Raw genomic sequence first — 121,896 nt, forward strand, 5'->3', positions numbered from 1 at the left:
TACAATCTTGGCACACCTTTATTTGGGGAGTTTCTCCCATTCTTCTCTGTAGATCCTCTCAAGTGCTGTCAGGTTGGATGGGGAGTGTCGCTGCACAGCTATTTTCAGGTCTCTCCAGAGATGTTCGATCGGGTTCAAGTCTGGGCTCTGGCTGGGCCGCTCAAGGACATTCAGAGACTTGTCCTGAAGACACTCATGTGTTTTCTTGGCTGTGTGCTTAGGGTTGTTGTCCTGTTGTAAGCTGAACCTTTGCCCCAGTCTGAGTTACTGAGCACTCTGGAGCAGGTTTTCATCAAGCAAGTTTTCATCTTTCCCTGGATCCTGACTAGTCTCCCAGTCCCTGCTGTTGAAAAACATCCCCACAGCATGATGCTGCCACCAACATGTTCCACCGTAGGGATGGTGCCAGGTTTCCTCCAGACGTGACGCTTGGCATTCAGGAAAAATAGTTCAATCTTGGTTTCATCAGCCCAGGTTATTTTGTTTCTCATGGTCTGAGAGTCCTTTAGGTGCCTTTTGGCAAACTCCAAGCGGGCTGTCATATGCCTTTATTTGAGGAGTAGTTTCTGTCTGGCCACTCTATCGTAAAGGCCGGATTGGTGGAGTACTGCAGAGATGATTGTCCTTCTGGAAGGTTACATCAGCTGATGTCACAAAGTGCTATACAGAAACCCAGCCTAAAACTCCAAACAGCAAGCAATGCAGATGTAGAAGCACTGTGGCTAGGAAAAATTCCCTATAAAGGCAGGAACCTAGGAAGAAACATAGATAGGAACCAGGCTCTGAGGGGTGGCCAGTCCTCTTCTGGCTGTGCCGGGTGGAGATTATAACAGTACATAGCCAAGATGTGCATAGATGACCAGCAGGGTCAAATAATAATAATCACAGTGGTTGTAGAGGGTGCAACAGGTCAACACCTCAGGAGTAAATGTTAGTTGGCTTTTCACAGCCGATCATTCAGAGTTAGAGACGGTAGGTAAGACAGGATAAATACTCCAGATATAACAGACTGATCCTAGCCCCCCGACAAACTATTGCAGCATAAATACTGGAAGCTAAGACAGGAGGGGTTGGGAGACACCGTGGCCCCGTCCGACGATACCCCCGGACATGGCCAACCAGGCAGGATATAAACCCACCCACTTCGCCAAAGCAAAGCCCCTACACCACTAGAGGGATATCTTCACCAACCACCAACTTACTACCCTGAGGTGAGGCCGAGTATAGCCCACGAAGATCTTCCCCATGGCACGAACTCGAGGGGGTCCCCAACACAGACAGGAAGATCAAGTCAGTGACTCAACCCACTCAAGTGACGCACCCCTCCTAGGGATGGCATGGAAGAGCACCAGTAAGCCAGTGACTCAGCCCCCATAATAGGGTTAGAGGCAGAGAATCTCAGTGGAGAGAAGGGAATTGGCCAGGCAGAGGCAGCAAGGGCGGTTCGTCGCTCCAGTGCCTTTCCGTTCACCTTTACACCCCTGGCCCAGACTACATACACTCAATCATAGGACCTACTGAAGAGATGAGTCTTCAATAAAGACATAAAGATCAAGACAGAGTCTGTGTCTTTCACATGGATAGGCAGACCATTCCATAAAAAAATAGCTCTATAGGAGAAATCCCTGCCTCCAGCTGTTTGCTTAGAAATTCTAGGGACAATTAGGAGGCCTGCGTCTTGTGACCGTAGCATACGTGTAGGTATGTACAGCAGGACCAAGTCAAAGGTAGGTAGGAGCAAGCCCATGTAGTGTTTTGTAGGTTTGCAGTTAAACCTTGAAATCAGTTTTACCTGAGTTTAAAAGTAAAACATTTGCCGCCATCCACTTCCACATGTCTGAAACACAGGCTTCCATGGGGGGCAATTTTGGGGCTTCCCCATATCATGTCCATTCACTGACAACTGTAAGACCTTTATATAGACAGGTGTGTGCCTTTCCAAATCATGTCCAATCAATTGAATTTACCACAGATGGACTCCACTCAAGTTGTAGAAACATCTCAAGAATGATTAATAGAAACAGGATGCACCTTAACTCAATTTTGAGTCTCATAGCAAAGGGTCTGAATACTTATGTAAATAAGGTATTTCTGTTTTTTATTTGTTTTACATTTGCAAAAATGTCTAAAAACCTGTTTTTGCTTTGTCATTATGAGGTATTGTGTGAGGGGAAAAAATGATTTAATCCATTTAAGAATAAGGCTGTAATGTCACAAAACGTGGAAAAAGGAAGGGGTCTGAATACTTTCCGAATGCACTGTAGAACTGGAGTTATTGTTTTACTGGAAGATTTACTATAGAAATCAGAGATAACAAAGTCATTCACCGTGTAGGTTAACTCTTGAGGTCTTGCCTGTCTCCACAAAGTTTGCTAAATCCGCCTTTAGTTTCAATGCACCACAGTTATGGAATACCTTACAAAACAAATTACACCTGCTCCATTTTCAACTAATCTGACCATAGCACCTGGTTCTAATCCAAGTGTCAATGCCATTTAGCGAACTCCAGTGAGTTCTTTGCCTTTCAAATCAAATTGTATTCGTCACATGCGCTGAATACAGCAGGTGAAGACCTTAGAGTGAAATGCTTATTTACGAGCCCCTAACCAACAATGCAGTTTAAAAAAATACAGATTAGTATAAGAGATAAAAGTAACAAGTAATTAAAGAGCAGCAGTAAAATAACAACAGCGAGACCATATACAGGGGGGTACCAATACAGAGTCAATGTACGGGGGGCACCAGTTAGTTGAAGTAGTATGTACATGTAGGAAGAGTTATAAAAGTGACTAGATGTAGCCATTTGACTAGTGGTTCAGGAGTCTTATGGCTTGGGGGTAGAAGCTGTTTAAAAGCCTCTTGTACCTAGACTTGGCGCTCCGGTACCGCTTGCCATGTGGTAGCAGAGAGAACAGTCTATAACAGTGGTTCATGACCTGGGTTCGATCGAACCCCAGGGGTTCGGTGAGTCAGTCTCGGGGGGTCGGCGGAGGTCAAGACACACATCCGACTCATATGATTCGTGATGACACGCCCTGCTTGGCCATCATTGGCTGCAGGTGATCACGCTACAACGCTTGGCCTATCTGTGCTGCAGGGAATTTGGTGTGCCCAGTAGTCTACTTGTGACTGTCGTGATGGTATGTCTTGTGATTTCTTTCTTAATATTTGAATCCCTTCATACTTACTATGTCGAGCAAAAAATGAAAGTGGTCGGACGAATATGTACAATATGGATTCACATGTATAACGGAACGTGATAGGAGTCAGCGTCCTAACTGCATGATTTGCAATGCCAAGTTGAGTAATTCTAGTCTAGCACCGGCAAAACTAAGAACACTTCCTTAAGCTGCATGGAGATGGAAAATACAAGAACACAACGCTCGCTGAATTCAAGGTGAAGAAAGCCAGATTCGATGTAAAAGCTACTCTGCCTGTTCTCGGCTTTGTACCCATCAACAAACTGATCCTCACAGCATCGTACGAAGTTGCTTACCTGATCACAAAGCAGGGCAAACCACACACCATTGGTGAAACACTCATAAAACCAGCTGTGTTGAAAATGGCGAATATCATGCTGGGAAAAGAGGCTGAAGTTAAGTTATCCCAAATTCCTCTTTCAAATGACACCATCAGCGACAGAATAGAGGACATGAGCAAAGACATCTTGGCTCAAGTAGTTGCAGATCTGATTTCAAGCCCGGCGAAATTCTGCCTTCAACTTGACGAGACCATAGACGTTTCCAATCTAAGCCAACTTGCTCTATTCGTGCACTATGTGAAAGACGACGTGTTAAAGGAATATTTTTTCATTTTGTAAGCCTCTTACAACAACAACTAAGGCAGCCGATGTGAAGAAACTTGTGGATGACTTCTTCAAAGACAACAATCTTTCGTGGGATATGGATTCTGCAGTTTGTTCGGACGGAGCTCCAGTCATGCTGGGAGGAAAGTCTGGTTTTGGTGCGCTAGTGAAAGCCGGTGTACCACACATCATTGTTACGCATTGTATTCAGCACAGGCATGCGTTGGCAACAAAAACCTTGCCTCCAAAACTGGCAGAAGTATTAAATATTGTAGTGGAATGTGTGAACTATGTGCCAACTAGTGCTCTGAGGCACCGCATCTTCAGTGAGCTGTGTAAAGAAATGGGCTCTGAATTCGAGGTACTTCTGTACCATTCTAAAGTTCGGTGGTGTCCCGGGGACAGGTGCTGAATCGTGTTTTGCCGTGTGGAATTAGCCCTGTTTTTGCAAAAGCACCAACATTGTCATGCAGATTGCTACAAAAAATAGTTAATTCTCATTTTAGCGTACATGGCTGATATCTTCGCAGCTCTCAATCATCTCAATCAAAAGATACAGGGCGGTGGAGTCAACATCATCGAAGCGGAGGAAAACTTGAAGGCTTTTAAAAAAAAGCTACCGTTATGGAAACGACGAACAGAGAACGATAACTTTGCAAACTTTCCCCTGCTGGACGACTGTGTAAGTAAGATCGAAGATGTATCTGGAATCGGAGACATTTCTGTACCTGCGGAACTGAAGCAAGCAATTGTCACACACTTAGATGAGCTTCCAAAGTCTCTCGACGGATACTTCCCTACAAGAGAGTCATATCCAGCATGGGTGAGACAGCCGATCACGTTTAGTGTTGAGACAACAGATGTCAATGATGAATACCTCGATGAAATCATTGAAATTCAGCAGAGCCAGGTTCAACAGCAATTCTTTAGAACAACAACGCTTTCAACATTTTGGTGTCAACAAATGGTAACGTACCCTGTTATTGCTAAGAAAGCTCTTGAGATTTTCATACCGTTTGTTACAACATATCTTTGCGAGCAATCCTTTGAGGATGCTGGACATAAAAACGAAGAAAAGGAACAGACTTTGTTGCGAAAATGACATGAGAGTGGCACTTGCCAAGGTGAAGCCGCGCATTTCTGAACTGTCTCTGAAAGGCAACAGCAGAAGTCACACTGATTTGCAGTAAATATTCATTATTATGTTTTTGTTTTTGTGTGAAAATCATGTTTTGATGATTTTGTTCTTTGAACACAGTGATGTTGACGCACGGTTCATTTTGTGCACCAGTAAAATATATACATATGTTTTGAATTTGAAAAAATCATAATTTATTTTTCCACTTAAGGGTTCGGTGAATGCGCATATGAAACTGGTGGGGTTCAGTACCTCCAACAAGGTTAAGAACCACTGGTCTATAACTAGGGTGGCTGGAGTCTTTGACAATTTTTTGGGCCTTCCTCTGCCACCACCTGGTACAGAGGTCATGGATGGGAGGAAGCTTGGCCCTAGTGATGTACTGGGGCATTCAAACTACTCGCTGTAGTGCTTTGCGGTCGGAGACCGAACAGTTGCCATACCAGGCAGTGATGCAACCAGTCTGGATGCTCTCGATGGTGCAGCTGTAGAACCTTTTGAGGATCTGAGGACCCATGCCAAATCTTTTCAGTCTCCTGAGGGGAACTAGGTTTGGTTATGCCCTCTTCACGACTGTCTTGGTGTGCTTGGACCATGTTAGTTTGTTGGTGATGTGGACTCCAAGGGACTTGAAGCACTCAACCTGCTACACTGCAGCACCGTCAATGAGAATGGGGGCGTGCTCGGTCCTCTTTTTCCTGTAGTCCACAATTATCTCCTTTGTCTTGATCATGTTGAGAGAGAGGTTGTTCGCCTGGCACCACATGACCAGGTCTCTAACCTCCTCCCTATAGGCTGTCTCGCCGTTGTTGGTGATCAGGCCTACCACTGTTGTGTCATCGGCAAATTTAATAATGGTGTTGAAGTCGTGCCTGACAGTGCAGTCATGAGTGAACAGGGAATACAGGAGGGGACTGAGCATGCACCCCTGAGGAACCCCTGTGTTGAGGATCAGCGTGGTGGATGTGTTGTTACCTACCCTTACCACCTGGGGGCGGCCCATCAGGAAGTCCAGGATCCAGTTGCAGAGGGAGGTGTTTTGTCCCAGGGTCCTTAGCTTAGTGATGAGCTTTGAGGGCATTATGGTGTTGAACGCTGAGCTGTAGTCAATGAATAGCATTCTCATATAGGTGTTCCTTTTGTCCAGGTGGGTAAGGGCAGTGTGGAGCGCAATAGAGCATGCATCATTTGTGGATCTGTTGGGACGATATACAAATTGGAGTGGGTCTAGGGTTTCTGAGGTGATGGTGTTGATGTGAGCCATGACCAGCCATTTAAAGCACTTCAGGGCTACAGATGTGAGTGTTAGAGAGTCGGTAGTCATTTAGGCAGGTTACATTAGTGTTATTGGGAACAGGGCTATGGTGGTCTGCCTAAAACATGTTGGTATTACTGACTCGGACAGGGAGCGGTTGAAAATGTCAGTGAAGACACTTTCCAGTTGGTCAGTGCATGCTTGCTGTACACGTCCTGATAATCCTTCTGGCCCTGCGGCCCTTGTGAATGTCGACCTGTTTAAAGGTCTTACATCGGCTGCGGAGAGCATGATCACACAGTCATCCGGAACAGCTGGTGCTCTCATGCATGTTTCAGTGTTATTTGCCTCGAAGCGAGCGTAGAAATAGTTTAGCTCTCGGCTGTGCTTCCCTTTGTAGTCTAATGGTTTGCAAGCCCTGCCACATCTCACGAGCATCAGAGCCGGTGTAGTACGACTCGATCTTAGTCCTGTATTGATGCTTTGCATGTTTGATGGTTCGTCGGAGGGCATAGAGGGATTTCTTATAAGCCTCCGGGTTAGAGTCCCGCTCCTTGAAAGCGGCAGCTCTAGCCTTTAGCTCAGTGCGGATGTTGACTGTAATCCATGGCTTCTGTTTGGGGTATGTACGTACGGTCACTGTGGGGACGACGTCATCGATGCACTTATTGATAAAGCCAATGACTGATGTGGTGTACTCCTCAATGCCATCGGAGGAATCCCGGAACGTATTCCAGTCTGTGCTAGCGAAACGGTCCTGTAGCTTAGCATCTGCTTCCTCTGACCACTTTTTTATTGATCTAGTCACTGGTGCTTCCTGCTTGAATTTTTGCTTGTACGCAGGAATCAGGAGGATATAATTATGGTTTTCCAGAGTTGGTCCAGAGTTATTTTCCCTCTGGTTGCACATTTAACATGCTGATAGAAATTTGGTTAAACGGATTTAAGTTTCCCTGCATAAAAGTCCCCGGCTACTAAGAGCGCCGCTTCTGGGTGAGCGTTTTCTTGTTTGCTTATGGTGGAATACAGCTCATTCAATGTTGTCTTAGTGCCAGCCTCAGTCTGTGGTGGTATGTAAACAGCTACATAGAATACAGATAAACTCTCTCAGTAGGTAGTGTGGTCTACAGCTGATCATGAGACACTCTACCTCCAGGCGAGCAATAGCTCAAGACTTCCTTAGCTATTGTGCACCAGCTGTTGTTTACAAAATTACATAGACCACCGCCCCTTGCCTTACCAGACGGCGCTGTTTTATCCTGCCGGTACATCGTATAAACAGGCAGCTGTATGTTGATATTGTCATCGTTCAGCCACGACTCCGTGAAGCATAAGATGTTACAGTTTTTAATGTCCCATTGGGAGTTTAGTCTTCCGCATAACTCGTCAATTTTATTCTCCAAAGATTGCACGTTTCCTAGCAGAATGGAAGGAAGTTGGGGTTTATTTGATCACCTAAAAAATTCTCAGCCGACCTTCGGCCCCTCTTTCTCCGCCTCCTTTTCACGCTGATCACCGGTATCTGGGCCTGTTCCCGAGGAAGCAGTATATTCTTTGCGTCGAGCTCGTCAGAGTCATGAAAGGATTTATTTTTTTTGCTAGTCCATGGTGACTAATCGCAGTCCTGATGTCTAGAAGTTGTTTCCGGTCATAAGAGAAGGTAGCGGCAACATTATGTACAAAATAAGGGAAAAAAATAATAATTACAGCAACGCAAATAAACTATCAAGGAAACACAATCGGCTGGGAGCACGTAAAATGTCTGCCTTCTTCTCCGGAGCCATCCGACTTCCTCCATGGTGATGGATGACAAATGGATTTTACATGCGGGTTACCTCATTTTTATAGCTCAGTGAAACCCAATGCCGTGAAAGGCCACAATACAGTTCCTTAAACCGAGATTAAGTTTTTTTTAAAGTGGATTGTAAATGCAGAGATTAAATCATAAGGGGTGCCAATAATCTTGACAACTCTCTGTTTTAGATTTTTAAAACTTGTTAAACAAATGATCTTTCTCTGAGCAAATGCATTAGTACAAAATAATATAATTTCCCATTTTTGTATATACCACAGTATTTATATTATTTATTTTATACAGTAATTTTGCTCATCTTAATGAAGGGTGGCAATCATTTAGGATGTGCTTAGATGAGCTGTAGCAGGGGTGCTCAAATCTTTGGCCTTGTGTGTTGGGCTGCGTGCCAAACAAATACACATTAGGCCTATGTATTTAGACACATAGAAGGTAAACAATAGCTATTTATGGTCTTTAAACAATAGGTCTTTAGTAAGCAATCCTAAAAATCACACTTCAATCATTAATACAGTTGTAGCCATATAACTTGACACCTAACAGCACATTCTGATTACCTGTATTAAAGATGTATATATACATTTAAAAAACTGCAACCAAGTGTCTATGTTCTTTTTGGCAGACCAGGGGGTTGGGTCAAAATGTTTACACAGATCAGACACAAACAGAGTAGGATTAGCTCAGTTTCAAATGTGTTTATTAAAATAATAGGGAGAACAGGTCTCCCCCATGAGACCCTCTCTCCGAGATACCGTCTTCTGGACCCCGGGTCTTGCTGTATCCTGTGGGGATCAAAAACTGAACTCCCTCCTGTTACGTCGGGAACCTTCCCCAACTATACGGGAGTCCTTTCTTCCCCTAGTCTCTCCCCTGTGTGCTGTCCTTCTTGCAGCTTTATGGGACTCGTACAGCTGATGAGCAGTCAGCCCTTGATTACTCACCAGCCCCAATTAGTCCTGGCCAAAGATCCCGTCGAGATCTGGCACGTCCAGCAGAGGGAGCCATCGCCTCATGATGTATACTCTGTCTGTCACCAGGCCTCGACGAGTCTCCCCCTGGTGGCTGACCTGCTGTACACCACACATCCCCCTGTATGCTCTGTCGGGGAGGGGACTGTCATCAGTGCGACGTATGTCTCCCTTCATGATAGGGCATCCACGTTTCCATGCTTCGCCCCTGACCTGTGCACAACAGAAAAAGAAAAGCGTTGAAGGGACAAGAACCACTTGATGACCCGATCGTTTGTGTCCCATCCCCTGGTCTAGATGGTCCGTGACCAGGGTGAAGTGGGTACCTAACAGGTAATACTTGAGTGTGTCTAGTGCCCACTTCACTGCTAGACAATCTTTCTCAACAATAGAGTACTTTTTCTCTCTAGGTATCAGCTTTGGGGATAAACCGGCTATAGGATTTGACCTGTGTCTTGGTGCGTGGAACGGGCCAGTCAGATATCGTGTGAACCTTGGGGCTTGACGTTCCTCCGTCCGAGCAAATATCACAGGTACTCCGCCTCCTTCGAACCCTGGTTTGCATTTGGGGTTCGCGGTCAACCCGGCTTGTCTGAGCACATCCAGCACCGCCTGCAGGCGCGTCAGGTGCTCTTTCCAACCTTGGCTGTGGATGATGATATCATCCAAATAGGCCGCTACGTACTGCTGGTGGGGTGGATGTACTTTGTTCATCAGTCGCTGGAATGAGGGCGGGGCTCCATGGAGACCGAATGGGAGCACCCGGTACTGATACAATCCGTCTGGTGTCGAAAACGCCATCTTCTCCCTGGAGGACGCTGCCAACGGTACCTGCCAGTATCCTTTGGTCAGGTCAAGGGTGCTGATGTACCGGGCTTTTCCCAATCGGTCAATGAGCTCGTCCACCCTCGGCATAGGGTAGGCTTCGAACAAGCTTATGTCATTCACACCCCAGAAATCATTACAGAAGTGTAGGCTACCGTCCGGTTTGGGTACCAACACAATGGGTCTGCACCATGCACTGTGGGACTCTTCAACAACCCCCATCCTCAGCATAACCTCCACGTCCTGTTTCACAGCCTTCCTTTTGGCCTCCGGAATCCAATATGGCCTCTTTCGTACCGTTTCCCTGGGCCGGGTACGGATGTGGTATTCAATGAGGGTCGTGCGACCCGGCATCTCTGAGAACACCACCGTGTTCCGATAGACGAGCTCCCTGAACTCTTGCTTCTGGACCGGGTCAAGGTCCTCATTGCTCGGGACCACCACTGGTACCGTTGGTGTCCGGGGTGCCGACCATAACACGGCCAAGGCTGTCCTCTTGTGCCACTTCTTCAACAGGTTCACATGGTAAATCTGTTGTGGTTTCCGTCTCCCCGGTTGCCATACGCAGTAATTGACAGGTCCCAGCTTCTCTATCACCTTGTATGACCCGTGCCATGTTGCCAGGAACTTCCTTTCGGCCGTGGGGATTAAGACCAACACCCTTCTCCCACCTGGAATTCTCGGTGCTGGGCTCCCCGATTGTAGACCTGGGCTTGGGCGCGTTGGACCTTCTCCATATGTTCCCTCATGGCCGTATGGCTGTCATCCACTCCCTCATCGTCTCCACGTGCTCTACCGCGCTGCGTAAGGAGGTCGGTTGGGCTTCCCACACCTCCTTGGCGAGGTCCAGTAGGCCGTGTGGCCTCCTCCCGTAGAGGAGTTTGAAAGGGGAAAACCCAGTGGAGGACTGGGTACTTCTCAGATTGAGAACATTAGGTGGGGTAGTAGCTGGTACCAGTTCTTCCCGTCCTGCTCAATGACCTTCCACAGCATTTGTTTGAGCGTTTTATTGAACCGCTTGACAAGCCCATCCGTCTGTGGGTGAAAGACAGAGGTCCGGATCTGCTTGATCTGCAGGAGAGCACACAAATCTCTCATTAGGCGGGACATAAACTCAGTACCTTGGTCTGTCAGGATCTCTTTTGGGATGCCCAGCCGGCTAAATATGTGGAACAGCTCCCGGGCGATTCCCTTGGAGACCGCCACCCGCAGGGGAATGGCCTCGGGATACCGGGTGGAATAGTCTACTATTACCAGGATTTCCTGGTGGCCTCGTGCTGTTTTCACCAGGGGTCCAACTATGGCCATGGCGATGCGTTCAAAGGGTACCCCGATGATCGGTAGGGGGAGCAGTGGGTTTCGGAGTGGTTCTTTGGGGCAGTCATTTGACACTCCGGGCAGCAGTCTTCCACGGCCCTCCTCATCCTGGGCCAGTGGAACCGGCGTGGGATTCTGTGTTTTACAATATAGCCATTACCATATATATGATTAAGGAGTCAGAGAGAGAGGCAGAGCACGAGGAGTGCAGAGGAATACGTTTGCTGAGTAATGCTCCCTGAGGGACACAAATCTTTTCCAATTTATTTATTTTTATCTCAGGAAACTAGGATTCGCCAGCGTGTTACATAATTGGAAGTGAAAGGTGCTCCACAAGGGGCCTGGAATCCTACCAGTGATATGTGTTGTTGACGCCACATATGCACAAACACACACATGCAGACGCAAACACACACACACACACTAACCCCATGCGCTTGGTTATGCAGGCTTGTTTTCGAATTGCTGTGCGTTTTGTTGCCAACCTATTTTGCTACCTGACAACTTTACGGTTTTCACTTTTTAATTACCGTTCATATATTTATTTATTTTTTCCTCAACTTTTTCACTCCGGATGCTTTATCTGGACACGATTCATCAGGACCTCCAACAGCCAAAGCTAAGTAGTAACATTAACATGATGCCTTCTAATTGCAACCGCTGTGCTCGCCTTACGGCAAGGATAGCTGTACTGCAAGCCCAGCTTCAGACGCAATCGTTAGGCAAGGGTAATTTCAGTATAGGAAAGGATGAAACAGCGTCGCTCAACCGGTGTCGCTCATTCAGCCGACAGAAACTTTCAACCGGTTTTCCCCATTAAGCAGCGGGTCGGTGTCAGAGGCCGAGTCTTCTCTGGTCTCTACTCCTCCCGTTACGGGGTCTGAGACGCCGAAGCTTCCCACCATTAGCTCTGACAAATTGAAAACTCTAGTCATTGGCGACTCCATTACCCGCAGTATTAGACTTAAAGCGAAACATCCAGCGACCATACACTGTTTACCCGGGGGCAGGGCTACCGACGTTAAGGCTAATCTGAAGATGGTGCTGGCTAAAGCTAAAACTGGCGAGTGTAGAGAGTATAGAGATATTGTTATCCACGTCGGCACCAACGATGTTAGGATGAAACAGTCAGAGATCACCAAGCGCAACATAGCTTCTGCATGCATATCAGCTAGAAAGATGTGTCGGCATCGAGTAATTGTCTCTGGCCCCCTCCCAGTTAGGGGGAGTGATGAGCTCTACAGCAGAGTCTCACAACTCAATCGCTGGTTGAAAACTGTTTTCTGCCCCTCCCAAAAGATAGAATTTGTAGATAATTGGCCCTCTTTCTGGGACTCACCCACAAACAGGACCAAGCCTGACCTGCTGAGGAGTGACGGACTCCATCCTAGCTGGAGGGGTGCTCTCATCTTATCTAACAACATAGACAGGGCTCAAACTCCTCTAGCTCCACAATGAAATAGGGTGCATGCCAAGCAGCAGGCTATTAGCCAGCCTGCCAGCATAGTGGAGTCTGCCACTAGCATAGTCAGTGTAGTCAGCTCAGCTATCACCATTGAGACCGTGTCTGTGCCTCGACCTAGGTTGGGCAAAACTAAACATGGCGGTGTTCGCCTTAGCAATCTCACTAGGATAAAGACCACCTCCATTCCTGTCATTACTGAAAGAGATCATGATATCTCACATCTCAAAATAGGGCTACTTAATGTTAAATCCCTTACTTCAAAGGCAATTATAGTCAATGAACTAATCACTGATCATAATCTTGATGTGATTGGCCTGACTGAAACATGGCTTAAGCCTGATGAATTTACTGTGTTAAATGAGGCCTCACCTCCTGGCTACACTAGTGACCATATCCCCCGTGCATCCCGCAAAGGCGGAGGTGTTGCTAACATTTACGATAGCAAATTTCAATTTACAAAAAAAAAAATGACGTTTTCGTCTATTGAGCTTCTAGTCATGAAATCTATGCAGCCTACTCAATCACTTTTTATAGCTACTGTTTACAGGCCTCCTGGGCCATATACAGCGTTTCTCACTGAGTTCCCTGATTGGAATAAATGTTGTGTATCTTAATGTTTTTCCTCATAATCCTGGACTATCGGACCACCATTTTATTACGTTTGCAATTGCAACAAATAATCTGCTCAGACCCCAACCAAGGAACATCAAAAGTAGTGCTATAAATTCACAGACAACACAAAGATTCCTTGATGCCCTTCCAGACTCCCTCTGCCTACCCAAGGACGCCAGAGGACAAAAATCCGTTAACCACCTAACGGAGGATCTCAATTTAACCTTGCGCAATACCCTAGATGCAGTTGCACCCCTAAAAACTAAAAACATGTCTCATAAGAAACTAGCTCCCTGGTACACAGAAAATACCCGAGCTCTGAAGCAAGCTTCCAGAAAATTGGAACGGAAATGTCGCCACACCAAACCGGAAGTCTTCCGACTAGCTTGGAAGGACGGTACCGTGCAGTACCGAATGCTCGATCATCCTATTTTTCTAACTTAATTGAGGAAAATAAGAACAATCTGAAATTCCTTTTTGATACTGTGGCAAAGCTAACTAAAAAGCAGCATTCCCCAAGAGAGGATGACTTTCACTTTAGCAGTGATAAATTCATGAACTTCTTTGAGGAAAAGATTATGATTATTAGAAAGCAAATTACGGACTCCTCTTTAAACCTGCATATTCCTCCAAACCTCAGTTGTCCTGAGTCTGCACAACTCTGCCAGGACCTAGGATCAAGAGAGACGCTCAAGTGTTTTAGTACTATATCTCTTGACACAATGATGAAAATAATCATGGCCTCTAAACCTTCAAGCTGTATACTGGACCCTATTCCAACTAAACTACTGAAAGAGCTGCTTCCTGTGCTTGGCCCTCCTATGTTGAACATAATAAACGGCTCTCTATCCACTGGATGTGTACCAAACACACTAAAAGTGGCAGTAATAAAGCCTCTCTTGAAAAAGCCAAACCTTGACCCAGAAAATATAAAAACCTATCGGCCTATATCGAATCTTCCATTCCTCTCAAAAATTTTAGAGAAGGCTGTTGCGCAGCAACTCACTGCCTTCCTGAAGACAAACAATGTATACGGAATGCTTCAGTCTGGTTTTAGACCCCATCATAGCACTGAGACGGCACTTGTGATGGTGGTAAATGACATTTTAATGGCATCGGACCGAGGCTCTGCATCTGTCCTCGTGCTCCTAGACCTTAGTGCTGCTTTTGATACCATCGATCACCACATTCTTTTGGAGAGATTGGAAACCCAAATTGGTCTACACGGACATGTTCTGGCCTGGTTTAGATCTTATCTGTCGGAAAGATATCAGTTTGTCTCTGTGAATGGTTTGTCCTCTGACAAATCAACTGTAAATCTCGGTGTTCCTCAAGGTTCTGTTTTAGGACCACTATTGTTTTCACTATATATTTTACCTCTTGGGGATGTTATTCGAAAACATAATGTAAACTTTCACTGCTATGCGGATGACACACAGCTGTACATTTCAATGAAACATGGTGAAACCCCAAAATTGCCCTCGCTAGAAGCATGTGTTTCAGACATAAGGAAGTGGATGGCTGCAAACTTTCTACTATTAAACTCGGACAAAACAGAGATGCTTGTTCTAGGTCCCAAGAAACAAAGAGATCTTCTGTTGAATCTGACAATTAATCTTAATGGTTGTACAGTCGTCTCAAATAAAACTGTGAAGGACCTCGGCATTACTCTGGACCCTGATCTCTCTTTTGAAGAACATATCAAGACCATTTCGAGGACAGCTTTTTTCCATCTACGTAACATTGCAAAAATCAGAAACTTTCTGTCCAAAAATGATGCAGAAAAATTAATCCATGCTTTTGTCACTTCTAGGTTAGACTACTGCAATGCTCTATTTTCCGGCTACCCGGATAAAGCACTAAATAAACTTCAGTTAGTGCTAAATACGGCTGCTAGAATACTGACTAGAACCAAAAAAATTGATCATATTACTCCAGTGCTAGCCTCTCTACACTGGCTTCCTGTCAAAGCAAGGGCTGATTTCAAGGTTTTACTGCTAACCTACAAAGCATTACATGGGCTTGCTCCTACCTACCTCTCTGATTTGGTCCTGCCGTACATACCTACACGTACGCTACGGTCACAAGACACAGGCCTCCTAATTGTCCCTAGAATTTCTAAGCAAACAGCTGGAGGCAGGGCTTTCTCCTATAGAGCTCAATTTTTATGGAACGGTCTGCCTACCTATGTCAGAGACGCAAACTCGGTTTCAACCTTTAAGTCTTTACTGAAGACTCATCTCTTCAGTGGGTCATATGATTGAGTGTAGTCTGGCCCAGGAGTGGGAAGGTGAACGGAAAGGCTCTGGAGCAACGAACCGCCCTTGCTGTCTCTGCCTGGCCGGTTCCCCTCTTTCCACTGGGATTCTCTGCCTCTAACCCTGTTACGGGGGCTGAGTCACTGGCTTGCTGGGGCTCTCTCATGCCGTCCCTGGGGGGTGCGTCACCTGGGTGGGTTGATTCACTGTTGTGGTCAGCCTGTCTGGGTTGGCGCCCCCCCCCCTTGGGTTGTGCCGTGGCGGAGATCTTTGTGGGCTATACTCGGACTTGTCTCAGGATGGTAAGTTGGTGGTTGAAGATATCCCTCTAGTGGTGTGGGGGCTGTGCTTTGGCAAAGGGGGTGGGGTTATATCCTTCCTGTTTGGCCCTGTCCGGGGGTGTCCTCGGATGGGGCCACAGTGTCGCCTGACCCCTCCTGTCTCAGCCTCCAGTATTTATGCTGCAGTAGTTTATGTGTCGGGGGGCTAGGGTCAGTTTGTTATATCTGGAGTACTTCTCCTGTCCTATTCGGTGTCCTGTGTGAATCTATGTGTGCGTTCTCTAATTCTCTCCTTCTCTCTTTCTTTCTCTCTCTCGGAGGACCTGAGCCCTAGGACCATGCCCCAGGACTACCTGACATGATGACTCCTTGCTGTACCCAGTCCACCTGGCCATGCTGCTGCTCCAGTTTCAACTGGCCTGGGCCCTAGGACCATGTCCCAGGACTACCTGACATGATGACTCCTTGCTGTCCCCAGTCCACCTGGCCATGCTGCTGCTCCAGTTTCAACTGTTCTGCCTTACTATTATTCAACCATGCTGGTCATTTATGAACATTTGAACATCTTGGCCACGTTCTGTTATAATCTCCACCCGGCACAGCCAGAAGAGGACTGGCCACCCCACATATGCTCTCTCTAATTCTATCTTTCTTTCTCTCTCTCTGAGGACCTGAGCCCTAGGACCGTGCCCCAGGACTACCTGACATGATGGCTCCTTGCTGTCCCCAGTCCACCTGACTGTGCTGCTGCTCCAGTTTCAACTGTTCTGCCTTATTATTATTCGACCATGCTGGTCATTTATGAACATTTGAACATCTTGGTCATGTTCTGTTATAATCTCTACCCGGCACAGCCAGAAGAGGACTGGCCACCCCACATAGCCTGGTTCCTCTCTAGGTTTCTTCCTAGGTTTTGGCCTTTCTAGGGAGTTTTTCCTAGCCACCATGCTTTTACACCTGCATTGTTTGCTGTTTGGGGTTTTAGGCTGGGTTTCTGTACAGCACTTTGAGATATCAGCTGATGTACGAAGGGCTATATAAATAAATTTGATTTGATTTGATTTGATTAAATATTATCTGATGTTGGTTGTGTGAGGCATCTGCATTTGTGCACTGGAGCATCATTATGAGATTAAACAACTGCTTGATATTTGCCTGTTTGTGTGTGTGACAAGAACTGGTGTGACCTGCATGTTGCAAAACTGTAGATAACAGCCCAGCAGATGCTTTGTCCTTATGTTTGTATGTAACAATATTGAGCACATAGTGTGACTTGCTGTATCTTACAAAGTTGTGATAGGGTGGTCATCACGAGGTTTAACTGAGATGGAAAAATACTGAACAACACAATAGCAGGAACTGAGCAACTGTTATAACTAGGCTGCGATACCAGAACAGTAAGAATCTATACATCGAAGGAGGGAGGACTCCAAGGAGCGCCAAGAGGCGGGGGCCCGCCTGAGTGCCTGCAATAGGCTGAGCAAGTTTAAACCACGCCCAGCCTCTACTGTGATAGTTCCAACCCGTCTGTTGGCCTATGTCCATCACAGTATAAGAACACTGTTTACATACATCCTGTCAGTTCTCTGTTCTGCCCGTGGTATTACAGTGAGCCCGTATATACGAAAGTTGCATTTGCCATTTATTACTTAGCTAATAAAAAATACATAGTATACAATCGGTGACTCATTGTTATATTTATTCTGATACCAGATTCGCATTTATGCAACTCTAACACCGGGTGGCGATCCGTTCCCGGGTCTTCTCAATTCCTAGGTGCGCTCCCAACTGGTGAGTGTGGGCCAGCTGAAGAACGGTTCCCACGTATCTTCGGGGCAGCAACAATACCTCTCAAAGTTCCCCCTGTTGGCATGACACCTGATACAAAAGGTTATTCTTGATTTGGAAATGGGGGTATCACCAGCCACAAACCCCCAGAAGTAGCTGTCCATCCACAGCTACCACTTGGGCTGCGGCGGCTTTCAAGTGAGGATCCTCCCACTGGGCCGTCCCGAATTGTCCCCTCAGTTGGCCCACAGCGGGTGTCTCGACTGGCTCCTCGAAATCGAGGAGGTGGAGGCTGGGCTCTTCCTCCCGGGGTTCCCCAGGGGGGTCGGATTCCCGCACCCCCTCCGACTCAGACTCCGGACCCGTAGATACAGGTTGGTCAACCATTTGCTTCCGGGCCGTACAGGCGATGGGTCGTCCTTGCTATCGTCTTTGGCCAGCTCATACCTTCTTCCTTAGCCCGTGCCCCCGCAGGGCCACGAACAGTGTACAATCTTGTCCCACTAGGAGAGGTACTGGCAACTCTGGTACTGCACCCACTGTCATCTGGCAGCTCCCTTGTGGCGTCACAATGTTGGCCCATAAGGTTGGATACCGCTTTATGTCCCTGTGAACACAGGAAATGGACATCTCCCCACCATGTTCGGTCTCCTGGTTCAGCAGGCTCATGGTTACGAGGCTAACCATACTTCCGGAGTCTAACAGAGCTTCCGTGTCGTTTCCTTCAACCTTCACCGGGACCATGAGTGCAGTTGATTCGTGGTGTGCCCAACAGGAGGTGACGTAGTTCACTGCGTGACCCACCTCGCCTCCGGGGCTTGCTGATGACATTGACTCCTCTCGAGCTGGGCAATTCCAGGCAGTGTGTCCCCAGGCGCCACACTCAAAACACCTCCTTTGGTCTCCATCTACCTGGGGTCGTCGGTGGCGGGTCGGCCCTACCCCAGCCGTCTCTCCAGGGTTTGCTGTCCTTTGGCCCTGCCGACTGTCGGTCCGGGGTACACAGCAGTGGGGCTGTCCTCCTCGACCGGGTCGCCGACTCGGCCCGGCTCCCACTCAGCAGGGCCTGAGTGTTCTGATGCATCTCACTGCTTCCAGGAGGCCCTCCGAGGTCTGAGGCACACATAGACTCGCTGCTCTCTTCATGTCGTGGGGTAGTGCCTTTAGGAAGCGATCCAGGTCCACTTTGTCTAGGATGGAGAGAGTGAATATATCGGTTAGGAGCCATCCCCTGGTGACGCGTAGTAGGTCGCTCATCTGGGCTCGGGCGGATGCGTTGGCTACGAACCTCCAGTTGTGGAAGAGTTGAGCCCGATGGGCCAGGCTGTACCCGTAGCGGCTGAGTAGCTCCCGTTTGAGTCCGTCGTAGCCGCCTGTTCATTGTTCAGGTCCCAATACGCCTTTTGGGCATTCCCAGAGAGTAATGGGGCCAGCAGACTGGCCCACTTCTGCCTTGGCCATCCTTCCAGTAGTGCTGTCCATTCAAACGTACAGAGGTAGGTTTCGATGTCGTCACCTTCTGTTAGCTTGATTAAAAACTGGTTTGGATGTGATTCAGTAGACGCTCTTCCTTGTAGCTTCCTGATTTCCTCAATGAGTCGGCTGTTTTGTAGCCTCTGTTCCTCCAGCGTTCATTCCTGAACTGCCTGTTGGGCTTGTTGGGTCCGGAAGAACTGAGCTATCAACTCGTCTATGCTGATGCTGTGTAAATGTCAACCCTGATCTGACCACGTTACCAGAATGCCCGCATTCTCCACCACTTGTGGCAGACCAGGGGGTTGGGTCAAAACGTTTACACAGATCAGACACGGACAGAGTAGGATTAGCTCAGTTTCAAAGGTGTTTATTAAAATAATAGTTCAAAAGAAAAGAACAGGTCTCACCCATGAGACCCTCTCCGGGATACTGTCTTCTGAGCTCCGGGTCTTGCTGTGTCCTGTGGGGATCAAAAACTGAACTCCCTCCTGTTATGTCTGGAACCGTCTCAAACTATATGAGAGTCTTTTCCTCCCCCAGTCTCTCCCCTGTGTGCTACCCTTCTGGCAGCTTTATGGGACTCGTACAGCTGATGAGCAATCAGCCCTTGATTACTCACCAACCCCAATCAGCCCCAATTAGTCCTGGCCAGAGATCCCGTCGAGACCTGGCACGTCCAGCAGAGGGAGCCATCACCTCGTGATGTATACTCCGTCTGTCAACAGGCCTCGACAAGTCTCCCCCTGGTGGCTTACCTGCTGTACGCCACAGTTCCTAAGAATAATAACTAGGATATGTGTCAAATTTCTTGAGGGAAAAGTGTAACAATTTGTATTTGCATCAGTAAGTGACTGAAATGCATCAAAACGGTATTGAAAATGTCCATGCTCAATCAAGCACAATGTACAAATGTTCAGCTGCCGCCTTTAAGGGCGGGTGGTTGGTTGCACTGGCATGTCAGAGATGAGATACCTCGATGTCTCTTCTCCAATCGCTAGCAGTTGAGAAAGCTCAAACTAACATTGAAATATAACCTAGCGTGTGAACAAAACGATGTAAATAGCCAAGAAACACAAAGAACAACTTCTATCCCCGCACGCTCCTAAAAAGCAGTTTCAGTTTCAGCACTTCACAAACGGTACGCACAGTCCTGTTTCTGCAGAGGGTAAAATCCATCCTCACATTCTTCGCACAGCAACGGGCTGTGCACACTGCGAGTGGAGTGCTGAAAAGTGAAAAGCTGCTTATGCACTACTAAATTTCAATTTTGCACCTGTTTATTTTAATTGTCTAACTCCAAACAGTAAATTGAGAGCCCAACTAAGGGCTTCCGCATTGCAGAAGTTCAGCTTTACAGCATGCTTGACATTGTACATTTTAGTAGACACTCTTATCCAGTGCATCTAGGGTTAAGTGCCTTGCTCAAGGGCACACTGACAGATTTTTCACCTATTCAGCTCAGGGGATTCAAACCAGCGACCTTTCGGTTAATGGCCCAAGCACTTAACCACTAGGCTACCTTCTACTTAGCTACTTAGCGGAGACTGCTTCCATAAAAACAATGCTTAAGTCAGCTCAATCGGACATTACTTTAAAACTTATATTGCGGAATCTGTAAAGCTTGAATAGAGCCATAGTTATCACCTCCCCCTCCCTTGACGGTCTAAACCAAACATTGTCTGGCCACAGTTTGGTTGGCCCTGAGCAATATATGCGCATGCAATGTACTAAGCCCTTTATTAGAGCATGTTAGGTGTATTGAAAGGGTGTTTGTCTGTCACTATGTGTGTGTGTGTGTGTGTGTGTGTGTGTGTGTGTGTGTGTGTGTGTGTGTGTGTGTGTGTGTGTGTGTGTGTGTGTGTGTGTGTGTGTGTGTGTGTGTGTGTGTGTGTGTGTGTGTGTGTGTGTGTGTGTGTGTGTGCAACTAGGGCTGGAGTTTTATACAAGCTAATTTATGGTTCAGCTGCTAGTGGCATAGAGAGACAACCACACCCTATATGGGCTGGCAAAATCTGGCAGGGGGCAGCACAGGGCCTGTAATCATACTAGGGAATGACACAGTGAAATGTACCCGAATTCTCTCGTTGAGCCAAGACACTTATTAACCAACAAATTGAATAAGTGCCAAGACTGTATTTCACAGTACACATTTCAACGCTCTGTGAAACGGGGTACAAGAAAACACTGTGTGCTTATTGAACAGAACTGTACTGAAATCAGTGAAATTGCCTCAAGGATGTAGACTGTAGATAGCTGAGCTGTCCAACGATCGGCTTTTGCTTGATGTTTTGTTGCTTTATACTTGATGTGTTTTAAGGGTGGGGATCGGTGGGGTTGGGATTGGCACGAACTACGGAATAACATATTTTGCAATGACATGAACAAGTGCGTATGTGTATTTTGTGTGTTCATATATGCATAGTATGTAGCAGCATGTGTTGTTAGGCCCCAACAGAAGAGAGTGGTGCTGGCATAGGATGTTTTCCACTGCACTGGGTGAAGGCCTGTGTACTGTCTGAGCCTGTGCTTAGTTTTGGGAATGCCTGTGCTAGAGGCTGTTTATGCCGGGATCAGTGCACCCACACCAGGTGATGCACACGGGACAGCTGGCAAACACCATGTGTCTGTTCCTGTGCAAATGGGTCAACTATGAGTACCTTTATCTCCTGAATGTTTTGGCATTCAGGTACAAAAAGTAACTTTCTGACCACTTCTTCAATCGGCAAGCATGTATGGAAAGTGTATTTTTTAATCATTTACATTTACATTTACATTTAAGTCATTTAGCAGACGCTCTTATCCAGAGCGACTTACAAATTGGTGCATTCACCTTATGACATCCAGTGGGACAGTCACTTAACAATAGTGCATCTAAAACTTAGGGGGGTGGGGTGAGAGGGATTACTTAACCTATCCTAGGTATTCCTTAAAGAGGTGGGGTTTCAGGTGTCTCCGGAAGGTGGTGATTGACTCCGCTGTCCTGGCGTCGTGAGGGAGTTTGTTCCACCATTGGGGGGCCAGGGCAGCGAACAGTTTTGACTGGGCTGAGCGGGAGCTGTACTTCCTCAGTGGTAGGTGTATTGAAAGGGTGGTCTGTCACTATGTGTGTGTGTGTGTGCAGGGAGCGAGCAGGCCAGAGGTGGATGAACGCAGTGCCCTTGTTTGGGTGTAGGGCCTGATCAGAGCCTGGAGGTACTGAGGTGCCGTTCCCCTCACAGCTCCGTAGGCAAGCACCATGGTCTTGTAGCGGATGCGAGCTTCAACTGGAAGCCAGTGGAGAGAACGGAGGAGCGGGGTGACGTGAGAGAACTTGGGAAGGTTGAACACCAGACGGGCTGCGGCGTTCTGGATGAGTTGAAGGGGTTTAATGGCACAGGCAGGGAGCCCAGCCAACAGCGAGTTGCAGTAATCCAGACGGGAGATGACAAGTGCCTGGATTAGGACCTGCGCCGCTTCCTGTGTGAGGCAGGGTCGTACTCTGCGGATGTTGTAGAGCATGAACCTACAGGAACGGGCCACCGCCTTGATGTTAGTTGAGAACGACAGGGTGTTGTCCAGGATCACGCCAAGGTTCTTGGCGCTCTGGGAGGGATGCTGTCAAAAAGGGATTGAATTCAAACGGATTTACCCGGATGCTACTCATCACACTACCGTGCATCCTCGGGGCTGGGGGATTTCGGGGTATGTAAGGATGCAGGCTGTCTGGTGATCAGATGGGATAGGAAAATATTCTGCCACAGCAACTACAAATGTGCCAACCCAGTGGTATAATATACATAAGTACGTGTCATCTATGGTCACACACAAACAAACATGATGACATAAAAGAGTACATCCTGTACATATATGTTCCACATATGCTGGGCTGTTGGCTTTGTAGCATGCATTTTTATGCCCATTCGCACCTACAATTGCATGACATTTTTGCTGAACCTACAGGCTTTCTGGGAACAGTTTGCCTGGACTAGATCTTTGGGATGGTGGACAGACAAGCAACTGACTCAATGAAATGTAATCACCACTTTAGGTAGGTGGGGGGTGGGGGGCAGTGTTTGGGGTGTGATAAATATAGCCTCCTCTTGACCTCAGTACACATGACCCTGCAGGCTCGTTACCACGCAAACAAGCACTCCTCTCTCTTCTCACTGACAACCATATAACAGCACTGATCTTCAAATAGGAAATTCAATAAACACAATCTGCGTTCACTAGCTTTCTTAATTTAATGATTCTTAGTCTGTTTTCAAAAGACAGGTGGGATTTACACATATTTTCTTTAAAATGCCATAGCAGTTAGACAGGTGAACAAAGCTAACATGGTGGTGAAAACATTTGTCACCATTAAGATAAAATGTATTGGGGGCTGTTAAAAAGCTGGAACAACTTGATTTGCTGTTCAGGACAAGAGGTGAAGAACAATTTTGAAATCATGTTTCTTAAGTAATTCAACAAGACTATGGATCAGGGTAAGATAACATCTAGGAAAGACTATGTGGAATCCTAAAGGAGCCCCCTGCTTTGGATGAGTAACACCCTCCACAACCCTGATCCTTCGTCTCCCACCTTAAGCATTGAGCCACCAGTTGAAACCACAACCTCTTAAAAATCTAAACCCTTTTTAAAAATTTTCGCCTAAAATGACATACCCAAATCTAACTGCCTGTAGCTCAGGACCTGAGGATATGCATATTCTTAATACCATTTGAAAGGAAGCACTGAAGTTTGTGTAAATGTGAAATTAATGTGGGAGAATGTAAGACATTAGATCTGGTAAAAGATATTACAAAGAAAAAAACATGCGTTTTTTTGTACCATCACCTTTGAAATGGAAGAGAAAGGCCATAATGTATTATTCCAGTCCCGGTTCAATTGAGATTTTGGCCACTAGATGGCAGCAGTGTATGTACAAAGTTTTACACTGATCAAATTAACCATTGCATAACTGTTCAAAATGTTGTATCTAGACTGCCCAAATGTGCGTAATTGGTTTACTAATACATTTTCAAGTTCATAATTGTGCACTCTCCTCAAACAATAGTATGGTATTATTTCACTGTAAAAGCTACTGTAGATTGGACAGAATTTAAGCTTTCTGCCCATATCAGATATGTCTATGTCCTGGGAAATGTTCATGTTACTTACAACCTCATGCTAATCATATTAGCCTACGTTAGCTTAATGGTGTGTGGGGGGTTGGGGGCGATCCTGTAGAGGAACATGTTATGTATGTAGTGTTCAGAATCAGGTTTCAAAAGGCTACAAGTATTTTGGGCAGCTGCAGCTTGCCACCATGATATTCTGACATGGGATGTACAGTTGACATGGCTAGCTCCTCCAAAGGGTCAAGTTGTATGGATTCCAAGCAAGGCGCTCTCAGGGGCTACAATTCTCACCTCTTCCAACACCTATCCAGAGTAGGCTACAAGTGAAAATATCTTCCATGTACAATGTTTTATGTTCCCAACATATCACTTTCCTTAAAGTTAAACTTTCAGGAAACCTTACAGTGTGTTTAGGCTGTTATTTTTTGATCCATTACGATTAGTGCTCTACACACACAAAAAAAGTACATTTTACAAAACGTCACGCACTGCTTTTGCCAGTATCACTTTGGTTTACAAAGCTTAAGTATCTGCCTCTCGGCCTTCATCAGAGCTTTTGTGATATATTTTGTTTCACCCTTTAGTAGACTGCTCTACCCACATATGTTGAGCGTGGTGAATGGAGTTGGTGTCAATAACTTTTTTATCAAACATAAATGTGCATTTCATCATATAATACATCTATATATATATATACAGTGCCTTGCGAAAGTTTTCGGCCCCCTTGAACTTTGCGACCTTTTGCCACATTTCAGGCTTCAAACATAAAGATATAAAACTGTATTTTTTGTGAAGAATCAACAACAAGTGGGACACAATCATGAAGTGGAACGACATTTATTGGATATTTCAAACTTTTTTATCAAATCAAAAACTGAAAAATTGGGCGTGCTAAATTATTCAGCCCCTTTACTTTCAGTGCAGCAAACTCTCTCCAGAAGTTCAGTGAGGATCTCTGAATGATCCAATGTTGACCTAAATGACTAATGATGATAAATACAATCCACCTGTGTGTAATCAAGTCTCCGTATAAATGCACCTGCACTGTGATAGTCTCAGAGGTCCGTTAAAAGCGCAGAGAGCATCATGAAGAACAAAGAACACACCAGGCAGGTCCGAGATACTGTTGTGAAGAAGTTTAAAGCCGGATTTGGATACAAAAAGATTTCCCAAGCTTTAAACATCCCAAGCAGCACTGTGCAAGCGATAATATTGAAATGGAAGGAGTAGCAGACCACTGCAAAACTACCAAGACCTGGCCGTCCCTCTAAACGTTCAGCTCATACAAGGAGAAGACTGATCAGAGATGCAGCCAAGAGGCCCATGATCACTCTGGATGAACTGCAGAGATCTACAGCTGAGGTGGGAGACTCTGTCCATAGGACAACAATCAGTCGTATATTGCACAAATCTGGCCTTTATGGAAGTTTTATATCTTTATGTTTGAAGCCTGAAATGTGGCAAAAGGTCGCAAAATTCAAGGGGGCCGAATACTTTCACAAGGCACTGTATATATATATATATATATATATATATATATATATATATATATATATATATATATACAGTGGGTAGAACAAGTATTTGATACACTGCCGATGTTGCAGGTTTTCCTACTAACAAAGCATATAGAGGTCTGTAATTTTTATCATAGGTACACTTCAAAGAAGTGGAAGGAGGTATTCACTCAAAATCTCACGATACATGGCCCCATTAATTCTTTCCTTTACACGGATCAGTCGTCCTGGTCCCTTTGCAGAAAAACAGCCCCAAAGCATGATGTTTCCACCCCCATGCTTCACAGAAAGGTATGGTGTTCTTTGGATGCAACTCAGCATTCTTTGTCCTCCAAACACGACGAGTTGAGTTTTTACCAAAACGTTCTATTTTGGTTTCTTCTGACCATATGACATTGGCCTTGGCCATAGTGGAGTTTGGAGTGTGACTGTTTGAGGGTGTGGACAGGTGTCTTTTATACTGATAACAAGTTCAAACAGGTGCCATTAATACAGGTAACGAGTGGAGGACAGAGGAGACTCTTAAAGAAGTTACAGGTCTGTGAGAGCCAGCAATCTTGCTTGTTTGTAGGTGACCAAATGCTTATTTTCCACCATAATTTCCAAATAAATTCATTAAAAATCCTGCAATGTGATTTTCTTGATTTTTTTCCCCTCATTTTGTCTGTCATAGTTGAAGTGTACCTATGATGAAAATTACAGGCCTCTCTCATCTTTTTAAGTGGGAGAACTTGCACAATTGGTGGCTGACTAAATACTTTTTTTGCCCCACTGTATGTGAATGACTTGCCAGCAGCATTGAAATGCAAGGCTAGCTTTGGGAATAATCGACATAAGTGTTTGCTTCGGGTCCCCAGCCACGAATCCATGTTATTTGGATCAAAACGGAGACTGAACAAAGTGGATGGGATCAAGGTGACTTGTGCAGGAAATTACATAGTGTCGAAATAAAGTGTCACTTACTTGGGAGTGACTGTGGATCAGTCTTTCTTTTTTTTCTTTAAAACATTTTTTTACCCCCTTTTTCTCCCCAATTTCGTGGTATCCAATTGTTAGTAGCTACTATCTTGTCTCATCGCTACAACTCCCGTACGGGCTCAGGAGAGACGAAGGTTGAAAGTCATGCGTCCTCCAATACACAACCCAACCAAGCCGCACTGCTTCTTAACACAGCACTTGGTTAGTGTGCACTGCGCCTGGCCCGCCACAGGAGTCGCTGGTGCGTGATGAGACAAGGATATCCCTGCCGGCCAAACCCTCCCTAACCCGGACGACGCTATGCCAACTGTGCGTCGCCCCACGGACCTACAAGTCGCGGCCGGTTACGACAGAGCCTGGGCCCGAACCCAGAGGGATCAGTCTTTCTCATGTCAAGCTATTGCAACAAGAGTCGTCATCAAGAGTGCCAACAAGCTCAAGTTTTTATATCACAAAACTAGGGTGTTTGACACCAGGATCAAGAAATTGCTGGTGACAACGTTGATACAGTACACCACTTTAAGTTATGCTTGTTTAACATGGTATAGTGGGCTGACAGTGATGCAGAATAAGAGAATGCAGGTGGTAAAGAACAACATAATCATATATCTGCTGGTTGTATCTGCCAGAACCCATGTAGGAGCTAGTCAGTGCAGGGCATGCTGGTATACTTCCAGAAGAGCAAAAAGTAGCACAGCTGAAACTTAGACACATACACAACGTCAAACAAGGTACTGCCCCTTGGTACTTGAACACTCATATACACATGGTGCAGCATATAGCCACAATACAAGAGCCAGTGTCCACTATTGCAAGGTGCACAGAGCCAATGATGCGGCACAGAGCATTTTCTTTTATACTGGAATTCAACTGTGGAATAGCCTCCCAATAGCCATTAAGCTGTCCCAGTCCAAAAATATTTTTAAGGGCAGGTTAGAAAACATGTACAGGCCTACAAAAGAGAGTGACTGAAATATACTTATTTTAGTCTTGCAATTTTGTATTAATTATGTATTAATTGAGGTGTAGGCTAGTTAGTTGCTTATCATAGGCCGATGTATTTTCCTGTGTATTTCCATGTATTTGCCTATGTTTTATGTCCTGTGTTGGTCTTACACCGAGGACAACATTGAAATAAGTGTTTTTGCGCTTTCATGTGCAGTCCTGGGTTCAAATACTATTTCAAATATCTCAATTACTTTCACATACATTCAACGTAGGTATTCAGATATCTTTTAGTTTAAAAAGTTGATGTATTTGGAAATACACTTGGAAAATTATTTGAAAATTCCCACATACACTGATTCATATACACTGACTCAATTACACTATTTGGTTTGAAAAAAATAACAGTTCAAATACTCAAACAAATGTACTTGTTTTGGGCTGTGCAATTGAAAATACTAAAATACACAGAAAAAGGTATTGAAATAATAAATACTCAAATACACATGTATGTAAACCCAGGTCTGTTCATGTGTCATCCTCTGGGCTTCTTGTAGTTTTTAAACTGTACAAATTGTTTTACCCCTCAAAAATGTATCAATCTATCAATAAATCAATGTAATCAATATAAATCATGAAACCTCAATGTAGACATTGACCAGTGTAGTCATTAAAGTGCAGGATAAAAAAGTAATCTATACATCAGTAAGTTCATATTTTATAGCGACAACATTACATGAAACAACATTTCTAACCAAATTTGGCTCAAACATCCATTGATCAGTGTGCAGTGCGCTAGGAGAGAGTCTGTGGACTGTCTGCGTTTGAAAGGGTAGTGTATGCCCAAAAAATGTGTCTAGTCTGTAGTCTATGGGGTGAGAAGGCACTGGCATTTAGGTTTCTCCAGCCTTGGACTGTGGTTCCTGAACTCATCATCCCTTACATAACCCAAAAAAGATTAACCAACTCTCTGCATTAGGAAACATTGACCATTGACAACAGGACAGTATAAAAAGCATATATAGTCTACAGATGTAGGATCTTAATTCGATCACTCTTTCGTTGGTGAGAATTTCTCTGCCACAGGAAATGCAGATGAGCTTTATGATTTACATGCATTAACACACCTTTATATTAACAGTATTCCACTTTTCATGTAGGCTCATTTTGTCCAGCTATTAGCTTAACCACGATCAAGCAACATTATGGACTAAATGTTCAAATCCTGTTGCTGCAGTATTATTTTGCTGTGACAATACAGGTCATATTAAGATCCTACATCTGTATGTAGTGAGGTGGACAGACTGTGAGCTCATTTTTGAGGTCGGAGCAGAGGGGTTTCCATATCTTGTGAAGTCGCAGTGATTCCGTAGCTTCTGTAGTGTGGTCTGTCGGTTCACACGCATCGTATAACGGCCCTCCGTTGCATAACTGTTCTAGCTCAGATCTGGGCATCTGTAGTGTGTGACGTTTGCACTTTGCAGCTGCTATATCAGGAGAGTGAGAGAGTCATTCTTAGATGCTATTAATTGACTGTCTCTCAACCTACAGCTCGACTAATGATCGGTATGGAAGAAACACACTCAAAACACACAGGCCAATTACTGCACTGCTGAGCTTACCATTATCAAGTTGTGAGTTAACAGTGTTGTCAACCCATTCCAGCCCAGTAAACTCATTCCAATTTCATAATGCAAAAACAACGCAATCTTTAATTCACAACGTGTATCCATTGCAAAAAGTTGGATGGTCAGCTTTAATCAGGGCTGGGTCGCTCCTCTTTTCAGTTCGCTGCAGCTAGCGACTGGAACAAGATGTAACAAACACTTACACTGGACAGTTTTATTTCAATCTCTTAATTCAAAGACTCAATTATGGACACTCTTACTGACAGTTGTGTCTGCTTTGCGTGATGTATTGGTGTCTCTACCTTCTTGCCCTTTGTGCTGTTGTCTGTGCCCAATAATGTTTGTACCATGTTTTGTGCTGCTACAATGTTGTGCTGTCATGTGTTGCTGCCTTGCTGTGTTGTTGTCTCAGGTCTCTCTTTATGTAGTGTTGTCTCTCTTGTCATGATGTGTGTTATGTCCAATATTTATATATATATTTTTTATCCCCGTCCCCGCAGGAGGCCATTTGCCTTTTGGGAGGCCGTCATTGTAAATAATAATTTGTTCTTACCTGATTTGCCTAGTTAAATAAAGGTTAAATAAAAATAAAAGAAAGAAAGTCTGACAGTTAAATATTGCTGATGAGTCTTGGGGTGTGGGGGATTGGGCATAGGGAGAGGGGTGGGTGGCAGGAGCTGGGAAAGAGACTAATTTGGTCAGCCCCCTGCCCCCTGTTGAAGGTGGACATGCCACAGACAGCTGTGTAATAAGAGACAGAGTGTCAATTCAGGGCAAGGGCAGCGTGACCAGCCCACACTCCACCCCTCCGTATCCCCTCACAGTGGTAGAGGAGGGAGGGAGTAGACTAATGGGTTGGGGTGTACTAAGTAAGGTTGCAATTGGGGTGAGGGAAGGCAGCGGGACCGAGGGAGTTATCAGGGGTCAAGAAAGAAAGAGTGAAGACATAGTGTGTGGGATTGAGTGTTCAGTTAGGGTTAGGAACAAGGTGGCGTGGTGGGTGACAGGTGTGATTGGGTAAGGCAAGTGTTGTGGTGGGACGAACCAGGGGTGCAAGCTGTTGCCGTTGCCTGTTGGCCAAATCACACCATAGACTTGCAGCGTTGGCAGGATGCCCATCTCCCCTGGGGCTATCTCAAGGCACTTCACCCATCAAAATGGCTCGCTCATTGGACTTTCTCTGCATCAGTGTTGGTCTCCTCTCTCTTTGTCCAGACTCTGTAACCCTGCTGCAAATAGACCAAGCAGTACATCCCGACAGGAGGATGACAATGATGCTGCCTTCAAGTGCTGTCCGAAAATTCTGGAATAGGATTATTTTAGTACCCAAGTTAATGAGTTGTGATGTTTCTTCACTGACCTTTCACCTTTTCAATCAAGACGATATTGTCAAGATTAGCAAGTTAGACAACTTTTATTATCAGCAATGTTAGCTAGCTTATCTAGCCTGCTAACTTGATTGAAGAATTGTTCTGAATAAAAAACACTTGAATGCCATCATGTCATATTTATGACCTCAATAACTAGGAAATATAACACATGGAGCATTTGAGAGCAGCACGACATCATAAGGATGAATAAATTAATTTAATTAGGGAAGGGGTCTGTAGTGGAGGAAAACTCGCCTCCCTGCGGACCTGGCATCCTTTCACTCCCTCCTCTCTACATTTTCCTCCTCTGTCTCTGCTGCTAAAGCCACTTTCTACCGCTCTAAATTCCAAGCATCTGCCTCTAACCCTAGGAAGCTCTTTGCCACCTTCTCCTCCCTCTCTGTAGATGACTTCGTCAACCATTTTGAAAAGAAGGTCGACGACATCCGATCCTCGTTTGCTAAGTCAAACGACACCGCTGGTTCTGCTCACACTGCCCTACCCTGTGCTCTGACCTAATATAATAATAATATATGCATTACATTACATTTAAGTCATTTAGCAGCCATTTAGCAGACGCTTTTATCCAAATCGACTTACAGTCATGTGTGCATACATTCTACGTATGGGTGGTCCCGGGGATCAAACCCACTACCCTGGCGTTACAAGCGCCATGCTCTACCAACTGAGCTACAGAAGGACCACAGACCTCTTTCTCCCCTCTCTCTCCAGATGAAATCTCGCGTCTTGTGACGGCCGGCCGCCCAACAACCTGCCCGCTTGACCCTATCCCCTCCTCTCTTCTCCAGACCATTTCCGGAGACCTTCTCCCTTACCTCACCTCGCTCATCAACTCATCCCTGACCGCTGGCTACGTCCCTTCCGTCTTCAAGAGAGCGAGAGTTGCACCCCTTCTGAAAAAACCTACACTCGATCCCTCCGATGTCAACAATTACAGACCAGTATCCCTTCTTTCTTTTCTCTCCAAAACTCTTGAACGTGCCGTCCTTGGCCAGCTCTCCCGCTATCTCTCTCTGAATGACCTTCTTGATCCAAATCAGTCAGGTTTCAAGACTAGTCATTCAACTGAGACTGCTCTCCTCTGTATCACGGAGGCGCTCCGCACTGCTAAAGCTAACTCTCTCTCCTCTGCTCTCATCCTTCTAGATCTATCGGCTGCCTTCGATACTGTGAACCATCAGATCCTCCTCTCCACCCTCTCCGAGTTGGGCATCTCCGGCGCGGCCCACGCTTGGATTGCGTCCTACCTGACAGGTCGCTCCTACCAGGTGGCGTACAGTTGTTCTAGTTGTTCTAGGCCCTCTCCTATTCTCGCTATATACCAAGTCACTTGGCTCTGTCATAACCTCACATGGTCTCTCCTATCATTGCTATGCAGACGACACAAAATTAATCTTCTCCTTTCCCCCTTCTGATGACCAGGTGGCGAATCGCATCTCTGCATGTCTGGCAGACATATCAGTGTGGATGACGGATCACCACCTCAAGCTGAACCTCGGCAAGACGGAGCTGCTCTTCCTCCCAGGGAAGGACTGCCCATTCCTTGATCTCGCCATCACGGTTGACAACTCCATTGTGTCCTCCTCCCAGAGCGCTAAGAACCTTGGCGTGATCCTGGACAACACCCTGTCGTTCTCAACTAACATCAAGGCGGTGGCCCGTTCCTGTAGGTTCATGCTCTACAACATCCGCAGAGTACGACCCTGCCTCACACAGGAAGCGGCGCAGGTCCTAATCCAGGCACTTGTCATCTCCCGTCTGGATTACTGCAACTCGCTGTTGGCTGGGCTCCCTGCCTGTGCCATTAAACCCCTACAACTCATCCAGAACGCCGCAGCCCGTCTGGTGTTCAACCTTCCCAAGTTCTCTCACGTCACCCCGCTCCTCCGCTCTCTCCACTGGCTTCCAGTTGAAGCTCACATCCGCTACAAGACCATGGTGCTTGCCTACGGAGCTGTGAGGGGAACGGCACCTCAGTACCTCCAGGCTCTGATCAGGCCCTACACCCAAACAAGGGCACTGCGTTCATCCACCTCTGGCCTGCTCGCCTCCCTACTACTGAGGAAGTACAGTTCCTGCTCAGCCCAGTCAAAACTGTTCGCTGCTCTGGCCCCCAATGGTGGAACAAACTCCCTCACGACGCCAGGACAGCGGAGTCAATCACAACCTTCCGGAGACACCTGAAACCCCACCTCTTTAAGGAATACCTAGGATAGGATAAAGTAATCCTTCTCACCCCCCTTAAAAGATTTAGATGCACTATTGTAAAGTGGCTGTTCCACTGGATGTCATAAGGTGAATGCACCAATTTGTAAGTCGCTCTGGATAAGAGCGTCTGCTAAATGACTTAAATGTAAATGTAAATGTAGTGTCCATTATGTGTGCAAAGTAATGTGATTGAATACTGGGGGTCATTTGATCATATTAAAATTATAGTGGGAGATGCATGGATGAATTTGCACTAGACGGGAATTGGTCATATACTTTAGTATACTTTTTAAAAAAGTTGAAATTCTTCCTTCTCTTTATATTTCATTGCTTTGTTGTTGATGTTATTGTTCTATTGCAGTGGCATGTTCCATCATCTTTATTCTGGGGCTGCCGTGGTGAAGAAATGACCCCTTCAGGGGGTTCATTACGCTCCATCACGAAGGCATCTGTCAAACCTGGATCATCAGCAATGGGCGTGCCCTCATCCGCCAACAGATACATATCCCCGCCCACATGATGGGCTTCCAACGCTGCTAAAATGTCCTTCTTGCAAATATTCTGTCTTGATGAAAACATAATGATGAGCAAACTAGACCTGCTGTTCAATAAATCAATTAAATGCATTTTATAAAGCCCTTTTTACATCTGCAGTTGTCACAAAGTGCTTTACAGATACCCAGCCTAAAACCACAAAGAGAAAGCAATGCAGAAGCACAGTGCATAGAAAAAACTCCCTAGATGGCAGGAACCTAGGAAGAAAGAAACCTAGAGAGGAACCAAGCTCAGAAGATTGGCCAGTCCTCTTCTGGCTGTACAGGATAGAGATTTAAGAGTGCATGTGATCATTAATGCCAGATCGTTGATCTAATATGACCTGCATTGATCTAAGGTGACATTATAGATAACGTTCATATCATTCACTTCACATGTAAATAACATGCATTACACATGCATTACTAATTAATCTGTATAAGAATCCATGTGATAAGGGAAAAGAATTCCAGCTTTTCCCAACCTGTGCTACTGACATAAGGACCCCTGCTATCCATGGCATGTTTGGCAAAAGCATTGCTCAGCTTTTTTGGAGCGTGCTACTTACTACTTCCACCCCATCGCATAACCCCTTCCACCATCCTGATGACCCCATGGAGAGTCGACTCCAAAATACTCAATTCCTCAACTCCGCAGGACTACTCTCATTTTATAATTTTTTATTTTATTGCTGCTAATATCGATTATTTTAGGATAATGTAAGTAAAACATATCTGCAATACAATAGCATGTTCTTAGACTAAAGAGCAGCTTCAAGCTGTCTGTTTATTGAGTTTTGAATGAATGAATGAAGGTTTAGGCAGCTAGGCTGATGTACTGATTAGCCTTGATTATTTTGGTTAGTAGATTGTCAGACAGCTCCGTATGCATCGCTAGTCAATCACACAGTGCATGAGTGCGTATACACACACTCTCAATTATAGCTAGAGTCAGGAGTCGACTGCAAAAATCCTGGATCGACTCCACAAAGACACTAGATCCTCTACCACAGGCACTATGGCGGCGGACAGGGAGGGGAGAGCAGGGAGGGGTAAGGTGCAGCTGCAGCCCCGCCTTGGATGACAGATGTAAATCCAGTCCTTCCGTAAACTAAACTGGGTATCAGAGACACAGGATTGGGCCAATGAGATACCAGCATGCAGTAAAATGGGCAGCCAATGGCTGCGTGTCTGCCTGGTATATAAGAAGAGCTCAAGAATCTTCAGAGTTGGGTGACCTCTATATTTTGGCTCTGGTGAACAGGATCTGATCCCAAGGACTGTTACTTTTTTCTTGTCTGGTGTGCAGGTAAAAATGCAACGCTGTGCTTTGTATGAATAGCTAATGCTTTGGGATAAGGGCAGTGTGGCGGTTTGGATTAGTTGGACTCGGAAAGGCTTCTGACCAAAAACATTATTGGGAGAAAAGGTTTGAAAAATTGAATGGTGCACATTTTTGATTTTAGCGGAGTTCTGTTATTTTGGTGTGTCCCTATTTGAAAGGGAGAGGTGCTTTTTAAGCTCCTCAGGTTTTTCTTTTACCTCTCCTACACACTTTTCTTTCGTTTTTTAGTTTTAATCATATAATTTTGTATTTTTCTTCTGTGCAAATAATGAATTCAAATGACAATATACTCAATGAAGCAAAAATAAGTCCTGGGTCAGTAAATGTACATATGGGGGCAATCTGGAAGGGTTTCAGATCAGTGGGATAATGAACAGGATATTTTAGTAGGAGTCTGATTCTCTTGGTTCATTTGATTATTTTTTTATCTGGAAATGAAGATGTGAATTGTAAAGTTGTGAACTGTTGCAAAGTTATATAAGCTTTGTGTCAGCAAATGGTTCTCTGGTGCGGATACTGAGATACATAAGTAAGTGTATCACAATCAGATAAAGTATGAGGGCTATACACAGCTGTGGAACAGGTGTAAAAAGATAGCTGGTCTAGAATGTCCAGCAATTGCTTTCGGACAGTTACTGTAACAGTCACACCATTTTCATTGCTTTTGGACATGGGCATGTGATGCAACAAGTGCGTCAGATCAACAAGTCCAGATCATGTGCTCATTTTTTAAATACATATTTCAAGAAAGGTTGAGGTAAATTCCATGCCAACCAAATGCATTTAAGGAAAATAATTGAAATACAATTTATGTATTTGAGAATGGCCTATCAAGTATAGTGAATACAATTTAATTCATGAGTTGACCTATAAAACAGCAATGTTGTTTCACAAGACTTCACGTGTGATGAGCATCAAGGTAGCTAAATGTTCCAAGATATTGTGATGGAAAACCAAGAGGGGCTGCAAAGGGTAATGACATGAAGAGGGGGGCTCTTTGCATAAGTGGAGAGGTTGGAAATATGTTGCATATATAAGAGGGCAAAGGGAATATAGGATAAGTGTGGAATGTTGAAGAGGATGTAAGGTTTGGGTTGAGGGTGTTAAAAATACCCAACACACAAGTGCTCCTCCCCCTTATCTATTCCAGAACAGAAACATGACCCAATGGACGGGGACGTTGACTGACATTTGTAACTAGGATACGGGGTATCCACACCACTAGGAGTTTTTGCAGCTGTTCTATTGAGTATCCCGCAGTAATCTTTTAAATGTTTGGCTAAGTTTCTCTTACCCCGAGACAGAGCACTCCTTGTAGACTTTACTCAGCTGTCAGTGTCAGGGAACTTCCTTTCAAATCGGTTACTATTAGGATTTGTGGATGGTTTTCTGTGCAACTAGACAATAAATATCTGAAGATTTCTTATTTTCTTTCCCTCCTGCAGTGTTAGAAACGCAATCATGCCTTTCGGTAACACCCACAACAACTTCAAACTCAACTTCAAAGTTGAGGAGGAGTACCCTGACCTCACCAAGCACAACAACCACATGGCCAAGGTGCTGACCAAGGACATGTACGCCAAGCTGAGGGACAAGCAGACCCCCTCTGGCTTCACCTTGGATGACGTCATCCAGACTGGTGTCGACAACCCTGGTGAGTGCCACATGTCTCCCAAACAACCCCTGAGGATAGCCACCAAACACACAACTGTCAAAGGTAGAACTGAGACGGTCTGCACAACCAAGTTAGCGCTCTAGGGTTTGATCGATCCTAATACCATTGCAATAATTACATATGAAAATAATATATTCCATTGAGCAGACACTTATATCCAAAGTGACTTACAGAGCTGTACATACATTGCTCAAGACGTGTTCACGCTACTTGCTAGCAACAACACTGAGTCACCATCAGTCAACTTACTTGTAATAATGTAAATTCTGAAATGTTATATTATATGGTTGTGCTATTAGTATGTCTTGAGCTAGCTGAGGATTTAAAAAAAAAAGAAGTATGTATTTCAACACCGGGATGATTTGATTTATATGGTTGTGTATTTCAGCACCGGGATGCTGAAATACATACTTAGTTTTTAAATCCTCAGCTAGCTCAAGACATACTAATACCACAACCATATAACTCAAATCACATCAAATTGTGTTAGTCACATGCGCCGAATACAACAGGTGTAGTAGACCTTACAGTGAAATGCTTACTTACGAGCCCCTAACCAACAATGCAGTTTAAAAAATATGGCTAAGAATAAGAAATAAAAGTAACAAGTAATTAAAGAGCAGCAGTAAAATAACAATAGCGAGACTATATACAGAAGGGTACCAGTACAGAGTCAATGTGCAGGGGCACCGGTTAGTTGAGGTAATATGTACATGTATGTAGATTTATTAAAGTGATTATGCATAGATGACCCTCTGTAGTGTCTTGTAGTCGGAGGCCGAGCAGTTGTCATACCAGGCAGTGATGCAACCAGCCAGGATGTTCTTGACGGTGCAGCTGTAGAACCTTTTGAGGATCTGAGGACCCATGCCAAATCTTTTCAGTCTCCTGAGGGGGAAAAAGTTTTGTCATGCCCTCTTCATGAATGCCTTGGTGTGCTTGGACCATGTTAGTTTGTTGGTGATGTGGACACCAAGGAACTTGAAGCTCTCAACCTGCTCCACTGCAGTCCCGTCGATGAGAATGGGGGCGTGCTCGGTCCTCTTTTTCCTGTAGTCCACAATCATCTCCTTTGTCTTGATCACGTTGAGAGAGAGATTGTTGTCCTGGCACCACATGGCCAGGTCTCTGACATCTTCCCTATAGGCTGTCTCGTAGTAATCAGTAGATCTGTTGGGGCGGTATGCAAATTGGAGTGGGTCTAGGGTTTCTGGGATAATGGTGTTGATGTGAGCCATGACCAGCCTTTCAAAGCACTTCATGGCCACAGACGTGAGTGCTACGGGTCAGTAGTCATTTAGGCAGGTTACCTTAGTGTTCATGGACACAGGCACTATGGTGGTCTGCTTAAAACATGTTGGTATTACAGACTCGGACAGGGAGAGGTTGAAAATGTCAGGGAAGACCCTTGCCAGTTGGTCAGCGCATGTTCGCAGTACACGTCCTGATAATCCGTCTAGCCCTGCGGCCTTGTGAATGTTGACCTGTCTAAAGGTCTTACTCACATTGGCTGTGGAGAGCGGGATCACACAGTCGTCCGGAACAGCTGGTGCTCTCATGCATGTTTGTTTCAGTGTTATTTGCCTCAAAGCGAGCGTAGAAGTAGTTTAGCTCATCTGGTAGGCTTGTGTTGCTGGGCAGCTGTCGGCTGTGCTTCCCTTTGTGGTCTGTAATGGTTTGCAAGCCCTGCCACATCTGACAAGCGTCAGAGCCGGTGTATTACGATTCGATCTTAGTCCTGTATTGACGCTTTGCATGTTTGATGGTTCGTCTGAGGGGATAGCAGGATTTCTTATAAGCTTCCGGGTTAGAGTCTCTCTCCTTGAAAGTGACAGCTCTAGCCTTTAGCTCAGTGAGGATATTGCCTGTAATCCATGGCTTCTGGTTGGGGTATGTACGCACGGTCACTGTGGGGGCGACATCATCGATGTGCTTATTAAGCCATTGACAGATGTGTTGTACTCCTAAATGCCATCGGAGAAATCCCGGAACATATTCCAGTCTGTGCTAGCAAAACAGTCCTGTAGCTTAGCATTAGCTTCATCTGACCACTTTTTTATTGATCTTGTCACTGGTGCTTCCTGCTTTAATTTTTGATTGTACGCAGGAATCAGGAGGATAGAATTATGTTCAGATTTGCCAAATGGAGGGCGAGGGAGAGCTTTGTATGCATCTCTGTGTGTGGAGTATAGTGTGGAGTACATAGATTTAACATGCTGATAGAAATTTGGTAAAACGGATTTAAGTTTCCCTGCATTAAAGTCCCCTGGCCACTAGGAGCGCCTCCTCTGGGTGAGCGTTTTCTTGTTTGCTTATAATAATAATAATAATAATAATAATATATGCCATTTAGCAGACGCTTTTATCCAAAGCGACTTACAGTCATGTGTGCATACATTCTACGTATGGGTGGTCCCGGGGATCGAACCCACTACCCTGGCGTTACAAGCGCCATGCTCTACCAACTGAGCTCGAATACAGCTCATTCAATGCTGTCTTAGTGCTAGCCTCAGTCTGTGAGGGTATGTACTGCTTCGAAAAATACAGATGAAAACTCTCTCGGTAGATAGTGTGGTCTACAACTTATCATGAGATACTCTACCTCAGGTGAGCAATAGCTCAAGACTTAGATATCATGCACCAGCTTTTATTTACAAAAAGTCATAGTCTGCCACCCCTTGTCTTACCAGACGGTGCTGTTCTATCCTGCAGGTACAGCGTATAGCCAGCCAGCTGTATGTTGATAGTGTCGTCGTTCAGCCACAAGTACATGAAGCATAAGATATTACAGTTTTTAATGTCTCGTTGGTAGTTTAATCTTCTGCGTATGTCATCCATTTTAATCCCCAAATATTGCACGTTTGCTAGCAGAATGGAAGGAAGTGGAGTTTATTCGAAGTTGTTTTCAGTCATAAGAGACGATAGCGGCAACATTATGTACAAAATAAGTACAAAAATAGGTTACAAGCAACACAAATAAACCAAAACACAATTGGTTGGGGACACATAGATCATCAGTCTTCTACTCCGGTGCCATTTCTAGTATAGATATGCAGGTTACCTTATTAAATATGCAGCAGATATTTATAGCATATTTTTCACACCACAGAGTGGTATATTAATGTCAGTTAGTCTACTAATGTGGATGTGCGATGTAGATGTGCTGACTTCTTACCCTCCTCCTCCACTCCTCTCTCTCTGTCCTCAGGTCACCCCTTCATCATGACCGTTGGCTGCGTGGCTGGTGATGAGGAGTCCTACGAGATCTTCAAGGATCTGTTGGACCCCATCATCTCAGACCGTCATAGTGGATACAAGCCCACAGACAAGCACAAGACCGACCTGAACTTTGAAAACCTGAAGGTAGTGTCTAATTCTTCTGACATGTTTTATGGGTTTCATTTCCTATACGAAATGCCAAAGAGTACTGCTGAGTAAAATCAGTGTGAAAATGTTTGAATAATCTCTACATAGGAGGTTGGGAATCATAAACTTCTTTGAGACACTTTAAATGTTCTGGTCTGAAACTCTGTTGTGACCTTCTCTCTGTATAGGGAGGTGATGACCTGGACCCCAACTACGTCCTGTCCAGCCGTGTGCGTACTGGCCGCAGCATCAAGGGATACACCCTGCCCCCCCACAACAGCCGTGGCGAGCGCAGAGCAGTGGAGAAACTGTCCGTCGAGGGTGAGCTTCCCAGCTATCAATAGCTACAGGACATATGTATACGCAGGATTATGCATGAAGCTAGGCAATAAAATGAACAAAATGGAAAATGGAGATCCAAATGTATTTATTTAAAAACATTTACCCCCTTTTTCTCTCCAATTTTGTGAGATACAATTATGATCTTGTCTCATCGCTGCAACTCCCCAACGGGCTCGGGAGAGCCGATGGTTGAATCATGCTTACTCAGAAACATGACGTGCCAAGCCGCGCTTCTTAACACCCGCTCGCTTAACCAGGAAGCCAGCTGCACCAATGTGTCGGAGGAAACACTGATAAACTGGCGACCGAAGTCAGCTTGCAGGCGCTCGGCCCACCATAAGGAGTTGTTAGAGCGTGATGAGCCAAGTAAAGCCCCCCCGGCCAAACCCTCCCCTGACCCGGAGGACACTGGACCAATTGTGAACCGCCCTATGGAACACCCGGTGATGGCTGGTTGTGACACAGCTTGGGATCGAACCCCAGGCAGTAGTGATGCGGCAACACCGCCATTCGGGAGGCCGGAGATCCAATTCTTAGGAACGCCTTAGATAATTGGAAATAGAGATCAAAAGTGAATCCTTAGCTGCAATGACTAGTGCATGGTGTCAGATAACTCCAGGCAGGGAGATACCATCTTGAGAGTGAACGGAAACTGAGGGGTTTTCTGTCCCTCCAGCTCTCAACACCCTGGACGGTGAATTCAAGGGAAAGTACTACCCCCTGAATAAGATGACCGATGCCGAGCAGGAGCAGCTTATCGCTGACCATTTCTTGTTTGACAAGCCCGTCTCCCCCCTGCTGCTGGGTGCTGGTATGGCCCGCGACTGGCCCGATGCAAGAGGAATCTGGTATGTACCCAGAACACAGACCCATACCAATAGTCAACCAAAACAATAGTGTATTGTACTGTACAGAATATCCCACAATGTATCATAGTGATGTATCATGTGAAACCTCATCCCTCCTTTTTTAAGGCATAACGATGCCAAGAGCTTCTTGGTCTGGGTGAATGAGGAAGATCACCTACGTGTCATCTCCATGGAGAAGGGCGGCAACATGAAGGAGGTCTTCAGACGCTTCTGCGTTGGTCTGAAAAGGGTATGTACTGGTACTCAAACCATTTTACAACTAGCTCTCACAGTCTCACGTCAGAATTAGACATTCATCCATGTTTCTCAAATGTCAAGTCTTGAAGTTGATGCTAACATCACATTTCAAAATGTTTAAGGTTACATTTTCAAGGTTACGGTTAAGTTTTGGCCCCAAAATCTTACATTTAGGCATTAACTCTGAATGGTTAAGGTAAGGGTTAAGTTTAAGAATTGACATAAAACAAAAATCTCAAAAACTTTGGAATCAGAGGCAGATGCTTACGCCCATCCACCAACCCCGTCCACAACACACTAGCAAATCTGACACCTACTTTAAGGTAACAGTGCTCACTGTTGCCCCTAGTGGCCGGTTTCCACGTCATCTCCTGACGTTCTCAGATATGTATGGCCGTTGAATACTGACTTGTATCACGGGTAACCTGGCCGCCATTTTGACATGGTAGAAAAACACACCTAACACAATGAAAAGACATGAAAACGCAGAGAGACAGTTACAAGAATGTTGATACAGGGTTTATTTCACCTGACAGATTGAGGAGACTTTCAAGAAGCACAACCACGGCTTCATGTGGAACGAGCATCTTGGCTACGTGCTGACCTGCCCCTCCAACTTGGGAACTGGTCTGCGTGGTGGCGTGCACGTCAAGCTGCCCAAGCTGAGCACACACCCCAAGTTTGAGGAGATCCTGACCAGGCTGCGTCTGCAGAAGCGTGGCACAGGTACACACACACAACCAAAAACATCCAGAGCAGCTGCTGATATATTCAACTCTAAATCGTCACAGATCACGACAGTCTTCCCTTTTACCACACAACAAGTAAAAAGGAACAGAGATTGAGATGAGCAAAAGCTTTTCTGAAATAGCCATGTCCACAGCGGTTAGGACATCTGTTCATTGAGTCTGTTATTTTTGGTGATATTGGATAATTTACAGTATGAGTAATTTTGCAGAGATTGTCTGAGACATACACTTAAACCTGCTTCTCTCTCCCCTTTCCCTGCTCTCTACAGGTGGCGTGGACACCGCCTCCGTGGGTGGAGTGTTCGACATCTCCAACGCTGACCGTCTGGGATCTTCTGAGGTAGCTCAGGTCCAGATGGTGGTGGATGGTGTCAAGCTCATGGTGGAAATGGAGAAGAAGCTGGAGAAGGGAGAGGCCATCGACGGCATGATCCCCGCCCAGAAGTAAAGAGTTGTTGACGTCGCTGATCGTATTTTGTTTTTCTATTTTCAAGTTATTTGCCATTGAGCCAACCAACCGGCGCTTAGGGGAAACTGATGCTCGCTCTAGAGACTCTTGACTGCTCACCTATTTTTCTTCTTTCCTTCAGCCTTTTCTTTCTCTTTTGTTTTTTTCCTTTCCTTTTCTTCCTTGCGCCATTTTTTCCACTTCTCTCCTGTTCAGTTTGTAACATCCTGGATCAGCTTCCACTGAAGTCAGCTTGCCTGACAGATGTGGCATCACGTACATTTGAAATTTGGTTTTAGAAAAATGATAATTGAAACTGTGATTAAATAAACTTGGCCTCATGAACCAAAACAGATTGGTCTTTCTTGGTCATACACTCATGATAAGTCACTGCAAATGTTAAATCAAGTCTAATAGTGTTCAATTTAACAGTCAAAGTCTCTATATGGTCCTACACTACACTGTGTTAATGGTACACATTCAAAAGTGTAAATTTCACAGATATTCTGTAACTCAGTAAATAGTTGCAAATTAAGATAACACTGGCCATCACTGGTATTACTCTACTTTGGTATAAAATGTAAAAAATATATATAATCCATTTGAGAAACTTCTTAAAGACATGCTCCTGAACTTTTGGCGACTACTAAGTATTTTTTAAACCTCCCACTTTGGTCTGGATGTGTCAATGTGTACTTCATACATGCATAATATATGAGCAAAATTACTGTTTACCACAATTACACAAAATCCCTAGTTTGAAAGCAACAGTTTTTCTGGATGCTGTGCTGTGCCATTTTTCCTACGTTTACCCCCATAGAAATTAGTTTTCAACCAAAGGAAGAAGCCACTCCTGTCCAAAAGAAACATTGCTGCACGTCTGAAGTTCGCAAAAGAGCACCTGGATGTTCCACAGCGCTTCTTGCAAAATATTCTGTGGACAGATGAAACTAAAGTTGAGTTGTTTGGAAGGAACACGCAACACTGTGTGGAGAAAAAAAGGCACAGCACACCAACATCAAAACCTCATCCCAACTGTAAAGTCTGGTGGAGGGAGCATCATGGTTTGGGGCTGCTTTGCTGCCTCATGGCCTGGAAAGCTTTCTATCGTCAACATAAAAATGAATTCCCAAGTTTATCAAGACATTTTGCAGGAGAATGTAAGGCTATCTGTCGGACAATTGAAGCTCAACAGAAGTTGGGTGATGCAACAAGACCACGACCCAAAACACAGAAGTAAATCAACACCAGAATGGCTTCAACAGAAGAAAATACACCTTCTGGAGTGGTCCAGTCAGATTCCTGACCTCAACCCGATTTAAAGTGTTGTGGCATGATCTCGAGAGCTGTTCACACCAGACATCCTAAGAATATTGCTGAACTGAAACAGTTTTGCAAAATTCCTCCTGACAGTTATGCAGGTCTAATCTGCAACTACAGAAAACATTTGGTTGAGTTTATTGCTGCCAATGGAGGGTCAACCAGTTATTACATCCAATTCAAATTATTTTTCCACCCTACACTGTGAATGTTTACACAGTGTGTTCAATAAAGACATGAAAACTTATAATTGTTTGTGTGTTATTAGTTTAAGCAGACTGTTTGTCCATTGTTGTGACGTAGATGAAGATCAGATCAAATTTTATGACGAATTTATGCAGAAATCCAGGTAATTCCAAAGTTTTGTTATACAGGTGAGTGAGGACCCAAAAGCGACTTAACAGAAACTGAGTTTATTTAAGTCCAAACAGAAATAACATAATCCTCAATCCTTTACAGGAAATGTCCAAACGGGGATAACAGAAATCCTCTAGTTGTAGAGGGGAATTGCAGGATAAGCGGCAACCGACTGCAGGTCCCTTCGGGTAGGCGCGGGCCGTAGCTGACAGAGACACCTGCTCACACGCAGCATCTGAAGATAAGGCAAAACACGACAGGACGGAACAAGTACACAGCGAACAGCAAACAAGAATCCGACAAGGACAGAAGCAGAAACAGAGAGAGAAATAGAGACTTAATCAGAGGGCAAAATAGGGGACAGGTGTGAAAGAGTAAACGAGGTCGTTAGGAGAATGAGGAACAGCTGGGAGCAGGAACGGAACGATAGAGAGAGAGAGAGGAATAGAGAGAGAGAAAGAAACCTAATAAGACCAGCAGGGGGAAACGAAGAGAAGAGAAAGCACAGGGACAAGACTTGACAATACAATACATGACAAGTTTTCACATACTTTTTCTTGCCACTGAATATGCCAAATTGCCAAATTGTTCCTTTAACCTGACTCTATATGCACTAGTGAAGCCATTAAGTCTCATTAAGAAAGAGTTCAGAAGAATTACAACTGTTGCTCGAGTCCACCTTTATGCAGAATCTGGACGATTATACACCAAAACTATTGGACTTGTTTAAGTCAAAAGGAGGTGCTGTGAAGGCGGACATGCAGAAAATCCTTGAAGTTCTGTACGGGGTACAGTATGCACAGTAACACCTTCAGAATAGTATATAGGTTGTACTGTATGTATTCAGTTACAAATATTAAATGCAAATATTTGTATAACTTACTTACTTACTGACTTTATTGTCCCCCATGAGTAAATTTTGGTGCAGATCCCATGCTCTATATTCTGGTGCAGATGCTTCACAGTGAACAACTTCATCACATGCTGAATGAGGTCCTCTTGGATCATGGTGTTGTCAGCATCCTGAGTGAAAAAATTAAGAAATAACAGGCTAGGCTACTAGATTAACTGTGCAATTTGAGAGGAGAGAAGGGGAAAGAACGGAAGATAGCTCATTTAGAGATAAATAAGGATACAAAAATAAAAATGACCTTTTATTCTGTCATAAGGTCTCCAACCCTCTCGCCGGGGGATATGATCAGGCCATGGATCACACGGTCTCTTCTTTCCTGGATGGTGTTGCACTGTAATATGATGTCAGCCAGAGAGATATGCTGAGAAGGATTATCACCACAGCAAGCAAGGTACTTGGAGTCAAACAGACAGGCCTGGATGAGATCTTTAAGGTCAGGACCCTCCGGACTTTGAACTACTCCCCTCTGGGCGCAGGTATAGGGCACGCCTCAGCAGGAAAAACAGAACGAGACAGTAATTTGTGCCAGGTGTGATATTCCTCCTAAATAGCTCGGGCTAATGTTCCTATCGACTCAGTAAGGCCAGCTGGCTAGTCTTTAAAAAATATATTTTATTGGTATGTAACTGTTATGAAAGTTGTATTGTCAATTTTGTTTGTATTTAAACGCCACTTTAAACGTGTACATGACACTGCAACAAAATTTCCCCATGGGGACAATAAAGTCAGTCAGTAAGTAAGTAAGTAAGTTATACAAATAATTGCATTTAATACTGGCAACTGAATACATACAGTATAACAAATATATACTATTGTGAAGGTGTTACTGTGCATACTGTACCCCGTACAGAACTTCAAGGATTTTCTGCATGTCCGCCTTCACAGCACCTCCTTTTGACTTAAACAAGTCCAATAGTTTTGGTGTATAATCGTCCAGATTCTGCATAAAGGTGGACTCGAGCAACAGTTGTAATTCTTCCTTAATGAGAGAGATCATCTGAACAGATAAGAACAAAATATGATCTGAGAGTCATAATGCTATTGGGAAACCCCTCCCAAAGCATGTGCAGAGTGAGAATGTTCAGACTAATCTTTAATGCATATTTAATTGTAGATTAGAATATTAGGTCAAGACAACACAAAATATTTAAATCAATATACACTTTTTACACTTCTGTTTCTCCAGTTCTGAACACCCTGGACGGTGAATTCAAGGGAAAGTACTACCCCTTGAATAAGATGACCGATGCCGAGCAGGAGCAGCTTATCGCTGACCATTTCTTATTTGACAAGCCCGTCTCCCCCCTGCTGCTGGGCGCTGGTATAGCCCCTGACTGGCCCGATGCAAGAGGAATCTGGTATGCACCCAGAACACAGACCCATACCAATAGTCAACCAAAACAATACTGTATTTTACTGAACAGAATATCCCACAATGTATCATGGTGATGTATCATGTGAAACCTCATCCCTCCTTTCTGAAGGCATAACGATGCCAAGAGCTTCTTTGTCTGGATGAATGAGGTTCACCTACGTGTCATCTCCGTGGAGAAGGGCGACAACATGAAGGAGGTCTTCAGACGCTTCTGCGTTGGTCTGAGAAGGGTATGTATTGGTACTCAAACCATTTTGACATGGCACAAAAACACCCCTAACACAATGGAAGCGCAGGGACACAATTATAAGAATATTAATTTAGGTTAACCCAGAACTAATGTCTTGCGTAACTGGTCCGATGCTCAATTAAGATTTCGGTCCAGGGATAGTACACTTTCTTTTTTTTCTTTTAAAATTTCGCCTAAATGACATACCCAAATCTAACTGCCTGTAGCTCAGGCCCTGAAGCAAGGATATGCATATTCTTGGTATCATTTGAAAGGAAACACTTTGAAGTTTGTGGAAATGTGAATTGAATGTAGGAGAATATAACACAATAGATCTGGTAGTAGAAAATACAAAGAAAAAAACAACTGTTTTTTGCTACCTGAAAAAACAGAAAGGTCAATGTTCTAGCCATCACTCTGGTTGTAATTCCGATTATGTCAACAAGATGACAGCAGTGTATGTGCAAAGTTTCAGACAGATAACTTGAACTATGAGCAAACTACATGACATTTAGTATGAAGTCACCCAGGTACATTTGGGCAAATCGTGAAGGAGACATTTGCATTCATATGACATTTTTCTGCAAGAATATCATCAAATCTCTATACTTGGACTTTAATTGAGCTTTTCCAGTATTAGTAGCCATATTATAAGTTCAACATTTGCAAAACAACCAGTTTTCATAACTTCATAACTGAATATTCTTAGAATTTTTGTCCTAAAGTAAAAGGCATGCTGTCGTACAAGGTTAGTAGCTACATTTTACAACAGATACATGGTTTCCGGATACTCCCTTAAAGCCCTGATCATTGGCTATCTAGCTAGCTTTGACCCGATTGGAGTTGTTCAAGTGAAGACCGCCCACGTCATCGGTGTGCCATGAAGGCATCGCTCTCTGACCAAATATGGTGCCATATAGGATATACTACATCCCTAATGATATGGTGAAATCTGGTTACGTTCTAGGATCTCTGAGGAATACATACTAATGTGATTTGACTGGTTGAAACAGCGTTTAGGGTTAGATTTTCACAGATTCCTTTCTTTGCAAATTGAACGAGTGGAAATACAAAATCGATCGTGCATGCTATATGGACCATTTTAGGATATAAAACAATTATTTTATCTAACAAAATGACACTTCATGTTATCTCTGGGACCCTTTGGATGAAAAATCAGAGCAAGACTTCAAAATGTAAGTGCACATTTCACTTTCAGAGGTGAATTTATCAAACCTATCGCGGTGAAAGAAGTGTTTTGTTGTTAGAAGTTCTCCTCAAACAATAGTATGGCATTTCTTTTCGCAGTAATAGCTCTTGTAAATTGGACAGTGCAGTTATATTAACAAGAATTTAAGCTTAACAAGAATTTAAGCTTTTAGCCGATATAAGACACTTATATGTACCAATATTTGTTGTTTCTCTAAAAATCTGCGATCGTGACAAGGTGTATGATTTGAAACTGTCCCGTTGACGGGACGCCTATCCTTAAGAAGAAGAAGAAGAAGCGATAGAACAAGGATCAAAACCAGAACAAAGAGCTCAACCCCTCGCTCTTTTCAAGTTACAGGCAATTCGATGTGCCAAATGTCCCCTCCCCTTTCGGAATTCGAAAGACTCTAACACCAGTGAAATCATGATTTGTTCAAAGCACCGGAACTAATGCTGCTTGTTATGTCACACATCCCGTTGTATCATGGCAGATCAACACTACTACTACCACTACTACTACCACTACCACCAGGCTGCGTCTGCAGAAGCGTGGCACAGGTACACACACACACAACCAAAAACATCCAGAGCAGCTGCTGATATATTTAACTCTAAATCGTCACAGATCACAACAGTCTTCCCTTTTACCACACAACAAGTAAAAAGGAACATAAATTAAAATAAGGAAAAGCTATTAAGAAATAGCCAGGGGAAATGTATGGAGTAAAAAGTACATTATTTTCTTTAGGAATGTAGTGAAGTTAAAGTAAATGTTGGCAAAAATATAAATAGTGAAGTACAGATAACCCCAAAAACTACTTAGGTAGTACTTAGTATTTTTACTTAAAAGTACTTTACACCACTGATTTTTGGGACATTTGGATAATTTACAGTATGAGTAATTTTGCAGAGATTGTCTGAGACATACACTTAAACCCGCTTCTCTCTCCCTTTTCCCTGCTCTCTACAGGTGGCGTGGACACCGCCTCCGTGGGTGGAGTGTTCGACATCGCCAACGCATGGCCCTAGGAATCAAGCGGTACAATGACGCCAACCAACCTGCGTGTAGTGGAGATATTTTTCTTCTTTCATTCTGCCTCTTCTCTCTCTCTCTCTCCTTTGTCATTCTTCTGTTTTTTATTTTCATTTTCTTCCTTTATGCCAATCTTTTCCACTTATTTCCTGTTCAGTCGGTAACATCCTGGTATCCGCCTCCACCAAAGTTGGGCTTACCTGACAGACGTGAACATTACATTGGTTGTAAAAAGTTATAATTGAAAGTTATCATTGAAACTGTAGTCCAATAAACCTATTACCATGAACCAATACAGATGTCGATGTAGTTTTGTCTTTCTTGGTCATGCACTCAAGGTAAGAGCATAACAAGTGTTAAATCAACTTAATAATAATAATAATAATATATGCCATTTAGCAGACGCTTTTATCCAAAGCGACTTACAGTCATGTGTGCATACATTCTACGTATGGGTGGTCCCAGGGATCGAACCCACTACCCTGGCGTTACAAGCGCCATGCTCTACCAACTGAGCTACAGAAGGACCTGAAGTTTACACTGTTCTTATATTGTCCCACACTACACTAGCTTTCTAACCATTTCAGTTTGTTGCTCTGTGAATAGTTTAAATTTAACATATACTAACACTTCTTGTTGGATTTACTCTTCACTGGCGTCAAGTGTTAAAATTAAACTCCATCAGAATAAATTTGAACTTTAATAGTGACTGCATTTGAACAGTATAATGTAAACATGAATTGTTACACAAAATCAGCTCTGTGTAAATGTTTGGCCACTAATAGAGTAGACTACCTTTTACCACAGTAAGGTGTAGACTAGACCAGTGGTGTAAGTACTTTGAAGCAAAAAATACTTTAAAGTACTACTTAAGTTGTTTTTTGGGGGTATCTGTACTTTATTTGACTATTTATATATTTTTTATTTTCCACTACCTTCCTAAAAAATAATGTACTTTTTACTCCCATACATTTTCCCTGACACCCAAAATGTAAGTACAATTACATTTTGAATGCTTTTACAGGGGTGGGCAACTCCAGTCCTCGGGGAGGCCTCAGCAGGACAGGAACATTGTCAAATTCACAAACTTATCAAGAGAACATCCCTGGTCATCCCTACTGCCTCTGATCTGACGTACTCACGAAACACCAATACTTTGTAAATTATGTCAGTGTTGGAGTGTGGCTATCAGTAAATGAATTAAAAAACAAGAAAATTATGCCATCTGGTTTGCTTAATATAAAGGAATTTGAAACGATTTATACTTTAACTTTTGATACTTAAAGCAATTACATTTACTTTTCACACTTAAGTATATTTAAATCCAAATACAGTACTTTGACTTTTACTCAAGTAGTATTTTACTGGGCAACTTTCACTTGAGTCATTGTCTTTTAAGCTATATTTACTTTTACTCAAATATGACAATTGGGTACTTATTCCAATAATGGAATAGGCTAATAGTTATTAAAAGTGCTGTTAAGCCATGGCAGCACTTACATGGTTTTCAAGGGCACGTTGAAGCTCACAGCCTGGAGCAAACACTGAGACAACATCGTGTGGTGCTTGTGTGTTTGCTGGGTAGTAAGGTAAATATGATATTCAAAGCCTAACTGTCCAACAATGAAGGAGGAAAAAAGTTATTATTAGCAGTAAGAGCAATAGCAAGAATCAAGTGATGATCACGCAGCAAACTGAGAGATCCATTGGAAGAAAAAACTCAAAGAAAAGGGAAAAGATAACATTTGTGAATTTTATTTCTCGTCAGCTCCATGTTTCTCACTTTCGCTGTAGACCAAAAGCACCAGGGCCTTTGGGCTACACAATCTCACATGGTTCGTTTCTGAAGGGGTCAATGGGTGAACAGAATTAGGCGTCCAGGTCAAAACGTGTCTCTTCATCCATCTCATTGGCCTCTATTGCATATTACATCAAGGGTTAAAACAAATAAACAGTTCCAGCATGACAATGCACATTACTTAAATACTGAGCCCCTGGGGCCATAATACTGTTTCCAACAACCATCTATACCACTGACAGTCTCTTATCGGCATACCAGCACACATTGTACTATCTTTTTCTAAATGCATTTCATAGGTTTGTATTCCACCTGGAAACATTTTTTTCCTTCACTTTAGCAACCACTTTGGATATGTTCAACCAGATGCTTTCATTCTGTAAAAACTTAAATGGACGTTTCTATGGCTTGAACGCACGCAACGCAACCCAACCCAACCCAACCCAACCCAACCCAACCCAACCCCAGATGTGCCTGACCATCAGAGATGGGCTCAATTTAAACATTTGTAAAATTGTAACAACACATTGGAATTAAAATTTTCAAAAATCTGTTATTTTACATTTTGTTATACAGTAGAGAAATTCAGAGATTTGTGAATTACATTTAGGAATATCAAGTGAATAAATTTCCCTGTAAATAATAGAAGGAGTCAAATCATTGGAATTTACCCCAAATCTGCCATCTATACTTGTGATAGTGGGGGGGGGGGGAGCAGGGACAATACCCAGTACAGTTTCTCTGTGTCTATAATCATGTCGAAACACTGACTGCATCTTTATTTCATAAAGCATCCACCTATGGGTGTGAATCATTACATTTTCTACCCCCAAAACCCAAACTCTGAAGTCATGCAGGATTGCAAGTTGGTATTGTTCCTTATTGTCATTGAAAGAAACTGCTTAAAACGAGAAGCACTTCCCTTGTTCTAGCTATAAATAAACCTTGACCGCTAAGATATATACTATATTCATATATTTTATATTCAGCCATTAACTGGCTGATATAAATCCAGTTTTTTTATGATGATATTCATCTAAAAAATAAATAAAAGTACCTGTGCAAATATCCACAAATTGAAGTGTTCACATTTAAGACATTGGCGCCATCCAGTGGCTCATTATGGGCATGGCCCTAGGGTCCACTGGAAGGAGCTGATTCAAGTCAAAGCAAAGTGCATTGAGGTCTATATTATCTAATGCTAATATACACCACAATGTTATAGGACATAGGACTGACCCTCTTCAGGTCAATAAGTGTGTCTGTCTGTACTGTAAAGGGCGGTGAAATGTAGTGGACTAGTATTGTTCTCCTATATAGGGGATCCTGTCATGGGGCAGACAAAACAGCACAAGGAGATTCAGAAGAGATGATTTAACAACGTGTCTGTGAAGCAGATGACAGTTGTGAGTGTTTTTGAAAAAATAAACGACAGGAGGAGGATTGCAAAAACAAACTGACATACAGACAGCAAAAACACTTGTGATGAAGATCAAACGCTACATGATCACATTGGTCTGACTGGTTAAATCACCATGAGCAAAAAGCCAAAACTGAGACCGAGAGCGTTAACAGTAAATAACCAGGCAGACATCTTGGTCCCTGTAGCCTACATGAACATCACAGTACATCCTTCATTCTAATCAGGAGGGTGAGGAAGCCTTTTTGAGGTTCTTATTTTCCAACATTGTACTTTTACTGTATGTAGGTTTACTGTAAGAGGAGCAACAGGGAAAACACAGCATCCCAGTCGCATTGTCTTTATGTCTCTCTCTGTCTTTCTAAATGACTCCTCTGCGTGTCTATGCACTTCCCCTACAACCCACAGTAGCCGACCCCACATGAAAAAATACATTAATATACTATGGTAAAAATACTATAGTATTACTATATTTATATACTATAGTATTCACTGTAGCGTTTTGCAGACTTTACTATAGTATTCAACTCTAGTGTTTTTGCAGACATGATTGTTGTGTACTGTAGTATATACTGTAGTGTTTTTGCAGACATGACTGTAGTGTACTGTAGTATATACTGTAGTGTTTCTGCAGACATGACTGTAGTGTACTGTAGTATATACTGTAGTGTTTCTGCAGACATGACTGTAGTGTACTGTAGTATATACTGTAGTGTTTCTGCAGACATGACTGTAGTGTACTGTAGTATATACTGTAGTGTTTCTGCAGACATGACTGTAGTGTTTTTGCAGACATGACTGTAGTGTACTGTAGTATATACTGTAGTGTTTTTGCAGACATGACTGTAGTGTACTGTAGTATATACTGTAGTGTTTCTGCAGACATGACTGTAGTGTACTGTAGTATATACTGTAGTGTTTCTGCAGACATGACTGTAGTGTACTGTAGTATATACTGTAGTGTTTCTGCAGACATGACTGTAGTGTTTTTGCAGACATGACTGTAGTGTACTGTAGTATATACTGTAGTGTTTTTGCAGACATGACTGTAGTGTACTGTAGTATATACTGTAGTGTTTCTGCAGACATGACTGTAGTGTACTGTAGTATATACTGTAGTGTTTCTGCAGACATGACTGTAGTGTTTTTGCAGACATGACTGTAGTGTACTGTAGTATATACTGTAGTGTTTCTGCAGACATGACTGTAGTGTACTGTAGTATATACTGTAGTGTTTCTGCAGACATGACTCTAGTGTTTTTGCAGACATGATTGTTGTGTACTGTAGTATATACTGTAGTGTTTTTGCAGACATGACTGTAGTGTACTGTAGTATATACTGTAGTGTTTCTGCAGACATGACTGTAGTGTACTGTAGTATATACTGTAGTGTTTCTGCAGACATGACTGTAGTGTACTGTAGTATATACTGTAGTGTTTCTGCAGACATGACTGTAGTGTACTGTAGTATATACTGTAGTGTTTTTGCGGACATGACTGTAGTGTTTTTGCAGACATGATTTACAGTTTACTATAGAGTTTACTATTGTTACATATACCGGATAGGTGCAGTGAAATGTGTTTTTTTACAGGGTCAGCCATAGTAGTATGGCACCCCTTTAGCAAATTAGGGTTAAGTACCTTGCTCAAGGACACATTGCACAGATTTTTCACTTTGTCAGCTCATGCATTCAAACCAGCAACTTTTCGATTACTGGCCCAACGCTCTAACTGCTAGGCAACTTGCCGCCCTGAAGGAAACCAACAGGACAAACACTAAAAGAGCTAATTTTCCATAACCTGTAGGTAGGTAGGAATGGAGTCTGAACGGATACTTTAGAGCTTCTGCTCTTTTCTATAACCTGTAGGGAACACAATATATGGTCTATACTTGGCATGTAGGTTTCTCATTCATGGGTGGCACAAATTGGGGTACGGGGTATGGGAATGGGTGAGGTATATGCAAATTAATATTGTAGAATTACTATAGTTAGAACACTGTAGTGTTTTTTGCGGGTACTGTAGTATTTTGAGGAAATTACTGTAGTATTTACTATAGTATTCTACAGTATACTACAACATGCTATAGTACTACACATGATCAATGGATACTACAATGTGGAGTTAAGTATTCTACAAAATTCTATTAGTAAGCACTACACGATCGAGGGATACTATAGTATGGAGTATAGCATTCTACAGAACACTACAATATTCTAAAGTAAGTACTACACACGATCAATGGATACTACAGTGTGGAGTATTGTATTCTACAATATACTACAAGATTATATAGTAAGAACTACACGATCGAGGGATACTACAGTGTGTAGTATAGCATTCTACAGTATACTACAAAATTATATAGTAAGTGCTACACATGATCGAGGGATACTACAGTGTGGAGTATAGTATTCTACAGTATACTACAGTTAACTTCATAATTCTATAGTAAGTACTATAGTATTATATAGTAAACTGTAGCATTTTGTCATGTGGGATAGTCATCAGCAGTAGACAAAACCAGTTTGATCTGAAGTTCACCAATGTCAAAATGCTGAAATGTGTCAGAGTAGAGGCACCAGTGTGTGTAACAGTGGAAATGGGATTGGGTGGTTTCAGTTGCCTCAGAAAAAAACAGATTTTGATGTTCACCTTCAATGTAGTGAGATGGCTGAAGATAAATCGGCATGGCACGGAATAGAAATCAAACGAAATTGCATTGCATCGCATTGCACTGAAAGCAATATGACATTTATATATCTATATAAATATCTATATATATATATATATATATATATATATATTTCTGTGTATTTGAGTAAGTCCTATATATATATATATATATACATATATATACACATATATATATATATATATATATATATATATATATATATATATATATATATATATATATATATATATATATATATATATATATATATACATATATATACATATATACATATAGGACTTACTCAAATACACAGAAATAAAATATTTCAAATACTTAAATAATCATGTACTTCAAACATTGTCTGTTACAAATTTGGTTCACTAGTATGTCTGACAGCTTTTCATTTTGGCAAAGCCATGTGGCATTCAAGTGCGCAATGTTCTGCAGTGAACCGCGGTTGGATTTTCTTCCTTTCCAGCCACTCGTTCAGCCATAATACATTGAGTTAGGCTATTTTATGCAGAGGAACTGTGTAACTCTTTCATTACTTGAATTCAACTTCGCTGAAGAAAGGTAAAAGGGCTAGATCATATCGTGAGAAGTATGGGATGAAATGCTTAAAAACAGCTTGATATGATTATTGGTAATGACCAGTTCCAACACAGACATTGATCCCAGCCAATCAGAGGGTTAAAATAGTTTCTCAGGAAAAGGAATGTGCCAATGGAATTACTTTGGAAGGGTGTGTGCAGGAAACCAAATGTACAGGTAGCTAACAGGTAGCTAAAGAGGTATGAAGGTGAACAAATAGCACTATGAACCACAGTTTTGATCTACATAGATTACGTTATCATATTGCCGCTGATGGAGCATGATGTGTACCAAAGTGTATACTACCTGATCTTATACATTAACAAAACAGCTTATTACGGTGTGGGTTGTACAATACTACAGAACTGAAACCTATATCTGTCCAGTTTATATTTGTCATTTGCTATAAGACTTACTGAGAAAGATTCATGGTGTGTCCGAGAAAACATCCCCATCTGCTACTTTATTCTGTTGATGATATTGTAAGCGGAAAATGGATGTGAAGGTCACCATTGGCTGGTTCAAAGTGTCTGTCAACTCCTCTGTCATTGCCAGTAATTCAATCCCGCCCATACCATGCACACAATGAAAGACAGAGCAACTTTTCAGGCCACTTGTCAAATCATTGAGTTAACTGTCTCCCTATTTGTGCATGTTGTCCACTGGCGACAAGTCCTTGGATAATCACTTTATCCATATTAATGTTCAAATGGGAGAAGAATGACCAAAAACACATACAGTGACACGCAGAAGACAATCAAAGACGGCGAGACACAAGAAATGTTTTCGAGAATGTTTTCGATAGTGTCGGTTCGGAGGTGGTGATGGTTAAAAACCACAATGATACCAATCATAAAAGTAATAGTCATTCTGGCTAGAGTTAACGATAAAAAATATGAAGCTGGATATCTCTCTGGTCCGGATCCAGTGGATGAAGTTGGGGGGAGGAGATGCTTGAGTCTGTGTGGCGTGGGGGGTTTGGGTGGTTAGGTTGAGACTGGTGTGGAGGGGGGTAGGTCTTTAGCCACGTAAGAGACAGGAGGAAATGTATTTATCTGCAGCCCCAAGTCCCTTTATCTATTTCTCTTTCCATCCTTCTCAACCCCCATTATATTCAGAGTTCGAGGTCCTTTGAGATTTGCGTGGCGATGTCCCGGAAAGCAAGCGGTGCCCCCCAGAGTCGAGTGTATCGCACCCCGTTGGAAGACTCATTGTTGGCGGCGCTGCCCCCTGTGGAGAGGTGGCACACCTCGGCCTCAAAGGCCACTTGACCACCGGCCGCCCCGTGGGTGCAGGAGAGCAGAAAGGGGCCGGCATGGTGGACCTGGCAGCCGCAACCCCGTGCCGCCTCCCGCAGAGCCAGCACCACCTCCGCCGGGTCCCGCCTCCCCCCAGGTCCCCTCAGATCCCAGCCACGTCCGACGGCCCGGGGCTCGGACGCTTTTTGATGCCCAGGTAAATGGCGACTGGAGGCCAGAAAGGGACAGAGAAGTAGGAGAAAGGACAGAGGTGTGGAAGAGTGGAGGAAAAAGGAGGAGAGAACAGCTGTTAAAGGGAAAGGGGTAGTAAATGTGGGTAAGTAGAAAAACTTGTGACGGGTTGTTGAATCTAAACTTTAATGTCCAGTTAAGGTGTGCAAGTTTACTGTCTGAAACATGAGTTCTAGATGGGTTGACGAAGGGTTGCCGGATATACTGACCTTGTGACATATACTGACCTTGTGACCGCAGATCGGCAGATTCCCTCAGGTTCATTTGTGACCCTGCGTAGAGAACAGACACACGCACACACAGTTAAAGGGGGAATCGGAGAGGTGATTTATGGGAGATGCAGTTCCATGTCCACCAAGTACACAGTCATCATCCATCCACAATACAGTGAAGCCATTCAAAAAGAAAGGAAAATAAATCAGAGTGAGGACAAGCAAACAACAACAGCAACAAAAACCTCCAGGTGTTCATGGGTTGCATGTTTCCTCACAATATTATTATGTAAGATCTATTGACTCCTGAGTCAATGTTTTACTCAATGTCAATGTTTTACTCAATTGTTAATTGGCGCTGATGAAGCGTTGATGAAGATTTCGTGGATTTAGTGGCTTGGAAATACGATGTCATTTATTTTCTTTTTTTTCTTTTCACATTTTACCCCCTTTTTCTCCCCAATTTCCTGGTATCCAATTATTAGTAGTTACAACAAAGGTCGAAGGTCATGCGTCCTCCGAGACACAACCCAACTACTTCTTCTTAACACAGTGCACATACAACCCGGAAGCCAGCCGCACCAATGTGTAGGAGGAAACACCGTGCACCTGGCGACCTTGGTTAGCGTGCATTGCGCCCGGCCCGCCACAGGAGTCGCTGGTGCGTGATGAGACAAGGATATCGCTCCCTAACCCGGACGATGCTAGGCCAATTGTGCGTCACCCCACGGACCTTCCAGTCGCGGCCGGCTGCAACAGAGCCTGGGTGCGAACCCAGAGTCTCTGGTGGCAGTGCGGTAGACCACTGCGCCACCTGGGTGGCCCTCAATGTAATTTCTAAAGGAGACAAATAATGAGTAGGAAATCCTTTTGTCATCATTGTGATGTCATCAGATTAACTTTAGATGCAGTATAACCACAGATAGAACAAGGAGCCATATGTTTCACCAGATGTGGTCCTTCTGTAGCTCAGTTGGTAGAGCATGGCGCTTGTAACGCCAGGGTAGTGGGTTCGATCCCCGGGACCACCCATACGTAGAATGTATGCACACATGACTGTAAGTCGCTTTGGATAAAAACTTCTGCTAAATGGCATATATTATTATTATAGTATAAATCTGAATCATCCGGTTTGAAGTTCCACTCCCCACCAAATATGGTGAGGAGAGGAAGCACCAGTGGCCGGCAGTGAATGAATATGGAGCCAGATGGAACTGGTCCGACACGCTAGTTTTGTCAGCGATTAAACATTTGATCTGAATACAGTTTGCTTTTCACAAAACAATAATCTGTTACGAACAGAGTTGACTAAGTCTTGTAGACTTTAACCTTTGCCAAAGTGGTAAAATTTGTTGTTGTTTAGAAGGAGGGCAATGGCGAATTGAGTTACTGCACACACGCAGTTCACAGAGTAGGCATTTCCTAACGGAAACATGCAAACACATGCTAGAACGCGCCAATAGGATCTCGCTAGCTCGTGTTTGGCTCTGCCCACCTCCTTGCTTGTTCTGCCCACTATGATTCATTTGCTCCCATTAGAAACGACAGGCTGTGGTGTATCTTGGTTTAATTATTAAAAATATTTCGTAAAACATTAGTGAGCCTCCGTTCAGATGGTGTGACACGACTGGGTGACGTAAGTGCAACCCATGAATACGGGTCAGAGTATGGAGTGATATTGCTGCAATATTACCCCGTATCAGAGGCCTTGACTCGCACAACAGAGTCAACTAATAAGGCTGTATCAATATAAAAATATAAAAAACAACCCCATGCTTCTCATATTGTGTTTGTTCGGTGGCAACAGTGAATCTGTACTGATATGATTGTACTCCACGTCTTTTAGGGGGAGGTGAGAGAATCCACAGCTGCGTAAATGTTGGTGCATTCTGTGACACCAACTGTACGTCACTATCAATTCCACCACACAACAAAGACAGTCCAGGAATCAACTGTCATTCAAAATAAAACAAGGTAGATGGAGTCACAGGAAGACCTTATGCACTAGGATGGTGCCCCTGGAACAAGTCATTATTTTAACGCAAGCCCTTACGTATGATAAAAGGATAAATAACACTTTCATAACATATATCATAGGTGTCCGTTTATGACAACTAAGACCATGTTTACTGTTTATCAGCCAATTGTCTAGCAAAACTGCCATAGCTAATTCATTGTTTGTGTCACGTTAAGTCATTGTTATGACAGTGTTACGTATCCCTTATGATGCAGGTTTCAAGTAAAGTGTAATACCCCGGGCATGCCAAAGGAATGAACCAAAAAGCAGTGTGAGAGAGCTATAGAATAAAGACAAGTAGGTAGACACACAGTCATGCAGATAGACAGACAAACAGGCATGCATACAGACAGACAGAAACAGACAGGCCTACAGACAGACAGGTAAGGCAGACAGACATACAGACAGGTAAGACAGACAGGCATACAGACAGGTAAGGCGTAGAGACAGACAGGCCTACAGACAGACATGCAGACAGACAGGTAAGGCATACATACAGACGGACATACAGACAGGCATACCTATAGGCATACAGACAGGCATACAGACAGACAGGCATACAGACAGGCATACAGACAGACAGGCATACAGACAGGCATACAGACAGGCATACAGACAGGCATACAGACAAGCATACAGACAGACAGACAGACAGACAGACAGACAGACAGACAGACAGACAGACAGACAGACAGACAGACAGACAGACAGACAGACAGACAGACAGACAGACAGACAGACAGACAGACAGACAGACAGACAGGTAAGTACTAGGCACATGGGAAGTTAGAGAAAGGAAGTCATACAGACAGACAGGTCAGTAAGTCATAGACAGACAGACAGGTATGTACAGACAGAAACAAAGGTATGTAACAGAAAGGTAAACAGATAGGTACAGTACCAGTCAAAAGTTTTGGACACATTTGACTATTTTCTACATTGTAGAATAATAGTGAAGACATCAAAACTATGAAATAACACAAATGGAATAATGTAGTAACCAAAGAAGTCTAAACCAAATCAAAATATATGAGATTTGAGATTCTTCAAAGTAGCCACGCTTTGCCTGATGACAGCTTTGCACACTCTTGGCATTCTCTCAACCAGCTTCATGAGGTAATCACCTGGAATACATTTCAATTAACAGGTGTGCCTTGTTAAAAGTTAACACGGTAGGGGTGGTATAGGTAGGGGTGTTGTGACAAGGTAGTGGTGGTATACAGAAGATAGCCCTATTTGGTAATGTTAGAACAGCTCAAATAAACAAAGACAAACGACAGTCTTTGAAAGTTTCTTCAAGTGCAGTCGCAAAAGCGCTATCATGAGGATTACCACAGGAAAAGTTGACCCAGAGTTACCTCTGCTGCAGAGGATAAGTTCATTAGAGTTAACTGCACCTCAGATTGCAGCCCAAATGAATGCTCCACAGAGTTCAAGTAACAGACACATCTCAACATCAACTGTTCAGAGGAGACTGTGTGAATCAGGCCATTATGGTCGAATTGCTGCAAAGAAACTATTACTAAAGGACACCATAAGAAGAAGAGAGTGTGCAAAGCTGTCATCAAGGCAAAGGGTGGCTACTTTGAGGAATCTAACATATTTTGATTTGTTTATACTTTTTTGGTTACAACATGATACAATATGTGTTATTACATAGTTTTGAGTTGGTTGTGTCCAAACTTTTGACTGGTACTGTTATTAAACAGGAATGCAGTCACACACACACACACACACACACACACACACACACACACACACACACACACACACACACACACACACACACACACACACACACACACACACACACACACACACACACACACACACACACACACACACACACACACACACACACACACACACACACACACACACCCCGTTAGTATGTCCAGAAGGCAGGCAGGCAAGCAAGCAGGCCGACAGAGAGAAGCTAGAGACATGGGAACTTACTAACTGTTTTTGATCCCTGGGGAAGGGTACAACCCGAGACTGATTTGTTTGAGCCCTGGCGCTTAGAGGGTTCTAGATTGACCCTGATATAAGGAGAGGAAGAGCAACAGAGAGAGATAGAAAAAGCAATAGGAGAGGAAGGGGAGAAAGAGAAAATAATTGAATCATGGCCAAAGGAATGGTGGATAACAGCACAGCTGTAGCTGATTGGCATGGAGGAAGCATATGTTTCATTACATTACATATATGTGATTATACTGTATATTATAGCTGATTCCAGGGATAGCTGGGTAAGCTCCGTTTCCAATGTCAGGGCCCAGGGCTGTGGTCTGTAACTTTGTGTAACAAATTCAATTAGTGTGCCTACCTCCCCCGTTTCCCCTTCTAAACACAACCCTGGTCCACAACTACCTGCTTGTGAGTTTGGAGGCAGGTGTTACGGAGGTGACTACTATTATTCACTAAGGTGATTGTCCCCTGCATTTGGAGGCAAGCGTTACTGAGGTGAGTGTTGCGGAGGTAAACGATTACCTGCGCATGAGTATGGGGGCAGGTGTTACGGAGGTGACTACTACAATTCATTAAGGTGATTGTCCCCTGCATCTGGAGGCGAGTGTTATGGAGGTGCCTGTTACAGAGGTGACTGTCACAGAGGTGACCGTTATAGAGGTGACCGTTACAGAGGTGACCGCTTACCTGCGTGTGAGTTTGGAGGTGAGCTTGGTGAAGAGGTTGGAGGTGGCACGGCTGCGGGCGTGCGGCAGGGGACTTGCGTCATGGTGGGACAGAGTGGGGGAGGTGGGCGGGGCCGAGTAGACGGGCGGGCCCCGGTCTCTCAGTTGGCCCCCGTGGAAGGTGCTTCGAATGGTGGAGCCCCGTGTCAGACGGCAGCGCTCACTAGAGGAGGAGGAGGCCCCGGCCCCAGAGATGCTCAGGGTGGAGGGGGATGTGGGGGGCAGGCGGTGGGACAGGGAGCTGGAGCAGAGAGACAATTAGAATTAGACAAATGTTACTGTCCACCGCCTGCCCCCCACAAGTGGAAACTTGTTTTCGGCTTCACAATAACATGGTTGACAAAAAACAACACTAGAAACGGGGTGCCAGGTAGCCTAGCAGTTTGAGAGGTGATCCAGCAGCCAGAGGGTTGCCAGTTCAAATCCCGGGTCCAACAGGAAAAATCTGTTGGAAGTGACCTGACAAGAAATGGGAAGTGTTCTGGCAACCAACTGGAGAATTGCTGGTATCAAATCCTAGATGCCATTGCCTGCCGTTGTCCCCTTCAGCAAGGCACTCAACCCCCCACAACAACAGCTCCCCGGGCACTCAGTCTGGCAGCCCCCTGCACATCTCTAAAAGCCTGTATGTGTGTGTGTCTTTCATATGAGTTGGGTTAAAGGAGAAGTTTTGCTTTTAACAATCAAATCTCAATTTTTTATGTAAATGAAATGTTATAGATGGGTCCAGACACCTATTCTGTGATTTCACTTGTTTTTGAGAAACTTACCCCAAACAGAAAATCTCCCACTGGGCACAGATGTAGACTCAACCTCTATTCTACGTTGGCTCAACATAATTTCATTGAAATTTAACCCGTGTGTGCCCAGTGGACTCTTCGTCATTGTCACGTCCTGACCATAGAGAGCCTTGTTATTTTCTATTTTGGTTAGGTCAGGGTGTGACTAGGGTGGGTAATCTAGGTTGTTTATTTCTATGTTGGCCTGGTATGGTTCCCAATCAGAGGCAGCTATTTTTCGTTGTCTTTAGGCAGCCATTTCCCCACTGTGTTTTGTGGGATCTTGTTTATGTGTAGTTGCCTATGAGCACTTCATTTACTTCACGTTGCGTTCGTTCGTTCTTTATTGTATTTGTGAGTTTCATTCAATAAACATGTGGAACCCATATCACGCTGCGCTTTGGTCCGAATGTTATTACGACAATGGTGACAGTCATCCTTCTTGTGTAGTATGGGGCCCTTAAAAAACATGAACAAAGGATCCAAAAACACCCAAATAGTTATTTTTAGATACAGAAAAGCTCTCAGTATATCAATGCAGTTCTTTAGATGTTGTACTCGTGAAATTGTGTCATTCCGAACTTATCCGCAACATATTCCCTTTTGTGCGACTCAAGCCATTTCCGCTATCCAGCTGTTCTATTCTCCATGTAGCCCGCTGCTAAAGGTAAACTTCAAAATAAAGGAAACCCCAACATAAAGTGTCTTAATAATGTGCCTTGGCATAGATTCTACAAGTGTCTGGAATTTCCTGTGTGGAAGGGAGGTTGAAGAAGACAAAGGTTAAGACAACGCGATTCTAATATCCCATTACTCTTTGCAACAAATGGTACCAGCTATGCTAGTTAGCAACAGCGCTGGTAGTTACAACGGTGCTGGTCCCACATTTGTGAAGACATTGTCTACCACATTTACTCAAGTGTTTCCTTTATTTTAGCAGTTACCTGTAGAATGGATGTAAACGTTTTGCTCGAGTCGCAACAAAATGGAATATAATGTTGCAGATAAAATTAAGAATTACACAATTTCATGTGTACAACAAAAAAGACCTGCTTCCCTATTCTGAGAGCTTAGAAGTTTCTAAAAATAAGTATTGGGCTGTTTTTGGAGCCTTTGTTAATGTTTTTTCGGGGCTCCCATACTACACAATGAGAATGAGGAAACGCCCACACACTAGGATGAGGAAGTAATTTGCTGTTTAGGGAAAATGTCAACAAAAAAAGTGAAATCACAAAAGGTGTCTGGACACTTCTATAACATACAATTTACGGTACCAGTCAAAAGTTTGGACACACTTACTCATTCAAGGGTCTACCTTTATATTTTACTATTTTCTACATTGTAGAATAATAGTGAAGACATCTAAACTATGAAATAACACATATGGAATCATGTAGTAACAAAAAAAAAGTGTTAAACAAATATATTTTAATTTTGAGATTCTTCAAAAGCCTTGACAGCTTGGCATACTCTTGGCATTCTCTCAACCAGCTTCATGAGGTAGTCACCTGGAAAGCATTGCAATTAACAGGTGTGCCTTGCTAAAAGTATATTTGTGAAATTGATTTCCTTCTTAATGCGTTTGAGCCAATCAGTTGTGTTGTGACAAGGTAAGGGTGGTATACAGAAGATAGCCCTGTTTGGTAAAAGAACAAGTCCATATTTTGGCAAGAACAGCTAAAATAAGCTAAGAGAAACGACAGCCCATCGTTACTTTAAGTCATGAAGGTCAGTCAATGCGGAAAATTTCAAGAACTTTGAAAGTTACTTCAAATGCAGTCGTAAAAACCATCAAGCATTATGATGAAACTGTCTCTCGTGAGAACCGCCACAGGAAAGGAAGACCCAGAGTTACCTCTGCTGCAGAGGATACGTTCATTAGAGTTACCAGCCTCAGAAATTGCAGCCCAAATAAAAGCTTCACAGAGTTCAAGTAATAGACACATCTCAACATCAACTGTTCAGAAGAGACTGCGTGAATCATGCCTTCATGGTCAATTTGCTGTAAAGAAACCACTACTAAAGGACACAAACAAGAAGAAGAGACTTGCTTGGGCCAAGAAACACGAGCAATGGACATTTGACCGGTGGAAATATGTCCTTTGGTCTGATTAGTCCAAAACTGAGATTTTTGGATCCAACTGCTGTGTCTTTATGAGACGCAGAGTAGGTGAACAGATGATCGCCGCACGTGTAGTTCCCACCGTGAAGCATGGAGGAGGTGGTGTGATGGTGCTTTGCTGGTGACACTGTCTGTGATTTATTTAGAATTCAAGGTACACTTAACCAGCATGGCTATCACAGCATTTCCATATGGTTTGTGCTTAGTGGGACTATCATTTCTTTTTGGTACAAATCATTCCTTAAGTTCTAGACCTCTGAATCTGGTAATGAATGGTGTGGCTGTTGAACAGGTTGAGGAGACTAAATTACTTGCTGTTACTTTAGATTGTAATTTGTCATGGTCAAAATATATAGATTCAATGGTTGTAAAGATGGGGAGGGGTCTGTCCGTAATAAAGAGATAAATAAAGGAACTTCCTTCCATTTCATATTGCTCAAATAAACAGCAAACCTGGTTTCAAAAAACAGAAAGCAACACCTCGCGGCGCAACGCCTCACGCCTATTTGACCTAGATAGTTTGTGTGTATGCATTGATATGAAGGCTACATGTGCCTTTTTAAAACATTTATGTAGTTCCGTCTTTGAGATGTTCTTGTCTGTTGATGATCTGTATTATGTCATTCTTTATTATGTTTCATGTTTTGTGTGGACCCCAAGAAGAGAAGCTGCTGCTTTGGCAACAGCTAATGGGTTTCCTATTAAAATACCAAATAGCAAACAGGACAATGAATCAACACACCTCCAGGCTGTGTAAGGGCTATTTGACCAAGGAGAGTGATGGAGTGCTGCATCAGATGACCTGGCCTCCACAATCACCTGACCTCAAACAACTTGAAATTGTTTGGGATGAGTTGGACAGCAGAGTGAAGGAAAAACAGCCAACAATTGCTCAGCATATGTGGGAACTCATTCAAAACTGTTGGAAAAGCATTCCAGATGAAGCTAGTTGAGAAAATGCCAAGAGGGTGCAAAGCTGTCATTAAAGCACGTTAGTTGTTGTTGAATGCTGTCGAACGCCAAAAACTGAAACCTGAACTATAGACCTCGATTTAAAGGCTGACAGTGTTTTTATATACTTTAATTATATTTTGAATTCTGCAGTTCTGTTGGGCTAAATTGCTGTGAGCACTGCTATCTGTCCCGGGATCCTGCCAGATTCCGTACAGGGGGAGAGACGCAAAAGCCCAGCTAGCCTAGCTGGCTCGGCGGCTCAAATGGAGGCCGCTATTGAACTTTTCCAAGGTTGCAGGAGCTGAGTTTACATTGCTTTGTTCCGGGACAATGTGGACCACGTTGACTTTTAATGTAGCAACTGCTTGCTTGCAGAGGACTACAGGAGCGAAGTAACTACTCTTAGCAAGCAAGAAGAAAACCTACATAAGCTAATGGGGTACCCATGCCCACCTACTATTTATTTTTCTTCCACCCCAGTAGCCGGTTGCCGCTCTGGACGGGTGGATGAACTGCCGTGTCGGCTCCACACAGCCGACTGGCCGGTGCTAGGCAGGGTTCCATCACCGAAGGGGTCTCCCCCTTCCCTGGAGAACAGAGCTGATCTCGACCCAACCAACCAGCCATGGAGGTACGTCACTCGCCGTGAAAGTGGCAACGGGGGTCTTCATGGAGATGTTGAGCCGGGAACTGACACAGACCAGAAACAGCTTTGCCGCCTTGGATCCAGAGGTTCTCGCGACTTCGTCTGTGGTGGCTTCGGATCCAGGGGTACCTGCATCTTCATTCTCGGCTCTGTCTCCCTCTCCGGAGACTTCTACCTCCGGTTCAGATCCTCGAAACTCCCAGCCTCACCAGACTGTGAGGCTGCCTGAGTGACCGGCCCATTCACCATCACCAGCTGTCATCAAAGGCAGCTCTATGGTGAGAAACATCTCGGTCCCCAAGGCAAAAAACCTGTGCTCTCCAGGAGCAAGAGTACAGGACATAACAAGGCTGCTTCTGACTGTTCTACTACAGATACAGGAGCTGACACTGTCATAGTCCATTTGGGGTCAAACGACATCCGGAGGGCTAGCTCGGAACATTTGAAAATTGATTTTAAAGAACTGATTTCAGCATTGAAAGACTCCAAAAAACAGACAATAATTTCAGGTCCAGTACCATTGTTGGGTGTGAAAGATTCAGCAGACTGCTGTCATTATACATATGGCTACAATACTACTGTAGCTCTGCTGGAGTCACTTTTATTGATAACTTTGACACCTTCTGGAAACAGAAGATACTCGAAAAGACAGAAATGCCAACGGAGGTGGTGTTGCGGTCTCTATTCAGAACCACATGTCTGTAAAGCTTAGATAAAAATCTAATGTTAAATACTGTTGAAGTAATATGGCTACATGTTCATCTGCCTCACCTAAAGCCCATTCTTGTGGGAAGCTGCTATAGACCACCAAGTGCTAACAGTCAGTATCTGTATAATATGTGTGAAATGCTTGATAATGTATGTGAAATCAACAGAGAAGTACATTTTCTGGGTGATTTAAACATTGACTGGCTATCATCAAGCTGCCCACTCAGGAAAAAACTTCAAACTGTAACCAGTGCCTGCAACCTGGATCAGGTTGTCAGTCAACCTACCAGGGTATTTAAAAACAGCACAGGAATTAAATCATCAACATGTATTGATCACATCTGGAGTCGGTGCAGCCAACTGGTTTCTCCACGCATCGCACCGACAGAAACAAACATCTTTCTGGTAAGAAGAGGGGCGAGTGCGTATGCTTTATGGTTAACGAGACGTGGTGTAGTCACAACAACCTACAGGAACTCAAGTCCTTCAGTACACCTGATTTAGAATTCCTCACAATCAAATGTCGACCGCATTATCTACCAAGGGAATTCTCTTCGATTATAATCACAGCCGTATATATTCCCCCCAAGCAGACACATCGATGGCTCTGAACGAACTTTATTTGACTCTTTGCAAACTGGAATCCACATATCCTGAGGCTGCATTCATTGTAGCTGGGGATTTTAACAAGGCTCATCTGAAAACAAGACTCTAATTTATATCAGTATATCGATATACCAGGGCTGGCAAAACCTTGGATCATTGCTATTCTAACTTCCGCGACGCATATAAGGCCCTCCCCCGCTCTCCTTTCGGAAAAGCTGACCACGACTCCATTTTGTTGCTCCCTGCCTACAGACAGAAGCTAAAACAAGAAGCTCCCGCGCTGAGGTCTGTTCAACGCTGGTCCGACCAATCTGATTCCAAGATTGCTTCCATCACGTGGATTGGGATATGTTTCGTATTGCATCAAACAACAACATTGACGAATACGCTGATTCGGTGAGCGAGTTCATTAGAACGTGCGTTGAAGATGTCGTTCCCATAGCAACGATTAAAACATTCCCAACCATGGATTGATGGCAGCATTTGTGTGAAACTGAAAGCGCGAACCACTGCTTTTAATCAGGGCAAGGTGACCGGAAACATGACCGAATACAAACAGTGTAGCTATTCCCTCCGCAAGGCAATGAAACAAGCTAAGCGTCAGTATAGAGACAAAGTAGAATCGCAATTCAATGGCTCAGACACAAGAGGTATGTGGCAGGGTCTACAGTCAATCACGGATTACAAAAAGAAAACCAGCCCAGTCACGGACCAGGATGTCTTGCTCCCAGGCAGACTAAATAACTTTTTTGCCCGCTTTGAGGACAATACAGTGCCAATGACACGGCCCGCAACCAAAACATGCGGACTCTCCTTCACTGCAGCCGAGGTGAGTAAAACATTTAAACGTGTTAACCCTCGCAAGGCTGCAGGCCCAGACGGCATACCCAGCCGCGCCCTCAGAGCATGCGCAGACCAGCTGGCTGGTGTGTTTACGGATATATTCAATCAACCCCTATCCCAGTCTGCTGTTCCCACATGCTTCAAGTGTGCCACCATTGCTCCTGTTCCCAAGAAAGCTAAGGTAACTTAGCTAAACGACTACCGCCCCGTAGCACTCACCTCCGTCATCATGAAGTGCTTTGAGAGACTAGTCAAGGACCATATCACCTCCACCCTACCTGACACCCTAGACCCACTCCAATTTGCTTACCGCCCAAATAGGTCCACAGACGATGCAATCTCAACCACACTGCACACTGCCCTAACCCATCTGGACAAGAGGAATACATATGTGAGAATGCTGCTCATCGACTACAGCTCAGCATTTAACACCATAGTACCCTCCAAACTCGTCATCAAGCTCGAGACCCGGGTCTCGACCCCGCCCTGTGCAACTGGGTACTGTACTTCCTGACGGGCCGCCCCCAGGTGGTGAGGGAAGGTAACAACATCTCCACCCCGCTGATCCTCAACACTGGGGCTCCACAAGGGTGCGTTCTGAGCCCTCACCTGTACTCCCTGTTCACCCACGACTGCGTGGCCACTCACGCCTCCAACTCAATCTTCAAGTTTGCGGACGACACAACAGTGGTAGGCTTGATTACCAACAACGACGAGACAGCCTACAGGCAGGAGGTGAGGGCCCTCGGAGTGTGGTGTCAGGAAAATAACCTCACACTCAACGTCAACAAAACTAAGGAGATGATTGTGGACTTCAGGAAACAGCAGAGGGAACACCCCCCTATCCACATTGATGGAACAGTAGTGGAGAGGGTAGTAAGTTTTAAGTTCCTCGGCGTACACATCACAGACAAACTGAATTGGTCCAACCTCAGGAGGCTGAAGAAATTTGGCTTGTCACCAAAAGCACTCACAAACTTCTACAGATGCACAATCGAGAGCATCCTGTCGGGCTGTATCACCGCCTGGTACGACAACTGCTCCGCCCACAACCGTAAGGCTCTCCAGAGGGTAGTGAGGTCTGCAGAACGCATCACCGGGGGCAAACTACCCGCCCTCCAGGACACCTATACCACCCGATGTCACAGGAAGGCCATAATGATCATCAAGGACAACAACCACCCGAGCCACTGCCTGTTCACCCCGCTATCATCCAGAAGGCGAGGTCAGTACAGGTGCATCAAAGCTGGAACCGAGAAACTGAAAAACAGCTTCTATCTCAAGGCCATCAGACTGTTAAACAGCCACCACTAACATTGAGTGGCTGCTGCCAACACACTGACTCAACTCCAGCCACTTTAATAATGGGAATTGATGTAAAATATATCACTAGCCACTTTAAACAATGCTACTTAATATAATGTTTACATACCCTACATTATTTATCTCATATGTATACGTATATACTGTACTCTATATCATCTACTGCATCCTTATGTAATACAGGTATCACTAGCCAGTTTAAACTATGCCACTTTGTTTACATACTCATCTCATATGTACAGTACAATAATTTTGCACGCCCAATTTTTCAGTTTTTGATTTGTTAAAAAAGTTTGAAATATCCAATAAATGTCATTCCACTTCATGATTGTGTCCCAGTTGTTGTTGATTCTTCACAAAAAATACAGTTTTATATCTTTATGTTTGAAGCCTGAAATGTGGCAAAAGGTCGCAAAGTTCAAGGGGGCCGAATACTTTCGCAAGGCACTGTATATACTGTACTCGATACCATCTACTGTATCTTGCCTATGCCGCTCTGTACCATCACGCATTCATATGTCTTTATGTACATATTCTTTATCCCTTTACACTTGTGTGTATAAGGTAGTAGTTTTGGAATTAGTTAGTTAGATTACTCGTTGGTTATTACTGCATTGTCGGAACTAGAAGCACAAGCATTTCACTACACTCGCATTAACATCTGCTAACCATGTGTATGTGACAAATAACATTTGATTTGATTTGACATCTTTACAAACGCTGCAGATATTTGTTTTCAAGCAGTATCCAAATCCATAAGATGTAGTGATCACAACATAATAGCCATATCTAGGAAAACCAAAGTTCCAAAGGCTGGGCCTAATATAGTGTATAAGAGGTCATAAACTAAGCAAAAAAACAGCTTACAGACGGTAGGCAATTAAGGTCTTAGGACACTAAAGAGGCCTTTCTACTGACTCTGAAAAACACCAAAAGAAAGATGTCCAGGGACCCTGCTCATCTGCGTGAACATGCCTTAGGCATGCTGCAAGAAGGCATGAGGACTGCAGATGTTTCTAGGGCAATAAATTGCAATGTCAGTACTGTGCGACGCCTAAGACAGCGCTAAAGGGAGAACGTCCTCACAGTGGCAGTAAAAACACCTGCACAGGATCGGTACATCCAAACATCACACCTGCGGGACAGGTACAGGATGGCAACAACAACTGCCTGAGTTACACTAGGAATGCACAATCCCTCCATTTTTTACAATTTTTTATTTGACCTTTATTTAACTAGGCAAGTCAGTTCAGAACAAATTCTTAATTTCAATGATGGCCTAAGAACAGTGGGTTAACTGCCTGTTCAGGGGCAGAACGACAGATTTGTACCTTGTCAGCTCGGGGATTTGAACTTGCAACCTTTTGGTTACTAGTACAACACTAGGCTACCCTGCCTCCCATCAGTGCTCAGACTGTCAGGCCGAGAGCAATAGGCTGAGAGGGGCTGGATTGAGGGCTTGTAGGCCTGTTAATATATTATAATTAAGTCTATGATGTGATATTTGATAAAGCCGTCTGACTGAGCGGTGGCAGGCAGCAGCAGGCTCGTAAGCATTCATTCAAACAGCACTTTCGTGCATTTGCCAGCAGCTCTTTGCTGGGCTTCAAGCATTGCGCTGTTTATAACTTCAAGCCTATCAACTCTCGAGATTAGGCTGGCAATACTATAGTGCCTATAAGAACATTCAATAGTCAAAGGTATATGAAATACAAATGGTATAGAGAGAAATAGTCCTATAATAACTACAACCTAAATCTTCTTAACTGGGAATATTGAAGACTCATGTTAAAAGGAACCACCAGTTTTCATATGTTCTCATGTTCTGAGCAAGGAACTTAAACGTTTTACATGGCACATATTGCACTTTTACTTTCTTCTCCAACACTGTGTTTTTGCATTATTTAAACTAAATTCGACATGTTTCATTATTTATTTGAGACTAAATTGATTTTACTCACACACACACACACACACACACACACACACACACACACACACACACACACACACACACACACACACACACACACACACACACACACACACACACACACACACACACACACACACACACACACACACACACACACACACACACACACACACACACTACATACAGTGGGGAGAACAAGTATTTGATACACTGCTGATTTTTCAGGTTTTCCTACTTACAACGCATGTAGAGGTCTGTAATTTTTTATCATTGGTACAGCTATGGGAGATGGAATCTAAAACAAAAATCCAGAAAATCACATTGTATGATTTTTAAGTAATTAATTTGCATTTTATTGCATGACACAAGTATTTGATCACCTACTAAGAATTCCGGCTCTCACAGACCTGTTAGTTTTTCTTTAAGAAGCCCTTCTGTTCTCCACTCATTACCTGTATTAACTGCACCTGTATGAACTTGATACCTGTATAAAAGACACCTGTCCACACATTCAATCAAACAGACTCCAACCTCTCCTCAATGTCCAAGACCAGCGACATCAGGGATAAAATTGTAGACCTGCGCAAGGCTGGGATGGGCTACAGGACAATAGGCAAGCAGCTTGGTGAGAAGGCAACAACTGTTGGCGCAATTATTAGAACATGGAAGAAGTTCAAGATGACGGTCAATCAATCTCGGTCTGGGGCTCCATGCAAGATCTCACCTCATGGGGCATCAATGATCATGAGGAAGGTGAGGGATCAGCCCAGAACTACACGGCAGGACCGTGTTTGGAGGAAGAAGAAGGATGAGTACAACCCCAAGAACACCATACCAACCGTGAAGCATGGAGGCGGAAACATTATTCTTTGGGGATGCTTTCTGCAAAGGGGACAGGACGACTGCACCGTATTGAGGGGAGGATGGAAGGGGCCATGTATCGCGAGATCTTGGCCAACAACCTCCTTCCCTCAGTAACAGCATTGAAGATCGGTCGTGGCTGGGTCTTCCAGCATGACAACGACCCGAAACACACAGCCAGGGCAACTAAGGAGTGGCTTAGTAAGAAGCATCTCAAGGTCCTGGAGTGGCCTAGCCAGTCTCCAGACCTGAACCCAATATAAAATCTTTGGAGGGAGCTGAAAGTCCGTATTTCCCAGCGACAGCCCCGAAACCTGAAGGATCTGGACAAGGTCTGTATGGAGGAGTGGGCCAAAATCCCTGCTGCAGTGTGTGCAAACCTGGTCAAGAACTACAGGAAACGTATGATCTCTGTAATTGCAAACAAAGGTTTCTGTACCAAATATTAAGTTCTGCTTTTCTGATGTATCAAATACATATGTCATGCAATAAAATGCAAATTAATTACTTAAAAATCATACAATGTGATTTTCTGGATTTTTGTTTTAGATTCCGTCTCTCACAGTTGAAGTGTGATAAAAATTACATGCTTTTTAAGAGGGAAAACCTTCAAAATCGGCAGTGTATCAAATACTTGTTCTCCCCACTGTATGTGGTAGTGGTGGAGTAGGGGCCTGAGGGTACACAATGTGTTGTGAAATCTGTGAATGTATTGTAATGTTTTAAAATGGTATAAACTGCCTTAATTTTGCTGGACCCCAAGAAGAGTAGCTGCTGCTTTGGCAGCATCTAATGGGGATCCATAATAAATACAAATAGAAATGCAAAGCAAAGGGTGGATACTTGAAGAATCTAAAATCTAAAATATATTTACATTTGAAAGAGTAGGTATGTCCAATCTTTTGACTGGTACTTTACATAGAAAATATATATTTGGTTGTAAAAACTAAAACTTCTCCTTTAAAATCAGAAGTCAAATTTCGACCTTGTGTTCAATTCGCCAATAAATTGATCTTAATCTCTTAATCTTAATCATCATCAGGGGACAAGTGGGGATATATTTGGGAGTCTCTCTCTCTCTCCCTCTCTCGCTCTCCTTCCCTTCCCTCTTCATGTCCTTCACCTGTTCTCCTTGCCATTCTGCAGCAGTGAGTGTCTGTCGGTGCTGGAGCGGTCCGTGCAGACATATGTGTTCCGCCGGGTCATGGCACTTCCCGGGATGTTGTTCTGGGAAAGTAAGAGGGCAAATGATCATATCAGACGTTACCATAGATACCAGTTGTCACATCATACTACCAAAGAGGAGTATGATGGTGGTTGTCTTGAAACATGTGGGGACTACAACCTGGGACAGGGACATTCTTGCTAAAATTATTATTCTATTTTATCTCATTGAGTTTTATTTTATATATATTTAGTATTTTTATTACCCTTCTTTACCCATTGACTTTCTATATTATTGTTGTACCGTTGAGAGATGAGCCTGCAAGAGAGCATTTCATTGCACTGTGTACTCCATGTATATCATGTGTATATGACGAATAAACAAACTTGAACAATCAGAGTCCCGCAGTATTATTGGTTGTTTAACGGCAAGCTTTTGAGTAAATGCATGCAATACAATAACTGCATGCAATACAATATTTCTAAGCACATCCGATGCGGAGTAGGCTACTACATGGGCCAGCTCTATGGGGTGGCAAAGCCGGAAAAATAATTTGTGCCCATGCAATTTTGTTACCCCATAAACATAACAAATTGGTTGGTTTTGCCAGTGTAGCGCTGCCGGGCTTGCCAGAGGCTATATGCCGGGTCAGCGCTCAAGATCTGAGGAGGGGGGATGTAATAATGTAACATGTAGTAGTTCAAATCCAATGCATTCTGATTGGGCACCTTAGCCATGCAATTTCATAAGGTACGCCTTCATTACCTTGTTTAGGAATGTCATTGCATCCCAACCAGGGCGGGGTCAAATTGACCGTTTTTTTTTCTCACACAGAGGGGAAAAAAGTTCACTTTTGCAGACAGCTACAGCTAACACTAGTCTAGCTAGTATTTTCTAGTTTTGTTAAGTTTTGGTAGCGACAAGCTGGATAATTATAGCTGGCTAATGGCTGGGCACTGCCAAGAGCAAAATACTGAGGACCACCATGTCGAGAGCGATCCCTAGCTCACTGAACAGCCTGCTGGCCCGACCACGGAGGTTGAGGAGCCTAGCATCAAATGGAATATTCGCCCATCCCTTACGCTGCCGGCTGACCAACAAGATCGAGACGAGCCAGAGCCTAGCACCAACAGCACGAGATTAACATCACAAAAAGCACCTGCACCTCCGTTACTCTAGCCACAAGCACCTGCACCTCCGTTACTCTAGCCACAAGCAACTGACGACCTGTTGGATTTATCCTAAATTTAACCAGTGGAAGCAGAGTTCATTGCGGTTTGCATATTTTTGCAAAGTGAAATCTCAACCAGAGCCAGCAACAACAAATGGACCCCACTCAGTGTTCTTCAAAAATTCTTAATGCCATTGCTTGCTTATGCGGGTGTAATTGCTATTGAAATACACTACTGTTCAAATGTTTGGGGTTACTTAGAAATGTCCTTGTTTTTGAAAGAAAAGCACATTTTCTGTCCATTAAAATAACATCAAATTGATCAGAAATACAGTGTAGACATTGTTAATGTTGTAAATGACTATTGTAGCTGGAAATGGCAGATTGTTTATTGAATATCTACATAGGCGTACAGAGGCCCATTATCAGCAACCATCACTCCTGTGTTCCAATGACACATTGTGTTAGCTAATCCAAGTTTATCATTTGAAAAGGCTAGTTGATCATTAGAAAACCCTTTTGCAATTATGTTAGCACAGCTGAAAACTATTGTCCTGATTAAAGTAGCAATAAAACTGGCCTTCTGTAGACGAGTTGTGTTCCAAAATGGTACCCTATTTCCTGTGTAGTAGTGCACTACTTAGGGAATAGGAAGCCATTTAAAACGCATATCTTTCCCAGGGCGCGTCCAAAATGGTATTGTAATCTGTATAGTAATGCACTACTTATGGAATAAGGTGCCATTTCAAATGCAGCCCTATAACCCCCCCACCACCCAACCCACCCATCCTACCTCACTGTTTCTCACCGTGGTGGCAGTCATCTCCTTTCGGCGGTCGGGGATCTCTGACTTGTTGGGGTTATTGGCACTGCTGACCATGGGACTGGAGGGTGGCAGCGAGCGACTGCCCATCACGCTGCAGCTGGCCTTACGCGGGGGCATGCGCCCCTCCCGCAGCTCCCGGTCACCTGTGCTGGTGGGGCTTCTCTTGGGGTGCATGACCGGCATGGAGGGCCCACCTGAGGGGGGAACACACATGTTAACACTGGCAGACAGACAGATACACACACATGCACACACTCACAGACACTTAGTCAGTGGACAGAACAGGAGCTGAGGATATGGGTAGGATGACCACATGTCCGGATTGTGCAGGACAGTCCCACATTTTGTCCCGTAACCAAACAAAACAGTCCCGCATTTTAGAAATTCAAACACCACATTTTTTTTTGTCCCATATGTAAGTCAGACATTTTTTTTTCTCCAAATCAAATTACATTTGATTTGTCACATGCTCTGAATATAAGGTATAACAGTTAAATGCTTGCTTACTTTCTTACTTACAAGCCCCTCACCAACAATGCAATTTTAAGAAAAATAAGTATTAAGTCAAAAATAGATAAGCCAAAAATAAATAAAAAATTAAAGAGTAGCAGTAAAATAACAGTAGCGAGGCTATTTCACAGGGGGTACCAGTAAAGAGTCAATGTGCGGGGGCACAGGTTAGTCGAGGTAATTGAGGTAATATAGTTGAAGTCGGAAGTTTACATACACCTTAGCCAAATACATTTAAACTCAGTTTCACAATTTCCTGACATTTAATCCTATTAAAAATTCCCTGTATTAGGTCAATTAGGATCACCACTTTATTTTAAGAATGTGAAATGTCTGAATAATAGTAGAGAGAATGATTTATTTCAGCTTTTATTTCTTTCATCACATTCCCAGTGGGTCAGAAGTTGACATTCACTCAATTAGTATTTGGTAGCGTTGCTTTTAAATTGTTTTACTTGGGTCAAACCTTTTGGGTAGCCTTTCACAAGCTTCCCACAATAAGTTGGGTGAATTTTGGCCCATTCCTCCGGACAGAGCTGGTGTAACTGAGTCATGTTTGTAGGCCTCCTTGCTCGCACACGCTTTTTCAGTTCTGCCCACACATTTTCTATAAGATTGAGGTCAGGGCATTGTGATGGCCACTCCGATACCTTGACTTTGTTGTCCTTAAGCCATTTTGCCACGACTTTGGAAGTATGCTTGGGTCCATTTGGAAGACCCATTTGCGACCAAGCTTTAACTTCCTGACTGATATCCCCCACAACATGATGCTGCCACCCCCGTGCTTCACGGTTGGGATGGTGTTCTTCGGCTTGCAAGCCTCCCATAACAATGGTCATTATGGCCAAACAGTTCTATTTTTGTTTCATCAGACCAGAGGACATTTCTCAAAAAAGTACGATCTTTGTCCCCATGTGCAGTTGTAAACCGTAGTCTGGCTTTTTTATGTCAGTTTTGGAGCAGTGGCTTCTTCCTTGCTGAGCAGCCCTTCAGTTCATGTCGATATAGGACTCGTTTTACTGTGGATATAGATACTTTTGTACCTGTTTCCTCCAGCATCTTCACAAGGTCCTTTGCTGTTGTTCTGGGATTGATTTGCACTTTTCGCACACAAAATCTGTTCATCTCTAGAAGACAGAACTCCTTCCTGAGCGGTATGACGGCTGCGTGGGCCCATGGTGTTTATACTTGTGTGCTATTGTTTGTACAGATGAACTTGGTACCGTCAGGCATTTGGAAATTGCTCCCAAGGATGTACCAGACTTGTGGAGGTCTACAATTTTTTTCTGAGGTCTTGGCTGAGTTCTTTTGATTTTCCCATGATGTCAAGCAAAGAGGCACTGAGTTTGAAGGTAGGCATTGAAATACATCCACAGGTACACCTCCAATTGACTCAAAAGATGTCAATTAGCCTATCAGAACCTTGTTTTCTGTAATTTTCAAAGCTGTTTAAAGGCACTGTAAACTTAGTGTATGTAAACCTCTGACCCACTGGAATTGTGATAAGTGAAATAATCTGTCTGTAAACAATTGTTGGAAAAATGACTTGTGTCATGCACGAAGTAGATGTCCTAATCGACTTGCAAAAACGATAGTTTGTTAACAAGAAATTTGTGGAGTTTTTGTAAAATGAGTTTTAATGACTCCAACCTAAGTGTATGTAAACTTCTGACTTCAACTGTATGTACATGTAGGTACACTATGACTATGCATAGATAATAAACAGAGAGTTGCAGCAGCGTAACAGAGGGGGTGGGGGGACAATGCAAATAGTCTGGGTAGCCTTTTGATTAGGGTGGCAGGTAGCCTAGTGGTTAGAGTGTTTGCCTACTAACCGAAAGGTTTTAAGATCAAATCCCCCGAGCTGACAAGTCATTCTGCCCCTGAACAAGGCAGTTATTGAAAATAAGAATTTGTTCTTAACTAACTTGCCTAGTTAAATAAAAAAATATCAGTTCAAGAGTCTTATGGCTTGGGGGTAGAAGTTAAGAATTATTTTGGATCTAGACTTGGTGCTCCCGGTACCGCTTCCCGTGCGGCAGCAGAGAGAACAGTCTATGACTAGGGTGGCTGGAGTCTTTAACTATTTTTAGGGCCTTCCTCTGACACTGCCTGGTATAGAGGTCCTGGATGGCAGGAAGCTTGGCCCCAGTGATGTAATGGGCCATACGCACTACCCTCTGTAGGGCCTTGCGGTCAGAGGCCGATTAGTTGCCATACCAGATAGTGATGCAACCAGTTAGGATGCTCTTGATGGTGCAGCTGTAGAACTTTTTTGAGGATCTGAGGATCCATGCCAAATCTTTTCATATTTGCCCTCTTCACGACTGTCTTTGTCATGTTTTGTCATTAATTATCATGTCTTGTCCCTGTGCTTCCCCTTCTATTCGTTTCCCTCTGCTGGTCTTATTAGGTTCTTTCCCTCTTTCTATCCCTCTCTCTCCCCCTCCCTCTCTCACTCTCTCGCTCTCTCTTCTCTCTATCGTTCCGTTCCTGCTCCCAGCTGTTCCTATTCCCCCTAATCATCATTTAGTCTTCCCACACCTGTTCCCGATCCTTTTCCCTGATTAGAGTCCCTATTTCTCTCCCTGTTTTCCGTACCTGCCCTGTCGGATCCTCATCTATAATTCACCGTGCTGTGTCTATGTTTTGCCCTGTCGTGTCGTGTTTCCCTCAGATGCTGCGTGGTGAGCAGGTGTCTGAGTCTGCTAGGTTCAAGTGCCTTCCCGAGGCAACCTGCAGTTCTCGATCAAGTCTCCAGTCTGTTCTCGTCTTTACGAGTAGTATTATGCTTTTTGTTTTGTAAAGTTTCTTACTGGATTAAAAACTCTGTTTTCGCCAAGTCGCTTTTGGGTCCTCATTCACCTGCATAACAGAAGGATCCGACCAAGGAATGGACCCAGCGACTACAGACGCTCGTAACACTGCCGTCGAGATCCAAGGAGCCATGCTCGGCAGACACGAGCAGGAATTGTCTGCTGCTCGCCATGCCGTGGAGAACCTGGCCGCTCAGGTTTCCGACCTCTCTGGACAGTTCCAGAGTCTTCGTCTCGTGCCACCTGTTACTTCCTGGCCTGCCGAGCCTCCAGAACCTAGGGTTAATAACCCACCTTGCTACTTCGGGCAGCCCACTGAGTGCCGCTCCTTTCTCACCCAGTGTGAGATTGTGTTCTCTCTCCAACCCAACACATACTCTAGAGAGAGCTCGGGTTGCTTACGTCATTTCACTCCTTACTGGCCGGGCCCGAGAGTGGGGCACAGCTATCTGGGAGGCAAGGGCTGATTGTTCTAACAATTACCAGAACTTTAAAGAGGAGATGATTCGGGTTTTTGACCGTTCAGTTTTTGGTGGGGAGGCTTCTAGGGCCCTGGCTTCCCTATGCCAAGGTGATCGATCCATAACGGATTACTCTATAGAGTTTCGTACTCTTGCTGCCTCTAGTGACTGGAACGAGCCGGCGCTGCTCGCTCGTTTTCTGGAGGGACTCCACACAGTGGTCAAAGATGAGATTCTCTCTCGGGAGGTTCCTTCCAGTGTGGACTCTTTGATTGCTCTCGCCATCCATCGCATAGAACGACGGGTAGATCTTCGTCACCAGGCTCGTGGAAGAGAGCTCGCATCAACGGTGTTTCCCTGCTCCGCATCGCAACCATCTCCCTCCTCTGGCTCTGAGACTGAGCCCATGCAGCTGGGAGGGATTCGCATCTCGACTAAGGAGAGGGAACGGAGGATCACCAACCGCCTGTGCCTCTATTGCGGATTTGATGGACATTTTGTTAATTCATGTCCAGTAAGAGGCCAGAGCCCATCAGTAAGCGGAGGGCTACTGGTGAGCGCTACTACTCAGGTCTCTTCATCTAGATCCTGTACTACTATGTCGGTCCATCTACGCTGGACCGGTTCGGGTGCTACATGCAGTGCCTTGATTGACTCTGGGGCTGAGGGTTGTTTCATGGACGAAGCATGGGTTCGGAAACATAACATTCCTTTCAGACAGTTAGACAAGCCTACGCCCATGTTTGCCTTAGATGGTAGTCATCTTCCCAGTATCAGATTTGAGACACTACCTTTAACTCTCACAGTATCTGGTAACCACAGTGAGACTATTTCTTTTTTGATTTTTCGTTCACCTTTCACACCTGTTGTTTTGGGTCATCCCTGGCTAGTATGTCATAATCCTTCTATTAATTGGTCTTGTAATTCTATCCTATCCTGGAACGTATCTTGTCATGTGAAGTGCTTAATGTCTGCCATCCCTCCCATTTCTTCTGTCCCCACTTCTCAGGAGGAACCTGGCGATTTGACAGGAGTGCCGGAGGAATATCATGATCTGCGCACGGTCTTCAGTCGGTCCCGAGCCAACTCCCTTCCTCCTCACCGGTCGTATGATTGTAGTATTGATCTCCTTCCGGGGACCACTCCTCCTCGGGGTAGACTATACTCTCTGTCGGCTCCCGAACGTAAGGCTCTCGAGGATTATTTATCTGTGTCTCTTGACGCCGGTACCATAGTGCCTTCTTCCTCTCCGGCCGGGGCGGGGTTCTTTTTTGTTAAGAAGAAGGACGGTACTCTGCGCCCCTGCGTGGATTATCGAGGGCTGAATGACATAACGGTTAAGAATCGTTATCCGCTTCCCCTTATGTCATCAGCCTTCGAGATTCTGCAGGGAGCCAGGTGCTTTACTAAGTTGGACCTTCGTAACGCTTACCATCTCGTGCGCATCAGAGAGGGGGACGAGTGGAAAACGGCGTTTAACACTCCGTTAGGGCATTTTGAGTACCGGGTTCTGCCGTTTGGTCTCGCCAATGCGCCAGCTGTTTTTCAGGCATTAGTTAATGATGTTCTGAGAGACATGCTGAACATCTTTGTTTTTGTCTATCTTGACGATATCCTGATTTTTTCACCGTCACTCGAGATTCATGTTCAGCACGTTCGACGTGTTCTACAGCGCCTTTTAGAGAATTGTCTCTACGTAAAGGCTGAGAAGTGCTCTTTTCATGTCTCCTCCGTTACTTTTCTCGGTTCCGTTATTTCCGCTGAAGGCATTCAGATGGATTCCGCTAAGGTCCAAGCTGTCAGTGATTGGCCCGTTCCAAGGTCACGTGTCGAGTTGCAGCGCTTTTTAGGTTTCGCTAATTTCTATCGGCGTTTCATTCGTAATTTCGGTCAAGTTGCTGCCCCTCTCACAGCTCTTACTTCTGTCAAGACGTGTTTTAAGTGGTCCGGTTCCGCCCAGGGAGCTTTTGATCTTCTAAAAGAACGTTTTACGTCCGCTCCTATCCTCGTTACTCCTGACGTCACTAGACAATTCATTGTCGAGGTTGACGCTTCAGAGGTAGGCGTGGGAGCCATTCTATCCCAGCGCTTCCAGTCTGACGATAAGGTTCATCCTTGCGCTTATTTTTCTCATCGCCTGTCGCCATCTGAGCGCAACTATGATGTGGGTAACCGTGAACTGCTCGCCATCCGCTTAGCCCTAGGCGAATGGCGACAGTGGTTGGAGGGGGCGACCGTTCCTTTTGTCGTTTGGACAGACCATAAGAACCTTGAGTACATCCGTTCTGCCAAACGACTTAATGCCCGTCAAGCTCGTTGGGCGTTGTTTTTCGCTCGTTTCGAGTTTGTGATTTCTTACCGTCCGGGTAGCAAGAACACCAAGCCTGATGCCTTATCCCGTCTGTTTAGTTCTTCTGTGGCTTCTACTGATCCCGAGGGGATTCTTCCTTATGGGCGTGTTGTCGGGTTGACAGTCTGGGGAATTGAAAGACAGGTTAAGCAAGCACTCACGCACACTGCGTCGCCGCCGCGCTTGTCCTAGTAACCTCCTTTTCGTTCCTGTTTCCACTCGTCTGGCTGTTCTTCAGTGGGCTCACTCTGCCAAGTTAGCTGGTCATCCCGGTGTTCGAGGCACTCTTGCGTCTATTCGCCAGCGCTTTTGGTGGCCGACTCAGGAGCGTGACACGCGCCGTTTCGTGGCTGCTTGTTCGGACTGCGCGCAGACTAAGTCGGGTAACTCTCCTCCTGCCGGTCGTCTCAGACCGCTCCCCATTCCTTCTCGACCATGGTCTCACATCGCCCTAGACTTCATTACCGGTCTGCCTTTGTCTGCGGGGAAGACTGTGATTCTTACGGTTGTCGATAGGTTCTCTAAGGCGGCACATTTCATTCCCCTCGCTAAACTTCCTTCCGCTAAGGAGACGGCACAAATCATTATCGAGAATGTGTTCAGAATTCATGGCCTCCCGTTAGACGCCGTTTCAGACAGAGGCCCGCAATTCACGTCACAGTTTTGGAGGGAGTTCTGTCGTTTGATTGGTGCGTCCGTCAGTCTCTCTTCCGGGTTTCATCCCCAGTCTAACGGTCAAGCAGAGAGGGCCAATCAGACGATTGGTCGCATACTACGCAGCCTTTCTTTCAGAAACCCTGCGTCTTGGGCAGAACAGCTCCCCTGGGCAGAATACGCTCACAAATCGCTTCCTTCGTCTGCTACCGGGTTATCTCCGTTTCAGAGTAGTCTGGGTTACCAGCCTCCTCTGTTCTCTTCCCAGCTTGCCGAGTCCAGCGTTCCCTCCGCTCAAGCGTTTGTCCAACGTTGTGAGCGCACCTGGAGGAGGGTGAGGTCTGCACTTTGCCGCTACAGGGCACAGACTGTGAGAGCCGCCAATAAACGCAGGATTAAGAGTCCAAGGTATTGTTGCGGCCAGAGAGTGTGGCTTTCCACTCGCAACCTTCCTCTTACGACAGCCTCTCGTAAGTTGACTCCGCGGTTCATTGGTCCGTTCCGTGTCTCCCAGGTCGTCAATCCTGTCGCTGTGCGACTGCTTCTTCCGCGACATCTTCGTCGCGTCCATCCTGTCTTCCATGTCTCCTGTGTCAAGCCCTTTCTTCGCACCCCCGTTCGTCTTCCCTCCCCCCTCCCGTCCTTGTCGAGAGCGCACCTATTTACAAGGTACATAAGATCATGGACATGCGTTCTCGGGGACGGGGTCACCAATACTTAGTGGATTGGGAGGGTTACGGTCCTGAGGAGAGGAGTTGGGTTCCGTCTCGGGACGTGCTGGACCGTTCACTCATTGATGATTTCCTCCGTTGCCGCCAGGATTCCTCCTCGAGTGCGCCAGGAGGCGCTCGGTGAGTGGGGGGTACTGTCATGTTTTGTCATTAATTATCATGTCTTGTCCCTGTGCTTCCCCTTCTATTCGTTTCCCTCTGCTGGTCTTATTAGGTTCTTTCCCTCTTTCTATCCCTCTCTCTCCCCCTCCCTCTCTCACTCTCTCGCTCTCTCTTCTCTCTATCGTTCCGTTCCTGCTCCCAGCTGTTCCTATTCCCCTAATCATCATTTAGTCTTCCCACACCTGTTCCCGATCCTTTTCCCTGATTAGAGTCCCTATTTCTCTCCCTGTTTTCCGTACCTGCCCTGTCGGATCCTCATCTATAATTCACCGTGCTGTGTCTATGTTTTGCCCTGTCGTGTCGTGTTTCCCTCAGATGCTGCGTGGTGAGCAGGTGTCTGAGTCTGCTAGGTTCAAGTGCCTTCCCGAGGCAACCTGCAGTTCTCGATCAAGTCTCCAGTCTGTTCTCGTCTTTACGAGTAGTATTATGCTTTTTGTTTTGTAAAGTTTCTTACTGGATTAAAAACTCTGTTTTCGCCAAGTCGCTTTTGGGTCCTCATTCACCTGCATAACAGTCTTGGTGTGCTTGGACCATATAGGGGCTAACATGGTCCAGTTTGATGAAGTGCTGCAAATGTAAGTAAATAGCCGTATTGGACTGAAGGATAAGGTCATTTTGTCAAACGTGTGAGAGTCTCCACGCCATCGGCTCCTTACAAGGCACCATGACCTATGTCCCCAATATCTCTGTCTCTTCTTCATGTGAATGACGGGGATTTGGGCCTTGTCGGGTGTCTGAAGTAAATCCTCCGCGTCCGACTCGTTAAAGAAAAACTCCTTGTCCAGTTCGAGGTGAGTCATCGCTGTCCTGATGTCCAGAAGCTCTTTTCAGTCATAAGAGACGGTGGCAGAAACATTGTGTACAGAATAAGTTACAAATAACGCAAAAAAAAACACACAATAGCACAATTGGTTAGGACGCCGTAAATCGGCAGCCATCTCCACCGACGCCATTATTCAATATTCTCATAATACAATATAATATAATACTCAATGTGACTGCAATTCCAACCTGTCTATTGTCGTCACGAAATCATGTTGAGCTTAGAATATATGTATCATACGAATGTGGTAATGGTGATGTTAAACACTTCTCCAATCGTTGTGGAGATCTAATATTCTGCGCAGCGCAAAACAAGATTTCAACCAATCACATTTCTCAAATTCTGTCAACTAAATTCCAGCTAATCTTGGAGAGGACAGTTAGGCCTAACTACTTACAAAAGTGTGATTCTGTCGAAGTAAATAGCCGTATTAGTTTAGTCAAGTTAGATCAAAGCTCAATATGATGTCTTGGAAGATCACATAATGATGAATTGGTATTCTACATAACAGAACCAAATATAAATGAATACTATAATGTTGCTCTTACACCAAAAACAGCACCTCATTCTTATGAGATTTTATGATTGGATAGCAGAATAGTAAATTAAAAAATCGAATGCGGCCAAAACTCAACAGCATGTGCCACTAGACAAAATGTGCATAGATTGAAACTAAAATCTATATATTTTAACATCATCTGCTCTAATATGCTCACAGTAATTCAAGAAGAACTAAATGCATATTCTCATGAAACTGATTGAGATCAAATAATTGGCATGCAGATGCCGTTTGGACATTTGACCGTATAACGTGAAGAATTATCATTCACGATTGACAGTGATGATGGCTTATTTTGAAATGAGGTATGCCTAACTTGGTGTTTGAGGGTATTAAAAATATTACATTTTCTTGTTACAATATGTGGTCAGATGTTGCAATTGGAGGATGCATTTTATATAATGATATTCAATAGGCTATCTGTTGGTAGAAACTTTGAGAAATGATGATGTTATTTACATTTGTATTGCGCTCCGGCACCTAAACAATGTCCACTACACCATTAGAGGAATTAGGATTTCTGTGTTTGTGAGGGGGGGATATGAGATGGTGAGGGAAGGTACAGTATAATCTACAGTAGAAAGTAAACAAGAGGGTACAGTAGAAGGTGCAGCAGAATGCACAGTTGAACACTCACAGAAGTCACTGTGCCGCCGCTGCCTGTGATAGGTGGAAGCGCTACGCTGGGTCTTGCTGTGTGAGGAGGATGAAGAGGAGGAAGAGGAGCCTGCAGTGGCCAAGGAGTGCTTGTTGGTCCCGTTGGTGATGGGGCTGGGCCGGACCCGTGACAGGGACTGGGTACTGGCCGAACGAGACTCTCCACCATCCTGTTACCAAGACAACCACAGCACGGGTGTTAACTAGCTGCATGGACTAAATGTGGAGCCACCAAGAGCCTGTCTACAAAATTCTTAATCAAATAAGCATTTTAGTATGTTCTTACAAAACTACATATTCTTACCTAAATCCAGTATACATACTGATTACTAGGGCTGCAGTGTTTTTCTGTGTAATAGCACATTGATATCTTGTGCTGCCCTCTGGTGGCCAGGCCCAGACTGCTCACCTCATTCTTGAGGCCCAGCAATAGGTAGGTAGCGGTGACCTCGTTGTATTTCTGGTTGAGCAGAGCGTCCTTGATCTCCTCGGGAGTAAAGCCCATCCCCACCATCACCTCTGAAGACCACAAATAAGGGGAGATGGGGAAAAAGAAGGTGGTCATTTTGGAAATCATTTTAAGTTAAAGTTCATTTTAAGCTAACATTTCATGAACAGATATTAACTGAAAGGCTACTGTATCTGAAATGTGTTTCATAAGAATGTCAGAAGGCATGAAGTGACCTGGCTAAATAAGCCACCAGAGCCAAAGTGGAAGAGTAACAGATTGCCTTTGGTGCCGAAATTGTGGATAGCAAGGCATTGGCCTGGATATGGCTGGCTTACCTATGCGAGCGGCATCACTATAGTCCTCAACAGGCTCTATATGGGGCTTCAAGGAATCCTCATCATACCCTGCGTTTATCCACTTGTCCTTCATGACTTGCTGTGGAGATCACAACAAGATTCCATGTTAGAGAGTAGCTAAAGTTGGAAATCCTGTGTGTGTGTGTGTGTGTCTGTGTGTGTGTGTGTGTGTGTGTGTGTGTGTGTGTGTGTGTGTGTGTGTGTGTGTGTGTGTGTGTGTGTGTGTGTGTGTGTGTGTGTGTGTGTGTGTGTGTGTGTGTGTGTGTGTGTGTGTGTGTGTGTGTGTGTGTGTGTGTGTTGGAGTTTTGGCGATGTAGGTGAAATTAATGTTATGGTGGTTTGTAAGGCCGGTGGCGATACCAGTATCGTAATACTCGTTAGTATCGTGTCAAGGAAACAAAACACAAAGTGGATTGAACTTAAGGAAAACCCCCCAAATGTTGGAAAAAACCATTATGTTGTCATCCAGAGACATATGTATTTATTTTCCAAGCTACAGCACACAATATTTAGCATACAGGAGGTTTTTAAAGGACAAATGTGTATTGGTCTGCTCTGTGTAAAAAATGTTGCGATACTGGTATGGTCCTGGCCTAGTGGTTTGGAGCTTTATTACATGTTGGGGTATTAGTGTGTGACATGTTATACCCTTTTTACACTACTGAGCCAAACCGAACCGAGCCAAGCTGTACTGGGCTGGCATAGTTACACATCCACTATAATTGCTAAAACTATGCAAGAAAGGACAATGTGAAAAGACAATATCCAAGCCAGCACAATATGGTTTGGGTTGGTCCTATAGTGTGAATCAGGCATGTGTGGTTGGTTCCCCTCACATCTAAGGTGCAGCGTTTGGTGGGATTGAGCACCAGGAACCGGCGTAGGATCCCCTCGCAGTCGGTGGACATGTAGAAGGGCACACGATACTTCCCCCTCAGGACGCGCTCACGCAGCTCCTGTGGACAGTGACAAACACACACACACATACATACACGTTTTTAAACACTCACCAAACACACACACCAAACTTGATGTCAAGCACAAGAAAACAGAAATAGTCAAACACACATCAAACAACAGGCCAACCCCGACACACACCAACACAGACATGCAGTACAGTAGAAATAAGACACCAATTGTACACTCAATACACTCTGCACTCACTACAACACTATATCCTATGAAGCATTCGGATTAGCAGCCACACAGGCACACAGGTCGAAGGGCAGCGAGCTGCTGGCCAGAGTGTACAGTTTGATTCCCAGACTACAGACATCCATCTCTAACCCCCCTCACCCAACGCCTCACTGCCCCCCCCCCCAACACACACACCTTGAGGTTCTGCCCATCGAAGGGCAGCGACCCTGACACCAGCGTGTATAGTATGACTCCCAGGCTCCAGACGTCCACCTCGGGCCCGTCGTACTTCTTCCCCTGGAACAGTTCTGGGGCAGCGTAGGGCGGGGAGCCACAGAACGTGTCCAGCTTGTTGCCCAGCGTGAACTCATTACTGAAGCCGAAGTCGGCGATCTTGACGTTGGCATTGGCGTCCAGCAGGAGGTTCTCGGCCTGGAGAAGGGATGGAGGAAAAAGAGGGCGGAGAGAGAGTAGAGGGAAAGAAGGATGGAGGGGTAGAGGGATACATGGAGCAGATGGACGGAGGGATAGAGGGGGAGGGATGGAGGGATGGAGGTGGGGAGATGGAGAAGGAGAGCAGTCATCCAGGATTTATATAGATAGAGTAGTCCGGAAAGACTGGGAGAAGAAGTGACTCACACTGCGTCTGTCTGTGCTTATGTTTAGGGACATAATATCCAATAATAATCAGAAGACGTATCTATTTCCTCTACCCATTCCACATCTATAAATACATGTACTGTACCTCCATAAATGTTCACATCTATAAAATAGGAGGATGACTGACTACAAGGTCACAATTTTTATGTTTAGGATTATAATGACGATTACAATCACAAATAATTTACACAGAACAAAAATATGAACACAACATGTAAAGTGTTGGTCCCATGTTTCATGAACTGAAATAAAATATCACAGAAATGTTCCATACACACGAAAAGCTTATTTCTCTCAAATTTTGTTCACAAATTTGTTTTCATCCCTTTTAGTGAGCATGACTTATTTGCCAAGATAATCCATCCACTTGACAGGTCTGGCATATAACAAAGCTTATTAAACAGCATGATCATTACACAAGTGCGCCTTGTGCTGGGGGGAATAATTGGCCACTCTAAAATGTGCAGTTTTGTCACACAACACAATGCCACAGATGTCTCTGGTTTTGAGGGAATGTGCAATTGGCATGCTGACTGCAGGAATGTCCACCAGAGCTGTTGCCAGATAATTCATGTTAATTTCTCTACCATAAAAGTTGTTTTAAAGAATTTTGCAGTACGTCCAATTGTGTGTGTAAGCACGCCAGCCCAGGACTTCTGAGACCAGCCACCCGGACAGCTGATGAAACTGATGAAACTGCCATCACCTCATTTTTCAGCATGATAATGCAAGGCCCCATGTCGCAAGGATTTGTACACAATTCCTGGAAGCTGAAAATGTCACAGTTATTCCATGGCCTGCATACTCACCAGATATGTCACTTACTGAGCATGTTTGGGATGCTCTGGATTGACGTTTACGGCAGCATGTTCCAGTTCCCACCAGTATCCAGCAAATTCACACAGCCATTGAAGAGGGGTGTTACATGATTCCACGGGCCACAATCAACAGCCTGATCAACACTATGTGCTGCATGAGGCAAATGGTGTTCACACCAGATAGTGACTGGTTTTCTGATTCACGCCCCTATTTTTTTTAAGTATCTGTTTCCAACAGATGCATATCTGTATTCCCAGTCATGTGAAATCCATAGATTAGGGCCCAATGAATGTATTTAACTTGATTGACTTCCTTATATGAACTGTAACTTTGTAAAATCTGAAATAGTTGCATGTTGCGTTTATATTTTTGCTAAGTGTATATTCAATTAGCATTCTCACCTTCAAGTCTCGGTGGACAATGTTCTTCATGTGGCAGTAGTGGACAGCAGACACAATCTAGAGGGCAGAAAGACAGGTAATCAGACAGACAGACAAACAGACACACAAACATACATACAGACAGGCAGATTGATATACACACACAGACAGACAGCTTTAGCAAGCAGCAAGCCAGCCAGCAAGCCAGACAAACAGACTGACTAAAAAGACAGCTAGACATCCAGAGAAACAGACAGACAGACAAGTGTGCGAGGCACCGTGGTCGTCATACCTGTCGAAATTTGGCTCTGGCTTCAATCTCCTTCATTCTACCATGAGATACGAGGTAGTCAAACACTTCACCTTAAAACAAAGAGAGTGGTCAACATGATGAGGGAAATACTGTATGTGACAAAATATGTTTCATTGCATCATACTGTACACTCAATCTTCCTTAAACCCTTTCCTGGTTACATAATGTACTCATATTGTGCTCGTTGAATCTGCAGTATTTTCAACCATCATTAACAGTTAAACTAATATCTTTCCAGTAGCTAATATCAAAGGCCTAACACTAATGTTATAGTGACAGAGACTGTGGGGCTGTGGCCTGCTTCCTCCCAGATTTTATCCTAATGACATTTCAGCTGGTAGAAATATTCTCCCTGGCCACTAAACCCTGTCATTAGCTATAAGCCTATTACCGAAATCCCCCCCTACATTTACAATATAATTTCGTAGAACACCAAAGGTAAAATACGCAACATTAGGTTATGTTTACTTACACATACAGTAGTAGTACGTACTGTACAACCATTGTGTTCAGTAATGGTTTTGAGTCATCTCCATTGGTTTATTTATACTTTTCTCCACTGTCAATCAAACACAAGCTAATCCGCCATTACGGAGACATAGTAGCTAGGTCTATTGAAACAGACAGGAAGGCAAATGCACCCACCTCCACTGGCATACTCCATGATTAGGTAAAGGGTCTTATCAGTCTCAATCACCTCGAACAGCTGCACTGTAATAGGCACAAACAAAATCAGATAAAAAATCATAAATAAATAAAAATAGTATAGTCTATTCAACACATACAGTGAGAGGCCTAGACAAAATCCTGCTGTGACAGGAGTGGACCAGCCATTTAGACTACACACACTACTATCAGTATTCTATGCTATCTTATGCTATACTATGCTATGCTATACTAACTATACACAAACAACATGGACTAGAACATTGACTGCGGACTAAAAGTACATTTAAGCCATGGCCACAACATAAGTATACAGCACTGTAATAGCCGACATATAGACATAGTGTGATCATGTGAAAGACAGACAAACAGCATAAACACCAGCACAAATGCATAGGATGGTGGTACAGTTCAGTACATACTAGCACAAAAGCTTGATAGAAATATAGAATAGATACAACACAGCATGTATCAACATAAACAAACCACACACACACACACACACACACACACACACACACACACACACACACACACACACACACACACACACACACACACACACACACACACACACACACACACACACACACACACACACACACACACACACACACACACACACACACACACACACACACACACACACACACACTGTAACAGTCTCACCTGTCCTTACCTATGTTTGGGTGATTTAAACCTTTCATTATCCGAACCTCTCGAAAAAGCTGCAAAAGGCATTTGGATTTTTGTTAGAAGTGAATAGAATACAAATAATATATATATAGAACATATCCATATGGGGTTTTCAACTGAGAGAAAATGTTACAGCAATGTGTACCATGTGTTTTTTCAAAATGTTATGCATTTTCAATTCAAACTGCTGTAAGGTTTACACTTACAGTATTGGAGGAAATCAGTTCAAATGCATTGTCATAAAGAAGGATTTTTAATTTGAAACATCTATCTGACTCATCTGGTTCACAATATATAAATAAAAGCTCATAGCTTTGTGACACAACATCGGGAGTCTGTGTATTGGTTGGACTCCCTGAGTTGTGCATCGTTCTGGTGATTGGCGAAGGAAAATAACCATACCACTAAAAAAAACAAAAGCATATGTATAATTTGTAGCAACTCCACGTTAAGTGAAATGTGTCCCTTGATATCAAAATAAACACTTTAATCCAATTTTTGTCCAAACCGCACCGTATTCCTGCTGTCTAAACAGTGGTAGATTGTGGTAGGACGTTTCGCATTAAGTGCGTGGTCTAACGTCAGCCACGTGTATCATTTTGCAGGAATATGTTGGGGTTCAAGTCAGACAAAAAAAAAGATAGTATGATAAGCTTTTATATCCTCTTTCTTCATTCCTCCCCCTCTTTCTATATGTCTCTCTCTTCCTCCGTTTCCTCCTTCATTCAATCCCTTATTTTCTCAGTCTAAAGACTCCGGCATTGCCCAACGTCACTGTTGCCATAGCGACCCGGGTATTAAGACTAGGCCCTTCCTCGCTTCTTCAGCTGTGCCAGAGGGAATTATGGGATACGATGATGCCGTCCCCTGATGTCTTGCCGTCGTCGTCCAGAAATTCCGTAATTCCACAGACCAAACATGCCCCAGCACATTTGCTATCACAAACGCCTATCTGACCTATTGTCATTGATATACCATTAATACAGTATATAGGGTACAGATGCATTTGATTGTCCGTCGTATAATCTTGTGAGGCTTATTAGTGCAAGTACTTAAAATTGACACAGTTCTGACCACCTCTAGATAGCATTAACACTACCCAACGCGTCACTCTCTCACCAAACTCTCTCCTCTGTCTCTTTCCCTCTACCCCTTCCTTCTTTATGCGTAACAGACCAGATTATGCTAATATGGGCTCTTTCATGTCTTCTGTATTGAGGATTTTCTCTAGCCAGGGGTATGTAAAGCAGCATGTTATCAACGCCAATTGTTGTTGCTAGCCAATCCTGGACCACTCTCATCAATCTAGGCCAAATCTGATAGACAGTAGGTGTTGTCTCTGACAATGGCCCAATCGCATTGTTTGGTCTCAAGCAGCCATCCAATCAGTCTCCTCTCTTGCACTGCTGCCCAATAGGAGAAAAGCGAGATAATTTAGATGGACCTATCAAGGAAGGACATAAGATCACAGATCTTGGTAAGACATGTCCTCCAGGCAAGAACAGTTCTATCTCAAGGGAAAGACAAAGTAGCCATGCATTAGAACCCACACAGTGGCCATCTGAAAGATGATGAATTTGAATCATCCTATAGATCTTCAAAGAAATAACAGGTACAATAGATCAAAATAAATGTTATACGATCATTAAGACTCTCACACCAAGTTCATTCTATAAATGACATACATAACATAATACAGTTCTCATCTATGGACAGTGAAGATACATTTAGAATTTGGGCTTTATACTCTAGCATTTTGGATTTGAAATCAAATTTAGAGGAGACAGTACAGAATGTCACTTTTTATTTGAGGGTATTTTTCTGTATCTCCCTCCCTCTCTCTCTCCCTCTCTACCGCACCAGCTGTCTCAACATCTGAATGCTCAGCTATGAAAAGCCAACTGACATTTCCTCCTGAGGTGCTGACCTGTTGCACCCTCTACAATCACTGTGATTATTTTTTGGACCCCGCTCGTCATCAATGAATGTTTGAACATCTTGAAGAATGATCTGGCCTTAATGGCCATGTACTCTCATAATATCCACTGGGAACAACCAGAAGAGGACAGGCCACCCCTCAGAGAGTGGTTCTTCTCTAGGTTTCTTCCTAGGTTCCTGCCTTCTAGGGGTTTTTCCTAGCCACCATGCTTCTACATTCTGTTAAAATTGCGCCGACAGATAGGGCCACCGTGCTTCTAGCTCTTAGGAAACTTTGCAGTGTTTTTTTAATGTGTTATTTCTTACATTGTTAGCCCAGATTTCTTTGTGTGTTATTACATACAGCCGGGAAGAACTTTTGGATATATTGACTAGCGGTAACCAGCATTACCAGCATTACGACCAGAAATACAACTTTCCCAAATCAGATCCTTTGTTCGTACAGCACAGGGCAATTGAACTGATTCCAGAGGCTGATCCAAAACACTGCCGGCGGAGGAGAGGTACTCGGAGTGGACTTCTAGTCCTACTCAGGAGGTGCGCACATCACTCACCGCTTCCAAGTATATTACTCGCAAATGTTCAGTCTCTGGATAATAAAGTTGACGAGTCCCTGAGCTTGTCTGAGTCCGTACACCCAGTTAGGTTCTCAGTTCATTGCGCAGACAGGATTAATATCTCTCTGGGAAGAAGAAGGTCAGGGGTGTATGTTTCATGATTAACCACTCATGGTGTGATTGTGATAACATACAGCAGCCTTTCTTAAAGTATGGGTGGGTCACGGACCCAATTGATCAATTGAGAAGTATTCACAAACTTCTTAATTACACACTTAGAAAGAAAATTACTCCAGATATCATCCATCATTTAGTTAGTATTGGACATGATAAGTGCATTAATTTCTAAATAGTAAGACATATTTATGTGAGTATTGGCCATTTATGTAGTCTTTTGATCTCAAATCCAAAATGTTGGAGTATAGAGACAAAATTGTAATGTTAGCTTCACTTCCATTTAGAAAAACCTTTTTTATCCAAAGTGACTACAGTCATTTGTGCATACATCTCCGTATGGGTGGCCTCAGCAGGAATCGAACCCACAATGATCCTGTCCCTCATATCTATATCATTAACCCACATATGAGACGGTCCTACAGTCCAACAAAACCATGATGTGCTGAACACTACAGACATTCTCCCAATCCAACACTATCCCCCCCACACACACAAACACACACACACGCACACACACAGCGCCATTATGAACAATTATTTCATCCTTGATTGGCTCCTTCCGGTCTGTTCAATTCGTGCCCCCCAATGGAGGAGTTCATGTGTGCCGCCACAGAGCTAAGGGGGGTAGAAAGAGATAGAGAGAGAGAGGGGAGGACAAATTTCAAAAGAGAGAGAAAGAGGACGAGAAAGAGAGAGAGGGAGAGAGAGAGAGAGAGAGAGAGAGAGAGAGAGAGAGAGAGAGAGAGAGAGAGAGAGAGAGGAGAAGAAAGAGAGAGAGAGAGAGAGAGAGAGAGACGGACCTCTGACTAGCATAACGAGGGAGACACATCTAAGCACTGAGTCGACATAGTGTGTGTGTGTGTGTTTGGTTTTACTATCCTTGTGGGGATAGAGGTTAGATGTCAGGGTTAGGGGTTTGAGGTATCAAATCAAATCAAATTTTATTGGTCACATACACGTGTTTAGCAGATGTTATTGCGAGTGTAGCGAAATGCTAGCTCCGACACTGCAGTAATATCTAACAGTTTCACAACATATACCCAAAATACATGTAAATCTAAGTAAGGAATGGATTAAGAATATAAATAAATATGTCAGAGAGGCATTGGATAAGATACAATGGCATAGTAGAATACAGTATATATTTGAGATGGCTGATGCAATATTTACCCACAATTAAAGTGACTAATTGTGGAAGTCAGCTTTGAACTGGGACTCAACTTTGTCCCTATACTGATGTTTAGCTTGCTTGATTGCTTGCAGAGGGAATAAGTACACTGTTTGTATTCTTCCATATTCCCAGTCTTCTTGCCCTGGTTAAAAGCGGTGGTTCTCGTTTTCAGTTTTTCGCGTGAATGCTCCCATCTACCCACAGTTTCTGGTTGGGGTAGGTTTTAATAGTCACAGTGGGTACAACTGTCTCAATCTCCTATGCAAGAATCTCCTATGCACTTCCTGATAAACTCATTCACCGTATCGATATATGTGTCGATAATATTTTCTGAAGCTACTCTGAACATATCCCAGTCCGCCGTGATCAAAATATGGAAGCGTGGATTCCGATTGGTCAGACCAGCGTTGAATAGTCCTTACCACGGGTGCTTCTTGATTGAGTTTCTGCCTATATGTAGGATGGGAGGAGCAAGACGGAATCGTGGTCCAATTTGCTGAATGGAGGGCTGGGGAGGGCCTTATATGCATTCTGGAAGGTATATAGCAATGGTCGAGCGTTTTAGCAGCGCAAGTACAACAATCAATATGTTGATAGAATTTCGGGAGCCTTTTCCTCAAATTTGCGTTGTTAAAACCACCAGCTACAATAACTGCAGCCTGTGGATAGGTGGTTTTCAGTTTGCATAAAGTCCAGTGAAGTTCTTTGAGGGCCATCGTGGCATCCGCTTGGGGGGGGATATAGACCTCTGTGGCTATCATTGACAAAAATTCTCTTGGGAGATTGTACGGTCGGCATTTGATCGTGAGATATTCAGAAGGACTTGAGTTCCTGTATGTTATAACAGTTACACCATAAGTCGTTAATCATAAAACATATACCTCCACCTTTCTGCTTCTCGGGGGGGTGTTTGTTCCTGTCGGCGCGATGTACTGAGAACCCAACTGGTTTTACAGAGTCAGGCTGTATAGAGAGAGCCATGTTTCCGTGAAGCAGAGTATGTTACAATCCCTGGTGTCTCTCTGAAAAGCAACTCTCTCCTTGAGCTCATCAATTTTATTATCCAGGGTTGGACATTAGCGAGTAAAATACTCTGGGGCGGTGGATGGTGTGCGCGCTTCCTAAGTCGGACCAGAAGACTGCCTCGAGTACATCTCCTTCGCCGGCGTTGTTTTGGGTCAGCCTCTGGAATTAGTTCAATTGCTCTGGGGAGAGCAAACAAAGGATCTGCTTCATGGAAGTCCTAATCCTGGTATTAATGCTGGAAGTTCTGGTGAGTTACTGCCGCTCTAATATCCAATAGTTCTTCCCGGCTGTATGTAATGACACAAATCCATTCCTGAGCTAATAACGGAAAAAATAGTACATAAACAAACAAAATACTGCAGAGTTGCTTAAGAGCTAGTTGCGATGCTGCCATCTCCGTCAGCGCCATTCAAATCTTAGGGTTAAGTTAGGGGTAAGGGAAACAGGATTTTGAATGGGATTCAATTGTTTGGACCCAACAAGTATAGTAAAACAAACGTGAAACAAACATGTACATGCAAGTGGGGGGTTATGAGGCAATGTTACCATGTGCACTACAAGTTAAAGTACTATATGTGTATTCATGTCTTTACATTTTCCCTTTCTCTCTTTACTCTGAGTATTGCATGGTTGTGTTGCATGTTAAATTCTGCCCTGATGGTGTGACCTGAGAAATATTCTCAAAGCAGGAAGTAAGTTAGCATTTAGTATTGTGAGGTAGTTGGATGATAGGATCAAGATACTTTCATGTGATGAGTCCAGGGTTTTTCCTGCATAGTGAATTCTTAGGTCGGCTGACCGTGACTACTGCCTCACTGAGTTATCACCTACTACCTTTTTTTGAGCCAGGAAAAATCAGAGTCATCCTGAAGGCTCTGTTCCAATAACCATATACTAGCATACGACTTCAAATTAGGCAATATATTGGGCATGCATTGAAAGCGATGTGCTAGTATGGACATTGGAACGTAGCCAATGGTCAATGATCCCTGATTGTCAGCCATGTTTCTTATACCCTTCATGCACAGCAAATCCTGAGCGTCCATTGTGGGTCTTCCATTTATGCACAGGAACAACTAGCCTGTTTGTCCACCATTCTGGTTCTGGTAAAACCCAAGTGTCCACTGTCTATCATTCGGGATATACCCTGAACGTGCTGATGAACATCAAATCATCTCACTGTGACAGACCTCACCATTCCCAAAGACACACTTGCAACTCATGCCAACCACAAAACAAAATAGCTGCTTTCACAGCAACAACCAATATATACACCTTCAAATTCACAGCTGTTTCATTTTCCAGTCACCCAGTCAGTCATCCAGTCGTCCTTCTATCCAGTCAGCCAGCCGTCCTCCTTCTAGTAATCCAGTCACCCAGTCATATAATTATGCAGTCCTTCCATCTAGTCAACCAGTCATCCAGTCATCCAGTTCACAGCAGCTGCCAAACAGTATCACGTCCCTCTCTCTCTCTCTTGCTCTCTCACTAATCGGGAGACCAGAGTAGCAGCGTTCCACAAAAACACTGATCCTGCTGCAGGTTTCCTGGTTTCCTTTAGTAATTCAGTCATTGATAAAACTCACTTAATAATGTGCCCCTGCCTGATTGTGAGACTTATGGTGATCTTACTCAGTGTAATGTCAATGGGAAAAGAGGGAGTTTATTAAGCATTTATTAAGTGTTCATTAAGCGTTTATTAAAGTCACGTCCACTGTGACTGAAAAAAACAGATTGATAATTTAAAAACGCAAATGGCCAATACTCACCTTTTGTAGGCTGGTTGGATTCAACTGAGTTTTGTCAATGATTTTTATTGCAACCTGGAGGAGGCATGAGGAGAACTTGGGGTCAGAGAAAGCAAAGAAGGACATTTTACAAAAAAGCACAACAAGAAGACAAAAACATCCCAGTAGTAAAACTAGTGGTCGCTAAGGCCAAAGCTAATGGGGATCCATCTAAATAAAAGAACAACCACAACTACAGATCCCCCTCCCATCCACTTCCTACCCCTCCTATCCATGACCAAGTCTCACATCTCTGCCGAATATCCCATGCCCCCCCCCCCCCCCAATCACTACAACAACCCAAACCCAAGACCAGGGTTCCCCAACTAACAACCCGTGGGTGGTTTTATTCCCACCTCCCCCTCACTCTTTGCCTCCGCTTGCTCTCTCTCCATCTCTCTTGCTTTCTCTCCTCCTCCTCTCTCTCTCTCCTCCTCCTCTCCCTCCCGCCTCTCTCCCTCTCTCCAAGCTGCTCTCTCTCTCTCTGTGCCGCTCTTTTTCTCTCACCGTGCCTCTCTCTGTAATTGTTGGACATAAAATAATGTAAAAACATCAGGAAATCAGCTCCAAGTGATTTTAATTTTGGAAATCTGTTCCCAAGTATTCCCAAGCATAATAGAGACATGTGATGCTATACAAATGTAATCAAGGTTTGAAATTCTTACGTTTAATTCAAATATTATATCTGTTTAGGCTTCTTGCAGTCAATTTGCAGTCTACAAATTATTTGAAATTATGTTCTGGCCCCCCGACCAGCCGCCCAAGAAAATCGGCCCGCGACTGAATCTAGTTGATGATCCCTGCCCTAGACTTGACATCCTATGCATCTGAAGAGATTTGAGATACTTTGCTTGGTATAAATACTAGAGTGAAGCTTCTGGCTATGCTGGGTCTAGGGGTCAATTTGGGATTGGGCCCCATGCATCCATCCAACTCACTACCATAGAAATGTACACTATTTCTACGCTTTCTATGACTAGCACCCTTCCTTTGCATCATGTACCTTACCCAACAACCCCCCACCCTCCCTGTGCCCCAGCCTCACCTCCTTGCCCGTCAGGATGTGGCGTGCCAGTTTGACCTTGGCAAAGTTGCCCTTGCCGATGGTCTTGAGCAGGCGGTAGTTGCCGATGTGCGGAGTCTCGTCAGAGCAGGAGGCCATGGAGTTCCTGCAGCGGGCACCCAGCGAGCGGCTGGACAGGCTGGTTCCCTTGTCTGAGCGGCTGGCAGCCAGGGTCACATGCTGGGGGGAGAGAATATATAGGAAAGGGTGGGGGGTCACCACCAGCACCCCGATAACAACGACCACGCAAAGCCTGGGAACTCTAAAACTCTTTTCACACTATCCTGGTGACCCAAAACATAGACTGAACAAAAATATAAATCGCAACATATAAAGTGCTTGTCCCATGTTTCATGAGCTGATCAAATAATTCCCAGAAATGTTACAGTACATAGACACAAAATCGTATTTCTCTCAAATTTGGTGAACAAATTTGTTTACATCCCTGTTAGTGAGCATTTATCCTTTGCCAAGATAATACATCCACCTGACAGGTGTTGCATATCAAGAAGCTGATTAAACAGCATGTTCATTACACAGGTGTGTAAAATGTGCAGTTTTGCCACACAACACAATGCCACAGATGTCTCAAGTTTTGAGAGAGCGTGTAATTGGCATGCTGACTGCAGGAATGTCCACCAGACCTGTTGCTAGAGAATTGAATGTACCTTTTTCTACGATAAGCTGCCTCCAATGTCGTTTTAGAGAATTTGGCAGTACGTCCAAACATCCTCACAACCACAGAGCATGTTTAACTACACCAGCCCAGGCACACCACAAACTCATTCTGATTGGCTGGGCCTAGCTCTCCAGTGGATGATGCCCCCCCAGCCCACCCCTAACCACACCCCTGCCCAGTAATGCGAAAGCCATAGATTAGAGCCTAATTTATTTATTTCAGTTGACTTATTTCCTTATATGAACTGTAACTCAGTAAAATCTTTGAAATTGTTGAATGTTGCTGTCACACCCTGACCTTAGTTATCTTTGTTTTCTTTATTATTTTGGTTTGGTCAGGGTGTGACGAGGGTGGTATGTGTGTTTTGTCTTGTCTAGGGTTTTTTGTATATCTATGGGGTTTTGGTATTGTCTAGGTATGTGTAGGTGTATGGTGGCCTGAATTGGTTCCCAATCAGAGACAGCTGTTTATCGTTGTCCCTGATTGGGGATCCTATTTAGGTTGTCATTTTAGTTTTGTGGGTTATTGTCTAAGTGTAGTTGCATGTCAGCACACAACTTATAGCCTCACGTTCATTTTGTTAGTTTGTTTAAGTGTTCTTTGTTAATTAAAGAAGTATGTATTCCAATCACGCTGCGCCTTGGTCTCATCAATATGATGAATGTGACAGTGCGTTTATATTTTTGTGCAGTATACTTAGCTGGCTCTAATATTTTATTTTCACATTGCCTTCTCTAGTACGTTTCCAGCAACTATGGTGGATGCTTAACCAGGCCAGCCCAGTACAGCTCGGCGGGCTGAAAAGGGTACAAGACCAACTGTGAGACCAATAGCCCTTTCACACTACTGTGCCAACCGATGACCTGAACCACACTATTGTGCTGGCTTGGATGGAAGGAATTTTTATTTTGAAATGGCCCCTTCCAGCATGGTTTCAGCAACTATGGTGGATGTGTAACCAGGCCATTAAAGTTTGGCTCGGCATGGTAGTGTTTAAGGTACTATTCTACTGGACTGGACTGTCATTATAGCATGGTGGCTCTGGCTCTCTAATAGGACAGGGTATATATTTATTTATTTTTTATTTCACCTTTATTTAGCCAGGTAGGCAAGTTGAGAACAAGTTCTCATTTACAATTGCGACCTGGCCAAGATAAAGCAAAGCAGTTCGAAACACAATGACACAGATTTACACATGGAGTAAAACAAACATACAGTCAATAATACAGTAGAAACAAGTCTATATACGATGTGAGAAAATGAGGTGAGATAAGGGAGGTAAAGGCAAAAAAAGGCCATGGTGGCAAAGTAAATACAATATAGCAAGTAAAACACTGGAATGGTAGATTTGCAGTGGAAGAATGTGCAAAGTAGAAATAAAAATAATGGGGTGCAAAAGAGCAAAATAAATAAATAAATAAATAAATACAGTAGGGAAAGAGGTTGTTGTTTGGGCTAAATTATAGGAGGGCTATGTACAGGTGCAGTAATCTGTGAGCTGCTCTGACAGCTGGTGCTTAAAGCTAGTGAGGGAGATAAGTGTTTCCAGTTTCAGAGATTTTGTAGTTCGTTCCAGTCATTGGTAGCAGAGAACTGGAAGGAGAGGCGGCCAAAGAAAGAATTGGTTTTGGGGGTGACCAGAGAGATATACCTGCTGGAGCGCGTGCTACAGGTGGGTGAGGCTATGGTGACCAGCGAGCTGAGATAATGGGGAACTTTACCTAGCAGGGTCTTGTAGATGACATGGAGCCAGTGGGTTTGGCGACGAGTATGAAGCGAGGGCCAGCCAACGAGGGGGTACAGGTCGCAATGGTGGGTAGTTTATGGGGCTTTGGTGACAAAACGGATGGCACTGTGATAGACTGCATCCAATTTGTTGAGTAGGGTATTGGAGGCTATTTTGTAAATGACATCGCCGAAGTCGAGGATTTGTAGGATGGTCAGTTTTACAAGGGTATGTTTGGCAGCATGAGTGAAGGATGCTTTGTTGAGAAATAGGAAGCCAATTCTAAATTTAACTTTGAATTGGAGATGTTTGATATGGGTCTGGAAGGAGAGTTTCCATTCTAACCAGACACCTAGGTATTTGTAGTTGTCCACTTATTCTAAGTCAGAGCCGTCCAGAGTAGTGATGTTGGACAGGCGGGCAGGTGCAGGCAGCGATAGGTTGAAGAGCATGCATTTAGTTTTACTTGTATTTAAGAGAAATTGAAGGCCACGGAAGGAGAGTTGTATGGCATTGAAGCTTGCCTGGAGGGTTGTTAACACAGTGTACAAAGAAGGGCCAGAAGTATACAAAATGGTGTCGTCTGCGTAGAGATGGATCAGAGAGTCACCAGCAACAAGAGCGACATCATTGATGTATACAGAGAAGAGAGTCGGTCCAAGAATTTAACCCTGTGGCACCCCCATAGAGACTGCCAGAGGTCCGGACAACAGACCCTCCGATTTGACACACTGAACTCAGAGAAGTAGTTGGTGAACCAGGCGAGGCAATCATTTGAGAAACCAAGGCTGTCGAGTCTGCCGATGAGGATGTGGTGATTGGCAGAGTCGAAAGCCTTGGCCAGATCAATGAATACGGCTGCACAGTAATGTTTCTTATCGATGGCGGTTAAGATATCGTTTAGGACCTTGAGCGTGGCTGACGTGCACCCATGACCAGCTCTGAAACCAGATTGCATAGCAGAGAGGTTATGGTGAGATTCGAAATGGTCGTTAATCTGCTTGTTGACTTGGCTTTCGAAGACCTTAAAGGCAGGGTGGGATAGATATAGGTCTGTAGCAGTTGGGTCAAGAGTGTCTCCCCCTTCGAAGAGGGGGATGACCGCAGCTGCTTTCCAATCTTTGGGAATCTCAGACGACACGAAAGAGAGGTTGAACAGGCTAGTAATAGGGGTGGCAACGATTTCAGCAGATAATTTTTAGAAAGAATGGGTCCAGATTGTCTAGCCCGGCTGATTTGTAGGGTTCCAGATTTTGCAGCTCTTTCAGAACATCAGCTGACTGGATTTGGGAAATGGGGAAGGCTTGGGCGAGTTGCTGTGGGGGGTGCAGTGCTGTTGACCGGGGTAGGTCGTAGCCAAGTGGAAAGCATGGCCAGCCGTAGAAAAATGCTTATTGAAATTCTCAATTATAGTGGATTTATCAGTGGTGACAGTGTTTCCTATCTTCAGTGCAGTGGGCAGCTGGGAGGAGGTGTTCTTATTCTCCACGGATTTTACAGTGTCCCAGAACTTTTTTGAGTTAGTGTTGCAGGAAGCAAACTTCTGCTTGAAAAAGCTATCCTTGGCTTTTCTAACTGCCTGTGTATAATGGTTTCTAGCTTCCCTGAAAAGCTGCATATCACGGGGGCTGTTCGATGCTAATGCAGAAAGTCATAGATGTTTTTGTGTTGGTTAAGGGCAGTCAGGTCTGGGGAGAACCAAGGGCTATATCTGTTCCTGGTTCTAAATTTCTTGAATGGGGCATGCTAATGGTAATACTGAGAGTGAAAACCTCTAAGCAAGATAACACTGATGTAACATTGTTTTCCCTAGATCCATTTGTTCATGCAGTTGAAGTCCAAAGTATACATACACCTTAGCCAAATACATTTAAACTCAGTTTTTCACAATTCCTGACATTTAATCAGAGTAAACATTCCCTGTCTAAGGTCAGTTAGGATCCCCACTTTTAAGAATGTGAAATGTCAGAATAATAGTAGAGAGAATGATTTATTTCAGCTTTTATTTCTTTCATCACATTCACAGTGGGTAAGAAGTTACATACACTCAATTAGTATTTGGTAGCATTGCCTTTAAATTGTTTAACTTGGGTCAAACGTTATGGGTAGCCTTCCACAAGCTTCCCACAATAAGTTGGGTGAATTTTGGCCTATTCCTCCTGACAGAGCTGGTGTAACTGAGTCAGGTTTGTAGGCCTCCTTGTTCGCACACACTTTTTCAGTTCTGCCCACACATTTTCTATAGGATTGAGATCAGGGCTTTGTGATGGCCACTCCAATACCTTGACTTTGTTGTCCTTAAGCCATTTTGCCACCACTTTGGAAGTATGCTTGGGGTCATTGTCCATTTGGAAGACCCATTTGCGACCAAACTTTAACTTCCTGACTGATGTCTTGAGATGTTGCTTCAATATATCCACATAATTTCACTTTCTCATGATGCCATCTATTTTGTGAAGTGCATTCGTCCCTCCTGCAGCAAAGCACCACCACAACATGATGCTGCCACCCCTGTGCTTCACGGTTGGGATGGTGTTCTTCGGCTTGCAAGCCTCCCCTTTTTCCTCCAAACATAACAATTGTCCTTATGGCCAAACAGGTCTATTTTTGTTTCATCAGACCAGAGGACATTTCTCCAAAAAGTATGATCTTGGTCCCCATGTGCAGTTGCAAACCGTAGTCTAGCTTTTTTATGGCGGTTTTGGAGCAGTGGCTTCTTCCTTGCCGAACGGCCTTTCAAGTTGTCGATATGGGACACATTTTACTGTGGATATTGATACTTTTGTACCTGTTTTCTCCAGCATCTTCACAAGGTCCTTTGCTGTTGTTTTGGGATTGATTTGCACTTTTTGCACCAAAGTACGTTCATTTCTAGGAGACAGAACACATCTCCCTCCTGAGCAGTATGACGGCTGTGTGGTGCCATGTGGTTTATACTTACGTACTATTGTTTGTATAGACTAACGTGGTACCTTCAGGCATTTGGAAATTGCTCCCAAGGATGAACCAGACTCGTGGAGGTCGACAATTTTTTTCTGAGGTCTTGGCTGAGTTCTTTTGATTTCCCATGATGTCAATCAAAGAGGCACTGAGTTTGAAGGTAGACCTTGAAATACATCCACAGATACACCTCCAATTGACTCAAATTATGTCAATCAGAAGCTTCTAAAGCCATGACATAATTTTCTGGAATCTTCCAAGCTGTTTAAAGGCCCAGCCAGCTTAGTGTATGTAAACTTCTGACCCACTGGAATTGTGATACAGTGAATTATAAGTGAAAAAATCTGTCTGTAAACAGTTGTTGGAAAATTACTTGTGTCATGCACAAAGTAGATGTCCTAACCGATTTACCAAAACTATAGTTTGTTAACAAGAAATTTGCGGAGTGGTTGAAAAAATAATTTTAATGACTCCAACCTACCTGTATGTTAACTTCCGACTTCAACCTTAGGCAGAGGATTAATGGACTGAAAGCAACACCCAGGACTGCTGGTATACCATAGTTCTACACTGAAATTATATTCTAAGTTGGTATATTATCTTTGATTTGGACAACATCATGCCTGGGCTGCTGGGCACAATGCACAATGTTTTGGAACGTTTAGATAGAAACATATAATGTAGAACAGATGTCTCGCTACAAACATGTAGACTAAAGAACCATGTTCTATTCATGATTCTTATATTTGCGATGCTTCACAAAGTTTACCTATGGAACGTGGCCCTAGTGCGGCTTGAATAGAAATACGGGAGATCATTCACTTCTAGGTAACAAATGTTGCTGAACATATGAATATGTCATTATAAATCTTGTGCCAATTTTGGACTTTCTGATCTGTCTGATACCTGTTACAAATGTACTACTGTGTGAGGTGACTATCAGTGGTCAGAAAAGTATCCAAATGTTCTACTTGAGTAAAAAATAAAGGTACCTTAATCTAAAATGACTTAAGTGAAAGTCACCCAGCAAAATACTACTTGAATAAATGTCTAAACGTATCTGGTTCTAAATGTACTTTAGTACAGTGGTGGAAAAAGTACTCAATTGTCATACTTGAGTAAAAGTAAAAAGCACAAGTAAATGCAATACATCAAAATTACTATATTAAGAAAACCAGATGGCACCATTTTCATGTTTTTTTTTAAATATAGGGACAAACAGAAGCACACTCAGACATCATTTACAAACGCAGTATTTGTGTTTAGTGAGTCCGCCAGATCAGAAGTATTACGTTCGACAACGTGTTATATTGATAGGTCAGTAAAAAGCACAAGTAAATGCAACACATCAAAATTACTATATTGATGCACCAATGTTTTTTTTAAATATAGGGACAAACAGAAGAAGCATTTACAAACGCAGTATTTGTGTTTAGATCTTTCGAGTATTTAGGTGTGTGAATTGGAACATATTTTGCTTCCCTGCCTGAGCATTCTAAATGTAATGACTACTTTTGGGTGTCAGGGAAAATGTATGGAGTAAAAAGTACATAGTTTATTTTGGAATGTAAGAGGGAGTAAGAGAGAGAGGTGGAGAGAGAGAGAGGTGGAGAGAGAGAGAGAGAGGCGGAGAGAGAGAGAGAGGTGGAGAGAGAGGAGAGAGGTGGAGAGAGACAGGTAGAGAGAGAGAGAGAGAGAGAGAGAGAGAGAGAGAGAGAGAGAGAGAGAGAGAGAGAGAGAGAGAGAGAGAGAGAGAGAGAGAGAGAGAGAGAGAGAGAGAGAGAGAGAGAGAGCAGATGCAGGCACAGTGGTCCCTGGCCAGTCTCGAGGCCTGAGGCTTAACACTTCCATCCCCTCAGCATGTCCTCCTGCTCTCTGCCTGAATGGCAACCTATTCCCTTTAAAATGCACTACTTTTGAAAAAGTAGTATCAAAAGTATCAAATCCAATCCAATTTTATTGGTCACATACACATGGTTAGCAGATGTTATTGCGAGTGTAGCGAAATGGTTATGTCCACTAAATAAGGAAGAGGCCCATGGGGCTCTGGTCAAAAGTAGTGCACTTTATAGGGAATAGGGTGCCATTTGGGATGTAGCCACAGTCTCCACACAAACATTTGGGATTCGTAATAATGACAGATTGCTTCATCAAACAGTTCCTTGATAAACACATTTCAGCAGAGAAATTACCATTTATGGAATCACATCTAAAGAGGAACCCCCATACACAAGTGCATATAGTATGTTAAGCAAATTAGATAGGCCTACAGTGCATTTGGAAAGTATTCAGGACCCTTCCCCTTTTCCACATTTTGTTATGTTACAGCCTTATTCTAAAATTGATGAAATATAACTTTTCCTCATCAATCTACACACAATACCCCGTAATGACAAATCAAAAACAGGTTTAGACATTTCTGCAAATGTATAAAAAAAATTAAAACAGAAATACCTTATTTACATAAGTATTCAGACCCTTTGCTCGAAATTGAGCTCAGGTGCACATGTCTCCATTGATCATCCTTGTGATGTTTCTACAACTTGATTGGAGTCCACCAGTGGTAAATTGATTGAACATGTCTATATAAGGTCCCACAGTTGACTGTACATGTCAGAGCAAAAACCAAGCCATGAAGTCGAAGGAATTCCATAGAGCTCATAGACTGGATTGTGTCGAGGCACAAATCCGGGAAAGGGTACCGCAAAATTTCGGCAGCATTGATGGTCCCCAAGAACACAGTGGCCTCCATTCATTCTTAAATGGAAGAAGTTTGGAACCACCAGAACTCTTCCTAGAGCAAGAACCCGATGGTCACTCTGACAGAGCTCCAGAGTTCATCTGTGGAGATGGGAGAACCTTCCAGAAGGACAACCATCTACGGAGCACTCCACAAATCAGGCCTTTATAGTAGAGTGGCCAGACGTCAAAAGGCAAATGACTGCCCACTTGTAGTTTGCCAAAAGGCACCTAAAGGACTCTCAAACCATGACAAACATGATTCTCTGGTCTGATGAAACTAAGATTGAACTCTTGGCCTGAATGCCAAGCGTCACATCTGGAGGAAACCTAGCACCATCCCTACGGTGAAGCATGGTGGCTGCAGCGTCATGCTGTGGGGAGGTTTTTCAGCAGCAGGGACTGGGAGATTAGTCGGGATCTAGGGAAAGATGAATGGAGCAAAGTACAGAGAGATCCTTGATGAAAACCTGCTCCAGAGCGCTCAGGACCTCAGACTGTGATGAAGGTTCACCTTCCAACAGGACAATGACCCTAAGCACACAGCCAAGACAACGCAGGAGTGGCTTTGGGACAATTCTCTGAATGTCCTTGAGTGGACTAGCCAGAGCCTGCACTAGAACCCATCAAACATATCTGGTGAGACCTGAAAATAGCTGTGCAGCAACGCTCCCCATCCAATCTGACAGAGTTTGAGAGGATCTGCAGGGAAGAATGGGAGAAACTCCCCAAATACAGGTGTGCCAAGCTTGTAGTGTCATACCCAAGTAGACTCAAGGCTGTAATCGCTGTCGAAGGTGCTTCAACAAAGCACTAAGTAAAGGGTCTGAATGCTTATGTGAATGTCATATTTCAGTTTTAAAAAATTGCAAAAATGTCTAAAAACCTGTTTTGCTTTGTCATTTGTGTGTAGATTGCGGATTTTTCATTTAATCCATTTTAGAATAAGGCTGTAATGTAACAAAATGTAGAAAAAGTCAAGGGGTCTGAATACTTTCCGAAGGCGCTGTAGATAGATAGATTATGTTTATTACTAATCTCTATTGTTGCTTGTCCGGGCCCGACTGCTACTGGCTCGAGGCTGTAGCGGATGGCGCTGCGCTGTTTAACCCGATAGCTCTGTATAGTCCGCTATACGCAGCAATCAATTGCACTTGCACAACATTGTATGCAATGATCCGAAAGAGTTATCTTAAAATCAATCGAACTAGTGAAGTTTTCTCGTTTTTATTAATATGGTACGACAATATGCCAGTCATAACGGCTGGAATACACCGGCAGTACGTGACATCACTATCTATACAGCGTTATAAATAGGTGACGGTTAGCATGAAGCTTCTGCGCATATCCACTGACTGAGTGTTATCGTATGCGGATGGACTCATCCCGGTCTGTTCGCCTTTTGCCATCATCTCTTTCGCTGTTAAAACGTTCAAGGATACGGCCCATTTTGAGAGAACCTGCTATGCTAAATATCCATCCACTCATAAACTGGCTCCCTTTTCAAACAACCAAAATGCACGCCATATAATATGCGCTACAAATAAATATGGTGAATGTAAGGCAACATATTATGAGACATAAAACAATAATCCACATAGGATGCAGAATTTCTGCATGCACACAAATTATGGGGATAGCCTAATAATTCCACTTACATGGTCCGTGCCCCTGTCGTTCCCAGACGGTAACGCAGAACGAGAAGACATTTTCCCTGAGTTTTTCCAGAATTACTCTTTGTTTGCGCTTCTAATATTTACAGGATCAGGCTCCCCTGATAATAACATCCGACATCGGCAGTTCCGCAGCTGAGACCAGGTCCAAATCAATCTGCTTCTTCTCCAACCCGCGAAGCAGTGATCGAGAGGAGACTTCTGCCAATCATGGCAGCAGCAGCCAACCGATATCGGGGGTGTCCTCAAGCAAGCTGCATTTCTCTGGCAAAATTCGCTCAATTCTGAAATTTTGCACGAAAAGGAACGCAAACCCACGACTAAACGTCAATTATGGACTAATACAGGGTGATGTTTGGCCAAAGCCCAATGTTTCTGTAGCGACTCTCCACCCCCTGCCTCAGTTTGGCATACAAAACAAATATGGCTTCGAGAGGAGCGTCCCCGTTTATAATAATACAACTGTATGATCTACCAATGGCCCATCGCTGTCCTGCATGCAACCGACGGTGATTGCATCACTCCACGGGAAAACATAGGGTATTTTTGCAAAAAGGCCGAATCGTTCATAACCCGATTGTCCTGGTGGCTGCTCCGTGAGATGCGCCAATTCTCCCGTCAAAGACGCTTACTGACACATCCACCGACCGAAAACGCACTGCCTATTTTATGAGCGTAAACTTGAGCGTAAAATAAACCTATCCAAAACTGCAGAGGGAATGAGCATGTTTAAATCACTGACCCATCTTCAATATGTATTATAGGCCCACTGCATCATTTATGTAGCCTATTGTTTGTTCTTGCATTTGTATCCAAACCGTTACAGTACATTACGGTCGGTGCTATTCTGATTGGTTAGCTATAGCCTAAGCCAGTATTTAGATGCATCAATCCATTTTTAAGGTGTTCTCCCAACCAAAGCCATCACTCCAGAGCAGGTGCACACATTGGGATTATTGTAGGCGAGCCTACAGATCGACCAATATACCTTATCTAGTCAAATCGGGAGCCTGGCCATTTTTTATGATATGAAGATTAATAGGAATAAATTATTCCAAAAGGGAGAGTTAATTGGACATCACTTTTGGTATTGTAGACTTGGACTAGCGTAGTTACAACTATGTTGCAGATCAAATCAGGACTAGGCCTAAAGTGTATAGCCTAATATTAAAGTGTATAAGAAATAAAGGAATTCAAATGTTTGCACATCTAAATCATATATAAAAACACAAATGGTATGTGTTATAAAATGCAAGCCACCCGCTGAGGGTAGACTATGTAGCAATGTGTAATTACATGGTTATAACAGTTAAGCAGCCTTTGTAACAACAATGTTGATATTTTGATTTGAGCAAATATTGGCCAGTCTTTGTTGTTGTGAATTTTGACAAATTTTGATTTGGGCGGGGGTGCAATGGGGTAAAAATAGGATCTAACAGTATCTCAGTCATAGGGTTGCAAAATTCCTCCAAACTGAATTTGGGGAAAGTTACTGGAATTTGGCAACTCTTGTCACAATATTGAGTGAAGAGGTGTGGAGTCAGGCGCAGAGAGCAAAGATGTGGGAAAAACAACACGCTTTAATGTCCCGAAACACAACATATACAAAGTGAAAACACAAATGAACAGAAATATAACCGGACAGCGTGTAACCCAAAATACAACAAAATACACTCAACCAACAAAACAGACGAACAAGCCCGCACGAAACAGAAGCGAACACAGAACAACGGATCGGCGATAGCTAGTAGACCGCCGACGACGACCGCCGAGCGCCACCCGAACAAGAAGGGGAGTCACCTTCGGTAATATTCGTGACAGTACCCCCCTCCTGACGCGCAGCTCCCGCAGCGCGCTGACGTCGGCCTCGGGGACGACCCGGAGGCCGAGGCGCTGGGCGATCCGGGCGGAGGCGATGAAATTCACTCAACATGGATGGGTCTAGAATATCCCTCGCCGGAACCCAGCACCTCTCCTCCGGACCGTACCCCTCCCAGTCGACGAGGTACTGCAAGCCTCTCACCCGGCGTCTCGAGTCCAGAATAGCTCGTATCTTGTACGCCGGGGACCCCTCGATGTCCAGAGGGGGTGGAGGAACCTCCGGTACCTCATTCTCCTGCATGGGACCAGCTACCACCGGCCTGAGAAGAGACACATGAAATGAGGGGTTAATACGATAATACGAAGGAAGTGATAATCGATAACAAACCTCATTTATTCTCCTCAGGACTTTAAATGGCCCTATACACTGCAGACCCAGCTTCCGGCAGGGCAAGTGGAGAGGCAGGTTACGGGTCGAGAGCCAGACCCTGTCCCCAGGTGCAAACACGGGGGCCTCACTGCGGTGACGGTCAGCGCTCTTCTTCTGCCTTATACTAGCTTGGCGTAATGACTCCTGGACTGCCCTCCAGGTCTCCTTAGAGCGCTGTACCCACTCCTCCACCGCAGGAGCCTCAGTCTGGCTCTGATGCCACGGTGCCAAGACCGGCTGGTACCCCAACACGCACTCAAATGGTGACATGTTGGTAGAAGAGTGGCTTAGTGAATTCTGAGCTATTTCTGCCCAGGGAATATATCTCGCCCACTGGCCTGGCCGGTCCTGGCAATACGACCGCAGAAACCTACCCACCTCCTGGTTAACTCTCTCCACCTGACCATTACTCTCCGGGTGATACCCTGAGGTAAGGCTGACCGAGACCCCCAGACGTTCCATAAATGCTCTCCAAACACGGGAGATAAATTGGGGGCCCGATCAGAAACTATATCCTCGGGCACCCCGTAGTGCCGGAAGACATGGGTGAAAAGAGCTTCCGCAGTCTGTAGGGCCGTAGGGAGACCGGGCAATGGGATAAGACGGCAGGACTTAGAGAACCGATCCACAACGACCAGGATAGTAGTGTTACCCTGAAAGGGGGGAAGGTCAGTAAGAAAATCCACCGAAAGATGGGTCCACGGCTGTTGTGGAACGGGAAGAGGTTGTAATTTACCTCTTGGCAGGTGTCTAGGAGCCTTACTCTGGGCGCACACCGAACAGGAGGAAACATAGAATCGCACATCCCTCCTCAAAGTGGGCCACCAGTACTTCCTCTCAAGACCTCTCACGGTCCTATAAACACCTGGGTGACCCGACGAGGGTAGACAATGAGCCCATCGAATCAATTGATCACGAACAGCCAGCGGTACGTACCTACGACCCTCCGGACACTGTGGAGGCGTAGGTTCCCCCTTAGTGCCCGCTCGATGTCCGCGTCCACATCCCATACTACCGGTGCCACCAGCTTAGCTGATGGAATGATGGGAGTAGGATCGATGGACCTGTCCTCAGTGTCATAGAGTCTTGACAGCGCGTCAGCCTTAGTGTTGAGGGAACCTGGTCTATATGAGACAGTGAAATGAAATCTGGTGAAAAACATGGCCCACCTTGCCTGACGAGGATTCATTCTCCTAGCTGATCGGATATACTCCAGGTTACGATGGTCAGTCCAGATAAGGAAAGGGTGCTTAGCCCCCTCAAGCCAGTGTCTCCACACCTTCAGGGCCTTAACCATAGCCAACAACTCCGTATCCCCCACATCATAATTCGGCTCCGCTGGCCCGAGTTTCTTAGAAAAAAAGGCACAGGGGCGGAGCTTCGGTGGCACACCCGAACGCTGTGAGAGCACAGCTCCAACCCCAGCCTCGGATGCGTCCACCTCTACTATAAACGCCAAAGAAGGGTCCGGATGTGCCAACACCGGCGCCTTAGTAAACATCGCCTTCAACTTATGAAAAGCTCCGTTCGCCTCTGCTGACCACTGTAAACGCACCGGTCCCCCCTTCAGCAGTGAGGTAATAGGGGCAGCTATCTGACCAAAACCCGGATAAACCTCCGGTAGTAATTGGCAAATCCCAAGAACCGCTGCACCTCCTTTACCGTGGTCGGAGTCGGCCAATTACGCACGGCCTTAACGTGATCACCCTCCATTACCAAACCAGAGCTAGAAATACGATAACCCAGGAAGGAAACTGATTGTTTGAAAAACTCACATTTCTCCGCCTTCACATACAGGTCATGCTCCAGCAGTCGTCTAAGAACTTTACGCACAAGAGATACATGCGCAGTGCGTGTAGCGGAGTAGATCAAAATATCGTCAATATAAACCACTACACCCTGTCCGTGCAGGTCTCTGAGTATTTCATCCATGAAGGGTTGAAATATAGCTGGAGCATTCTTTAAACCGTATGGCATGACGCGATACTCATAATGGCCCAGACGTAGTGCTAAATGCAGTTTTCCACTCATCTCCCTTCCGAATACGCACCAAATTATAGTAGTGAAATGATTCCACTACCGTAGCAATGAGAGGTAGTGGGTAACTAAAACCCACTGTGATGGAATTTAGACCTCTATAATCAATACACGGACGCAAACCACCATCTTTTTTCTTCACAAAAAAGAAACTCGAAGAGACAGGTGACATGGAGGGCCGAATGTACCCCTGTCCCAGAGCCTCGGTGATATAATTTTCCATAGCCACCTTCTCCTCCTGAGACAAAGGATACACATGACTCCTGGGAAGTGCAGCGTTAACCTGGAGATTTATCACGCAATCCCCCTGCCTATGGGGTGATAATTGGTCGCTTTCTTTTTACTGAAAACGATAGCCAAATCATCATACTCAGCTGGAATGCACCTGGTCTGGACTCTCCACCGTTGTAGCACCGATGGAAACCCCTACACACCTGCCTGAACACTCATCAGACCAACCCTGTAGAGTTCCCTGTTTCCACGAAATCGTAGGATTATGTTTCCAGTTGTTCTGGCGATTCCCTGGTTGGCTAACCAGGGAATCCCCAGAACAACTGGAAACGCAGGTGAATCGATAAGGAACAAACTAATTCGCTCCTTGTGATTCCCCTGCGTAATCATCTCCAACGAAATTGTGGCTTTCTTCACCAGCCCTGACCCTAATGGTCGACTATCTAAAGAGTGCATGGGAAAAGGGGGGTTTACTTTAACTAACGGAATCCTCAACCTCTGAGCGAGTCCGCGATCTATAAAGTTTCCAGCTGCGCCTGAATCTACCAGTGCCTTATGCTGGAGAGAAGGAGAATAATTTAGGAAACAAATTAATAGAAACATGTGACCAACAGGAAACTCTGGGAGAGTGTGGTGCTTACTCACCTGGGGTGACCGATGAGTATTCTGCCTGCCCTCATGATTCCCAGATGAATTCCTCCAGCACCGACCAGACGTGTGCCCTCTCCGGCCACAACTGGTACAGGAGGAGCTTCCTCCTCCGATCTCCCTTGATGCGGTACCTCCTAACTCCATCGGAATAGGGGCAGGAGGATCAGGAGGTAGAACTGACAAGACCCTTTCAGAACGTCCACGAGCAGCTAGCAGATGGTCCAACCGGATCGACAGGTCTATCAGTCCATCCAGGCCAAGTGTAGTATCCCGACAGGCCAGCTCCCTACGGACGTCCTCTCTCAGGCTACACCTGTAATGGTCTATCAGGGCCCTGTCGTTCCACCCTGCTCCCGCAGCCAAGGTCCGGAACTCCAGCGCGAAGTCCTGCGCGCTCCTCTTCCCCTGTCTCAGATGGAACAATCTCTCACCTGCCGCACGACCCTCTGGAGGGTGATCGAACACGGCCCTGAAACGGCGGATGAACTCTGAGTAGTTGTCTCTTGCCGAGTCGGGCCCGTTCCAGACCGCATTAGCCCACTCCAGGGCTCTACCAGACAGGCAGGTGATGAGGACCCCTACTCTCTCCTCCTCTGAGGGGGCCGGTCGAACGGTGGACAGGTAGAGGTCTAATTGCAGCAGGAATCCCTGGCACCCTGTCGCTGTTCCATCGTATTTCCTCAGAGGCGTCATGAGCAGAGCGCTGGAACCGGATCCAGATGGGGCAGATGGTAGAGTTGCTGGTGGGAGGGTCGGTGGAGTAGTAGGGAAACCATTCCTCTCCCAACGATCCATCCTCTCCATCATCCGTTCCATCGCTGATCCTAGGCGATGGAGGATGGATGTGTGATGTTGGACTCTCTCCTCCATAGTGGGAAGAGGAGTGGTCGCTGCTCCTGCTGACTCCATATCGTGGTGCGGGCTTCTGTCACAATATTGAGTGAAGAGGTGTGGAGTCAGGCGCAGAGAGCAAAGATGTGGGAAAAACAACACGCTTTAATGTCCCGAAACACAACATGTACAAAGTGAAAACACAAATGTACAGAAATATAACCGGACAGCGTGTAACCCAAAATACAACAAAATACACTCAACCAACAAAACAGACGAACAAGCCCGCACGAAACAGAAGCGGGCTAAACAGACTATATATACCCTATCCTAACAACCAAACTAGAAACAGGTGCTACCAATTAGACAAAACTAAACGAACACAGAACAACGGATCGGCGATAGCTAGTAGACCGGCGACGACGACCGTCGAGCGCCACCCGAACAAGAAGGGGAGTCACCTTCGGTAATATTCGTGACAACTCTAAGCTAACCCATTTCCTAACCTTAACCTAAATCTCCTAACTTGCTGCGTTATTTATCCAAACCTGCTACGTAAATTATCCTAAACTTTGTCATCAGTTCTCTTAAACTGCAACATAAATTCTCCTGAACTTTCTCTTTATCACAAATTCTAATAAAGAAACAAGCTACGTCCAATTCATCTGATATTGTATGATGGGTAAGACGTATGATAACACGTACTCTAATTCAGATTATATTGTATGACGGGTAAAACGTATGATAACACGTACTCTAATTCAGATTATATTGTATGACGGGTAAAACGTATGATAACACGTACTCTAATTCAGATTATATTGTATGACGGGTAAAACGTATGATAACACGTACTCTAATTCAGATTATATTGTATGATGGGTAACACGTATGATAACACGTACTCTAATTCAGATTATATTGTATGATGGGTAACACGTATGATAACACGTACTCTAATTCAGATTATATTGTATTTTTTATTTATTTATTTATTTCACCTTTATTTAACCAGGTAGGCAAGTTGAGAACAAGTTCTCATTTACAATTGCGACCTGGCCAAGATAAAGCAAAGCAGTTCGACAGATACAACGACACAGAGTTACACATGGAGTAAAACAAACATACAGTCAATAATACAGCATAAACAAGTCTAGATACGATGTGAGCAAATGAGGTGAGAAGGGAGGTAAAGGCAAAAAAGGCCATGGTGGCAAAGTAAATACAATATAGCAAGTAAAACACTGGAATGGTAGTTTTGCAATGGAAGAATGTGCAAAGTAGAAATAAAAATAATGGGGTGCAAAGGAGCAAAATAAATAAATTAATTAAATACAGTTGGGAAAGAGGTAGTTGTTTGAGCTAAATTATAGGTGGGCTATGTACAGGTGCAGTAATCTGTGAGCTGCTCTGACAGTTGGTGCTTAAAGCTAGTGAGGGAGAAAAGTGTTTCCAGTTTCAGAGATTTTTGTAGTTCATTCCAGTCATTGGCAGCAGAGAACTGGAAGGAGAGGCGGCCAAAGAAAGAATTGGTTTTGGGGGTGACTAGAGAGATATACCTGCTGGAGCGTGTGCTACAGGTGGGAGATGCTATGGTGACCAGCGAGCTGAGATAATGGGGGACTTTACCTAGCAGGGTCTTGTAGATGACATGGAGCCAGTGGGTTTGGCGACGAGTATGAAGGGCCAGCCAACGAGAGCGTACAGGTCGCAATGGTGGGTAGTATATGGGGCTTTGGTGACAAAACGGATTGCACTGTGATAGACTGCATCCAATTTGTTGAGTAGGGTGTTGGAGGCTATTTTGTAAATGACATCGCCAAAGTCGAGGATTGATAGGATGGTCAGTTTTACAAGGGTATGTTTGGCAGCATGAGTGAAGGATGCTTTGTTGTGAAATAGGAAGCCAATTCTAGATTTAACTTTGGATTGGAGATGTTTGATATGGGTCTGGAAGGAGAGTTTACAGTCAAACCAGACACCTAAGTATTTGTAGTTGTCCACGTATTCTAAGTCAGAGCCGTCCAGAGTAGTGATGTTGGACAGGCGGGTAGGTGCAGGTAGCGATCGGTTGAAGAGCATGCATTTAGTTTTACTTGTATTTAAGAGCAATTGGAGGCCACGGAAGGAGAGTTGTATGGCATTGAAGCTTGCCTGAAGGGTTGTTAACACAGTGTCCAAAGAAGGGCCGGAAGTATACAAAATGGTGTCGTCTGCGTAGAGGTGGATCAGAGACTCACCAGCAGCAAGAGCGACCTCATTGATGTATACAGAGAAGAGAGTCGGTCCAAGAATTGAACCCTGTGGCACCCCCATAGAGACTGCCAGAGGTCCGGACAACAGACCCTCCGATTTGACACACTGAACTCTATCAGAGAAGTAGTTGGTGAACCAGGCGAGGCAATCATTTGAGAAACCAAGGCTGTCGGGTCTGCCGATGAGGATGTGGTGATTGACAGAGTCGAAAGCCTTGGCCAGATCAAGGAATACGGCTGCACAGTAATGTTTCTTATCGATGGCGGTTAAGATATCGTTTAGGACCTTGAGCGTGGCTGAGGTGCACCCATGACCAGATCTGAAACCAGATTGCATAGCTGAGAAGGTATGGTGAGATTCGAAATGGTCGGTAATCTGTTTGTTGACTTGGCTTTCGATGGGTAAAACGTATGATAACACGTACTCTAATTCAGATTATATTGTATGATGGGTAAAACGTATGATAACACATACTCATATTCAGATTATATTGTATGATGGGTAAAACGTATGATAACACATACTCTAATTCAGATTATATCGTACAACTGCAATTCCATTCGTAACGTAACATATCATACTAAATGGAGGGATACAAATTTACATCCCAAATCCTAAGCATTTCCCTGAAACCATACAAATCATTGCTATTGAGCCCTTGAGTAAAGCACTTAACCCTAAATTGCTCTCCATCCAGCAGAGCTACTGTGGCTGACCCTGTGCTCTGGTCAAAAGTAGTCCAATATATAGGGAATAGGGTGCCATTTGGGACGTAAATCCTGTCTTTATGCAGTATTGTCTATTAACACATATACTATCAGCACATACTAACTCATGAGTTTGGTCATATTGATGCCAGAGCAACCAAGTAGATTGGGATCCTTTCCTATTCAGGTATGGGCCTTGTTCAAATATACACAATTTGCATCTTTCCTCCCTTCCTTCCTCCCTTGAGCTCATGTGAATTGGTGAAATTAATGTAGTGGAAATCTTGATGTTAGATAGGTGATTACTTCAAGGAAGGGTGAAAGGATGGAAGGAAGGAGGTTTTTAAACAAGCCCTTGGTCTACCCAGCAGGGGCACAACCCTGCAGTGCTTTAAAACTTCCAGCAGATGGTAGTAGTGTGTTGTCACAAAATCACACAGTAACCTTTTCACCAAACCTAATCTAGAAATACCTTTCATATAATGTTATTGCCTTTCACAATGCAATGGTCACAGTACTTTTCATATGATTCTCTTTTCATTTGTTTAAATACATCTGACCATCACTTAATCCAACTGCGCTTGAGGTTTAATCACTTCACCGTTTGATAAACCTATAGATTTTAAACTGGTTTGTCTACTATAGAATGGATTTTGATTTTGTTAAGTATATACATCTAAATTACATGCATGATACCTGATAAGCATACATAATGACTACTCGTTATTGCTAATTGATTTTACATAGTGATAACCACAATATGTTCACCATATAAAAGGGTGTGTGTGAACACTTGCAATTTCATTCAATATTGTTATGCTGGTGAATGAGGACCCAAAAGCGACTTAACGAAAACAGAGTCTTTATTCCAGTATATGACAAAAGTAATAATCCTGGAAAAATCAAGAAGAAAACAAAACAGGAAAAAACTTAAATCCACTCGTAGTAACGAGGACAGACTGGAGACTCGACCATTGACTGCAGGTTGCTTCGGGAAGGCACCAACCGTAGCAGACTAAGACACCTGCTCACACGCAGCATCTGAAGGAGACAAAACACGACAGGGCGAGACAAGGACACAGAACAGCGAACATCATACAAGGATCCGACAAGGACAGAAGCGGAAAACAAGGGGAGAAATAGGGCTCTAATCAGAGGGCAAAATAGGGGACAGGTGTGAAAAGAGTAAATGAGTGAGTTAGGAGAATGAGGAACAGCTGGGAGCAGGAACGGAACGATGGAGAGAAGAGAGAGAGGGAGGGGGAGAGAGAGGGATAGAAAAAGGGAACGAACCTAATAAGACCAGCAGGGGGAAACGAACAGAAGGGAAAGCACAAGGACAAGACAATATATGACAAAACATGACAGTACCCCCCCACTCACCGAGCGCCTCCTGGCGCACTCGAGGAGGAATCCTGGCGGCAACGGAGGAAATCATCAATCAGCGAACGGTCCAGCACGTCCCGAGATGGAACCCAACTCCTCTCCTCAGGACCGTAACCCTCCCAATCCACTAAGTACTGATGACCACGTCCCCGAGAACGCATGTCCATGATCTTTCGTACTTTGTAAATGGGTGCGCCCTCGACAAGGACGGGGGGGGGAAGACGAACGGGGGCGCGAAGAAAGGGCTAGACACAGGAGACATGGAAGACAGGGTGGATGCGACGAAGATGTCGCGGAAGAAGCAGTCGCACAGCGACAGGATTGACGACCTGGGAGACACGGAACGGACCAATGAACCGCGGAGTCAACTTGCGAGAAGCTGTCGTAAGGGGAAGGTTACGAGTGGAAAGCCACACTCTCTGGCCGCGACAATACCTAGGACTCTTAATCCTACGTTTATTGGCGGCTCTCACAGTCTGCGCCCTGTAACGGCAAAGTGCAGACCTCACCCTCCTCCAAGTGTGCTCACAACGTTGGACAAATGCCTGAGCGGAGGGAACGCTGGACTCGGCGAGCTGGGACGAGAACAGAGGAGGCTGGTACCCCAGACTACTCTGAAACGGAGATAGCCCGGTAGCAGACGAAGGAAGCGAGTTGTGAGCGTATTCTGCCCAGGGGAGCTGTTCTGCCCAAGACGCAGGGTTTCTAAAAGAAAGGCTGCGTAATATGCGACCAATCGTCTGATTGGCCCTTTCTGCTTGACCGTTAGACTGGGGATGAAAACCGGAAGAGAGACTGACGGAAGCACCAATCAAACGACAGAATTCCCTCCAAAACTGTGACGTGAATTGCGGACCTCTGTCTGAAACGGCGTCTAACGGGAGGCCATGAATTCTGAACACATTCTCAATGATGATTTGTGCCGTCTCCTTAGCGGAAGGAAGCTTGGCGAGGGGAATGAAATGTGCCGCCTTAGAGAACCTATCGACAACCGTAAGAATCACAGTCTTCCCCGCAGACGAAGGCAGACCGGTAATGAAGTCTAAGGCGATGTGAGACCATGGTCGAGAAGGAATGGGAAGCGGTCTGAGACGACCGGCAGGAGGAGAGTTACCTGACTTAGTCTGCGCGCAGTCCAAACAAGCAGCCACGAAACGGCGCGTGTCACGCTCCTGAGTAGGCCACCAAAACCGCTGGCGAATAGATGCAAGTGTACCCCGAACGCCGGGGTGGCCAGCTAACTTGGCAGAGTGAGCCCACTGAAGAACAGCCAGACGAGTAGAAACAGGAACGAAAAGAAGGTTACTAGGACAAGCGCGCGGCGACGCAGTGTGAGTGAGTGCTTGCTTAACCTGTCTCTCAATTCCCCAGACAGTCAACCCGACAACACGCCCATCAGGAAGTATCCCCTCGGGATCGGTAGAAGCTACAGAAGAACTAAAGAGACGAGATAAGGCATCAGGCTTTGTGTTCTTATTACCTGGGCGATAAGAAATCACGAACTCGAAACGAGCGAAAAACAACGCCCAACGAGCTTGACGTGCATTAAGTCGTTTGGCAGAACGGATGTACTCAAGGTTCTTATGGTCAGTCCAAACTACAAAAAGGAACGGTCGCCCCCTCCAACCACTGTCGCCATTCGCCTAGGGCTAAGCGGATGGCGAGCAGTTCGCGGTTACCCACATCATAGTTGCGTTCCGATGGCGACAGGCGATGAGAAAAATAAGCGCAAGGATGGACCTTATCGTCAGACTGGAAGCGCTGGGATAGAATGGCTCCCACGCCCACCTCTGACGCGTCAACCTCGACAATGAATTGTTTAGTGACGTCAGGAGTAACAAGGATAGGAGCGGACGTAAAACGCTTCTTGAGGAGATCAAAAGCTCCCTGGGCGGAACCGGACCACTTAAAGCACGTCTTGACAGAAGTAAGAGCTGTGAGAGGGGCAGCAACTTGACCGAAATTACGAATGAAACGCCGATAGAAATTAGCGAAACCTAGAAAGCGCTGCAACTCGACACGTGACCTTGGAACGGGCCAATCACTGACAGCCTGGACTTTAGCGGGATCCATCTGAATGCCTTCAGCGGAAATAACAGAACCGAGAAATGTGACAGAGGAGACATGAAAGGCGCACTTCTCAGCCTTCACGTAGAGACAATTCTCTAAAAGGCGTTGAAGTACACGTCGAACGTGCTGAACATGAATCTCGAGTGACGGTGAAAAAATCAGGATATCGTCAAGGTAGACAAAAACAAAGATGTTCAGCATGTCTCTCAGTACATCATTAACTAATGCCTGAAAAACAGCTGGAGCATTAGCGAGACCGAACGGCAGAACCCGGTACTCAAAATGCCCTAACGGAGTGTTAAATGCCGTTTTCCACTCGTCCCCCTCTCTGATGCGCACGAGATGGTAAGCGTTACGAAGGTCCAACTTAGTAAAGAACCTGGCTCCCTGCAGAATCTCGAAGGCTGACGACATAAGGGGAAGCGGATAACGATTCTTAACCGTTATGTCATTCAGCCCTCGATAATCCACGCAGGGGTGCAGAGTACCGTCCTTCTTCTTAACAAAAAAAAACCCCGCTCCGGCGGGAGAGGAAGAAGGCACTGCGGTGCCGGCGTCGAGAGAAACAGACAAATAATCCTCGAGAGCCTTACGTTCGGGAGCCGACAGAGAGTATAGTCTAACCCGAGGGGGAGTGGTCCCCGGAAGGAGATCAATACTACAATCATACGACCGGTGAGGAGGAAGGGAGTTGGCTCTGGACCGACTGAAGACCGTGCGCAGATCATGATATTCCTCCGGCACTCCTGTCAAATCACCAGGTTCCTCCTGAGAAGAGGGGACAGAAGAAACAGGAGGGATAGCAGACATTAAACACTTCACATGACAAGAAACGTTCCAGGATAGGATAGAATTACTAGACCAATTAATAGAAGGATTATGACATACTAGCCAGGGATGACCCAAAACAACAGGTGTAAAAGGTGAACGAAAAATCAAATAGGAAATGGTCTCACTGTGGTTACCAGATACTGTGAGGGTTAAAGGTAGTGTCTCATATCTGATACTGGGGAGAAGACTACCATCTAAGGCGAACATGGGCGTGGGCTTCCCTAACTGTCTGAAAGGAATGTCATGTTTCCGAGCCCATGCTTCGTCCATAAAACAACCCTCAGCCCCAGAGTCAATTAAGGCACTGCATGAAGCAGCCGAACCGGTCCAGCGTAGATGGACCGACATGGTAGTACA

The 121,896-nt window shown here is 44.3% G+C and overlaps 2 protein-coding genes across 8 annotated transcripts; one reads left to right on the top strand and one right to left on the bottom strand.

Annotated features, from left to right (window-relative positions):
* The first annotated feature begins 34,469 nt into the window (after nt 1-34,469).
* LOC124012508 (creatine kinase M-type) lies at nt 34,470-42,685 on the top strand. The gene is made up of 8 exons (XM_046326173.1): nt 34,470-34,612; nt 36,094-36,302; nt 39,532-39,686; nt 39,878-40,010; nt 40,708-40,879; nt 41,006-41,129; nt 41,674-41,863; nt 42,156-42,685. The coding sequence occupies exons 2-8, from the start codon at nt 36,110-36,112 to the stop codon at nt 42,332-42,334; spliced, it is 1,146 nt and encodes a 381-aa protein (XP_046182129.1). The 5' UTR covers nt 34,470-34,612; nt 36,094-36,109; the 3' UTR covers nt 42,335-42,685.
* A 12,285-nt stretch (nt 42,686-54,970) lies between these two features.
* LOC123994744 (MAP/microtubule affinity-regulating kinase 4-like) lies at nt 54,971-109,020 on the bottom strand. 7 transcript variants are annotated; one of them, XM_046297743.1, is made up of 18 exons: nt 108,274-109,020; nt 98,514-98,711; nt 97,451-97,504; nt 90,796-90,844; nt 90,096-90,161; nt 89,430-89,500; nt 89,159-89,215; nt 87,474-87,710; nt 86,978-87,097; nt 86,121-86,220; nt 85,744-85,853; nt 85,315-85,504; nt 75,594-75,805; nt 73,573-73,676; nt 61,634-61,912; nt 60,938-61,020; nt 56,980-57,024; nt 56,520-56,728 (listed from the first exon to the last, which is right to left on the bottom strand). In XM_046297743.1, exons 1-18 carry the CDS (start codon nt 108,322-108,324, stop codon nt 56,664-56,666), a joined length of 2,091 nt encoding a protein of 696 aa, XP_046153699.1. In that variant the 5' UTR covers nt 108,325-109,020; the 3' UTR covers nt 56,520-56,663. The 7 variants fall into 7 exon arrangements, with proteins under 7 accessions (XP_046153661.1, XP_046153670.1, XP_046153656.1 ...); XM_046297734.1 differs by having other exon boundaries at nt 75,579-75,805; XM_046297724.1 differs by having other exon boundaries at nt 56,962-57,024; nt 75,579-75,805.
* Between the last annotated feature and the right edge of the window lie 12,876 nt (nt 109,021-121,896).

This window comes from Oncorhynchus gorbuscha, linkage group LG02 (assembly GCF_021184085.1).
Source record: "Oncorhynchus gorbuscha isolate QuinsamMale2020 ecotype Even-year linkage group LG02, OgorEven_v1.0, whole genome shotgun sequence".
Lineage (NCBI taxonomy): Eukaryota > Metazoa > Chordata > Actinopteri > Salmoniformes > Salmonidae > Oncorhynchus > Oncorhynchus gorbuscha.

Bases quoted from the DNA above. Each gene is read 5' to 3' on its own strand.
- LOC124012508 (XM_046326173.1), top strand. From the start codon at position 36,110: ATGCCTTTCGGTAACACCCACAACAACTTCAAACTCAACTTCAAAGTT. The intron at 40,011-40,707 runs GTGAGCTTCCCA...CTGTCCCTCCAG, and splicing joins GGAGAAACTGTCCGTCGAGG to CTCTCAACACCCTGGACGGT. The intron at 40,880-41,005 runs GTATGTACCCAG...TCCTTTTTTAAG, and splicing joins CCCGATGCAAGAGGAATCTG to GCATAACGATGCCAAGAGCT.
- LOC123994744 (XM_046297700.1), bottom strand. From the start codon at position 108,324: ATGTCTTCTCGTTCTGCGTTACCGTCTGGGAACGACAGGGGCACGGAC. The intron at 97,505-98,513 runs GTGAGGCTGGGG...TGCCTCCTCCAG, and splicing joins ACATCCTGACGGGCAAGGAG to GTTGCAATAAAAATCATTGA. The intron at 90,845-97,450 runs GTGAGTATTGGC...TGCCTTTTGCAG, and splicing joins ATCCAACCAGCCTACAAAAG to CTTTTTCGAGAGGTTCGGAT.